Source organism: Parasteatoda tepidariorum, chromosome 6, assembly GCF_982258835.1.
Source record: "Parasteatoda tepidariorum strain Cologne lab strain chromosome 6, Ptep-v5.0, whole genome shotgun sequence".
In the NCBI taxonomy this organism is placed as follows: Eukaryota; Metazoa; Arthropoda; class Arachnida; order Araneae; family Theridiidae; genus Parasteatoda; species Parasteatoda tepidariorum.
Window position 1 is genome coordinate 73,796,539 of NC_141760.1, and position 144,179 is coordinate 73,940,717.

The window sequence follows — 144,179 nt, forward strand, 5'->3', positions numbered from 1 at the left end:
TTTGTTGTTTTATTCTCGGAAATTTAAATTTGGAGTGTTGTTAAAGAAATAACTTTCGAATGTGAGTTTCTTCAAGATAAAAATAATAGTTACATAGTAAAAATAATGCATTAACAGAGTTCAAACAGAGGGAATGGAGTGTAAAGTTATGCAGAATTTAAATTCACATCTTCTTTTTAAGTTTTATTTTTCGAAGCTCTTTCGGTAAACGAAGTAAATAAAGCCAGATTTTAAGTGCCGAGCACTTAAGCCAAAGCTGTAATTTTCATTAGTAAATATTATCTCGCCCTAAAGAATTATTTGGACTTTATAATGGAAAAAACAACTTAAATATTTTAAACAAAAATTTTTAAAATTGCCTATTTGGGAAGATTTTCCTCCTTCCTACCCTCTAAAACATGCTGGATCAAATTACGTTGAAATGTACAGGGACTCAGGTTGCCTCTACTTTTAACAGTAAAATTATTTTTACCGCAACAAAATATCTGGAAAAAAATATCTGATTCACAGCAATTTTTACAGTAATAATTACCGGAAAATCGCGGAATCACTCTAATTAAATAAATATTACTGTAAAAATTACGGTTTAATATTTTACAGTAAAAATGGATACGGTAAAAATGATTTGAAGATGATGTACATGAAATGACTTTAGTTAATTGCGTAATTTGATCCGAAATTATTTTCAGTGTAGAGGAAATTTATTAAAATCAATGAATAATTCTTAAATTTTTACTATTTTTATGTGCTCAGATAATATAACATTGGAGTAGCGTTTTAAATATTGATAAATTAGATCACAAATGCTTTTTCAATTTCCCAAGCTGTTTCTTAACTTTATACTGACGTTTTGTGCCATTTTCAAAATTAGCATTGATGGAGCTGTTAAAGATTGACAAAAAATTGCTAGTGATCAGGAATTACCGTTACAAACGGTTTCATAAATGGTACATTTTTCGCTAAAAAGAGTTACTTTATATTATGACGCACTTTGAAAAACAGTCTTAAATATCCTTGTAAAATTGAAAAATTATTGTAATATGAAAAGTGACTTTTGCCTTTTGTGAGCTCCTATTACCTTGCATCATATGAACTTGAGCTATTTTTCAAATATATTGTATTTTTATTTATCAAGTTTAACTTTTTTTAATTTTTTTTTTTAGTTTTGCCAGTTTGTAACAATTATTTATGATTACCATGTTAAGTCTTGTGCCTCTTTAACATACTAAGCCTAAAATGGTACAAAATATCGATGGGAAAAGTAGCCACAGGTTTGTCAAAATGAAAAGCGTTTGTGATCTAATTTCTTAATACTAAAAAGGTTACTTCAAAACTTCATTGTTTAGTGTCAGAAAGAAATTAAAAATTATTCATTCATTTCAATGACTTTCATCTAAGTGGAAAAATATCACAGGGCTCCGTCGATTTTTTAAAGTATCATAATAAATACAGTTTTAAGTAAAAGATGCAGCTTTTTTATTTTGCTTGTCGAAAGAGCTTCGAAGAACAACTTAATAGCATTTGGTCAAAACTAAACATTTTCAAGGATTTTTCTTCGTCCTGTTGGTACACCAGAGGGATTCGAAATTCTTTCGCATGGTTATAGTATCGTTTGATGAAAAGGTAGGAGCAAGATTATTTTCAATGGGGCCTATCACAGAAAATTGAGTACCCACATCGAAAATAACAACTTTTTTTGTGAAAACGACACACAACAACAACATAAGAATATGCTAACTTAAAAATTTTAAAAATTAATATGTTATGTATAATTATGGCTCGTGGTCATAAAGTTTGTTCCGTAAGAAAAGAGGTGTTGTAAGAAAAGAGGTGTTCGGTCTTACAGTTATGATGTTTAACTTCAGAGTACGAGTAATGATGTTTGCAAAAGTGTTATAAAGAATACCTCTGTTTAATTATCAAAACGCTAGTAATGTGTAACAAAAATAATTTTATATTTCCCTCCCTTAGATGCTGAGTGTAATTTTTTCTGGTTCAGACGAATCAGAATCTTACTACGTGATTCTAAGAAAAGTATAATTAGCTTTATAAGAACTTCACTAGCATTATTGTATATAGCTTAATTGTCTTCACACCATCTACATAAATAAAGCATAATGTTTATATGTATGTACTATACACAAATTCGCAATTCTGAAATGATCTGCACTAAATTTGGTGTAAACACGTTCAAAGACATGGCGGAGGTACTTATAAAGAAGACATGTAACTATCTACATTAAAACTATCTCCGACCACTGGTTTGCCGCTCCATACCAAAGAGTGAGTTTTCGTCATCATTTGGTGAATATTTTATAATAGGCCGGGGGTGGCTCAGGAGGTAGAGCACTCGCCTCCCAATTAAGCGACCCTGGTTCGAATCTCAGCGGAAGCTGGTTGCTACGAATTCTGCTCTTGGTGCGCATCAACCAAAGTGCTGATGTAAAATATCTTCAGTGGTCGAGAGATTATGGATTAGAATCTCCTTGCCGTTAGCTAACAGAGGGAGGTTGTCGTGGTTTTCCATTCCATGAAACGCAAATGAGAATTAGTTTAATCGAAAAGGGGTCCTCTACAATGGCGAGTTTGTCCCAATGGTTGACAAAAGAGTTCCCTTGGCTTCTGGAATGGATTCAGAATTTCAAGGCTATGAAGTTGTACATTGATAGTCGAAAATTCAGAATTGGGTCTGCTGTTCAACTCCAGTTATAAATCAAAATATTTTATATTAAAGCAGTTTTCTAGCTTGCAGCTCAAAACAATCAAAAATTGGTTTTATCACACGTTCTAATCAATTATTTATCTTTGGTTACTGTATTTAGGCTAGTGCAAGTAAAACAATGCATGATAATGAATTCACCGAACTCGGTTTCCGTCATCGAGTACATGTTTCTTTTGTTGATCCTTCTGATTTTAAAACATTTCACTATAAATTTAAATAATGAAATTCAACAAGATAAATAGAATCTAAATTATCTATTCAGTTATGGAAAAATTATGGTAAATTCCAAAAATTACATTTTAAATAACACTATATGTATAGTTAATCTTTCTTTTAGTAAGTTAAACTTCTAACTTAAATTGCGATAAATCTAATAATATGATGCCGCACCGGAATGTACATCTAATAATAAAAAATTGCAAATTACAGTAATGTCAACACAAATTACTGTTACTGTCAAAATTACAGTAAATAGCCTGTAAAGTTGCGGGCATCATATCGTAATTTTTACAGTGATAATGATCGTAAAATCACTGAATCACTATATTTAAACCACTATATATTAAACCACTATATATCACTATATTTAAACCACTATTATTTCTATATTTAAACCACTATATATAACCACTATATTTTGCGGATGATGCACCTTTGCTGGAACTTTATACGGTAATTTGATCCAGAATTTTTTACTGATAACTTATTTGTATATTTAAACGGACTATACTGTATAATACTGTAAACTTCAATAAATTCTTTTTATTTCTGCTGCATGGATTGAAAAGCTTTTTATTTTTTTTTTTTATTTATTTTTTTACTTAAATTTATTTTACAACTCCTCATCCTCCACAAAGTATAACATGGGGCTTACAAATGTAAGGGGGCGAAATACAATAGTAAATTAAAAATAAACAGAACAAAATTAAACTTTAGGTTGTAAACAAAATTGTGAAAAATGCTTAGGTTTTCAGTAAATTTAACAAACAAGGATGAAAAAGGTGGCCAAGAAACAGCTGTGTGTCTCAGTTGCTTTTTTAAGCTTTCTCTTTGACTTGAATATAAATTAAAATAAAATAAAATGTGTTCTACAGTTTTAACATTCTGACCGCAGGGACAAAAATCACGATTTACTAAATTAAACCTAAACAAGTAGCTGTTAAAATTTCCATGTCCTGTAAGAATCTGAGTTAATTTAAAATCAGTAAAAAATTTCCAACACTTCAACAGCAGAAAAATGGCTGTAAAAAATCTTTTAGTCCACACAGTTTTAGGTGTGGTTAAGAATTCAGTGTTCCAGTCCAAAACAGTTTTTTTCCCAAGCTACATGTTTCCAGTGTGACAACGGGACAGACATCGGAAAATCAATATCAAGGCAAGTCGCGGTTTCGGTAAACTGATCCGTTCTATCATTGTCGACCGAGATCACCACTGCGGCCCCGAACATAAGAAAAATGAACTTCAGCAATACCATCGAACGCGTACACCATGGACTGAATTACCATTACAAGCTCTACAGAAACTGTATTACGCTGAAAATGAAGTAAAGAAGTAAATCTGTACTGATACTCAAGGTTCTTATTTTACTGAAGGAGTCTTTAATCCATTTCACGGCAAGATTTATGCACAGCAGCTCAGCTTGAAAAACAGCGCATTCGTCTCTTAATCAATGTTGCAAAGTAACTTTTTCAACTCCGTCTTCGTAAATGGCACAAGCAAGTCCAACTCTTCCACCCAACTTACTTCAATCTGTGAAAAAAAAAACGGTTTTTTACTAAAGAAATACTTCGCTTGTATAAGTAATAAGCGTGATATGTTTCGTACATGAAGAGTGAGGCAAGCATGTTACCGGAAGCTTGCCATCAAAAGTGCCAAGGCAGTTACTTGAATAATTATTCCTAACTTAAAGGTTGTTCGAAACAGCTAAGTCTGTAGGTGATAGACCAGAAGTAGCAAACACGCTGCTTTTACTGTTAATAGTCCTGTACCCTTTAAGGACTAGAAACAGAAATCTCCGTTGTGTTCTTCTAAGAGGTCTACAATTTATTTTCTTTCTTAGATGATGATTCCAAGAACTCTATGCATGAGATATGAGAGGAACGATTCTCTGTTTATAAATCAACCTAGGAACATCAGATTTCACCCCAAATGTATTATTTAAAATTCTTAGAAACCCAATAACTCTTCCATTTTTGCCGGATACATAAGAAATATGCCCTTTCTTCTGCAGTTTGTTATCAATAATTACACCCAAATTCTTAATGTACTGCACTTCTTCAATAAGTACACCTCCAATATTAGCTTATATAATTTTGACCCATCAAAAATATAGTCAAAAATATTCAGTGACGGAATAAAGGCACCCTGAAAATTTTTACTCTTGTCTATAAACAGTGAATAATCTGCAAAAGCTATTTAATAACAATTCTGAAACTTGAAAATATTCCAAAGAAGGTCATTCAAAATATAATTCCATACAAAAGATCCCATTACTGACCTTTAAAAGTAACCTCTTTCCAAAATTATATTTTTTTGTTTAAAAAAAAGTATTTGCAACAGATTTTATTAGCCTCATATCAAATCATATATTTATACATTTGTGTTGTTATTGAAATGAAACAAACGCATTTTCTTAGACATGATTTATTTTATTTGTACAATATATATAATACATGACTGTACTATAATACAGATCACCAATGCTTGATGTATTGGTATAAATTACGCGAACATTGATGTGAATATGTACAAGAGTGGTTATGTTTTTATTTTAAAAAAATGTGCATCCACATACACAGGGCTGCATATTGCATATTTTAATTTTTATAACATCCAACACTTGTAAATACATAAAACACAACCATTAGTGGAATAATTGAAATTTAACTGTATTATGTATTAACTGTAAATTATACATTTCAATACTTTTGTTAGGCTTGTAATTACTCAAATTATTAGTCTTAAAATAGATATGATAAAATCGTAACTAAAATTTTTATAAAGAAAATTAAATTTGGAATCTTACGTCGTTTCTATTATTGGTTTATAAGCGATTATTAATAATTTGCCCGTATTAAAACTTGGTTGTATTATTTAAAATTTGCGAGTACAGGTAAATTTTAACTAATAGTAATATAGTAGGAGTTACTCTATTCTATTACACTCTTGTACTCTAGGAAAACTGGAAAAAAAACTCGGGCTAACTACTCCCAAATTCAGAAATTTCTGCGTTTGTAAGAAAATTAATCAACGACTCAATCAAATGTTTTAAATTCCCAGTTTGTATGTATAGATTTTTAGAAGTTGATAATTTTTAATTTTATCAAATTTAGTAAAACAACAATCATTTCAAAAACAGCACAATTTCATTTTTTAAAAAGTTAACAAGTGAAAAAAAATTATGTATGAGATTTTTGAATAAGAACGCTATTTTGTTTAGCAAAATTACAAAAAACATTGTATTTCTTTAAAAATAAAATCGAAAAATTTTGCGTTCCATGCGAAGTGACTCATTTCATTTTTTTTCATCTAAAATGATAAAAAAATAGTGCAATTTCTATAAACATTGGACAAAATCTTTTCATTTTAGATTTATTTTTTGTTCATATTCTACCCTATTATAGCCTTTTCTTTATCATCGAATTAATACAAAAGCTTAAATTTTAATATTAAAATTTCATTTACTTAATGGAAAGAAATTACATAGTGGATGTTGAAAATAATGTTAATAAGCTATCGAAAATCATTGAAATTAATACCTTTCTTTTATCACGTTTTCCTTTGAAAACTTTAACGACAGAGAGGACATAAAAAATGCAATTGTGCAGGAAAAATAAGATTTAAGGCTACACGGTACCCTTTTTTAAAAAAAATTTTTAAGGCCAGTAATATTAAAAGTAATAATAGATTTTCATTTGTATTATATTATTAAACTGATTTTCAAAAAGAAAAGGGAAATCGACAAACCACAATTTAAAAAATTTAAAATTTTTTAAAAAATTCAAGATTTTTTTTAAATTTTTATAACTTTTTTAATTTTCAAAATTTTTCAGTTATTTTAAATAATATAAATATCTTAGATTATTAGGAACAAAAGTTAGTATGGATTTGATGCTCTGATACTTAGTTGAATCTTAATTATTTTTATCGTTACTAAACACGTGGAAAACCCGAAAATTCTAAAAACTCCAACTTCAAATTTTTATTAAAAAAAATGTATACATCTCACACTGAAATCCATACTAACTTTTGGTCTGTATATACATAAAAGTTTCTACAAAAAATTTCAAGGCTTTATCTTTAAAGGGAAAAAAGCCTTAGGGAATCGAAAACAGTGGTATCAACAAGAAAGAAAGTCTGAGAAAATGACATTTAAAGTAAAGAGAACCATAAAACCAAAACTAAAAATGCTTGTACAGTCCTACTTTCTTAATATATTATAAACAAACTTATTGTTGGTCCAAAAACACTAATTTACTTGAATATTAATAGTATTATATTTTTTCACATTTAAAATTTATATGTAACCTGTATCGGCTAAAATACACGTAACATTGGTTTAGACAAACAAAGCAATAGGATTAAAGAAATAGTATATTTATTATTATATAAATATTCATAATTATATAAATATTCAGTCAATCAAGTATAACAAATATTCTGTTACGAATGTATTTATAAATTAAAAAATATTAGTCTTAAAAAAGACTTTTTATAAATAAAAATTTAGTAAAAACACAACTTTAGAACGCATCCATCAAACACCGAACATAAATAAACAACAATGCTTCTAGAAGTGAAAGTGAAATTTGATAACTTTTGGAGAAAGTGAAAATTAATAATCATCGAAATAAAGTAAGTCTTTTTTTGAAAAAAAAAGTTTTAAAATTAGATTTAAAAGAAAACGAAACTAACCACGCCCCCTCGCTTGTCAAATTGTGAGTCTGACACAACTCGGAAAAATCCTAATATCTCTAAAACTAATTAGATCTCAGATGCAAAATTTTTCAACTTGCTTCCCAACCACATTAGCCACCCAAAAATGCAAAAATATTTTTTTGCATATTTTTGCGAATTTTAGGGTACTGTGTAGCCTTAATACAAGATAAAATTGAATTTTTTGATTAATTAACTCAGTTAAGTACAACAGGCATCCTGAAAATTAGCCCTTATTGAAGGTTATTTTTAAGGAGAATCTGATACTTCTATCATGGCTTGATTTTAAAAACAACATTGACAAATTTGCTTAAATATTTACACATTTAAGTTGTAATTTTAATAGTTTTTGATACTGAAAACGATGCAGTAATGTCTCTTCAATTTGTTTTGCTCTTTTGTCACCAGATGAGTAAAAATGTTACTGAAAGTAAAATAGTACTCAATAAGTAAAATAGTACTCAAAGGATACTGCTAGTAAGAATTTTTTACAATACTTTTAATTTAATGCAAAACTGCATTTGTATAATCAAATACGTAGCTTTGAAATAAAATGAAAAATTTATTCAAAAAAATATCGATTTTCATCAATTTAATGTTTTAGATTATGTATTTTTAATAAATAACTATCAAATTAAGGAAATTTCTTCATGATACATTATTATTCTTTAATTTTTAAAGACATCGCGGTTCTCAAAACTGTCTTATTTTAAAAGCGAGTGTCTTATTTTAAAACGAGTGTCTTATTTTAAAAGCATAAAATCGAGCGCTGAGTTTTATAATCACAGGCAAAATCGTTGATAATTAATAATTAGGAATTAAGAAATAAATATAGCTATAAAAGTAATAGAAATCTATCAGAACATTTAAATAATAAATCAAAATTAAGAACCATGAAATTAAACAAACATTTTGCATAATTTATTTTCAAGCTGAAAATAAAAATTGAATTGATATTTTGTTATGTATTTATGCATCTGATTGAATTTTAATTTAAACATATATACTCTGTTTTATGAGGTTTTTAAAATAATCATATAAAAGTCCTGTCGTTTAAATTCAAAAACAATTAGGCACAACTTTTTTTTCCATTCAAGTGCCAAATTTAGCATATATTTTACTAGTTATTAATTTATTTTATGTTTTACACTATGTTAGTTCAATTCTCATGATTTGTTTCTATCAATAAAACGTGGAGTTGTATATTTTCAATTATGGGATCCACTGTATTTGTAATTGAAATAATTTATGTAAACTTTCAGTAAAATTTGTGATTTCATTTTTAAACAGTTCAAAATCAATAACTTAAAAGAAACTTTTGCTAAGTTTCCTTTTTGTCGAAATTAAAATTATGAGTTTAAAAAAAGACGCAAATGGTTTGATGTAGTCCATTTGTAATTAAAATTACAATTTTATTTTAATAATTATTTTCTGGGTACATATCCATTTTGCCATTGCAAGTAAATTCATCAGCTATTTTATTTATTTATTTATTTTAATTTGTTTTTATTTATTTGAATAAAAAATAACAAAAATTGAAAAAGGGGAGAAGAGCAGTTGAATTTACCGTTTTTTAATTGACGACTTAATAGTCTCCTTAATAGATGTATATAGTACCATTTTTTTAAATTTTTTTTTGATGAAACTTCTAAAAGAAATGTCTTCCCTTCTTAAATATTTGGAAAACTGACAGAGAATAATTTAACAAAATAATTAACAATCATATTTCCGTAATTCTTTTTTTTTTAATTGTACAAATGAGTTGAACCCAATAAGCAGCTCTTTTTGACTAGTCCAGTGCTAGATTTAACAAATTCAGAAATCCATAACCTTGCCGAATCATTAGACGCATTACCACATGATTACAAAGCCACAAACTTATGGCGCGTGGTCCCAATCTTTCGTTCAATTCTTGGTTTATATACAAGTCAGAATATCCTTGTCACGTGATTGCTTACTCAGTTGCTGATTTGCTCTTTACAAATTCACTTATAAATGGTAAAATTTTAAAATCGTTTATGAATAAGTACTATACAGTTGATCTGTCTACAGCCGCATATTGACACGGGGACAAAGTGGGCGTTTGTCTTGGAGAAACACTACCAGCATATGTCCCAAAGCCAGCAGCTGTATGCTGTTTGGCTTTCAGTCTCAGAGATGCTATGCTGGATGTCATAGTGGGACATTGTTCTCTGTACACATAGGGAGGTGTGGGCGTGGCGTAAGGACAAGGAGCACCAGCACTACTGACGCCTGGATTCATACTAACGGATGGTACAATGCTGGCTGTAGATATTCCGGGTGGAGTTGATGGATTGAAACATTGTCCAAGAGGATTGACGGAATTGAGGGAAGGCCAAGGAAAGCTCTTACCACCCAAAGGACTGGGCACTTTAGCTGCCCAGTTGTAACCGGAAGAGTAACCAGGATATAGGCCGTCATCAAATGGCTGCATGAGTCCATTGAACTGACTGCCGAAACCGTTTTTCAACTCAGCAGCGGCATTTCTTTCTCTTTTCCGCCATTTAGCTCTTCTATTTTTAAACCACACCTGCGGGGGGGAAAATAATAGAATTAGTACACAGTTTCTAAAATACTGATAATAACTATACAGTTCATTTTAACTCATAATATTTACTCTATCTTCACTATCAAAACTGTGGTGTAATATCTGTCCGATATTGTCGTTGAAAAACTCTGAAAATTGTGTGAATTATTACTTTATTTCAAGTTAATACTGAATCAAGCGTTCTTACATACTTCAGAGAATATAGTTAAACTTTATAACCAATAATTGATGAAGTTTACACCAATTTGCAGCTCGTCGGGGAAGAAGGTTGTGTTCTTTGGAGTTCGCAAAATTTAGCGATTAATTAGTACATATTTGAACTATTTAATTAAATTGCGTATGAAAGTAGGGCATATTTTTAACGTATAACAATTGCTTTTGAACCCTTATTAGAAGTTTAAAGGAGAATAATTGTGCAATTTTAAAATGGTGACAATATGGCGCTTCATTTACAAATGTAAAATGTAAGTTTTTGTTGCATTATTTTGAGAAACTACTCATATAAACTGTTATAAAATGTATGTATGTTTTAGCTGTATAATAAAGATATTTATGTTCTCATAAGATTTACATAAATCTGTCAATTGTATAAAACAATTTTATAATATTTAACTTCGATTCACTTTGGTATTGTGATATAGATTATATCATTAAATTGCATCTTTAGATTGTATCATGAAATAATTTTACCGCTTCTTATGTGTACCATATCTTACTGTGCTTATAAATTTTAATGTTATTGAATAACAAGCATGGTACTTTACTAGTGTAAAAGAACATTCTAGATGTTTCACTACACCAGAAAATATCCTCTGTTTTGGTGTAATGGAACATTTAGTGAAACACCACTGTGAAGTAAAGTAGTTGCCTCCATTTTTAGTGTTCAGAAATTTTGGTGTTCAGAAATTTTGGTGTACATGACAATATTTTACAGTGTGAGTCTAAACCATTTTAAATCTTTAAACAGATACTCACTTATTTACTTATTATGTCACCGAGAGTCATACAGAGAGCCGTTTCATACAGTTTTTTCTTCCCTTTTTTCAAAATTTTGACATTTGAAATCAAATATATATATTATAAATAAAATATAGGTAATATTAACAGAATTTTAAGTAGATGATCCACTCTCTTATTTTTAATTTCTCTGAGAGTTAAACTAGCCATCTTTAAACAAAAATTGTTTGCTATTTAACCTGTTGACATCACAGTTTAAACTATTTTGAGCTTTTGAGCAAACTTTTGGTCTTCTTGGAATCACTGTTCCTTTTGTTTTCATGCGTCTGAAACTTGTTTGTCCCTTTTAAATATTATGAATCAAAATTTTCAACAAAATATGAACGTTTTAAAACAGTTTCTAATGTCTTCTCTGAACTTCTTGAAACTTCTATAAGGTATACCTCTCTTTCAGAAGTCATGTAGCAGTGACTAATCGAGATTCTTTTTAAAAGTTAATCACTAAAAAAGTGGTGAAAGAAAAAAAGAAAAAGTTTAATAATGCAAATGTAAAAGAATATTTTCTTGTCACGTATGTAGCAGATACTATTTTAAAATTTGCACAAAAAGTAAAATAACAATAATATTAGATTTATATCGTTGATAAGCGGAGAATGTTAATTGTTTCGTACACTCTAAACATTTTCATAAATATCTTGAAGCTTAAACGAACTGCTCACTGTGAATATAACATCTGTTAATAGTTATTATTTATTTTAAGAACATTAAAATTATCGTATCTTCAACAATTTTTGTACGATAATTACCCTGTATAAAAATGTAGATTCCTTCTTTTAATATAGTTTATATTTTTAGAATAAAACTGACAACTTTGATCTACTGAAATTCCGTTAAATAATTTTTGAAAACGGATGAATTACAATTTTTACAAGTTCAAATGTTTTCTGAAATGAAGATAAAGTGTTTTCGTAAAAAAGCGTGTAATATTCCTTAGAAATATTCTTTACTTACGGAAGGAAACTTTTATTTTAAAAAACAATTTATTACTTTATTAAATTAGGAAATTTTCAAATTGTGGAGTAGATTTTATTTTAAAAAATGTTAGTTTGAATCCGTGAAATTAAAGAATGAAGAGTGCTTTAACATTTTGACGCAGAATTTTTATTAAATATATTTTTCGCACTTTTTACATTATTTTGTATTTCTAAAGTCAAAATGAGTGAAAAATATTATATTTAGAACGCCTTATGGTTGTGAAATACAGACTGAAATGCGGTGCCTTTATCTGCATTAAAAGTAAAATCTTTCAAACCCGATTCTCTTCCAAACAATAATTTTTCAAATTTGCCCTTATTTGTAGTTAGTGATGAATAACAGATACTTATCATAAAAATTTCTTTAATTTATAAAATCTATTATTGATACATTTTTGAATAAGAATACAAAAAAACTCAAACTACATTTTTTTGTATTTTATATTTTAGTATAAATAAAATTTTTATAATCCAATAGATTTTTTTAGTTTTTATTAGACTGCTTTTCATTATTAAAAAATTTCAAAGTATATATTTTCTCGCAATTAGAGTATCAGAAAAAAATAGATAAAAGGGATACCGGTGCCCCATCTGCGTCGAAGGGTTAAAGTGTATTCAATATTCTACAGTGGATAAATATAATACTTATTTAACACTAATCAATGTGTATAATACTCAATATATAGAGTATAATAAATGCACTGAATATATGTTAAAAAATTAACTTGACTCTAAATAAATACGAATCAAATACATTCAGAATAATAATTAGAATTAAATAAAGTTTTAATGATTTAAAAAAAAAAATTTTAGATTAAACTTGTGAAAGCAAATAAATAAAAGCTAGCACTAACTACAAATAAGGCAATTTTTCTTCTGTGCATTACAGAAGATCCAATTTAAACTGCTTCATAGATACTTACAGAAGGCATAATAAAATTTATTTCAATTTTTAAATTAGCATCGTATGCATTGGAGATTAGCATACAGATAATCTCCAACAACAAAATCTGCATCCAATAACAAATGTTATTTATCGTACCTATATCTCCTTAGATGTTCTTTTTTACGATCCCTTTGTCACCATTTAATCCTATCCTAATGTAGCCCTTGTCTGGTTAGTAGCGCCGCCCCGGCACTGATGGGAAATCTCTAGCCGCCCATTAACGTGCAATATTCAGTGTGCTATAAAGGGACATCCTTCGATTTAAAGGGCGACATAACGGGGGCCACTTAATCCCTTTTGGTGTGGTTGATTTTATGTAATGCGACAGGAATACGGGGTGGGCCAGGGCCCCCTTTCCCCTATTGCTACTCTGCGGGAAAGAATGAGAACAATTGTATCGGTGCTATATGTCATGCTTATTTAAAATGGCTGTGTCTTCGCTAAACCGACCCCTATGGTGCAGTATTGTATTTCTGCGTTACAATGTAATAACACTTGTCAACGATTGATTAATAGTATCTTAATAATTGTGCCCGGGTAAGTTTGGCGCAGATTGTAATGTATGGCCAGAAGTCAATAGAAAATGGCTTACTTATTGAATATTCATTGGTGTGGGGGTACATTGAGACAGACAGGAAACTGTTTTATTGAACCATGGGATGATTTTAATTTTAAGTAAGGGGTTAGAGTTATAAAGATTTCATTCCGCAAAAGTTTAATTTAATCTTAAATTAATGAATGAGATGTACGAGTTTAAAAATCGTAGTCGTTGAAGGGGAAGCGAAAATAATATTAAGAATGGATGCAGCAGTAATAAAGTAAAATAATGCTAAGGATGAATGATAGATTAAAGTGGCATTTAAACATCGTAAGGTAAGGAATGAAGAAATATTGTGCGAGTAAAAAATGCCTTTATGACATTTATTGATTTTATGCCAATGACAACCAAAAAAAATCTGGATCTTCTTTGTCAATTAGGAAAACATACCATGTGATTTTCAGGCCAATAAAAATGTACCGACAACAACGAGAAACTGTTTTAGACCATTGTGTTTTCATTTTATATAGAAATACTGACATTTTTACTTAATTATAAAATGGAGAATATATCAGGGTTGATCATGTAATCACAAATTTAGGTGATAGGAATCGTCATTCTAGATCGTGTTTTCGGAATTTATTTTTAGGAGTTTTTAAAATGAAATGTTTAATGTTAACAAACGTACAACCACGCAAGTATAAAGAAGGAAATTAAATGCTGAAATTCTGTCACAAGTATGTCATATTCTAATTAAAAATTTCATCAAATGAGCACAAATGGATCTGAAGAATTGAGAAGGATACGAACCAAATGCAACTCCAACTTGTCTACTTAGAAATAAGAAGTTAATTATTAAGCGAAAAAATATGTTTTTGTAGTAATTTAAGTATATCTCTTTCAATGAAAATAGAGTGCTTTTAAAATTAATTTTCAACTAAAGTTATTTTCAACTTTCAGAAGACATTATGCAAAGTATTCCGATCACTGCAAGTTAGTTTAGAATATTTTAAAATATTTATCAAAAATTAAGTTTAAAAAACAAAAACATAAAAAAAGACCAAAACAAAAACACACAAAAAAGAAAGAAAAAAATGCAGCCTAACTTAAATTATTAGGAAACTATATTATATTATAACTTAAATAATTAGGAAGGAAAAAAAAATTTTTTTTTAACAACACAAATTCATTGCTTCGAGGTTCCATGCTCTTCTTCAACTGCCCGAACTCATAATTGTTCCTCTTGTTAAATTAGTTAACTTACTTACTGTTCAATCACTAATTGATAAAAGGTAATTATATATGTTTATCATTAAATGTTGTGTAATAAAGTAATATCATACAATTACTTTATAATATAAAGCAACAGTACTTTTAGTTTGGTGCCTTTAATTTTAAATAATAATCAAATTCAAAACACAAAATAATAATAAATAATACTATAAAATGAGGGATAGATACATATCAAGAGAAAACCTTTATAGGGTAAACCAACCAGTGAGGGAACACTACCCAGTGAAGGAATATTTCATATATATTTATTAAAAATAAGAATTTGAAAGTTTTTCTTTAGATTGATCGATAACAATAGCTTACTGCCAAGCAATAGGAAGTCATCTAGCAATGTTTTGGATTACCTGGTCAAATAGACTTCTCTAGAAAAATTTTTGAATTTGTTATTATCTCTGCAACACCTTGTTTCTTTGAAAAAATTATAAGGTGAGTGTCTGTATTTATATGTTTGAAGTGGAATTAATTGCATGTAATAGTTTTATTTTTCTCACTGTGAAAAGGAGAATTCAAAATATAGTTATTGAAGTTACGTTTTATTTTTTTTAAGCATCATAGCATAATAAAGTACTGAGATAAGGGGGTGTTAATTCACTGGATCACCAAACGATGAAAAACCAGTGATGGAACAAGCGTTCCTTTACTGTTTTCTTTTCTAAGTTAATGAAAATAAAAGATAAACTTTAATTTTCTTGTACTTTTAGTATGTTCCGCATCAAAAGTATGTTAAAAATACAAAAAACAACTTCTAGCCAGTGAGGGAACAGGCATGTTCCTTTACTCGGCATAGATTTCCCAGTGAATGAACAGTATGTGTTAATATGTTGATATTTTAATTTTCCATTCATGATTACAAAAAACGTTAACATTTTCCAAGTATTTATTTGTTATAATTTCAAGAATAGGTTTGCTTTTAAATATTTGTATTGCTCATAAATTCATAAAGAGCATTAAAAAATAACCAAAATTAAGTGTTCCTTTACTGTGTGTTCATGCACTGGTAAGAGCTGTTCCTTCACTTGGTCTTCTTACTACTTGGATTTTAACCTCCAAAACTTTAAAACAATATTATGTAAGATCTCTACAATTTTTTTTACATAATTTGCAATTAGTAACAAATATGTTGACAGTGTCATTTAACTAAAATTACGAATTTTGAAATTATTATATTTTTTTAAAAGGCAAGCGAAGCTTAAGTGCTCCTTCACTGGTTAGTTTACCCTAACTGTTATTATTTTTATGCTTATGATAGCCAGAGATAACTGAATACTTTTTAATTATAATTGGTGCTATCATGTGATTTTTTATGTCCAGTGGAATGCTCTTTGAACAGTGAGAAACAGCAAGACAACTGTTTGGCATCTTTCTTTCTTTTTTTACGTAAAGAGTGTGTCGAAAAAAATTGTAATATTGCATAGTTGTTTTTTTTTCTTTTGTACCACCTAGAATTTATTTCTGTGTCTTATCTTTTATCGCAAATATTTAGAACATGAAAATGTTAGAAATATAAGATATTTTTTCCGTAGCAGAAAGAATATTCCATAATGGCCGCCCTTAACTTTTATTTATAGAATTCTTGTCAAAAGTCACCGTATGCACCTCAGAAGTCACATATATTATTTGAGTAATGAAGGCAGAAGTTTAAATGTCAGAATATATTTGATTGACAGAGAAATTTAAAGGTGATTACTGAAACGATTCCAAGCTTCATCGGATAATCAAACCGGTTTTGATGTTTTCACCTTTCTTTTCTCCCTTAATGTTGTCGACTTTTTTTGAAGAATTATTTAATTAAAGGAAGGAGTGGATCATTATTAAATTGAATGAATGTCTTTATTTACAGTTTCTTCACAGTTAATAGGAACTTTCTGAATCCATGTGCTATTAGTTTCTCACCTAATTATAATTTTTACTCTAATAAATAAATAAAATAAAATAAAATAAAATAAAATAAATGAAATAAAATGAAATAAATAAAATAAATGAAATAAATAAAATAAATAAAATAAATAAAATAAAATAAAATAAAATAAAAAAACAAAATAAATAAAATAAAATAATATAAAATAAATAAAATAAAATAATATAAAATAATATAAAATAATATAAGATAAAATAAAATAAAATAAAATAAATAAATGAAAATAAAGAGCATCTATTAAATCATTTTTTTCCCTATATTCATAACAACGGTCACTTAGTGATGCATCCCAGTCCTTTAATATATGATTATGTCAATCATTCCTTTGAAAATTTTGTACACTGTAAAATATTAAAATAACGGTATAAAGTCTTCAGATGAATTATCCGTAAAATCCACTTTTACCGAAAAATATACCATAAATTTTGCTGTTATATTTAAGTTAAGAGATTCAGTGATTTTAAGGCAGTTATTGTTGTAAAAATTACGGTATGTCAGATGTTTTGTTCCGTAACATTTTCTGGTAAAAATAGATTTTACGAATAGTGCATCCTGAGTGCCAGTACTTTTTATAGCAATTTGTTTCGGAATTTTTTACTGTATTACCAATAATATGATTGATTTTGATAGCACTTTTGTTTTCATTCCTCTCTTAAATATTAATTTGTGAATTCACATGAACACATTTCTTGACTGGTTCACAAGGATTCCAAAAATATATAAGACTATTGGTCATAATAAAACAAGCTGCATACAGCATCAGTTTTGATAGAACTATGCACTGCAGATTCATAACACATTACAATTAAACCTAAATATCTTTCTAGTTACTACAATCATTCGAAGCATAAAATTTTTTTCTGTTAAATCGAAAATTTTTTGAACAGATTCTTAAAGTTTATCCACACTGTGAAAAAAGGGGTATTCTCAAAATTGATCAGAAATGTGACAAAATATTTCTGAAACAGATATAGTTGAATTTGAAAATCCCATGTCCTTATTATTGAGTAGAATGATTTGTTCGAAAAAGCGTGTACTCAATTTTGAGACTATGTGCAATCTCGTTTAAACAACAAATTATTCAAAATGAGTACATGTAGTGACATTTGTGAGACTATGCACATTGCTTTTTATGTCATGGCTTTTATGTTATGGCTTTACATGTATTTATTTATTAATGTCACTAAACTCAATAATGAGTACATGGCTTTTCAAATTCGACTGTATTTCTTTCGGAGATTTTTTGACACTTTTTTGTTCAATTTTGAGTTATCCTTTGATGCAGTACATAAATATTAATAGTTAATCATTAATTATGGAAAGAAAAAGGAATTAAGAGTAAAATAAAAGATAATAAAATACATTGCAAAAAATTCAGGGTAAAATTACGGTAAAAAGTACCCGAACTCAGAGTGCCGGTATTTTTTATCATAAAATCCATTTTTACCAGAATGTGTTACGAATCTAAAAATCTTATAAATCGTAATTTTTACGATAAAATATTTGATTCACTTTAATTATATAAATACAACTGTAAACGTTACGATATAATATTCAAAGGTGAAAATGAATTTTTTGGTAAAATGGATTTTACCGATAATGCACCCAAAGTGCCGGTAATTTATATCATAATTTGTTACGGAATTTTTTGCAGCGTAATGAAATAATATTAAAAAATTCTTATTACGAATAAAATTCGCGGCAAACAACTGAAAACTGTTTTAAATAAGTTAAAAAAGTTAAAAATAACTTTTTATAATAGCTTAATGCATGTATTAATTAGAGAATTAATTATTTCGTTATCCTGATAAAAATTCTAAAATAATTGGACTCGGGCGATTTAACTCCAAAACTATTTCAGACGAGTGAAGTTTTCAAGGGCAACCAGCAATGTAAATAAATGGCGCTAAATTCTTTACGAGAACTAAGGGTTAGGGTTGGCGGAGTAATTATTCCGGGCGGGGGCGCAAAATATTAAGTCTTGATTCGATGTGACAGTAGATCGTGATAAATGCCATTGCTTGATATGCACGTGCGGGGAGATAATCCCTACACCCTCCCTTATAGCTGGTTTATTATCGTCTGAAAGGGCAAAAATCGAAGATGTTTCGCCCACTTCTAATATGAGGGTAATGTGTTAAATTTAGCGATTAGAACATTTTATTATAGGAACTAGTATTATTTCCATGATGTTTTTAGAATTTTTTAAAGAAGAATCGGAACAAAAAAAATTATTATTACTCAAATTATTTATTACTCAAAAAAGCAATGTTATTAGTTATATTTATTTAATGATTAAAATATCGCCTGTATCTGAATAAGACCGAGATATTTAACTTTAAAATTACGAAATTTTACCAGCAAAACAAGCTAATTTTTTTTAATTATATTTAGTTATTTTCATTAAAAAAACAATACAAATAAATTTTTTTTGTCTATTTTGCATTAGTTGTCGAGTAAAAAAAATTCGGTAAGAATGGAATATCATAAATTTAATATCAAATGTGCAAATCTGTATGCATAAAAATGAATGTTTGCCTGTCTTTTGCAAACTCCTAAGTCATTCAATCTAAAGCTATGAAATTTGGCTTACTGATAGATCGAAGCACGGGAAGTGTCTTTGTATACGTTTGATGTTTGTATGCTTCCCAAGTTGTACCAAATCCCTATACTTTAAAAGTCAGGTGTCCAAATGCTTCGAAAAAAATGTTTGTTTATTCAGAAAATTTCGCTGTTGTGTGTTATTTTGTAACATAAAATATCATCAGCACTAATTAATTAGTATATTTAAGGTTAGCCTCTAGTCCTAGTCAGTAAAATCATTGGATCAAAATTTTTTCAGGGTGTACCTCTTTGTGTTCCGCCCCCTGAGAACTTTTTTCTTTCTTCCTTTTCTGTTTTCTTTAAGTAAAAGCATCTCCCATTGAAAATAACTAAACATATCGAGAAGAAGCGAAATAAGCTTTTATAAAACATATTTAACTGATGGTAGCACAAAACTTCAATATCAAGAGGACCCAAGAAAATTACAAAAATATGATAGCTGAAAATTGATGTGGATTAAGAAGAAATATAGAAAGCGAACGATTAACAACTCAGCAAATTACAAAAAAGTTCAATTTATACTTAGGAACAAAGATCTCTCACAGAACAATTCGAAGATAACTTAAAATTTTGGACTTATAAAAAATGTGGAACCATTAAATATTTGATGAAGTGACAAGTCCTTTGACTAGTGTGTATAGTTTACTTTCAATTTTAAAACCTTATTACTACAGTTTCGTTTGCTATTATAAACATTTCTATATAGGATTCTTTACACAATGAATAAAGAATGGAATGAAAAATACGAAAGAATGATGAAAGGAATCCACAAATCATTGATCTGCGAATCACTTTACAGATACAAATTAGTTAAGGTCTGGTTTCTTAGGACAAGCGCCTTATCTGGGCGTCAGCGGAAAGTTGACGTAGAGCTGACGCCAAAAAAATACCTTTTTGTTAGCAGTTTTTTGTTCGTGAGCAGTCGGTCCAACGCAGACATTATCTCTCATTGCGCATGCGTTAATAACGTAAACAAATATTTATTTTGAATTTGTATTGATTTTGTTTTTGTCGACCAGTGTTTTAGAGAACAAATAATGACTTTGTCCAAGAAAAAACACATTATAGCTGAGCTAAATGAAGAGTGCTATGTTTAATGAGGAAGCTATGTTTAATGTCAAAATCAAAATCTTGACTGATTTCAATGTGCTGTTGGATGTTGTCCGCCATTGCTTCTGTCGTTAACGTCACGTTGCAATCCAACTGCAGTTGAGTTGGACGGCAATTGCAGTTCAAGATGAGCGTTCGATGACGTATACTATCAAACTCACAAATGGACCAATCAGAGGCTAGCGCTGATTTCCAGCTGACGGCGTTCTGTCCTAAGAAACCAGGCCTTTTAGGGAGTCAATAGATGAGGAAATTAGTTAGCGGAGGAATCTGTTAATTAAAAAAATGGACAAACTCTGTGAAAAAATTCCTGATAAAATTACGGTAGAAAGTACCGGCACACCAGGTGCCAGTATTTTTTATCATGAAGTTTTATAGCGGGATTTTTACAGTAATATTTATTTAATTACAGTGGTTCAGTAAATATTATTGTGAGAATTACGTTATCAATTTTATAAAGTAATTTATAGAGAGATATTTATTTAGTTAGAATGATTCAGTAAATATTTTCACAAAAATTACGGCATATAAATTTTTTGTTCCGTAAAATTTGACAGTAAAAATGGATACTACGGTAAAAAAAGTACTGCCGTTCTGAATACCGGTATTTTCGACCGCAATATTATCAGGAATTCTTTACAGTGTATAAACAAACTATTGAATAGGTTGTTAACAACTTAAAATCTGTTGACAAGTAATATATTTAATAAACTCAGTTTCTGAACATAATAGCTTTTATAAAATAACAAAAGCAGAAAGCTTTAGCTGGTAAGTTAGTTGTGACATTTCAGCAGGCAGCATTATTAAAAATTGGCTGCTTTGTTTTTACCTTTTTGTCTCGTAACAGATAGTCCAAAATACTTGTCTTTTCCTGTATTTACATCTCTTTACAAGACTCTAACTAATCTGTTAGAATGCTGAAATGTAGTATAGTGTGCCTCTGGTATTGGACACTGGAGTTTTTTCATAAAATTTTACATTTTCCTATTATTTTCAGCCGATTCTCACTTTTAAGTCATTTTCCCTGTTTTCTAAAGGAATCTTAGTATAAGAGGGGCACCCGATTGCAAGCTTTTACGAACTAATTTTGACCTTAAACAGCTTCAGAACATTTCATACAAAAACTCAGCCTGAATATGTCAACTCAGGAACATTTCTAAAAATGTCGCCTGCTTTCGCGATCTGTCTTCCTGTACTGGGCTTTTTTATAGCTTAAGTTAACTTTCATTTTTGATGATTCTTACAATAGAATTTAACTTTGATATTTGTGATTCACAATAATGTATAACTCCCTAACCAAAAATATAACAACTAAGACGGTGACACTGTATTCAAGGAATTGGATAATCAGTATTATAATTATGAGTAAACAAAAAAGAAAATATTAATCTATATCATTTACAGAGCTTGACGATCTCAATTTTTCCATCATTGTTTTCACACCTAAATGTTTGTATCTTATTGTAAAAACTTATTGTGATACTTATTGTACACCATAGTAAAAAAATTACACTATTGCATTTTATAATATTACATTTTATAATAAACTAGAATTAGGACCAAATGCCTTTGGAATCTTGCTTCATAAAATTTGTTCGACAATGTCTTGGATTGGTACAAGTAAAATTTAAGGAACAAAATACCTTGAATATATATAACAAAATGTATAACAGAACTGTATGAGTTTAGTTTTATGCATTCGAAATATCATTGAAGAGGATTTTCGATAATGCGAGGTTTAGCTTATGCCACGTTTTGGTTAGATACTTGTCACTGCCAGTTTTTACCAAAGTCTAGAGATCGTCCTACTCTGTAAAAAATTCCGGATCAAATTAAGCTATCGGCACTCAGGGTACCGGTTGTATTCACTGTGAAGTTTTACGGAACAAAAAAAATTCATTTACCGTAATTTCTACAGTAATAATGTAAAATCCCTAAATCACTTTAATTAAACAAATATTATTGTAAAAATTACGGTATAATATCTTATGGTCAAAATGGATTTTATGGGTAAAAAGAATTTTACGGGTAAAAAGAATTTTACCGGTAAAAAGGATTTTACGGGTAAAAGAGAGTTTACGGGTAAAATAAATTTTACGGATACTGAAAAAAAGTTGGGTTGAAAAAAATTGGCCTGCACTTTTCACCGGGATTTTTTACAGTGTAGAACCGCATAAATTCATTAGAAAAAAAGAAAATGTGCACGAAAAACTAAGTTAAAAATAGTTCTGAAAAAATCTTTTTAGTCAGTTATGAAGGATAACTCTGGTTTGATATATTTCCAAAAAACACACTAAACACATTCACTGTGGATAGAAAGGGATATCTTTAGTATGAGAGAATCCTCAAGAAAAGACGAAAACCAAATAAAATCCATTTGATGAATAAATGAAATAAAAATAAAAACAAAAACAAGAAAACATTTTATCTTCCTCCAACAGAAAGTTCCACACTGGCACAACAAAAAGAGAGAAATTGAATAAACGAAAGAAGGAACCTCTTGCTACAAAAAAAATATATCTATACATACGAACAGAAAAATAGAGAAAACTAGTTCCCGTAGCAAGAATGCATTCTATTGCTGAACATTTTTTTTTCCAAGACGATTTTAGAATTCGATATCGCTGAAAATAAATTCAAAAGAAATCCAGACTTCCGCTGAATGAAGCTTCTCGTCTCTTTATGACTAGAATTTTTCGAAGACAGAGTTGTTTTTTTTTTAAATATAATTCCTTAACAAAAATGTAGAAAATTCATTGTTTTTATTCCTTTTAATATTATTTTTTTCTTTCATACATGAAAGTTATATATTTGAAAGTGTTCTAATTAACTTAATCAGATTAGTTAGAAACCTACGTATATGAAATGTGGGTATAACAAAGGAATTGTTTTAAAAATTATTTTCCACTATAATTAATAGAAAGTACTAGGAAAATATATCAGAGTGTTCATAAGCGATTGTATTGATTTATATTCTGTTTTTATTTAATACTAGCCGCAAAGGCGGCCAGCTGTCCGCCACGCTAAAGGTTTCCACAAATAAAGTTTTTTAAAACATAGCAGGAAATCTGAAGATTAGTGGACAATTAAAGTGTTTCTGTCCTGCAATTTTGTCTTCATGTCCAGTTCTGCTGCAGATGTGTTATAGCTCTTGAGGATGTTTGAAGATGTAACTTTGCTATGGTAACCTAACCTATAATATAACTATCAGGTGGAGACTTGTTTTTTTTTCTTAAAAAAAAGCCTCAGAAATTGTAAAAGCATACAAAAGTTGCTTTAAATACATGAAAAGAACACGAAAACGAATTAATTTTTTATGGTATCTATTTCTCTATAATTTTTTTATGGTATCAATTTCTATTTCTATATCGCTACAAAAATTAACGTCAGGTAGACTATATTTGAGGGTGCCCCTTGATTCTCGCCAAGTTGTGATCGCCAAGCTGGGCGATGTTGAAACCCAATCGTGATTCTCAACGGTTTAGATTTTAGCGTTATAATGTTCAACGGTATACGTAATTTCAGAGATCCATTAGTTCTTCGTTAGATACCGGCTGGTAAGGTTACTTTTACTTCTGGTCAATAAGATCGAAGGTATGTGGGCAGTCATAAAAAGGGACTTTATAAAAAAATGTCATCACCAGTTCGGTACCACAAACGCCATTTTCGATTCATATTTCGCCGAATTTATGTGACGATGGAGGTACACAGATTCTATTCACGATAAATTTAGACAGTATCTAACTGTTATTAGATAATTCTGTGCACCTAAATCTGAGAATATTCAAGCTTAATGAAGAAGTGAGTTGTTGTTTTTTTCCTTTTCTTTCTGCACCTACTCCATTAATTTTTGCTTCGATTCAAAATCCTTTTTATTGGATTTATTAATTTTGCTTATATTGGGTTCATTGCCAGCTTTATCCGATGTTTTGTTGAAATTTTCCAATGTTTTTTGAAATATCATTATGTTTCGGCCGTTATTTCTGTTACCACGGTGTTCCGCGCAAACAGGAATAGCGCCAAACATAAGTCACCAATTTCGCCAAGGGGCATCCTCAAGTATAATTTTCCCTTATCGTCTTCGCTTAAGAAAAAAAAAGAGAGTGGAAAGAAGAAGAAAAACTTATTATAACAATTATGAACAGCGATAAATATATCAAAGAGTAGCGTTCTATTTACGTATCTAATATGTTGCCACATTTTTAGTACAAAAGTTAAAGTTTTATCCACTTTGATAAATGTAAACTAATGCGAACCTTACAATTAAATTATTAATTCCTTCGTATATTATTGGTTTAAGTTGTCGAAAATTAATGTTTCATTTGTAAGGTTCGCATTAGCATACATTTATAAGAGATATGCATTTTTTAATAGTTTTTTGAATATGGCTCTTTGAAGACGAAAAAGCATAGATTTTCTTACAAAATGACTGATAACTAAAAAACTAATCCAAATTTTTGAAAAAGAAAAAAAATACTTCTTCATTATGTCAAAACACAATTATGTGTCGAGTTTCGAGCCTGGGCGAGGCTTCTGGGGCGATATATTGTGATTACAGACACACACACACACACAGCCGCTTTTATTATTATGTATAGATGAAATATAGAAAATTTTATGTTTTAATAATTAAACTATTGTTTCTTTTTATTTTATTTCAAACTATTATTTCTTACGTTGGGAGTAGCTACAACACAGCAATTTTATTTTATTTATTCTTTTAAAATTAGTTTCACCAGATTTTCATGGAAAATGTATTTGAAAGTGTTTTATTTAAATTGTTTGGATTAGCTTAAAAATTAAGGAAACGATATTTTTTTATAACTGAGGTACTTATTTTATATAAATTACAGACGAAAAACTTTAATAACAATGCTCATTTTTTAATTTTCATTAGATTGACTCTAAGATGTTATTGTGAGGGACTGGGGTTTGATCTGCAGTGGTGGCTTGAAGCCCGAACAGCTTCAGATTGACCGATACTTCAGATTGATTAAAGAATTAAGGCGGCTTGTGCATAATACTGACCACATTACCACAATCATGCCCTTGGTGCCAAAATTGGAGAGCCATAACCTCCATGAACCCCGTTCACAGTGGGAAAAAAATGTGTTCCCACTGTTATGGGCCCATTCACAGTGGGAACACATGTTTTTTAATCATTAAATGATTTTTGCAGTTGAAATACAAATGTTTTATCTAATATCAATAAGGATTTCATTTAATACCAAACTAAAGAATATGAATTAGACATTATTATTCACTGCAAAGAATTTCGATGAGCTTTTGACGAAGGAATGATGTATGAATTTTGACAAAAAATACAAAAACCACTTTTTTTAATATTCAAAAGTACAATTTTCTTAATTCCAGTTACAAAAACTGATTTTAATCTAAAAATATAACGAACAACCCCTTGAACAGAATTTATATTTAAACTTGTCAGTTCAAAAATGTATATATACGCATCCATCTAGTCCTGCAATACATAGAGCAATAATGTCTAAAAATAGCTCTGAGTCGAATTTGAACTCACCTTGTTCTCATTATTGAGTATAATGACATACTCAAAACAGAATATATTCATTTTTGAGACTGAACACAATCTCTTTTAAGCATCAAATTATGAATACATGTTGTGTTTAATAACAAATTGTTCAAATTGAGTACATTGGGAACTATTTCGACTCATTTTTGCTCAATTTTGAGAAACCCTTTTTTACAGTACATTAATATTAATCGTGAATTATTAATTATAATGAGAAAAAGAAATTTAGAGTAAAATGAGACAAAAATAGTGAAATATTATTATCAAATTCGTATAATTGTTAAAAGTGACGGTTAAAAAATTAAAACTATCTAAAATAAGTAAAGCCAAACAAAAACAACTTTTTCTAATATCTTAGAGTTCTGCTCTTTACCTAATTTTTTAAAAAAATAACAAATAACTCCTATAACATAATTTAGATTGGGGCTTATTAGTTTAAAAATGCATAATGTTGATATATATTTCAACTTTAATATATCTCATACATAACTTTCTGCATTTGGCAGTAATTCATTTAATTTGATGACATGACGAACGCTTCAATCTCTTATTATTATTGGAAGCAAAACCGAGCAATAAAGAAAGCTACAAGAAAACAAAAATCCCTATGAAAGAAAACAAGGCATCTGTAAAGAAAGTCAAGCAGGTGATATTGAACCTTATAATAGCAATGACCGAGATTGCTCTTGACGCAATCACTACCCCTCCTACACTCGGTTGCAGCTAAACTACAAAAATAACCGCCATTTTTCACGGAAGACGGAAAATGGCTTTTTTTCTGAGACACAATCCAAGTTATGATGGATGGTAGATGGTCATGCGAGTATGGAGGGTGCTTAATACATCCCCAATTTCGTTTTCCTCTTGAGAAGGAAAGAGAGAACAAGCTTTCCCATTCTCTCAATTACTCTTCGCTTTCTTGCCAATCAAAAGGACTCTTCTATCAAAGAAAATAGGGAGACTTCATCGATTGGTTGATCTCCTTCAACTTGTGATTTCTGATTTAAGCTTTCCTTCTGTACCTTCTATCAATGTCTGCCCTTCAGGAAGAAATGGGATTTTTTCTTCTTCCTCTTTTCATTTGGCCGTTAAGAATTCTTTTTTTTCTTCTGTTAAAAATTCTAGACAAAAATTGCTGTAAAGGATTAATTGCTAGAAGAACTAAATTAGTATTATTTTAGATTGGGGCAAATTTCAGTAAAATAATAACTTTAAAATAAGCCAACTTAGGTCGATTTTTAGGTTTGATTGTATTAAAAGATGACTAGATTCAGTTTATTCATTGCATATCAAGTTTACATATCTATATAAATAAAGCAGAATGCTTATATGTATATGTTTATGTACTTTATACAAATGCTAGATTCTAAATCGATCCTCCCCAAATTTGGTGTATATACATTTGAAGACATGGTGGACCTAACAGTCTACATTAAAACTCTTTCCGATTACCGGTTCGAGCATGCCAAAAGAAGAATTTTTTAATAGGATTTGAAAAATGTTTTATAATCAGAGTGATTTTCCAGCTTACAATCAAACAAAATCAAACTAATTTGATAATCAAACAAAAATAAGTTTTATGACGCGTTTTTATTATTATTAATCTTTGATTACTAAATTAGGTTAGTGCAAGTAAAATCAGCATTAATAATTTCGCAACGTATGATGATGAACCCATTCAGTTTGTATTTTAAAAGGTATAAGAGATCACGTGTTTCTTGTATTGACAAGCTTTTAAAGCGTGGCTCTATAAACTTAATGAAAATTCCAAAAGATGTTAAGTCTGTTAAACCATGGGAAAATTGCGGTAAATTCTAAATAACACATTTTAGCTGATGCTATTTGTTTAGATAATCTCTATTTTGGTGAGTTGAACTCATTTTATGGTAAATCTAATAGTATGAAGCCACGCTGTGATATACCGCAAATATATAAAAAATAAAGGTTCTATATTAGGCGTCATGAATGTGTAGTATGCATATATGGCAGTACTTTTACTTTCGTTACTTGTACCGCCGGTACAAGTAAAAAGTACGTACTTTTACTTGTACTTCGTTACTTTTTAAATTTAGTACTTTTACTTGTACCTCGTTACTTTTTAAATTTAGAACTTTTACTTGTACTTTCGTTACTTTTTTAGGGAAAAAGTACAAGTATTTGTAACGGAAATGTCGAATGAAATCGTTACTTTTTTCTAAAACTCGGTAAGCTCTCTTAAAAAAAAAAATACATTAAAAAAAGTTTGCTGCTGGTCTGGTACCTTGTCTCAAATTTAATTGGTTGGAAGAAAAAGCTAGGGAGGAGGCTACAAGAAAATTGGAAAGAATTGTCCAAGCTGAACACCCTGCTATAACTAATAACGTAACAGAAAAAAAGACCAGGGATTTTAAATTTTCTAAAGCTGAAAACATCATACCAATCACCAGCGACAGAAGAATTTATGGCATGCATGAGCTCAAATGTCGAAACGGAAAGCATATAAATTTTGAATCGATAATCGTAAAAAAATTATATGTGGAATATAATACTGCAGTACCTTCTAGTGCTCCCGAGGAGCGCTTATTCAGCGTGGGTTAGCACGTTCTGAGAAATTCTCACAGCAGACTCAGTGACACCACTTTCGAAATGCAATTATTTTGCAAAATGAATTAAATATTAATTAGCAAGTTATTTTCATTCATTTTCGAGTTTTATGCATTTATTTAATACATTTTAAATAAAAAATGTTGGATTTTGTTATTACGTTTTTCAATTTTCTTTTGGAACTCACTAATAATAAATTTTTGTCTTAATACATTTTTTACTAAATACATTTTTACCTAGTACATTTTTTACTAAAATTATGTTTATGCCTGACCTTGTCAAGCAACGCCAAGTCAAATCTCTAAGAACTATTTGTGATAATGAAAATTATTATAATTACTATTTTAACTCTTGAAAACTCGAAGGTATTAATTTAGCCGCTGATACTAAAATTCGTTTACAAATTTTAATTATTCCGTTAGGCAGAAATGTTCGGAAAATGATTTTCTCGCATGACTTCAGCATTAGCCATTGTTACAAATAAAACTGTAGACTGTTCTGTTTCAACTTATACTGCACATTCAATTATTTTTACTAGCTCAAAGATCACAAAGCTATCTGAAACCCCGTGTTTGCTTTGTTTATGTTCGTGCTTTTAAAACGCGTTTCTATAGAGTAAAACAATTTTAAATCAACGGTAATTTAAATAAATGAAAATAATAAACTAAAAATTAAAACCAATAGATCAAATTTCTTTTTCGTGCAAGTCCATAAAAAGTTTGATATTAAAATTATATTTGATTTTAAAATTATATTATACGATTATATTATAAAATTATATTATAATATTCTTCCGAATTTAAAAATAAATTAATGTCCATAACTTTCAAAACTAAAAATAATTAAATAAATAACAACAATTTTGCAAAAACATTAAAGAACATAAGAATATTATTCAATAAAATTTTAGGTTACTTTGAATTTTCGATTTCCTAGAAATGTACTTTTGAATCGTTACTTTTTTTGTTTAGTACTTGTACTTTTACTTGTACTTTTTACTCGTTACTTTTTAAAATCAGAACTTTTTACTTTCTACTCGTTACTTCTTTAAAAATACTTGAACTTTTACTCGTTACTTTTTAGAAGTAACGTTGCCATATATGGTAGTATGATGATCTTAGGGTGGTGCTTATTCGTTTCGTAAGGCGCTATAAAGACCTATAATCGCAGTGCTTATTTTAGGCAACTATGTTGGTGTAATAGGCTCTTCTTACCACAGAACCTATAACGTCAATACCAGTAGTATTTAATACCACATTTAATTAGGCATCACTTTCGTCAATAATAGCTTGACGGTTTTTTATGGCCTCTGAAATATTTAATTTTTAATATATTTAATTTCTATAATTTTTGTAATAGGTACTACTGGTATTATATGAATTGGTGTTTTTTATAGGTACTAAATACTATAGTAATATTGGTACTAAGACACTTACAATAGGTACTGTGGAAATCAGTTTCTAAAGCACTCCGAAATTGCTGATTATTGTAATTTTTGACTATCAGGAGTTGACCTCAAGCAATAGCATTATGTCAAATGATACTAAATATAATTAATCTTTAATTTGATTGACGAATTTTAAAAGCAGTTTAATCTGATAACATAAAACCATCAGAAATGGCATCAAATAATTAAAAAAATTGGAATTGCTTTATTAATTGTGTGCGTACATATCTTTCAGTTTGGTGCATGATTTTACCGCTTAACACCAATTTATAATTTACTATTTTTAACTGCGTACAAACAGCTGGTATTCAGATAGTATTTAATAAAATCTAAGTATTAAAATTTAACTGGCGGAAAAAAGACATTTTAGTCTACTAATGACAAGAGATATGCAAATGAGGGAGACTCATAGTTTGTAGCCCCGATACACTAATTTAATATACACTTAGTAAATATAATCATGATGATGTAAATATAATATGTGCAATAGAGAAAATCGAAGTTTTTCATTTTGATATATTAAGTTAATATTCATTAAGTTAATATACTGACAATTCATTATACACAAATATTTTCGTCTACTAATGACAAGATAAATGCAAAAGAGGGAGACTCATAGATTATAGCCATGATACACTAATTCAATATGCACTTAGCATATATAATCATGTTCTGTGCAACATAGAAAATCGAAGTTTTTCATTTTGATATATTAAGTTAATATTCATTAAGTTAATATACTGACAATTCATTATACACAAATAGTTTCGTCTACTAATGACAAAATAAATGCAAAAGAGGGAGACTCATAGTTTATAGCCACGATTCACTAATTTTATATACATTTTGCATATATAATCATGACCTGTGCAATAGAGAAAATCGCAGTTTTTCATTTTGTTACATTAAGTTAATATAATGACAATTCATTATACACAAAGATTATATACACTGATTGAATTATTATACTTATAATTTATTATACAACAATAAATAAAAGTAAAATGGGGGAAAACATTTCGTTGATTAGTGATCTACTAATTTAATACACTTCGTCTAATGTGCAATACTAATGTATAATATTGCAAATATACTAATATAATTCATTTACCAAAAGAAAAACTCACAATTTTTCGAATCTATACGCAAAGTTAATATACTGATAATTTAATATACACTAAGTTAATATGCTGATAACTTAATATACACTAAGTAAATATACTTATACTTTTATATACCCTAAGATGAAAAAATAAAATGGCAGGAAAGAAAATCTTCTACTAATGATGAGAGCTATGCAATAAAGAGACTCATAGTTAATCTCTTCGATACACTGAATTAATATACATCGATACACTGTTAATTTAATCTACAAAGTTAATATACACTAAATTAAAATACTGATAATTTAATATACGCTAAGAAGTAAGAAGAAGTCACTATATTCACTCAGCGAATGTGATTAAAATAATGAATAGTAAATAACTGTTTAAAACCCTAAAGCAATATTAATGATCATAATTTTGTATTATTGCCAAATAACCTCCGTTAAATTATTTTAACTATTGTGTCAGTGTGACCGGCATTGCGTACATACCGCCTTTACATTTTACAGATAAATTGGTAATTACGCTTTGTATATTAACCTTTCATCTACTTTTTTTCTTAAATAGTAAATGATTATGCAATAAAAATAACTATATTCACTCAGTGCATTCAATTAAAATAATAAATAGTAAGTAACTGTTTAAAATTCTGTTCGATGTTAAGAATAAGCACTCAACCCTTTATTTGGTATGCGCGAACATGTGCTTTCACGACGTTATTTCAACTCAAACCGAGTGTTTTCATACTTTTTTTTCCATAACGTCTGAGCTAATTTTTGTGAAAAAATGTAATTTGTACCACATGGGTATATGGGCATATGTAATAAATACAAAATTGTCAATCTCATTGTCTCAAAACTATTACAGATATTCTGAGAGTAGAAACACTAGTATTTTAAAAATAAAACACGACACATAATTTTAGTATAAGGATAAATAAAGACAGAAAAGATTTTTTTCCTTTAATATATAATATTCTTAAAAATATTGATTGTTGTTGACTATGATGATAATCTTATGAAGGACAATAATATTTTCTTGCCATAATAAATGTGAAAATTGTAATCGTTTCAAAATATTTATAGAAATATATGCTTAAAATGTCAATAGCTATCAAAAGAAATATTTTTTCTTTCATTTACCTTTCATTTTTAAGATAGATTTAATGTGAAGAATAAATAAAGAAAGAAAGAAAGAAAGAAAGAAATATATATATATATATATATATATATATATATATATATATATATATATATATATATATATATATATATATATATATATATATATATATATATAGCATGTATTTTCTTTTGTAATTTAACTCTATTTTTTATACAAAACTAATGGAGATAGTATACTTCGTCTACTAATAGAGAGAATTAGAGTTTCTCGAATCGATACACTAAGTTAATATATTGATAATTCAGTATACACTAAAACAATATACTATATATGCACTAAAAAGAAAAAGTAAACTGGTGGGAAAAAAACCTACTAAAAATTAGAGTTGTGCAATAGAGCGACTCATGATGATTTAATGAAACACTAAGGAGTATAAGTTAGAGTGAAAAAAATCTTTTTGTAATCATGACAACTGAGTAATAGAGACGCTCACAATGTTTCGCTTCGATAGACTAAGTTAATATGCACTAAATAAATGTACTGATAATTTAATATGCATGAAGTTTATATATTCACTAAGTAAGTATACTGGCAATTAATTATAAACTAAGAAGTAAAAATAAAATGATGGGAAAAAATCTTTTTCTACTAGTAATCTATAATAGAGATAATATACTTTGTCTAATACTAATATGCAATGTTACAAATATACTAGTATACTGTGTAATATACTCGTCTATAGAGCACTCACCTCCCATCTAAGTGACCCAGGCTTATATCCCAACAATGGCTGGTCGTATGAATTCCGCACCCGGCTCGCACCGACCACAATGTTAGCGTTAAATATCCTCAGTGGTAGATGGATTATGGGTTAGAGGCCCCTTCCGCCAAGCTAACCTTTTGTGGTTTTCCTTTCCATGTAACGCAAATGCTGGTTAACTAAATCAAAAAGACCTCCACGAAGACTAGTTTCACGCAATGTTTGATCTAGAAGTTCCCTTGTCTTCTAGGTTAGGTTCAAAATTACAAAAATAAAAAGTTAGCATTGATAGTTGTAAACTCAGAATGATGTCGACTGCTCAACGCCGATTATAATGTAAAATAAAATATTCTACTAGTAGAGTCACTCTAAGTTTTTTCATCGATACACTAAGATACTCATTAAATATACACTGAGGAATAAAAAAAAGAATGGCAGGGAAAAATCTTCGGTGAACTAATAATGAAAGCTGAACAGACTCATAATTTTTTTGCCTCAAGTGGTTTTTTATTGAAATCCTTTTAAGCCAATCAAACAAACGTTAAAAATATGCAGGATGGGCAAGAAATATTGTAGAAAAAGTTTGAAATTTATTACCTTATTTTGTTCATCTATATTTTATTTATTCTTCCTAACCATTAGCAGCTTCATTTATTAAGATAAGGAAGAAATAATTAATTAGGTTTTGAAATTTCTATGAAACACTGTAAATTGAGAAGGTTGCGTAGGTTTAAGAAAAAGTTAGATAAAGAGGTAAAAAAGTTTTATTGTCTATGAAAATACTTAAATTAAAATTATTCATCTTTTCTTCGTGTTTGAAACAAGAATAATTAAGAAAAAGAAATGTTTATTTAATGAACTACTATTTAAATGTAAACACCTATTACTTTTTTTTAAAAAACTATTTTTATTTTCAGTTGTTTATATGTATTTCTTTCCAAGGGGTTTGAAATGCTTGTTTTTTTCTTTAAATTAAATTCTTTTTAGTTTCAAAGCATTAACACGAATTCTCAATGGAATTTTTGAAAATAAATCTATTGTATATTTGCTTGTTTTTTCTTGCTTTTTATAAAAATAGTGAGAGATGAATATTTACGTTACAAATTTTTTACAAGAATAATGTATTATAAATATTTAAATAACTTTTTTTAAATGATATCTCAAAATCCAAAAAACTGTTTTGAAATTAAATTAAACATAAAAAATGAGTTATTTAAATTTATTACTAGTTATATACAATAAATAAAGTATTATTTAGATCTCGTTTGCGTTATTCCTTATAATGGATATTGGGAAATATATTTAAAGATGCTTTATTTTTTAGTTAAATCACCACTCTAGTGTTTAGACGAATTTTTTACTAATTATGTATTTATCTTTAGTGTTAACTTAATTATATCGTTTGAGTTTTTAATAACTCTTAACAAAATTTAGTCTATATTTCTTTTTATATTAAATTGTATTGAGTAATTCATTCAAATTATGACAAATCACTTTCTACATTATTCACATTATTGATATCATTCTATTCTATAGCAAATAAATAATCATCATATTCAGAAGGTTTATTACAGTTTTTACAGTGTATATATAGTATATACACCGAAGAACCATTACATTATGACCACCATGCTAATAACATGTAGGACCACCTTTAGCCCTCAAAACTGCTTGCACCCTCCGTGGCATTGATTCCACAAGGTGCTGATAGGTAGTCTGAGGTATCTGGTACCAAGTGCTCACCAACTGGTCCTGCCATTCCCCCACATTGCGAGGGGGTAGAGTGGCAGCACGAATTTGGTTTTCCATGTAGGACCACAAATGCTCTATTGGATTAAGGTCAGGTGAATTTGGGGGCCAAGACATGATTGAAAGTCACTGGAATGGTTCTCGAACCAATCCATGACGATTCGACCCTTATGACATGGTGCATTATCCTGTTGGTAAACACCGTCCCCCGCAGGAAAAACTGTTGTCATGAATGGGTGAACCTGGTCTGCAACTATGTTCAAGTAGCTTACAGACGTCAGGGATCGTTCTATGAGGATTATGGGTCCTAATGTGCCATAAACAATGTTCATGGGCGAGAAACCATGAAAACCTGGACGAGCCCATTGTTCTAGGTGGAGGGTGGTCATAATCTAATAGCTCTTCGGTATATATATATATATATATATATATATGGTCCCGCAGTGGATTGTTTGGATGGATTACGGTTCTCAGCGGATAACAGAAATCAAGCATCACTGGCTGCTATCAGAGTGTCACTGATCGCAGGGTGATCACTGACCACGTTGATCAGTCTGCGAAGGGACCGAGAGGGCGAGATTAGCTGTTTCACAGTAAAAGGGCTCAACTTCGCTTTCGTGCTTAGAATCGGTCCACCAAAGCGGGGGAGCAATACCCTATACAAAGATTCAAAATTGAGGTGTGTTTTCAGTTTCTCCTTGGATGTTGACCCCACTATCGATAAAAAAAAACTATTATGCAGCTCCAGTGCGACGTATATGAACTGCAACAAAAGTCTTATAAATATAAATTATTAAAATAATCATCAGTAATAGTTGCTTATTTTGCCCATAGCAAGGACAAATTTCACAGAATTTGACTGTAAATTCTCGACCAAAAACATTTGGTGGGCAAAGTTACCTTGTCGTCTTTATAACTTTGCCTACATTTTTGAATTTTTATTGAAAGGGAAGGTACAATTTAACTATATTTAAACACCATAAATGATTTGATCCAGTCCTCCAAGTCTAGAAAGTTTTATATGCTCTCCATTTGATACGGAACTCATATAAAAGTATACAATTTATTTCATTTAATTATTTATTTATTGCAGGAAGTTAACTGCGCAAACTTCTGATCGAAATGTTGTCGATACGCTATATTCAATTTTTAGTTTCAAATTTGTCTTCTCTTCAAAGTAACGTAGTAATGTCGTTTTTCCGATACTAAATTTTTTATTGTTGTTCACGCACTCATTTGCTAATAATTTTTTGAGATTGTGAGCAGAAAGTAACGGCTGTCCAAAAAATGATCATCGTTTTCAAAAGTGAGTAAATGAAAAGGGTAGGGGATAAGAAATGTGCAGTTTTCTGAGTTTTAATTAAGAAACGGAGAATAACTCTGAAAAATGTAAAAGAATGTAATCAAAATAACCACTATTTGCAGAAATAACATGGCGTAGTCTCTGAATAAAATTAACAAACACTCGTGCAAATATTTCAGTAAGAATAGCCTTACGTAGCATAAAACATTGTTTCATAGGACTTTTTCTCAATCAGTTAACGCCATCTGTTGACGAATTCTGTAGCTAATTTTTAAATTTGCTGAAAGTATACTAGTTTCCTTAACGGAATAAAATACACTGTAATTTTTTTATCTCTTTTCTTTAGTTGAATTTTCATAACGTTGGTCAATTTTATTGTACTTATTAAGATCTTATGTTTCTTTTTTCTATCTATTGTTTTTCGATCTTTATCGTTTTTCCATTTTCTTTTTCTTTTTTGTAATGCAATGAAAATGGGAATCATTTAGCGGAAAGAGAACGAAAAAGCAGTGAAATAAGAAGTTCTAAATCTCTTTTTTTTCTTCTTTTTTTTAATTATATAGATATATGCATGTTACAATTTGTATGGAAAAATAATAAAAGCAAGAACAAATACTTTTTTTTTTGTCTCAGAAATCCATTCTTTTTTAAAGGGTTGAAGCTGAACATAAAGTAGTTTATAGTGAAACTAAGTAGTTTAAAGTTGAAACTAAGTATTAATACATATTTTGAAAAGATGAAGCATTTAATTAAAAATCTCGAAGTTTACTTGAATCAAATCACCGAGCTTAATACCAAATATTTCGTTAAAGCATTCTGATAAAAATTATGTTTTTATTCATAATACATCTGCAAACAAAAAAAAATATTTATGTTAAAAAAAATTTCCTTTTTAATACTATATTGAATTTAAATTCAAATTTACATTTTAAATTTCTTAAAATGATTTATTAAATACAACACTTATGTGAAGAAAACTAGTCACGTAACAGAGGAAATATTTCTTAACGATACACTTAAATATCAATAGAATTGAAGTTTCTTCATAAGTTTATTCATTTCTGAAGCATCATAAATAAAAGTTAAGTGAGGGGGGAAAAACAGACATTTATTCAAAATGTAATATTTTAAAGAATTTGGTGGAAAATATTATCTTTTTTATTAATTTAAATACTTCTCATCATAATAGCAACTGATTTTACTGTTATTATAAAGAACGTCGGTTATTACCGACGCTATTCAGTTCTTATGTATTTTGAAAAGGAGTTTTATTTAATTAAAAAGGCGAAAACATTCCAGAAAATGTAATTAATTTTCTCAGTTCGAGATAGATCATAGAATGAAAACAAATAATGTTTAGATTTTTCTTTTCAGTTTAAGAATATTAAATCATTTCCATATCAAATAATAGTTGAAATTTGAATTTCATATTAGTATTTTCCGATATGTTTCTCAAATGCCGTCATTTATTTTTGCGACACTTTTTGCATCCATTTCAGTAATTTAATTATCTATTTCAAAACATGCGGGTATCGTCACCTACAATTAGATACATTTGATTTGTCTTTAGGGAGAAATATCTCTAAAGATTTTCAATAAAAACTGAATTAACTATGTTAATTCAGTTTTCTTAGTTCACGCTATAAATAAGTATGTATTTGTAATAAATCTATCATCTCTTCTCTTGATGTCATTATTTAATTTTAAAACAATTATATATATCCATTATTTTATGGGTATTATTTCTATGTGTTATAATTCTCGAAATCATGAAAATGCGTTAATTGTTCTTTTTGACTTCATTTTTATTAGTGATTATACTATTGTATTTATTCTGAAACAAGAGGTGGTTTTTAAATTTTGGCATTTATATTTTATTGTTTTGTTTTTACTTATGTTCGAATTAAGAATTATGATACAAAATTAGGCTATAATCGTTAAAATAAATATGTGTAGTTATAACAATAAATGTATTTCAATGGAAAATGCTTTATTCTTCTAAAATATATAACTCCAGCATAAACTCATCTTTGAGATATGAATAGCATTTATATAAATATCACTTTTAAGCATTGTGCAAAATTCTTTTGTTATTTAGAGAACAATTTATAACTATTTACTAAAAATTTTTAAAATTTGTTAAAAAATTGTTTATTTTAAATTAAATTTAAAAATTTACATTAAATGTAAACTTTTAATAAATTTAAATCTTATTGCTATGAATACAAAAATTGTATTAAACCATACAGAAACATGAATTCACAATGCATTGTTGCGTTTATAAAATTGTAATTAAAATCATTATAAGAAATAAAAAATTTAAATCCACGTAATCAGTTTACTCTTGCATTTTATTTAATTTCTTTAAATTCCTAAAATTGAAACTGCTGTTCTCTTACAATTTTTGTTCAGTGCAGTTAACAAATTATTTTTAAAAAAAGTTGCAAAAAAATTGCTTTTGTTCTTTAAAAATTTTTAAATTTTTCACTAAGGCATATATGTCTTGAAATTTAAAATTTATTTTGGTCTTCAAATTTAGAAAAACATCGTTTTTATGTAACTTTAAGAAATACTGACAAATTGTATTTTCAAAACCTTTTTTGGTTTAGATTAATTAATTTTTTTTAGTTTGCTTTTTTATTAAATTTTTCAGACAAATTAATTACCATAAATTTTTTTTATAGATCTCGATAATTACTTAAAGCAGCAACTTTCAGAATCATTTTCTCAAAATGTGTGGAATTTTTCATACCTTAATTTGCTATTTTTAAATAAAGTATAGTGGAAACCATGGAAAATGGAAAATAATACATATACACTATGAAAATAATACGCTATGCAAATAATACGCTATTACGCTCATCACGACGCTTTCCTATAAGTTTCTTCTCTCCCAACGTGCCCTCTAAGAACACTAAAAGTAAACGATTAGTTGATACTGCAGATTTGAATAGTTGATATTCTACGATTTATAATCCAGTGTCGCTGTCATATTTTTGTTTACTCCTGTATGATTGGGTTTGTAGTACAAATGAAAAATACTTCTCTGCTGCTTATAGCTCTAAAGTTCGTTTTTTTCTTTAGTTTCATAGTGTCGCTGTTAGTAAAAAATAACTGTCAATAATAAAGTGTCACTGTCATATTTTTGTTTACTTCTATACGATTATGTTCATAGTATGAATGAATAGTACTTTTCTGTGACTTAAGTTCAATTTTTTCTGCTTCATTTCATTTAAAATTGCTGAATAAAGATAAATTGTGTGGGTTTAGTGTTTTAAAATTTTTCATTTTAAGCATTTGTGTAGAAACATAAAGCTTTAGTTCCATTTTTAGTTCTATTTTTCGTAAAAAGTCTTTCTGATAAATATTTATTTACTCCTTTTTATTCCATTGTGTCATATTGTAATATAATAAATTTTACTATAAATATAGGAAAGAAAAATGCCTACATTATTAATTATTTTCTTTATTTATTCTTCTATTAGTTTAGAAAGAATTAATGCATGTCAACCGAATAAATATCCTTTTTTATTCAACCTTTATATCCTTTATTATTGAAGTAAAAAAAGTTAAGGATAAGAAAAATTTTGATAAATTAAAATATTATAAAATATGTATCACGATGAATGTACTTTTGTCTTCATAACACATGACATCTTTTAAATATTTAACACCTAAACATTTCATAGAATTAAATTAAAACAAATAATCGAACAATTACTGCGAAACATATTCATAAATTCCATTGAAAATGTTAAAAGAAACGATAAACTCGTCATTCAAACTTGTAGTTTAACTTTTTATCGTAGTTTGACTCTTAACTATTAGGATGAAAGTGCTGCCATTTTGGTGAATTTTGAAGAAGAAAAAAATGCGTCGCTTTTTTAAACGCTCTAGCATTAAAGAAAAAGCTTTTGTGATTGAAACTATAAAGCACATTAATAAGTTTATTGTTGTTGGGTTTTTGCTCTTTTTTTTTCTTCTTTTTTTTCCAACTCAACTATTGTTTTGTGAATTTAAAGTAGTTTTTCGTGATTAATCAAAGTATTTGGAAAATTTCTGCTAATTATTTAGTAATAACAAACTTTTTAGTCCATAAAACTAAGAATATAGCCCTTTTTTAATTAATATTTTAACTAATTTAATTTTCTTCCGCTTTTAATTTGCTTTGTTTGACGAATCGCTTTTATTTCTTTTTTTTTATCGTCTGCGTTTTAAGTTTTAGAATTATCCATGTGAATAGTAATAATAGGAAATTAATATTAAAAAGTTCATAGAATTTCACGAAAAACTGAAAAATAATACAGTTAGACTCAAAGAAATTTTGAAAAGGTATAAAAAAAAGTATTTGCAGTAAATTCAATCTTAAAGATTTTTACGAGGAAGAATGAATTTGCAGCAAAAAGGAAATGTCTTCTATATATCTACAAACTGAACGTGAGTACTGATATAATCTCTCCATTTCTAAATAAACTATTTTGAAAGTTTTTAAAAAGTATGATGTAAACAAAAATTATATGTATGAAAATTTATATAATAAAATATTATAGGAATAGGTCAAAACATAATCAGCGATAATCAAATTTTAAATTGCTTTTTTATAATGTTTATTAACTATTTCAGAGACATAAAGTTTATCTTAAATCTCAGAAAAGTGTGTTTTAAAAGCAAATAGCAAGCACAAAATATTTTTTAACAGAAAAAAACGAGCATTACAATAAATGACATTTAAATTTTACTGTTACGTTATCGCGCACTTCCATAAAAGTCGATTGACTTTCTTGTGACAAGGTTTTTATTCGATTTAAAAAATACTGCGATGATAAGTTTAAAAAAATATGCCTTTAGCTTGAAATTAAATACCAATTTAATTACCAAAAAAAAAACACTTTTAAATCTCTAATTTAATTCTATTCAGCCGTGATTTTATTTCTGATTCAACTTTAAAACATTAAAGAATTTTGTAACCATCATGTTCGTAAAACAAGCGTGGAATGCATAATACATAAGAAAACAAGGAAAGAAAAAGAAAAGGGAAGAAAGATTAGATGTATTCTCTTCATCAGCTTATACTATTAAATCAGCAAAAATAGTGCTTTCAAATATTGTATCAATATAGCCAAAGCAAAATTTATTAATTAAAAATGTTTGGAGCACCAAAGGAAAAGAAAGAAAGAGACCGATTAGCAAACAAAATGTTAATAAGTAAAAATATCACAAAAATTCTAGAAAATTTCAAAATAAAACACGATTAGGAACACATAAAACGAGTGGGAAGAAATGTTATTATGTGCTTCTAAATAATTCGCAAAAATGATTTAAAAATATTTTCGCAACTAAGTTGCAAGATTGAAAAATATGAAATCAAAGCGTACATGGATGGTAGTGGGATATATTTTTCAGACGCGTTCATACTGAAGTTAAGAAACGCTTTTGATGCGTTTGTTACCTTGGATTGGCTCGAATACTCGATTTGTGCAAAATAATGTATTTTACTGGACAATTCAAAATTCATTATTAATAATATAATTAATAATATAATTAATAATGTAATTAATGATATGATTAATGTCAAATTCATAATTTATAATAAATACAAAATTTTAACTCGAAGATTTTAATAGTTAACATTATTGAAAAATGCTAATTATTTAATTGAGTAACGGAAGAGATTGTTGTTCAGTTACGCAGAGGTTTATGTTGCTAGGCACGAATTTGCCTGAATTGGATTTGCATATGATTAAAATATTAATCTAGATAGCTTAAAGACTCTTAAGCAAGAATACTCCTTTATTAATTTTAATACACAATAAGCACAATTATTTCGTATAGAACTAATTTGATTACATTTGTAAGATATCAGCTGTCCTTCATCAAATTTAAGCTTAGTTATTTGCTTTTTTTTCTTCAAATTTTTTTAATTCAATTTTATTGATCAAAAAGAGTACTTAAATAAATGTTTTTAGAAACATTACAATTCCATGCAATTAGTTTCTTTATAACAAGCTTAAAATCAATCCTTTAATCTTATATGTCAACAAAGCAGATTTTTTTTTCTTTTTTTACACAGAAAATGAAAATTAATATTATCATTATGATTATGGATCAGAATTTTTTCAACAGGACAAATATTGATAATCTTTACAAAATTATATAATTTTGAAAATTAAAGAAAAATTATCAATAAATCTAAAAAGAAATTTGATATTTTCATTACTGTGTAACAATAAGTTAGCCGGACACGCATTCATTAGAATTTCAAAGTAATTAAGTTCGCAATTACGGACATTTTTATAATCATAGCAAAATCTCAAAAGATCGTCTTTTAGTTTTGAAAGTGGAAGGCTATTAAAGAGATACTGGTTAAATCAAATGTCAAAACTATTGAAGGGACAATTGTTTTCTTCTCAATAAAAAAAAAAACTATCAAAGTAAATAAAACCAAACGCAGACGAAATATCATCTGATATAAAACCAATATATACGCAAGCAAAAAAGGTCCAATCTGTTTCTTAAATAAGAAAACTGGACACTTGTACAGCATAGCACCTGACCAACACTCTGTCAGTCAGAGAAAAACACGACTAATCGGGTGTATGATCACCTCTTACAGCTAGACAAACCACGCATCGGCGTTTCATATGGTTTACTAGGGTTCTTATCAATCGATACTCATAAAACACGACCTCAACTGGTCCTCAAGCTGAAACTGCGCGTCTAAGGACTTCCCATACATGTTCGATGACATTAAGGTCAAGGAATATCGCAAGCCACTCCAATCGTTGAATAACTTCCGACTGGAGGTATTAGTTCACCAAATGAGCTCTGTGTGAACGCACGTTATCGTCCATATGCTTCACATTGGTACATATGCTCCAAGGAAAAGTCTTACATTGGATGCAAGGATCTCGTCCCTATAACCCTGACCTATCAGAGTACCTCTATCAAACACACGAAGGTCAATATGCCCCGTTTCCCATAATGCTTGCTCAAACCACCAGAACATTTCGACCCTAGTGGTCCTTTTCAACAAAATCAGACGACCGATTTCGACACCCGAATTCTCTCCTGATGAGAGCACGTCTCGAGTCATTGCCCAGAATGACTCATCTTCAAAAAGAATTCAACATGAAACATTCCCCGTCAAAGTGTTCTCAACACCATTCTAGAGGGTCTTTTTTGTAATTCAAAATCAAAGGGATGCAGACTACAGGGCTCCTGACATACAGGCTACCTCCATTAAGTTTCTGGCGACTGCTATCCGTGAAATGGATGTTCCTGTTGCAATATACAGATTGCGAGACAGTTGCGTCATTATTACGGACCTGCCCCATTGGTTAGAAGTCTCAAATAATGGTTCTGAGCTAGCTTTATTGTCCTTTTGTGGAGCTGACCAGATCTATGGACCACTGTTCTTGTCTCTGTGAACTGGTTTCTATATTTATCCCTACAACAGGTAACCTGCGGTTGGGCCTCCTCGAGTCTTTCAACTATGAGTCTTTCATCGGTTGTATGGCATCGTCTAATAGCCCATAAGGCAAAATTGTTTTGCATAAAAGCGTGTAATAATTTTCTATCTATAGTCTTGAATCAAAATTATCGACGATGTCTAAAATATTAATTTTAATTCAATTAAAATCATGTATTTTAAATTTATTGAACTCTAGATAATTTATAAATTTATTACTGTTAATATCTGCAAGTTTTATGTACATGCAGGTTATGCGCATTTAGTAACACTTAATAAATTTTAAATTCTTAACTTTTCTTTGCGATATATATATATATAAAATTTTTCATCTCATTGCCAACACACCCTTCCCTAACCACAGTAGTGGTAAAGAGAAGAAGAGTGTAAATTCCCGTTTCTAAAACCTCTGCTACTCTGCCCTTTAATGTTGCTTTTTCCTTCATACACAGGGACCACACCAAGCCATGGGACACCGGTTTGCATTATGCCTATCGAAGTCAGCGTTCTTCCCCTGTGTATAGTGTGGCTTTCAGGAGAACTCCTCTATGCATCAGTCTCACGTCGTGGCAGGTACCATGGTAACGAGGAAAAGTCACTCCGAATAGGCGTGTGGGGTGAGTAGTTTTGTCATAGTATCTTGGCATAGATGTGCATGAGTAAACCAATCGACACCTTCATTCTTCCGTGGCACCCCCATTAGAAATGTGCACTCGCTTGTTACCATATCAGCAGACAGCCCCAAACTTTTAGTCTGGAGGAGTTCTCCTCAAAGCTATACTATATATTCTTTGCCTTGACCATGTTTATCAAATTTGCTAATGGAGATTATGAATAAACACTTACCCTAACTCTAGCTTCTGTTAAGTTAGTCCACATCGCTATTTCTTCTCGCGTGGACATATCTGGATACCTATTTCTCGCAAACGTTGCCTCCAGTTCCTGAAGTTGTTGACTCGTGAAATGGGTTCTTTGTCTTCTTTGTCTCTTCTTTTTCTTTGGGTCACCATCATCACCACCTGAATTCTCTCCACTTTCGCCGCCAGCGTCCGCATTGCCGCCTCCTCTGATTTTATCGCCGGACGGGTGATGATGATGATTGGTATCCGCTGTTGACAAAAATTAAAAAATAAATAAATAACGCATAGATAAAGAGAATTTTATGATATGAAGCAATTTTTGAAGCTCAGTTTATGATTACGAACGTAATTACAGTTTTTCAATTCAATTCTCAGGAACTATTCGATAGATTACGTCCAAATTTTCCATTTTGTCTTTTAAAATTACATTATTTAAAATAATATAAAAATTTTTATACTTTGCAATTAAAAATTGTTTTGACTATATCGTTTTAAATATCGTCTACGCTGATTAATTATCATGCTTGAAGTCACTCCGTAGAACACTCCGTGGTTGAGTACTTGCATTCGATTTCAATCATTAGCGGGGGGGGGGGGGAGGATTAATATTTATTCACTTTTTTTTGCACACTCTGCATTTAATCTTGTTATATTTTGAAAATAATTAGTCTTCTTTATTAAATCTTTCATTTTCACTGTAACATATTGATGAGAAAAATATTACATCACTATTTAACAAAAAAATATTTTATAAATACTGAGAAAATTCTTTAAGTAATCAAAATTAGATATAAAAAACTAAAAATAAAAAATAATATTTTTAAAAACTACGTTTTTGTAGTGGAGAATAATAATTAAAAAAAAATTTGAAAAACGAAAAACGTGGGGCGCATGAAATACATAACAGTACACATACACACACATATACACATTTTCTTACTCATACACATGCACAGCCACATATACATCCACATACATTTGCATATACACAAACATATTCCACATCCACATTCAGATACAATTACAATTACAGATATACATACACATATTCTCATGAGCACACATACACACACTAATATAACATTGCTGTTATGTATTTCATGCGCCCCACGTTTTTCGTTTTTCAAATTTTTTTTTTAATTATTATTCTCCACTACAAAAACGTGGTTTTTAAAAATATTATTTTTTATTTTGAATTTTTTTATTTTAAATTATAATTTCTTTAATTTTTAATTTTTATTTTGCATTTTTTAAAAATTATTACTATTTAATTATTATTCTTCACTTTAAGGCGACAAGGGACCTTCAAATTCGATAAAAATGACGAAAAAAATCAATTTTTTATTTTTACTCTCATTAAATAATCGATGTCGTTTGCTTTCATATAAAAGAAAAAAATTTCGTTTTGGACAATTTTTTCGGAAGTTATCACCATTTAAAATTTTGTAAACAACCTGCCACGCCCCTTTTTACAGCTGTAGCAGAAGCACGCAAACCGAAACTAATTGTAAGTTCTCAAAAATTAATAGTATTTTAATTTTTTTTAATGAATTTTTGCTCACCATAAGTTTACTAACTGTTAACTGCACTGTTTGTTGCGTCACTGATTTGTTTTTGTTTACATTGCGATTTGCTACGTCTATTTTCCTACACTTCTACTAGTATTATTTTGAAATATTACTCCTGAATTGTTTGAGATATGAATGCAAAAGCTTCTAAATTTATAAAAGATATAAATAACAGATATTTCATTCTTACATATACTTGTATCGGAGTAGTATTTCTGCTAAAAGCATATTTACTCACCAAAAAAGTACCCATCGCTTAAATTTTTCGGAAAATTAATATTATACGAACAAAATAAAATAATCTGCAGGAATATAAAAATTCTATTTTTTTTAATGTTTTTTTTAACACAGTTAAATATTTATCAAAGTTTTACAAGACGTGTAATTATTTGTAAATAGTAGTAAAAATATATAATTTTTTTTATAAAAAAAACCTAAAAATGTTGTTTTCTCTTATTCCAATTTTTAAGCATTTTAGAAATTTCGAAAAGTTCCAGGCGGCTTAATTTTTATTCAAATCGTTAAAAAATTTTTGTGCATGCTAAATATGTATGTATGATTATTTTGTACTATCAAAATAAATAATGCTGCCATAATTAGAGCAAGTATATTCAAGAATGTTGTTTATGACTACATGAATTTTCAATTTTTTTGGTATTTTTGCATTATTTTTTTTTCTTTAATAAAAGCATTTGATTAGTGAAATTGGTGCATAGTACACTTTGTTACAACGTCTTTAAGCAACTTCAAAAAAAAATTTGAACACAATATCTCAAAATTTAAGCCGCCTGGAGCATTTTTAAAAATTATTATTTTAAAATTTAAAATTTTTAATAAAATTTAAAATTTTGACAATTGCTCAACAAAAATTTATATGATATCTTGTATTGCCTATATCCATTAGCTGAACAATTTTCAGATTGATTGAGTGAAAAATAAAAAATAAAAATTTGAACGTCCCTTGTCGCCTTAAAAAACGTGGTTTTTAAAAATATATATTTTTATTTAGATTATTTTTCTTAGTCAAGAGTAGTCAAGACTACTACAAGACCACTACTAAAATAATAGAACTTTCCTTTTAAATTAGGGATACAAAAATCTGTATAGAAAAACAATATCTTTACGACTTTCATTAGTTTTATGCTGATGACAACCAAAAAAATCTGGAAATGAATGAGGAGAAACTGGATCCTACCACGTGATTTTTCAGCCAATAAAAATACTCCGATAATAAAAATCTTTTCACCTGACATGTAATACTAATTTGAAATAATGGAATCGACAACAAAAGACAATCTCGAAAATAATATTTTTTTTTAAATTTTAATTTTATTTTACTTTGTATGTCTTTTTTCTCTTCATTTTCATGCATTGTCCTCCAATTCAGAACTATGTGCCAAATTTGAAGTTTGTAGCTAGTCGGGAAGTTAGTTTAAAACTGATTACAAAATTCCACCCGGACAGACATACACGAAGGCAAGTTTATATAAACGTGGTAAAAAAATAGTTATTAGTCATATACTTTTTAAAACACAATAGAATTATTTTGTTTATTCATTCTAGGAAATGTATTATTCGTGAGAGCATAAATACTTTTTAGTTGATGTGGCAATTTATTAATTTTAAAACACGTATTTCCATTAATAAATTATATTGATAAAATTAAAATTCCAGTTAATATATTAAGAATGTTAAAGCGAAAACCAAAGCAGTCTATACATCTCTATTATCAATCCAAATAAACGTTTTAAAGAATACCATTTTAAATAATGTGAGAGATAAAATGCTTTCTCGAATAAATTGACTGTAATTAGTGCTCTTATTTCTTTAATTATTGCTTTCTCCTAAAGCAATAATGACAATAGTTGGAATTTCTAAGCTTTTCACGGTGCTTCATTCATAATACCAAATGAATTTGCTGGCGTTTAATAAAATATGCCAAAGAATTTAACGGGCTATTAATAGTCAATTAAGAAACATAAAACTACACAGTAACAACTGTAAAGGGAAATAAATTAACAATCCTTCAGAAAATTTTGAAAAGGGATATCTCTATACAGAATTAATGTAATATGAATGAAAATCATGATCTGTATTGTTACGTAATAGCTAATTAAATTATCATAAAAATTACGGTTTGACTTTTGTTAAATATTTATAATTTCTAGATATAAATATAACAATTTCTGAAATTTGAAAAGTTCTGTATATTTTATCCAATCTATTCTTAAAAAATTATATATTAATTTAAATATGATTAAAAGAATAAGAAAAATTGCAAAATGATAAAATAAATATGACTAGATAAATGATCTGTGCACAGTAAGAGAAATACAATAATGATCATAGTAGACCATAAAAAAATTGAATCGAACAGAATATTTCCTGATAATTTTTATTATAAACTTTTTTATCTTCTAAGCAAAAAAGAATGATAAGTTAAAAAGAAAAATAATAAATAGAATTAACTTCAGAGAAGGAAGTTAGACATCTTTTAAGACAAAAATATTTTTTGTTCACCATATTAATATTTTAAATAATTTATTCAAAAGCTCATTATATTATACAAAATTAATCTAAAATGGAGGGCATATATTGTTTATTTTTTTAAAGAATATAATTAAATAATAAACTTGTATTAAAGAGAAAATAAATGACGAGCTTATAAATAAAAATAATACTGATCTGATGCTTGTTAGAAGTATATATATAGGTGAGTAACTTATAACAAGTAATTCTATGTATGATAATTTTATTAGAGATTAGCTGTAGTATAACTTGCACCCTACATTACGTATTAATAATAAACATTTTGGTTGTGAAGTTATTCATAGAAATCTAGATTTATTCATTTCTATGAAATATAAAAAATAGAGTCAAGTAGAGGATATAGGTGAAATATTTAGCTTTTTTTTTTCGTGGTCACGATAATGAACTTTTTTAAGAAAAATTTATAATCACTCTAAAAATAAAAAATTGCTTTGAGATTAAAAAGTCAGCCATAAAAAGATCTTTAATTTATTATACGTTAAATAGAAGGTATGAAACTCTAACTAATTTCTATAAATGCAAGGACATTTAATAACATGTAAAATTAGCGTCAAAAAATTATAGAAACATATTTTGAATCAAACAACATTGTGTCAATACCATTATTTTGATAACTACGATAACATTATCACGACAACAATAAAATATTGTAAAATTAAAATGACTAGCATTAGTCTTTTCCACTTGGTTTGAGTTTCCTTGGATTTGAAAGAACAAATTTAAATTGCTTGGTTGTACACTACTACTAGCATAAACTAATATAAATTAGATCAAAATTTAATTTTTTTTTAGAGTGAAGCATATTTTCTAAATAAATTATTAAAAAACAAATATTTCTCCTGAAATATTAAAAATATTTTTTTCAGCAAAAACCTTTTCTTTTTCTTTTAAAATTAGGATAACTTTTAAAAGGTTGCTTATAGTTTTTATTTTAAAACCAGCGTTGAACAACCGACTCAATTCTGAGTTTACAACCATCATTGTTCAACTCCGTAGCCTTGTATTTCAAACTCAACTCAGAAGACACGAGAACTTCTGGATAGAGCATTGAACAACATTTGCGTTTCATGGAGAGGAAAGCCACAAAAACTTCTCACTGTTAGTCAGACAGTAAGGAGATTATAACCCATGATCCGTCTGTCATTGAGGATTTTTTTCTTCAGCACTGTGGTCTGTGCAAGCCGAGAGCAGAATTCATATCAATCAGCGAATGCTGCTAAAATATGTGATATTATAATTTTTCCGTTCACATGATTACGATTTACTGAGACTCTGGTTTTCAATTATGTATAATTATCAAATTATAGTTTTATAATATCAAATTATAGCTTTTATCACCCCACATTTAGTAATAAATGTAAAATTGGTAAGTAAACTTAACCAAATGAATGGTTTTTTATGCCATGCTCTAAGGTATCATGATAAAACTACCAAATTTCACCACATTGATCAAAATATATAACAGATTGTAAAACCGATTTGTTTTGTATTTCTAAATTCATTACCAAATAGCTTCTATAAAAATTATTGAGCTTTTTGGTGTTCTCGTCGAGCCAGCAACACGGTAAATTTTATCATATTATGGTAGTTTTACCATACTTTTTTACGGGTTTAAAAAAGTCATTCTTCTGAATAGTTTCAAGTTCTGAGAAAACCATATAAATAACATTTAAAAATTCTAAATGCATCACAAAACTATTAAGGACCCTTGTTTTTGTCAGAAAATGGTATTGATTTTTCATTAATTCTTTTATTTATTTTTAAGTATTAAATTTTTTAATTGCTTTATCTGGATTTCTAAATGCTTTATTTCCCCAAAAGTCTAATTCAAAACAATTTCCCAAATTAAGTACTCGAAAAAATATCGTACGTAACTCAAAAGAATAATGAAAAAATATTATACAGCTTAAAAGAATATTTTCTATCATATTAAAACTGAATCACATTTTATTTTAATCTAACTTTAAAATGTGAAAATAAACTATATATCTAAGCATAACTGTTAACTTTGGACAGAAAAGAGTGTCTTAATAAATAAAATAACAGTTTCAGAAAATAAAATTTTCTTGTAGATTATTAAATAAATAAATAAGTTTGGCCACAATATTCTATCAAAATAAAAAATTATAATATCGAAAAATATTAACATAAAATGTTTTTTTTTATAAACTAGCAGGGTCTGCCTCCTGCTCGCTCCAGTTGCCAACCCCCGTGAATGCTTCTCATTCATTTATTTTTAAAAATGTCTTCATTTTTTACTAAGCACATTTTTTTCCTTAAGAAAATGATATTTTCTGCAAAAACAAAGAACATTTTGTTAATTGAATATATAATTATTGTTCTATGTGAGAATGTTTTGTTAATATGTTAATAGTAGCGAAATAAACGATTACTTGCATTTAAAAAAGAATCAACTACACTTAAGAAACGATTAACATAAGAGGAATACAGATTATGTAACTCAACAAAAAGAAGTAAACGAGGAGTGATTTTGCTTAATAATGAGATTCATATTATTATAGTAGTTCATATTGTAAACGGATTTGTCTCTCTTGTTTTTACATTTTAAATTTTATATATTCTTAAAAATTTCAATATGAATGTTGAGTCTTATAATAGACAACATCCAATCTCTTTATCTTTAGTTATTTTCAACATCAATTCAAAAGCTAGTTTATGAAATAAAGATCTCAAGAGAGACAAATAAATTTTCATAGAACAACAGATAAGTAGTCAGTGTTCAAAGCAAAATTTGAGAAAAAAAAGCACCTAAAATTGCAATAAATTGGAACAAATTGAAACATTTTAAATATATTTTATTAATTACGTCATGACTCAAAATATGCTTTCAAATTACCCATTGACAAAACCATATTTTCTTTTGGTTTGCAATTTTTAAACAGGAATTCAGATTCTGAGTTTTGTAAAGGAAAAAATAAACTGAGTTCAAATATTGTAGGAATATTTTAAAAGTACTTTTTGAGGTTATTTGTGTGAACTTTGTTTCTAATATTTCCCCACAAAAGTGAGTAACGAAACTGTACTGCTTAGTTAAAACAGAATAGGCAGGTTGTGGTATTGATATGCACTCAGTTACGTTATAATTCGGCACTTTAACCAAAAAATGAACAAAAAACTAAGTATTCAAAAAAAAATTCCAATCAACTATCTAAATGTGAAACTCTCTAACCACCCAAAAGTTATTTAAATTTTTTTTTCTATGTAGCTCAATAATTGTGACCGTCTGCATTCAGATTAACTATTTATATTTATTATTTATATTTCTTAATCGTATTTTTCATTTATGTTTATTATTTATATTTTTTATTTACATTTGTTATACAAGTATTTGTTATCATATGTTCTAGTCATATTCATTAGTCATACATAATGTTTAAATTTATATTTTTACTTATATTTATTGTTTATATTTATTTTTAATCTATATATATATAGTATTGTTTTAATTCAATGAATTTTTTTTATTATTTAAATTTCGAATTGAAAATCTTCTCGAATTTTCCTAAAAAAATAAAATTTTTTGTGTTTATAATTTCTTTTACAAAGTAGTTAATTCAATAATATTAACTTTATTTATATTTATTATTCTTATTGGTGGTTTGCTTCTTTGTTGTTTTTGTCGTATTTATTTTTAATGTTGTCTTGCAATACTTTTAAAATTATCCCTTAGAACATACTGCCTTTTTCTTCACGTTTCTTTTAGCAAAAATGAAACGGTTGTTAAAATTATTAATTATCAATTTGTTTAAAATTCTAAAATAATACATAAATTATCTGCTTAAGATATCTGACTAGTGCAAAAATATGATTTTGGGCAAAATTTTTGAAATTGAGTTTAATGAGTAATTGAGTCCCTGTACTCTCAGCTTTCTGAAAATACTTTATTTTCGTTGGTACTCTAATTATTCAAAAAGTTACAGCAGTTTTTGTGCAAGGTAATAGCAATGGATGCACTAATGATTTTAAGTCTTTAAATATGCTTATTTCAAAATCAGAGTTTTTTCATATTTTGCACCACTTAAAGCATGATATCTCATGATTCTTGTAAAATAATTGCATAGAATTTTTTATGATTGTTTATGATTATTGCACACATGTTTTGAACAACAGTCTAAGAGAAAAAAGTAGAATTCTATTTTTTTTCGTAGAAAACAAGTGTGGAAATTTTTTAAAAATTACTTTTTTAACTACATTGATCCCTAACTCAGTAGCATAAGATAATAGTTCAAAACGTAGTTGATAGCCTTCTAAATAAAATCCTCAAGGGGATTTTTTTGTTTTGTGTGATCAAAATTTTTTTTGCAGTGTTTAGCGTATATACAAAAATATATCTTATTTTCACTTAAAAATGGCCGTTTAAAAAAAAAATAATAATAATAATAATAATCAAATTTTTTTTGCACCGATCAGGTGGCCGAGTGGTTAGCGCGCCTGACTGCGGAGCCGATGGTAGCGGGTTCGAATCCTGCTCAGGGCATGGATGTTTCTTTCTCTCTGAGTTCTATGTCCTTTCTCCTTTGTGTGTGAATGTAACCCACCCTATAAACGGGTTTGTGATTGTGGAACGTGGGCGATGCTGCTCCACTACCGTGGCTTTGCCACAGGTGCTCTCTGGTTAACGAGAAGAGATTAGCAGTTCTGGCATTTTCTGAGGCCAATGGGTCTTCACCCCAAGTGCCCGCCATTTTAAAAAAAAAAAAAAAAAAAAAAACATTTTTTTTTTGTTGCTAGTTTTATAAGTTTTTACACATATTAAAACTAATTAACTAGTTTTTTAAACATTTTTATAAATATTTAATAAAGGTTGTCGATACTAGTCGGATAATGTTGAAAACACAAAGCATTTTAGTATCTTTGGGAGTAATTCTTTATTAGTTTACAAATATATTTAAATTTGAATATTTAAGATCACCCAATCATTGATCAAAACGATAAAATTGATACGTTTAGGAAATGTATTTTCAGTATAGCTCTCGATCTTTATCAAATAATAAAAAGCAATTCAAACTTTCGATGACATTGCGCCTGCGTCACTAACAAAATATTTGTAAATAGCATAAGAACGAAAGATGTTAATAAATTTTGCACTATCCTTAATGTGAAATTTAGAAAAATTATTTATATTTATACTTTTATTTATATTATTATTTACATTCATATTATTATTAATATTTATTATTATCTAACTTCTATTTTTTAATATTATGTTTATTATATTGTTTGCACTATAATTTAATATTATTTATAATTATTATTTTATTATTTTTAGTTTCCAAATTCTTCATTTTTAATCTTGTATTGAAATACTTTTCAAATTATCCTTTACAAACATGTTACATTTGTGTTTGCTTTTTCATAAACAAGAATGAAACGGTTATTACACTGTTTATAAAAGCAGTTTGTATAAAATTCTAAATTAAATTTATCTTCCGTCGAATAAATCCTCTGCATAAATGTGGAAAAACACTTAAAAACATCTTATTAAATTTTGGGGAAATGAATGAAAATAGAATTCTTTATTTGTTTTCAGAATAGAAACAGACATATTTAAGTTCAAATATGGAATGTCACCCAATCATGTAGCAAACTATAATATTGATGCAATTGGCAAATTCATTTTCGGTCTTGATCAAATACCACGAAGCTTTTCAAACTAGTCTTTATGACTTTTAAGCCAATGGCAGTAACAATTGTTTGCAAGCATAATAAAGAAAGATGTTAATAAATTTTACATTGTCCTTAATGTGAAATATTGAAAAAAAATACGTTTATTTTTTTATTTTTACTGCATTTTTATTCGATATATTTAAAAGAGAGAATTAACTTTAATCTCATTGAAACCTTTTTTCAATTTGTAATTTTGTTTCATTTAGTTAAATATAGTATGAATTTTATTCTAAGTTTAACGTCAACTATTTTTTTACCTATGAAATGGAATACTTGTTGGATTAATCAATTGAAAAAGTGCATGTATATAGTAATCAAAAAAAGAGAATCAATTTCAATGTTATTAAAAACTTTTTCATTTGCAATTTTGTTCCATCCAGTTAAATAATATTTGAATCTTATGTGATGTTTACAGAGAACTGTTTTTTATACGTATAAAAAGGAATATTTATTAGATTAATCAACTGAAAAAATGTATATATGTATGGAATAATTTGATTTTTCTTCAATCTTTGGTTGAAAATGCTCAGTTAATAAAAAATACTGAAAAGTTTGATACTTAAATATAATACATGACTTTTAGAAGAAACATATGCGTTTGTTTTATTATTATTAAACGTCTAGAAGTTGTTGTTTTTTTTCCTAGAAAGTACCCAATGAACAGAAATTGAAATTTGGAACAATGCATAAAAGAAGAAATACCAAATAGGAAGGCGAGATAGTTTCCCCTTTCAAAAAGTTGCGTCACTTTTACTTGCTTTTTTACTTCATTAGCATATAAAAGAGAGGAAAGAATCTCATTTTCAGTTTATTTAGGATTAAAATATTTTTTTAACGTTGTCGTTTATTGTGCGAAATTATTTCAAAACCGCTATACATTTGGATTACAAAGAAAATATTATCCAAAATAGGAAATATCGATCAACAGCCCAAACTATTGATTATTGTTTCTTATATTATTATTTTTTACTAATAATACTATAACCGATTGCATTTTATGAATTAATTTCGTAGAAGGTTTTTTTTAAACCCATTGCATCGCATTAATAGATAAATGTTTTGAAGCAAAAAACTAAAAAATATGACTCTTTCGAAGTTTTATATCTCAAAATTTGTATATATACTGACTGAACTAAGTTATTGCTATATATCTTCCAAAATGTGACAACCTAAAATAGCCTAGCTTTTAAAAATTCGGATAAGTTGAGGGAAAAATATGCTAATTGGTGAAAAAAGAAATCTAATTCAAAATATGTTTATTAGTTAAAAAGTATGTTAATTAAAAAAATATGTTAGTTAATTGGTAAAAATAGTAAGCTTAATGCTTATAGCTCGTGACTGAGCCGTAGTTGCTCATTTGATAGAGTGCTCGTCTTCCAACGAGATAACCCGGGTTCGAATACGAGGACAGCTGGTCGATACGAATTCCGCACACGCCTCGCACTGACCACAGCGCTAACGTAAAATATCCTTAATGGTAGACGAATCATGGCCTAGATTCCCCATGTCGCCATCCTATCTGTGGGAGGTTTTCCTGATTTTCCACTTCATGTAACGCAAATGTGGGCTAGTTTCATCAAAAAGACCTCCGTGAAGCTTGGTTTCTCCCTATACTTATCCAGGAGTTCCCTTGTCTTCTGGATTAGGTTCAAAATTACAAGGCTACGGAGTTGAACATTGGTAGTCGTAAACTCAAAAATGGGTCTGCTGTTCAACGGCGGTTATAATATAGTTCGTAACCAAAATTCTCTAATGCATAAATAAATTATTATACTTTAGGTGGGTCTCTAAGCATGCTAATTGTATCTTGAGAAAAAATCTGGTAAAAAGTTAAAAGTTATTCATATTTTAACATTTTTTGGTGAACTGTTCACATTTTATCAGTCCCTGGTACACAATTCCAGAAATTAAGTACAATTAATTTGTCGAATTAATAATACTTTTATTCACAATATAAATTGATGGTGAAATGTCTTAAAAAATATCCGTTTTAAAAATATTCGTAAAAAATATCTGTCGAATCAAAAGCATAAAATACGTTTTTTTTTAAAATTGCTCGATTGGTTTCTAAATTATTAATTATTAAATTATTAATTACTAAATTTTAAATTATTATAAAACAAATTTCTTTAGAAAAATGTGATTATTGGAGATTATATTGGAGGAAATTTATGTAGGCAGTAATTTTTTACCCAAAAAAGTATAAAAAAAGTATATTCTTTGTATTGAGATTTTGTACAGTTTAAAAATACATATTAATAAAAATGTATATTAATAAAAATTTATACGAATAAAAATTACTAAAAAAGAAGAAGATTTTATCGAGTTAATCTGGACTTAAAAATAAAAAAAAATTTTAATGCTGAATTATTATCAAACTATACTACAAAAATATCCAATCTATATTTCTCAGCTTTGTAAGAATGGAGAAAAAAAAGAGGAAGCAGTGATGAGTTTAAGAAGTTTCTAAAAAAATATGTTTCAACATTTTTTAATATCTCTATTATTATTTCACTTTTAATACCGAATAATATTTTAAATTCTATTTAAATTCTGAAACTGGATGACAGCATGGAAACTTTTCATGAAATTAATTTTGTTAAAGTAGCACATTTTAGTAAGTTTTATCGATTATTTACATTATCGCTTTAAATATTCACTGTCGACTAACATAAAAATAAATTCAGTAACAAAAAAAGCTAAGAAAAATTTACATACTTTTTCATTTCGTTAGAATAAGTACAGGTTTTAGGTTTTATTGCTAATGTTGTACTAGGTACAGTAATGAGCAATTGGTGGATGTTTGAAGTTAGAAAAGCTGTGATAAATTTTAACTGATAGTAAAACATTGAAGCCAATTCAAATATTATTTAATCATGAATCTGCCTGTGATATTAATTACGATTTGAGCTTATACTACTACAATAAATCAATCAGAATCAGAAAATCAATCAGAGTAACAAATCAATCAGCATAAATAATTTTTAAAAAAAAATTCCACTAGCATATTTAACAAATAGTATATTTTTTCATTCAAGCAAATAAATGCTGCAAAAGAACTAATACAGTTAGATTCAAGTATTAATAAAAATTCTTATTCCCTGAGGAGGACACTATACCCGTTCCCCCTTAAAAACGCAAATTTAAGATAACTCCCAAATAACGCTTGTCCGCACATTCTTTTTTTAAATTTTTAAACAATTAAATGCTGGAATATAGCTTGCCTAGAGCTTAGAAATTAAAAGAAATAGTTCATATTCTTTAAGTATGACGTTACCTCTGTGGTAACAATGGGAAATTTTGTATACCGACTGAATCAGTTAAAGAATTTCATGAAACTTTTTTGAAGTTATACTTCTTATGGACGCTAACCATCTAAGACATTGCCCTGCACTTCCTCCTGGGCCCTTGTGGGAACGATATTGGCGGGCGAGATGCATTATTACAGACCTATAGACTCTTTATTTTTGTAGCTCTTGTTTCCGTTTTTTGCTCTTTCTTTATATTGTTCTTGGCTACAAATTTGTCTTTCATGTCTGCCATTGGAAAAAAAAAAAACTTCTTATGCGACTTCCAACAAAGTTGCGTTAAACGTTTAACGCTACATTTTTATTGGCCGGGAAATCACGTGGTAGGATCCAGTTTTCCCTCATTCATTTCCATATTGTTTTGGTTCTCACTAGCATAAAAGTATTGTTTTTCTATAAATATTTTTTTTAGTTTGATTTGATACACATATAATTTAATAGGATAGTATTTTTTATTTTCAAATTTAGTGGATAACAATTGTAAAAAATGAGTGAAAACAATCCCACGGATAATGCGACGGATTTAAGGTTATGTCAAGGTACGTCTCTTGTGAATATCAATTCATTGTTAGGTTTTCTCTTTTGAAATTACATTATGACGCATTCACATACATTATTAATAGCAATACATTTTCCATGGCGAGACGATGAGGCAACCACAAGCACTTCTACTGGTTCAAGAGGGAAAAATGCACAATATTACCGTGATTACAGAGCACGGAAGCAAGCGGAGCAGGAAAAAGAGTCGTTGAATAGAACTAGTGATCCTTCTACGACTGCTGATTCTTCTACAATTAACGTCGCAGGTTACGAAGTTTAACTTCTTCCGCGTGGAGGGACTCCACGTACTATTTTTTTTCAGTTGATTTGCAACGTATTATTGTGTAAAATTCCCTTGAACATTTAGCAAAATTTCTCCTAAACACAACTCTACAAGTTATAGTTTAAAGCACGATATCGCTATCAACCGTAATTGTGAAGAATAAGCTATTCTGTTTGAATCTTGTTAAGTAAGTTTCTAAGTGCTTTCATTAAGAGGGGCTTTGATCAATTTGATAAATGTGACATATTTTTAATCGAAAAATATTTGAAGTATTCTAATGTTGTTTTTTTTTTACACTGCCAAACTTCGGCTTCATTTCAAATTAAAATCAAATTATTTTAATTGTAATTGATGATTTGGTCACCTGGGGAGCTTCAATTTTACAATTGCGATCAAAATAAATCACGTTTGCAATTTTATATGCTTTTTGTGAGTAGTTGCATTTACCTTCTTCATAAAATATCACATTTTACGTGGTCATATTTTAAATCCTCTTCCTGTTATGGCATATATTTTAACGAAATACATGTTTTTGTTTTAACTTTTTATTCATTAATATTGTAAGGGAAAATAAATTAATCTTCAAGGAATAAAAAGTCATATTTTGAAATATTTTGAATTTTCTAGAAAAGTAGGGCATTTAAGCAATATTGTCAATTCTGTATGTATATATATATGTATATATTCTTTAAAGTAATGACTTTAAAAATTAACAAAATTTTAAATTTTATTAAAAAAATCTCTAACATTTTATTCAATTTGCTTAAAAAACAAAATGTTTAGTCATGCATTAAGGTAACTAAAGCGAAATAATTCTAGAACATCAGAAAGGGGACGAAATTGATTATAATATTCGACTCTTATGAATATTAAATAATAGGTAGGTAAAAAAACGTATTATGACATAAAACAAATTATTGAACTTTGCACTGAAACTAATTTAATTGTTGAGTATTTCATAAAAACGAAATTCTTAACCAAATCAGAAATACGGATTAACTTACTATTATTATATTATTCTTAACAGCAGAAAAAACAAGTTTTAATTTTCCTTGATAAAACGCAATTGTTTAGAATATATTTGAATTTTAGCTTATGAATAAGACAATTATAACGATTAATCAACGACAAACAGTTAGAAATCATAGACAAGCAGAAAAATAAATTAATTGCAACAAAACAAACAAACTATTGTTTCCAAAATGTTTTTACTACTGATAATACTAATAAAATTATTGTTCCTAATTAAAATTCAGTCATTAATAAACATTTTATCAATTTTAACATTTCTAAAATGCAAATTCAAACATTTTTAACAATAGCAAATTAGTTTTTAACAGTCATTTTCTTATTTGATTTAAAACATAACTTATTTCATTAATTTACGTTTTATAATTGTTATTAACATAAATATTGAAACTTTAAGCGTTTTTATTTGCGACCAAGAATTTTGAAAAATATGTATCGCATGAATAACAGATCTATTAAATATATTGGAGCATTTGCGAAAGACAATATGTATTTACATTAATTCCGACAGGAATTAAATATGTCATAATTTTTTAAACGCATTAAATATTTACTGATAGACAATAATAATTAAAATCTACTTCTTTAATTTGAATATTGAAGGATAAATGTTTCATTAACTTCATTAATATTAGAACAAAAGTAAGCATTTTTTTCGTTCATCATCACAATTTATTCGAAATATGATATATTAATTTGATTATGTTTAAACTTTAGAACTAGTTAACAGTTTTTAAATTTGAAAGAATGCATGAATTAAAAATTTCCTCTAAAATATTATTGACTTTGTGTATTTATTTTATCAGTATTCATTTTAAGTTAATTTTGCTCTTAAAATCAATAGCTGTTAAAGTGAAACTGCAACAAGCATACATGTCTGTGAAATAACATAATTGGGATTTATATAAAGAGAATTTTATTGATTACTGGATGAATACACTTTGTTTGTCTTAGATAAAAGAAAAAGTAACCAATAAATCGGTATTGATCAACACTATACGCAATTATAGAAAAAACTTTAAAAAAAAACTTTAGCGACGCAATTGTAAATGTTGAAATAATTTAAATTTTTATTTAATTCTATGTTGTCCTTCCTAGTGACTTTACTTAATAGATTAAGTAAAACATGTTTTTAGAAGTTCAAATCAGTACAAATAAAGATTATCTTTATCCAGTATTATATGATAGCAAAACTTTTGCTTTCACGATTGTCAAAATATAATATAATCAATCAGTTTTCCCCTGTAATTTTTCCCTTTCATTGAGTAAAAAAGTATGGACAAAACTGCCAAAATATGTTAAAATTTACCGCTTATGGCTCCATGGAAACACCAAAAAGTTTAAAATTTTGACTGACGCACTTTAGTAAAAATTTTGGTTAAATTAACTATAAAATATTTCTTGCCACATTCGATCCAATTGTCGAACGAGGTCATCAACATTCCGTGCCAGATGCAATCGCCTTCCCATCATATCCCAGACATGCTCGATGGGAGAGAGATCTGGTGATCTGGCAGGCCAAGGAAGAGTTTGACAAGCTTGCAGACAGTTCATAGCAACACGTACCATATGTGGTCTGGCATTGTCCTGCTGAAAAACCAGCCCAGGGCGCTGCAAAAGGTAACGGTAGCAAAACAGGTCTTAGGATGTCGTCGACGTACCGCTGTGCAGTAAGTGTACCTCTAATGGCTACCAAAGAGGTCCGGCTGTCAAAGGAAATGGCACCCCAGACCATAATGCCTTGTTGAGGGCCTGTGTGGTGTGCAATAGTGAAGGCAGGATCCCCCCCCCCCTCTGCTCTGTGCGTCTCTAAACACGTCTTCGATTATCGTCAGGACACAGTTGGAAGCGGGATTCGTCGCTAAAGACTATACGTCCCCAGCCGGCATCATTCCAGCCATATCTGTTCAAAACATTCATGCATACGAAATTTCATAGCAATCGGATGACTGCTTCTTGGTGCGTCGATTTTTTTGTTATAGAGTGTATAATTAACTGTTCTAAATGAATCCACTAATAGAACCCCATTTTCACCATTAAATCATCATGGGAAATTAAATGTCATTCTAAACCAACTTCGAACTGAAACCAGCTGCCGAGTGTTTAGAACCGCTGCTTAGAACCATGGTGAATCCATGAGATACAGCCCAAAAGTGAACATCGGGCGACGTGGTACTGGGCCACGGATGATCCCAGTTAGACTCTGGACTATGTGAACGAGGATTTTAAATATTTTTAAAAATAAATATTGGAATAAATTGAGTGTTGAAAGTGACTTGAGGCTAAAATTATGAAATATCCAGTTTGGATTCAGACTGATATGCTGACTATCTTATGGAGAGCGACTAGTGTCAAAATTTCCATTAAAATGCACTGATGCACTGTATGTAAACGGTTCATTTAGAAGTTTATATGGCAACGGTTTATCGGAAATTGTTTTCAAATTTATAGTTGCGACACATTTTGTTAAAAATACAAAACTAAGAAGTAAATTTTACCGAACAACTGGTTTTATACCAGATATCATGATAAAAATTACTAAATTTTACCACATTAAACAAATTTTATCATATGTAATAAAACGATATTTTATTGCTAATTTTACCAAAATCCTTACTAAAGAGCTTCGGCAAAAATTATTGATCTTTGTGGTGTTCTCACAGAGCAAGAAACATGGTAAATTTTAACATATTCCTATTGTTTTGAGCATACTTTTTTTTCTCAATGCAGAAACAATATTTTTCACAGAAGTGTAATAAAAACTTTTGCAAAATTTTATTTAACGATTTAATTTAACAGCACACTATTATTTCATTTATTATAGCATTTTCTATTGCTCTTATAACTTTGGATAAATTTAATTAAATAATAAATTCTATTTTTTAAAGGATTTTTCTTTCCATATTTGACCATTTTACAATTATGCATTATTAACTACGTTAAGTAAAAGCTGCATGATGTTAGATCTTTAAGTATATCCAAAATAGTAAAAAAGTTTTGAACGTGAAAATGAGCTTTTCGTTTCCTGAGATTCCATGCGGTGTTACCTTAGTTACCAAAAGCGCATTTAATGTTAGGGAAGTTCTTTAAAATAAACTATTTTAAATAATGCTCAAATAATAGACTATATGATCAATAATCTTAATTAAAATAACAAGCTTTTTGAACGATTTTATTAGAGTTCTCTTTCTCTCTAATATTTAAGAATTTCTAATTTTCATAAAAATAACTGTTAGTTAACAAAACAATGATAAGTAAAGATATTGCTTTATTAATAGGAAAATAATTCGTGTTTAAGGTGTATGATGAATAATTATAGATACGGATGATATATGCGGTAATAAACCATAGATAAAAAAAATTGCAAACAACAGAAAGGCATCATGGAGTTTCGAAAATTAACTTTTATGCCCCAAATATAGTTTTTGAAGTGAGTATATAAAAAAAAAACTACAACATATAATACTAATAACAATTCATTTAAAATTAAGGTCACGTTGCCTAAATTTTAAAACATGGACTGATTCACATAAATTTCCCCAAAAGATAGTAAAATATTTAAAACAAATCTATTGAAGCAATTAAAATGAAAACTATCAATAAAATCTGCAATTTAAAACTAACATTTTGGTGTAATATCCTCTCATAAACTATGATATTAACGAGAGAGAAAATAATAGTTATGAATTAACTATTCTGATACTCGTAGCGTTTGTGTTACTCTGGTAGCAAAGTGTCATGATTTATAAAATAAATTTAATATTTAAGAATAAATATTCTGCAGTGTGCAGAAAAGGAGAAAAAATGAATCACCCTGAATACCCTTGACCCAATAATCAGATCTTCATTAACTAGGATTCACGTATGCTAAGGATCATATTTGAGTCCTAGTTCATGGATTATTTAAGGATCTCAAATATGCTAATTAATAAGAGCAGACGAAATTTTAGGTTAAGAAATCAGACACGAAAACGTATTTTCTCTGCCTTTTCTTCGACGGCTTTGGATTTCTGGTCCTCAAAATGGGGGGGAGATAGTCGTAATCTTGGAAATATGGTCCCGTTAGTCAGGAAAGGGGTAAAAACTTTTGACCCGTCAACGCTAATTTTAATTTTTCGTGTAATTCACCCCGTATAGAAATTTTTTTTAAGTAAATCGAAAAATGCTTGCATGCAATTATGAAATTCGTCTATCCTCCAAAAACAACTCCGTGAAAAAATTATTTTTAATTAACCATTCCATTACAAACCATTAGGATTTTATAGTTTATAATTTTTTATATAATTTTATTTAGTGACAGTCGAAAATATTTTGAGCTGCAAGGTATACAAATTTTAATATCATATAAAAAAAATTTAATTTTATAAAGCAAACTACGAAATTTGAAAGAAATCGGTCAAATAATTTCTGCGAAAACGAATTTTGAAGAAGTCATATATTTAGAATTCGATTTCTCTGGAACTATTCGACCGATTACGTTCAAATTTCGTATTTTGACATATAAAAGTATGAAATTGCTATTTTTTAAATAAAGTAAAAGCATTTTTACCTTACGATTCAAAATTTTTCAACTATTATTAAATAAAATAATAAATGATTATTAAAAAAATTTTTTGCACGGAATTATCCCTAGATAAACGAATTTTTCAATCGCGTTCAAAAATTTTCCGATTCACTTTAAAAATTCTCGAGGTATAGCGAAATATGAAAAAAGTGAAATTAGCATTAAGTTGTCCTAATTAAAGACAATCTATTGACCAAATTACAAGGACTAGATTGAAGCTAACCCCCCCCCCCTCTATTTTTAGGATCAGAAATCCGAATCCGTCAAAAAAAAAAAAGCATGTTCATTCTGAGAAATTACGTTTTTGTGTCTGATTTCGTCACTTAAATTATCGTCTTCACTAATTAATAAGCTTATTTGAAGTCACCCTCTTGAACCACCACGATTGAGTTCTTGTACGCGAAGATCCAATCATAAGATCAAAAGTTATTCAAGGTGATTCTTTTTTCCCCTTACTTTTGCCCACTGTACATTGTACTGCATGTATCAGATCATTGTGAATATTTGGGCAAACTAGAGGAGAAATCCTCCATTAAGTAAATGCAGTTGATTCTTTTAACAACAGCTAATGAGTCATAAAAGAAAGCAACTTAAAAGTTAAAACAAAGAGAATTAAGTTAAAAAAAAAGCAACCTAAAAAAAATTAATAACAATTGTCATGATAAAAAACATTCTGTCTAACACAAAAAATAATGGCCTTATACGAAACGTTGACCTGTGCTAAATTAAAAAATAACAAGCAGCAACACGAAATGTAAGCCATTCATGTGTTTCACACAGAAAAAAAAGTCTATAAAAACTGCGAAAATGTGGTAAAATTTACCAAGTTTCCGGTCAAAAAACATGTTAATTTTTATGGAAGAGTCTTAAGGATTTTGGTGAAATTAACAATAAAATATAGTTTTATAATGTTTGATAAAATTTAGTAAATGAGGTAAAATTTCGTAATTTTATCACGATACCTTAGAGTTAGAGTATGACATAAAAACCATTTATCCAGTTAAACTACTTTTCAGTTTGTTATTTTTCACTAAATATGTAGTAATAAGAAACAAAATTCCTAAAACCAGAATTTCCGGTAAACTGTTACCATATGAATGGAAAAATCACCAAATGAAGGATTAAAATACCATATATTTTTTTATTTTATTCAGAAGAATACTAGGTTTTCCTACCAAGAATGTCATTATCATATAGCACGTAATTTTTCCAAAATTGTTTTCTTCACACAAATTACTGCACGTTTTTATGGCGATGAAAAAAAATATTACTTACGCCTCTCCAAATTAATCGTTTTATTTCTTTGATATTTTGATTACTTAATTTATCAAAATAAGTAATATATAAAGTTAAAAAAAATTATACGTATTAAATGTAATTTTAAAAAATTATAAACTCTTATTGCATAGCCTTAATTCAATTGCTGCCTGTCTTGATATAATTCTAAAAAAGATATCAAGAAAGGTAGCAATATATATAAGAAATAAAAGGATTACTTAAGTTATCAATAGATATTACATACATTAAACTTTCCTACAGGAAAGCTAAAAAAATTATACGTAATATATATAATTAAAACTGATAAACTTTTATTGTATTATCTTTAATAACAGCTGTGCATATCTTGATACAATTTCAAAAAAGATAATGAAGTTTTAATAAAGATATTTTTCATTTAATATCACCCCTTTTCTTAAAACAAACCATTGAGAAAACAAACTATCAATATACAAACCAAAACGGTATTTTATAAAATCTTAGCATTCAAGATGCTTTACCAAGTAATACTGCATGCCGTAGAATAGTAATTGGAACGTTCTCCCCTTTGGCCCTTTCTGCACATGCATTATGCAAGAGCTCTGTCTCATAGTCCCCAAGAGTACTGCACTATTCTAGTTATAGGATAATACCTCTGTCGTCTTCCTATAGGAAACCCCCCAGTCCCCATTTGCTAAAATCAGGTGGAATAGGGTTTTGGTAAGGATTAGAACGTAATGAACAGTCTGCGGCCGAAGAATCTCCTACGCACCTGCGTCGGGATTCACGTGAGCTAAATTAAATTGAGTCTTATTCTGGACTCAATATCGGTAAATCGAATGCGTATCCGTTTCTGAGTAATATGTTGACAGGGTTAGTTTCTGGAATAGAAATGTCCTCCTTTACCTCGGAAAATGAAGTGTTATAATGCAATAGGTAGGCTTTTATTTATTAACTAGAACAGCAAAGCAAAAGTAATGCAACTATATCCTTGAACAATTTTTTATACACTTAATAAATATGCCAAGATAAATAAAATATGAGAATCTTTATGAATAATATTTTAACATACTTTAAAATTTGCTTTCATAAATAAGATTTTTAAAAAAAGATTTTTCACGCTTACTTCAGTAAATTATAGCAAAATTTATTGATTTTGCTGCATCATATATGCAAATGTTTCGCTCTGTCTTAAATTATACAGGTTACATATAATCACCATTTATGATTTTTTTTTTTTTTTAATGAATAAAAAAAACTCATTTCTAGTCATTCGTTTTGTTTACTGACTTATTGCAGCTGTAGTTTCTCAGAAAAATTTATCTTCCGTCTTCTTTTTGAATATTTAGCATTATTTATTATTCCTAGCCGAAGTAAAAATGTAAATATGATTGCAAACTGAATTTTCTTACTTAGAAATTCTCTTTCAGCCCTGGTTCACATAGAGCCATTAGCAAAGTCTCGATCTCCCATTTGATGACGAATTTTGTTTCCTCCCATGCAAAAATTATATCCTCTTACTACTCAACCTAAATCATATGAATTGAAAAATAAGCCTGGGTCTCCCTCTTGTCCTTTTTCCCATTGAAGCCGAGATAAGTTCAGCTGATATTAAATTTTTCGGCGTAAGAACATTAAAATGCTATACCACTCTTAGTACTTAGATGATATTGAAAATTTGATTTAAATAATTACGGGAAAGCATGAAAGGCCTATAAAATTTTCAATGTAAGGCAAAAATAAAATAGCATATAAGTAGGAAAAACACGCAATCGAAATAAATTATTTCAAAAAAAGTGTCAAAGGGAAAATCAGTATAACCAAATTTCAATCTGTAAATGTCTACTAATCTAACTCCATATATATTTTCAAACATTTCCTCTGGGTTTTGTTTTAACATAGGTTTTCGCAAAAGATTTACTTTTAAAATCTTACAAAATCAGAAAACTCAAAAAATATACCTTAAATACTATATGTCTATAGTTTATATAGTTTTAAATTTTGAATTGAAAAACAATAAATCCCCAAATATCGTTACAAAATCGTTTAGAATATTTAGCATAAGTGATTATCAATATTTTTTTACGTTTTACCAAGCCTCTTTTCTGAATTTCCAATGGCAATATTAATTGTTTAATTTTAAGAAATATTCAAAATTAGGAAATCCGCTTAGTATAGTTGCTGCTTACATAAATAATGAATTGTAATGAATGTAATTATGAAATAATATACCACTTTTTAAAAAAAATTGGAACTATCTTAGATTCAACTATTGTATATTTTTCAATCTAAACATGTAACTTCGTCCTTACAATTTCCTATAATTTTAGTCTAATTTTCACTAAATTGATGTTTGGATTAGATTCATTGTATATTAAAAATAACATACTACATATATTAACTAAGCGGAAGTTTTGAACATCTGTTATATGTATATGAATAGATTGTGTGGGATTTATGAAGATAAAATAAAACACATTAAATGTAATAGATAGATTATGTAGGTGAAATAATGCATATTAAAAGTAATATAATGCAGATAAAATAATATACGTAAAAGCAATATACATTAAATTTAACAAAACATCACAGTGTTTTACAAGAAAAAACTTAAAATTTCGTCAAGTTTTTTTTTTTTTTAATTATTAAACAGGAAAGTTCATTTAATTGAAATGTTGGCAGATATATTTTGCAGCCCTTTGTACCTAAAAAGGAGTATTTATGCGAAATCAATTTTCATTGCTTAAAAAAGCAAATGAAAGTTTTTTTTTAACTTTTTATTTTATTTTTATGAACAAAACTTTTTGAGGCATTTCTTCTTTATTTAAAATTTGCCAGTGTTATTTTAAAATTTTGAAATCATAATCATAATAATTTTGAGGGTTGAGAATGTTCTGGGTAACACCAAAAAATGTCGAGGCTTTATAAGAAAAAGCTTTGATCTATAAAAAATTCAAATAAATAAATAAATAAATGAATGAATAAATAAATAAGAAGTAAGCAGCAGCATGAAATGCAACTCCTTCATATTCCTTACACTGAAAAAAGAGTATCGTCAAAAGTATCGGAATATAGTAAAATTTAGCATGTTTCTGGCTCAATAGGAAAATAAAAGAGCTCGGTAATTTTTACCAAAACGCTTCTGTAATGATTTTGGTAAAATTAAAAAAAAAAATATGGCTTCATAATAAGTAATAAAATTTGGTAAATATGGCAAAATTTGGCAATTTTATCATGTTACCCTGGAGCATTTCATAAAAATCATTTATTCGGTTAAATTTATCTTGCAGTTTTTTTCTTCTTTTTAACAGAATGGGAGATAATAAGAACTCTAATTTCGAAAACCAGAATTTCCGGTTAACCATTACCATTTGAGCAGAAAAGTTACCGCATAAATCGTTTAAATACAATACATTTTGGCTTTATTAAAATTACGTTTTTTATTTTTATTTTTACCAGAAATACCATAACTGTACAATATGGAATTTTACAAGAATTTTTTTCCCTTCCAGTAAATGAATTAATTAAATCAAAAAACAATAAATTATAGGTAACTGCTTTGCTTTGATTTAAAAAAGTAAAGTTTAGTTAAAACATATGGTAACATTAAAAGAGTAATGAAACATGCTAGGTAGTTTTTGACTGTATATTTAAGAAGCTTTTAAAAGTTCTGCATTAAGCTTCTAACTTTAATTGGGATTTCAAAAACTGACACTTTTATGTTGAGAAGCAACGAATAAATTAAATTCACTTTTTATTGGTTCTTAAATTCTTCGTTTTCTTATCAAAGTCTCTTTTCTGTATTTTAGAGCAATTTTACTTTACCTTAGAAGTCCCTAGGCATAAAAATTGCCTTAATTTAATTTTTACTTTTACATTTTATAAAAACGCTTAAATAAAGCCAGTTTCATATCTATAGTGCAAAACTCACATGTCCTAGTCATGCATATAAGCTAAATTATTATATTCAAACACTTTTTAATAAATGAAAACAATGTGGTAATAATAGTTGTTTACTGGGAGATTTGACTTTGACTTTTAAAAGACAAATTATAAAAAAAAAAATTAATGCAAATATTCTAATTTATCATTAAATTATACAACTAATATGTTTGTATAATTAGACGTCGCCATTTCTCATTTTAAGTTTATATTTCAAATTTTAAATTGTTTTACAAAAATCATAATCAAAAAATGAATTTGACGTCTGCAAAGATGCTAAATAAATAAAATTGTTAAAACCTTTTTTAAAAAGTATAAATTATATCTCATTCAAAAATTCAGTTCTAAGTTATTTATAATTTAATATTTTTCGTAAAAATTAGGAATAGTAAAGATGTATCTCCATTACATACACAATCTTGTTTGCAACTCAACATTTCTATATTTCTGGCATTTTTCGAATAAAATATTTTTCGTGTGTTGAAATTTATTTATGCATAATTTTTAACTAAGCAATTAATAATTTTAATATATTTTTTTCTGGGTATACTCAAGCATAAAATTTCGGAAACTTTCAAAAAAATTCATTTAAAAGTATCCAAATTTAAGGACATGTTGTTTGAATGAAGAAGAGTATTTTCAACATTCACTCTGTTTCGATCGGAAAATCGATATTTGAAATGCAACATACTGCTTCACTAGAGCTTCTTTAAATGTGTCACTCTCTAGGGTTTGTCAAGAAGAAATTTCTCACAAAAAAATTTGATTCGGGTTAAGCACTGAAACATTGTTAATTTCAAAGTTAGTTTGTTTAAAAATTTTACATTGCTTTAATTTTAAAACCCTTTCAAGAAGCAATGGGGAAAAAACTGTCAATTATTTTGACAACAATTGAAACCACTAAAATTGTACTGGATTTTGTCTCCTAAATAGAGTGTTTATTAACCAAAAAATTTTAAGTTCTGAAAATCATAAATATAAAGCAGATAGCTTCAATTCGGTCATATATACGATAATCACATTTCTAGTAGCTTTTCTTGACTGAAATTTTGATTCAAATATTGCTCCTGGGAAACTCCATCTCTTAAAATTATTTTATTGCACGTAAGATAGCATTCTTAATGGTTTATCAAAACATTCTTTTGAAAATTAAACAACTACTCAGAGAAAAAAGTATAGTCCAAACTACTCGAATATTGTAACATTTGTCGTATTTCTGACTCTATGGGAACACCGAAAAGCTCGGTAATTTTTACCAAAGCGCTTTTGTAATGATTTTAAAAGACTAACTATAAGATATAGTCTTATATTATGTGATAAAATTTGGTAAATGTGGTAAAATTTGATAATTTTCTCATGATACTGCAGAGCATGAAATAAAAACCATTTATTCGGCTGAAATTATTTTTGAGTTTTGTATTTTTTACTAAATGTGCGGTAATAAGAACTATAATTTTGAAAACCAGGATTTAACGTAGACCGCTACCATTTGAATGGAAAAATTACAAAATAAATTATTTAAATACCGTATATCTTGGTTTTTGTGGCCAAAATTATGCTCTTTTTTTTTAACCAGAAATTCCCTTACCAATTCTGTAATTTTACCAGATTTTTTTCCAGTATAGTATTCAATTTTTTTCATATCCTTCTTAAAGTTTACAAAATTTTCATATTAAAAAATAAATAAAATGGTGCGTGAAAAATACTATAAAAGGTATTTTCATATGGATAGCCATACAAACAATACTTGAGTGTGGTTAATTTTTGCTCATCATAGTTAAATATTTCATGTCTGTAATATTTCCCTCAATATATAATATATTTTGATGTTATATAGACTATATAAATATATGTATTAATGTAGCATAAAATACGTTTATAAAAATTTATTTTAAATAAACAGCTTGTATAAATTCATTTCATCATGAATTGTATAGTTCTATTCTTAGTTTTCCGAGCAACTATCTTTTAAAAATTTACATCCTCGCATTTAAATGTTAAAGATTTCCTTTTTTAATCAATAGTTTTCTCAAACATTTATTTAGTTTCTCAACTTTTATTAACAAATGTAATCTTTCACTCTAAATTTGTAGTAATTAAATGAATATCATAACCTATCTACTTAGTTAATTGTCACAAAAACAAGTTGATTTATGTAAGAAGAATTAATCTTGATGGAAAAAGCAAAATTTATTTTTATTTAAGGAATCGGACTTATTTGTGAGAATAAAATAGGCTTCATTTAAAGTATAATATCATAATATTTTAAAGTGCAGTTTCATAATGTAAGTAGAAAATTTTAGTTTAATTTTGCAATTTCGACTGTGTTGTTTTGAATAGTGTAGAGGAGAATTCTTAACTTAAAAAACCAAAGAAATAAATAAGAGTAAGGATATTATTGAAAAGTGCTAACTAATTCCAGCACGATTTTAATAAGGGGGTAATATTAAGGGATTACAGTTTATAAAAGAAATAATGAAAAACCGTTTCAAACTTACTTGAAAAATAAAATTGACTTCTTTTGAAAGTTACCCATTTTTTTTAAAAGGGTAACTTGAAATTATATCCGAGAACTTCCTTTAAACTGTACTGTTTGCAAAATTAAGGATGTGAATTAATATTATATACTTATTTTTATTTGCAAAATTTTAATTGCGTTATTAAAATAGAGTAATATATAATTAAAAACTATCTTTTTTTTTCTTATTGAAAACTATCTTTTGATTGGAATTACAGAATTATGTAATTGCAATATAATTAAACTTTTATATAAATATAGCAAAGATTTGAAACTAATGTTAGCCCAAAACAAATAGATTGCTAACTTGTTGTAACAGAATATTATCACCGTTATTTTACTAACATAACGCAAGACGAAAAGAAACACCGTAAAAGTGGTTTCTCTGCATACAAACTTCTGTAACTGGAAAAACACATAACCTGCATTTTCAGAGATGCGAATAGGTATAGGATATTTTGATAAACAGGACTTCTATCATGTTTGTACTTGTAATAATTTGATAAGTGTCAAATAATAAATGATATATTGAATTGAATTTATTGTTTAACAAAGCTAAACATATTATTATTCAAAATATGTAATTTTGTTAATATCATTTTTTTAGCTTGTTCAAAATCATTTTTTGCAAAAATTTAACAATTGTTATCTAAATTATTTTAGTTTATTCATTTTTAAATTGTATTCGGAAACAGCAAGACTATTCATCACATATAACCCAAAAGTTTGAGATCCGAATAAACCATAAAACTCATGTTTAGTGGGGAAATAATACAGATGCTTATATTCTGTATTTAACACTGAGTATGGTCAAAAATACTAGAATATGGTAAAATTTACCTTTTTTTTCTGGCTCTACGGGAACACTTAAAAAGCTTGGTTATTTTTTACTGAAGTAATTTAGTAATGATTTTGATAAAATTAAAAATAAAATATGGTTTTATAATAAGTGTGGGAAATTTTGGTAATGGTGACAAAATTTGGTAATTTTATCATGAAATCTTAGAGCATGGCAAAAAAGCTATTTACTCGGTTAAATTATTTTTAATTTGTATTTTTTACGAAATGTGGGATAGTAAACACTATTGTTTTGAAAACCAGAATTTCTGGTAAACCACTATCATATTAATTACAAAATTATCTAATATTACTTTATTAAAAATTACTAAATAATGGTTACCAAATAATCTTATTTACCAAGTGAAATTTGAGTGAAGAAAAATTACCAAATGAATGGTTTTAATAACGTATATTTAGTTTTTATTAACCAGAATTATGGAGTTTTTTTTTTAACCAGAAATGTCAAAACCATACAGTACGGTAATTTTACTAGAATTTTATTTAATCCATTAAACAAGAAATTTTCTGTTTCATTTAGATTTCTAAATCTAATCAGGAATTTAATTATTCAGTCTTTCAAAATTGAAGCAAATACTTTTTCTTAAAATTTTATTCCTTTATTTTCAATTAAAATTTAAGAAAGCTCAACATCCCAGTAAAAAAAAAAAAAAGAAGAGAAAATGAAAGAGAAAAATCATAAAATAATAACTAAACCTTGAGAAGAAATTGAAAAATGCATTTGATTATTAGTCAATTATAATGCCATAGACATATAAACTATTTCCAGAAAATATTTACGTTATAAAATTCACTGCATGTTACGTGCATTTATGAAATCAGCAATTTTTATAAAGATTATATTTATTATGAATGATATGAATGATCAGTTATAAAAAACTGTCACTAGCCCAAAATGTGGAGAAATTATTGATGCTCAAGTTTTATAATGTGAAAAATTTAAAGCAAATCATAACAACCTGTTGACATAATAATAATATTCATAATCTAAGTCAAATGTTTTTATATAAAATAAAAGTAACTAATAAAAACACTCTTTTCCTAATGATAGCCCTTTTTTGTATCTATTGGATAAGTTAAAATTTTTTCCCATAAAATAAAAATAAATTATTTCAACCAACTATATAATTTCAATTATTTTCTATTTATGAGTGCCACTTAAGCACAGAATTTATAACCAGTAAAAAGAATCAAAGAAACAAATAATATTTATCAAGGAATGAAGAGTATTCAATCAAATTCTTAATAGTAAGCAAATTTTTCCAATAAAAATTGAACTTTGTTTAAATTCTAGGGTATTTTTTACGTATTATAAGAAAAACCCTTTTTTAATAAATGTTTTTAATTTGCCCACGGAAGCTTTCTGAACGACATGCTTTATCGCTGTGATAAAATTAGCATGTCATTGAAATCATTGTGTCTAATCCATCCATTTATAAGAACAAAATCTGTTTCAGTTTTGCATCAGATAAATAAGTAATTGGTAACAAAAGGTTCAGCGATAATTTCGCCAAAAATTCATAAAATAATTTTTTACCTCGTTTTTTATGGTGGTCACAAGCAGAGTTAATAGAGGGCGGCCCATGCATATTGACGACTGTATTGTTGTCCAGTCTGTGATGGGTCATTGCATGTAAAGAGGAACAGACTGTTAGCGGCTGGGCTGGGACCGGAACGGGTCCCACTAAGGGTCCCATATGAGATGCCATAGTAGTCTCGTGATGTGATTGTGGTGGTAGACTCCCCACCAAGTCCTGAAGACACAAAGAGTCATTTAAAGAGTCCATTAAAAGGCTGAATGTCCACTTCGAAACCCACTTACCGCGACCATTGGATGTTGTTTACAGAGGTATGCGGCCAGATCCCTCCGACAGATACTCTGTACTAAGAAGATTGCTCCGCCCGCACTCTGCACCCCCACTACTCACCAATCAACGTTACAGATCGAGTAGCAAGTCCCGCCCATCAAGACAGCGTCACCAACCCCTATCCTCCAAATTTTCCCCTCTCCTTCGTTCAATTGCTGTTTTTCCCCCACTTTTTCCCTCTACTGTTCCTACTTTCATGCCATTACGTTCCACAGCAGTACAGAAAGCGAATTAGTGAAAAGCCGCATAAAAGGAAAAGTCGAGAAAAATTATTGCAAATAAGTTTAATTTATACGTTCATTTCGTTGGAGCAGCTTTGTAAAATTTATTTGTTTTTTTTTCCCTTCCTACTTTTTATTTTTCTGGCGATCTCTCACTCTTTCGAATAATTTTTAAGTCTTCTTCTTTTTCTTCTTTTCTTTCCGTTTCATGTTGTAACATTTACAAGCAGTTCAGAGTGAGCAGCTTAACAGAGCTTTAAATTGGGCGAATGCGGTTATGGCGAAAGAAAGAGTCGGTCAGCTTGTTATGTAACCTTTTTAGTTTCCTTCGGACACACAACGGTTTTTCTAAAAATGTTTCCCTGTTTATAGCGGAATTTCAAATCATTTCTCATCAAGGAGAAAAAACTAACATTTTATTAAACTTCATAATGTGGAAGTCAAACTATCTTTTTCATGTTCTGAAATTTTTAACTGAACACTATATAAATGCTGTTAACTCTCGTTGCAACGACTATCCCCCTTACACAAAAGTATATATTATTCCTCTAAAGTTGTATTTAATCACGATATAAAAAATTTTTCAACAGCAAATGATTTTTTAAGTGATAAACCTCTATAGAACGATTTTTCATTTTTTTCCCGTTTTTTTTTTTTAAACAATGAAGGAAAAATCTAATCTTTAAATAACATTTATGTGTTTAAATTCCCGGAAAAAACAGTCCTTTTTTTATAACTTTTAAGCCATTTCGTTTTGCCTCGTAAAACTAATACAAATTTAACTCTGCATTCATTAAATATTATTAAAACAATTATTAATTTAGCTATGAACTGCGAAAAGGATTACTAAGCAGTTATAGTGAAGGCAAGTCTTTGCTAACTTTTCTACGCAGAAAAATTAACACCATAAAGTTCGACTTTTTTTTTCTTTTTAATCTTCGAATTTAAAAATATTTTTTTTTTCAAATGTTTTGATATTACGTATTTATTAAAAAAAATAATGTTATTTGTTTATTCAACATGAACATAATGTTATGGTATTATTATATAATGTAATGATCATAATGTTATAGTTTTGGATTTTTGAAACGGCCTGCTTAAAATTTATTTTACATTTTGCATAGAAATTACTTTAAATTTTACTTCAACAGCAAATTATCATTTGCCTTTATAAAGTGTATTTTATTTTATAATCATCGCTGAACACCTTGGAGTTACGACTACTAATGTTTAACTCGGTAGCCTTGTAATTTTGAACCCAATCCAGAAGACAAGAGAATTCCTGGATCAAGTATTGGGATAAATTTGCCTTCGTGGAAGACTTTTTTGGGTGAAACTAATCCTTATTTACGTCACATGAAGAGGAAAACCACGAAAAACTCCTACGTAGCCTGACAACAAAGGGACTCTTACCCATAATTTATATACCCCTGAGGATATTTTAAGTCAGCACTGTGGGCAGTGCAAGCCTGATGTCGAATTCGAATCAACCAGGCATTGCTGGGATTCGAGCCCGGTTCACCTCATTAGAAAGCGAACGCTCTATCCCCTGAGCCACCACGGCTTTTCGGTGTCTTTTACAGAAATTGCGATAAATTAAAAGTTTTAAATGCCAAAGCCTTCTGCTTATATATTCATGTGTTATGTACGTCATATTTCGAATGCTACTTTAATAAATAAAATAAAAAAATGAATGAATAAATAAATAAGAAAACATTAGCTAAATTAAAGTTAAAATATAAATTCAATGGTCAGTAAGAATTTTCAATAAAATAGCGATATGATTAAAAGTCTATCATATCAAAAATATTAAAGAAATTTTAAAAAATATATTTATTATTTTTAAATTGTTTTAACACTTTTGTTAAAGAACTTTTATATTAGGGGTGACTTGCAAAGTGAGCAGAGACCTAAAATAAGGGTTGGTAATCTTGAACTATACAAAAATGAAGAATTTAAAACCTTTTGCACTTATGAATAACATAGAGTGACATAGTGTTGTCTTATTTCTCTTTTTGAATCAATATTCATAAATATTTAAACATAAAATATTTTAAATCAAACTTTTTAACATTGTTCTATCCTAAAAATTATATTTTACTCACAAGTCTAATTCTATTGGAGAAATGTAACAAATTCTGTTTCATATTGATATAAATTTCGATAATTACTCTAAAGTAAATAAAATCATTGTCATGTCATAATTACATATTAATTAAACTAATCTACTTCAATCAAAATCCAAGAAAAATTCTCCATTCATTTGAATGTTTTACAAAAATAAAGAATTTAAATGTATCATTAGAGTTATCATTGCATCTATTCTGTTCTAAAATAAAAGAATCAACTTTAGTATGCAATGACATTTTTCTAATTGTCTAACGCTTTATGATTCTTTTTGTCATTGTTAATCAAATTAAAGAATTATAAACCTCTTTTCGTCGAATATTTAAAATTAATTTTTGATACATCAAACTTTTCAGTAGCATAATAAGATAAAATATGATAATTAGGCTCCTTTCTTTTCTTTCTTCTCCTTCATTCATATAAACAACATTTCAATTCCAAATAACGATGGTGTATTGAAATTACGAATTGGAAAACAAATTTCCCATGGAAATAATTTTCCTGTATCGTATGAAAGTTATTTATTCCAACGCATGAGAAATTTAGGGGAGGAACATTCAAAGAGATATTTTAGTGGAATGAAGAAACATCTGTAAACGTTTTACAAAATCTCTTCATCCGAAGAACTCAAAAAATAATAATAATTATAAATAATTAATATTTTGCTATATAATATACAAAGCTATTGTTAGAGCAGTACTATTATATGGCGCAGAAACCTGGAAACAGACTAAGATCGAAATACAAAAATTAGAAACCTTTCGAAACAAATGTTTAAGATTTATTTTTAAAATTTTCTGGCCTTACGAAGTATTAAATCAAAATCTATTAAGGAAAGCTAAAATAAAAACAATCGAAGATGAAGTTAAAAAACGAAGATGGAGCTGGCTCGGACATATCCTTAGAATGCCCAAAGAAAAAATTTCCTCTGTTGCGCTTACATGGGCCCCTGATGGTAAAAGAACAAGAGGAAGACCCAGACTTACCATCCAGCGCATGTTTTTGGGCGAATTAAAAGAATGTAGAATATCTGGCTGGGAGGAAGCAAGATCTATTGCTAAAGACAGGAGGCGTTGGAGGGATATGCTGGAGGCCTTAAGTGCCCAAGGCACGTAGAGGATAAGTGTGAAGTAAGTAAATATTTTGTGCTTAGAGGAGACTATGAAATTTTTGCAAACCTGAAAAACTGATTGCTTTCAAACTTTGACTTACTGTTGGAAATTTCCTTCTGAAATTACCAAAAAACAACCCCGCCACAGTTAGATACATTTCTCTACCTTTACGGTTTTGAAACCAGCACGGCTAAAAAAACGTGAATATAAAACTATAGGGTTTTATATCCATTTACAATTAACATAGTTTCTAAACCTTAAAAATGTAACTTAATCGGGCATTGGAGCTCTTGGACATTGGATATTGAACATTGCATTCATATAAACAATTTTTTTAATCTGAATAACTACGGTGTACTGAAATTATGGAAAATTTGGAGACAAATTTCTCCGGGAGATAATTTTCCAGTGTCATATAAACGTTGTTTATTCCAATACATGAGAAATTTAGTGGAGGAACAATCTATGAGATATTTTAGTGGAATGAAAATACGTCAGGAAACGCTTTACAAAGTCTCTTCATTAAAAAAAACTTTAAAAAAAAAAAACAAATTTCAACCAAACAATTAATTAACATTATGTACTTGCAGTAGACCATAAAATTTTTATAATCCTAAAAAACTGAGTGCTTTCAAACTTTAACTTACTGTTCGAATTTTCCTTCGGATATTACGGTAAAAAAATAAAAAAAAACCGACAGCAGTCTGTCATAACCATTATCTGTCACAACCAGCAATATGCCATTAATCATAAAGTTTATGGTTGGGAGCATTTCTCTACCTTTAAGGTCTTATAACCGTTTACTACTGGCACTGTTAAAAAACAGTGAATGTTTCAAATAACGATGGTATATTGAAATTACGAATTGGAAAACAAATTTCTCATGGAAATAATTTTCTTGTGTCATATAAACGTTATTTATTCCAACACATGAGAAATTTGGGGAAGGAACATTCTAAGAGATATTTTAGGGAAATGAAGAAACTTTTTACAAAATCTCTTAATTTAGAGAACTTGAGAAAAAATTAATTATTATTCTGTACTTGCAGCAGACCGTAAAATTTTTAAGCCTAAAAAACTAATGCTTTCAAATTTTGATTCACTGAAAAATTTTCATTCTTGAAATTACGGTAAAAAAAATCCGGCAACATTCTGCCTGATTAACCATAAAGTTTATGGTTGGAAACATTTCTCTACCTTGTGCGTTTTTGAAGCCATTTACAGCCGGCATGGTAAAAAAAAACTGTAATTACAAAACTGCACGGCTTTGTAACCATTTACAACTAACATAGTTTTTAAACCATAATTAAACTTAATCAGATATTAGAGTTCTGTGGGTGCTGCACCATTTAAGTATGAATGATAGTTTGATTTTCTAATAGTCTAGGGTCACAGATTGAAGAGTGCAGGTTACTAGAAACTCTTCATGTTTTGCATGAAATAGAAGAAATATTGTGATATCAACGCTGGGTTTCAAACCTCTGTTCAGCCGTTTATAAAATTGACTGATTAATCTTTCCTGCTATATAGTATGCACTCAGCTGCACGGAACAAAATGGCATTATGATATGGGCCTAGTTGACGCGGATATAGACTAGTTGTTAGACCGTGTTAGGTAAAAACAATCAATAAAAGTTTTTTTTCCTCACACTAAAAGTTTGAATAGCATCTTTTTTTTCATAATTATATGAATGTTTTTCTTTAAATATGGTAAAATAACAATTGAATAAATTTTATATTCAATGTATATTTATAGGTATATCTATATGTATATTATGTATATTTCACCATTTTTCCAAGAAATATGTAACAATGTAGTACATACCTTCATTAAACTCCTCGCCACAATTTTTTAGAGAAACGATCATTTAAAAAAAAAAATCCTTATTAAAAAATTTATCTTTTTTTCCATATGATCAACAATTTACATTCGAAACTATTTGAAATCGAACTTAATTTGAATCCAGTTCAAGTATACTTTTGCGTTTCATATTGCATTTTCCGTTATTCTTTACAAGAAGTTAAGCAAATTAGCTAGAGCTATTTTTTTTTTCATACTGAAGGGACGTTTTAATGTTTTTAAATTTAATCATGGATTCTTACCATTTTTTTAATGACTTTAAAAGAATGGAAAGACGCTGTTTCCTATGTTGAAAAGTCTTATTGAAGTAATAGTAAATTTCAACATTGGTAAAATAGTATATTCTTCAAAACTCAATTTTTTTTAAAAAAATGTTTTTAATTATTAGTAATACTAGTTTTTAATTATTATTAGAAGTAATAATATTAGTAATTTTTAATTATTAGTAGTAATTGTTAGTAATTATACGTTAAAATAATAATGTTATGATGACAAGCAAGTATCTTTAACGTGATCTAGCTAGATGATGCGTAGCGAGTTTCCTATTCTCTAATTTAAGTTCTAATAAATAAACAGTGGATAAGTGCTGATAACTGAATAATTAAACCTGATTTTTAGTGCTATTTTACTCGACTTTTAAGGCATTTACCAGCGAATTTTTTGAATATCTATGGTGTTTCTATTCGATCTTCCAACATCTGGAAATACTTCATTAAATTCTATAAGTTTAGCTTGGATGCATTTCCTTGTCAGCACCTGCAGATTTTTTTTTTTTTTTTTTTTTTTTTTTTTTTTTTTAAGGAAAAGAAAAAAAATCTTAAACATTATTATAAAGAAAAACTGAAAAGTCAGTTTTGATTCGCAAACTAATCTTCTCAGTTTCTAAAAAAAATAGTTTGCCATTCTGCTGATGTATAAGAAAAGTGATAATTTTCAAAAATTCCAAACATTGATCTTAAATAATAGTAATAAATAAAGAACTTAAAAGAACTTAACGAATATTTAAAAAACCATAGGGAATTATTCCATTTTTATGTCTCAATAATTCTATCTCACCACTCTATTACGTTAACCATTTGACGCAGATTTAACACCGGTGTCATTTTTAGAAATTTTTTTCTTACGCTATAATTACAAGTAAAAATACATTTGGTATTTCTTAATCATAAAAACAGTCTAATAATTACTAAAATAAATCCATTAAGTTATCGGAATTATATTTCTACTATAATATAAAATCCAAAAAAAGTTAGCTTAAGTAAAGGCTTTTCATTTTTTTTTCATTCATCAAAAATTTATTATTGATTTTGTAAATTAAAGAAATTTCACTGATGAATAACAGTTTCCCTTAGATCTAAATAACGGCAAATAAGTGCGAAATTGAAAAGTTACTGCTTGGAAGATTTTACTTTTAACGGAGAAAAAGCCATCAGTATTTCATGCTGTATTTCATAACCATTATTAAAATGCTGAAAATAATATTTTTGACTTATTTTATCTTAATTAATCCAAAATGGGGAAAACAATGTGAAATTATTTTTACTAAAAATTCTGCATCAAAGGGCTAAAAATGTATAATGATGTGAAATAAAATAATAAATTTTTAACGGCATTTTTTTTTTGTTTAAAATTTTTACCTACGTCACATGTACTAATTTTACTGCACGCATGTAATATTAAGCCATTAAACCTATTTTTTTTTAAAAAATAATAATCTCTGTCTAGCTGTGTTAGATTTGTAGACAAACTTGAATTTGTGAAGTACTGTAGATTGACTCTGCAAATTCTGTTACCAAGACCACTGTTAAAACTTTAAGTAAATAAGTTGTTCCGACGAATTTATTTCGTTGCAGTCTAATTCTCAATATAAATATTTGCACTCGTCTGCTTTTTGAATAAAATATTCTAATTACTATGACAAACAAACATAACTAAATTACCTCCCAATTACTTCAAATAAGCAAACAGACTAAGCCTTTAATTTTACAAAATATCGATTTCTACTAGCCATAAGAAAGATTTTTAACAACTCCCCCCTCCCCCCAAATTCTCTATTTGACCAACATATTCCAGTGCAGATGATTCTTTTCGCTATGAGAAACACGGCCGTAGCATAAAGAACATCTCCACTTAAAAGTTGAACCCATGATTAAGAATATATAACGGCGCATCAAGGCTAGCATGATTGGTGTCGATGGAGGGTCGGATTTTGCAACCCAACATTCCAAAGCAGCGAGGGGGGGGGGGGCTTGAAGGGGAATTTCTCTAATGAAAGCAAAGCTTCCATTCCCTCCCCCCTAAGCAAAGGGTAGATACGAATACAAATGAGAAGCCGTATCGGCGCTTTGGATCGATGGGATTGTAGTCGCGACCGTAGCTGTAATAACATCATGGCGGTTGTGCTTTTGAGCGAATCGTCCTCCAGAGTAAGATACGTTTTAGTAAGCAAATTCTAGACAGTTTGGGAGAGGGGGTGTTATAATATGTCGTTTAGAATTATCTTCCATGCGTAGTTCTTTTGTTATTTTATTTGTTATTTTGTGCAGGGTATGGAGGTGGTTTAAATGTAGCGGTTTTTTTCGTTTGTTTGAACATCTGGTGGGGGAAAAAAATCGGTTTAATTTATTCAGTTTGCTAATTTAAGTTTTGGGATGTTTTGTGCTTATTTTATGTAGACCATAGGGACGAGGTTTTCTAACTTAGCTGTATCGACGCGTTCGTTAAGTTCTGAGAACCACAGATATATCCGAAATAAAGAAGTTTAAAAACGGTATGGTTCAAATTTATTATTTTTATTCGGGATAATTGAGGCTTTTATTCAATATATATATATAAGGTTTTAGTTTAAGAAAATAAATGAAGATGTTGCAGTTTCAGTTCATGTTCAATTTTAAGACATTATAAATTAAATCAATTTAGTACTCAAATGTTATGTTCAATTACGGTGTCCTTTAAATATTACGTAAGCCTATTTTTGGCAATTTCGGATTCTCTTTCATCCTTGTCAACAAAAATAAGCGAATCATAGCTTTCCTCCATGTTTACGCAAAAACAAATGCTGATTTTTGTCCTGAATTTTTCTGTAGTATTCTAATTTTAGAATGAAACTGAAATACAAGTTGTAACTTGGCATACTTTTGATTTCCACAATTTTTTTTTCAGAATTTGAAATTTAATTAGTTTATTAATTAATTTAAGTGGAACTAATTTGACATTGAATTTCTATGTGCCTTAGAAAGTAAACGACCACGATTGCATTTTGCGTGATACAAAAGAGACTTCTATTAATTTGCAGATATAAAAAATAGAAGTTAAATTTGTAAAACTAGCTGATGTATCGTAAAACACGTACCAACATTAAAAAAAAAATCGTAAGAAAAAATTAAAAATATCTCAAGGTAACACAAAATTTTGGAAAAAAATTGGTTCCCTTCATTTTATTATCTTTCAAAGCCATCAGGTAAGGTATGGACAGCAGTGTAACTAGATGTTCAAATTATTAAGCAGCCATAAATGAGGTGAAGATGAAAATATAAAATTTTTCATGCTTGTCAGCAACCACATATTTGTAGATTACTGTTTAGGATAAAATGCATTTATAAGTACCATTTCGGAGAAGATTAGCATGGTGTAGTTGCAGTAAGATGAGCATTGCCAGTTTCACCCAAAAACATTTTCCATAAAACTGTGCTATACATTGCAGTGTCTTATTTGCCAGGGAAATGAAAAATTTGAAGTCCTTGAACCATCAATGCTTATTAGTGATTCCGAGAAAGATCTTGATCATAAGATCTTTCTTGAAAATTAAAACATTAAAGTTATGTGTAAGAAAAGTAATTCTTAAAAATTTACCTCTTTTTTGGTCGAAATCAAAAATATCCTGCACATATTTAAGAAACAAATTGATTAATTAGGACTCTATTAACTCATTTTTCTGTCATTCTCCACTTATTGCCAAAAAAAGGAGGGGGACAAAGGTATTGCAAAGGGTATGAGCTCTTTGCATAAATAGGCAGCTGTTGTAAGTCTACATTCATCTCCATAAGATCTTAAAGTTGAGAATTTAATGAGCAATGCCCTTTATCAGTGCAATATGAACGTATGTGAATACTAATATTGATACTTGATATTTAACTTGGAAAGTAAATAGGAAAAAAGGTTTGCTTCTATACAAAGAAAGCAAGCAGAAAAGTGAATCTATGCATAAATGTAGAATGCTGAACCAGTATTTTTTGATTCCAAGAATTGTACTCTGAGGACCAATGTCGTTATTACCTAAGTTGAAATCGATGTGAATGTCTATCTCAGCCCTCCACACACACCACGCTCATCTTCTCCCCGTAAAATGCCCATTTTTCCCGAATTAAAAAACCGTCAAAAAAACCTTCATATCTCAGTCTGTTTAGTACCTCCAAGCTAAATTTCTTTTTACACAATTCGAAATAAATGTATCATAAGTTCAATATTATTTGTTACTATTTTTATTTTCTTATATTTTAAGAAGGTTGCCCAATTACCTTCATTCAATAAATTAAATATTTTGTTTAGAAAGCAATGTATTTTTAAAAACATTGACAATTTTATTGATTAAGATACATATGTTTAAATTATTAGAACATTGCATGGTAGATGATATTTTTTTTTCATGCTAAAGTTAGGTTTAGAAATCATGGAAATAGATTCGATTGAAAACTTCGGTACATATTAAACAGATTAATCTGTTAAATCCCTAGCAGATTTAGGATTACTTGCATAACAAGAAGGCTCATCACTAGGATCCGATTGATTCGTCTCCGTGATTGTAATTTCAGCTGGCAAAAAATCAGTTTCATTTAAAATTGTTGGATCAATGGCCCATACACTAGAATACTTCAATCTTTGAACAGAATTTTCAATTGTTCCTCTCTTATTGTAAGCCTTTCGAATTTCGATATTGTGTGATAATCAGGCCGGAACAGTTTTGCAACTACTTTTCAACTGCTTGAATGAAATACAGTTAAAAGGGTTTGAAAAAATCTATCAAGTCGTTATAGTCAATGCATGGTGTGTCCTAGGAACTGCAACCAAATCAATTCAGTATTCCTGGAAAACAGCTAAGCGTCTAGATATTAAACTTATATGGACCCTTGAAATAGGCTCCAAAATCACATCAGTATGATTCAGAAATCCACCAGGGGTAAAATTGAGGCAATTACGCCACTTTTTCAGCAAAAAGATATCCCTATAGCCTCACACAATATTTAGCTACTAATGAAGCAAATAGAACATAGCCAAATAAGTTGTTTAACAACTATCCGATGCATTTATTAATGCACACAAGATTAGATCTGCTACATCCTTACACTGGATGTCCTTGAATTACACTAAAAACCTTTGAAACTAATAAACTTAGATTAAAACTTAACTCGTGTGCACAGTGGCTTGGTTCTCTTCCCTGGATCTCCAAGTTAAAAAAGTTTACTAATTTATACGCTAGGGCATTCTGCTCTAAATGCTCCTTTAGAAATCAAAGGTAGTACGATTCAGTAGATATACGATTTACGCAACTTTCCTCTAAATGTTTTTATATTTTAAAATGCAAGTGAGCGCCTCTTGTCTGTGAGAAACTTTTTATGCTTGGAGAAGTTTCTCTCAACTTATTTTGACGTGGCTGGAACATACTTGAAAAAAATAAAAAAGACAAGGAAATACAGTACAAATGGAAAAAATAATAGTTAAAAGAATTCAGTTAAGAGAATCTAAGAAAATTTATCATATTAAAAGCTTTCTCGGCTTCAAATCAATTTTTTTTTAATTTAAAAATGCCTCAAAGTTGTTGTAGTTAATTTACGTCGCACTAGAGCTGCTGGATGGGCTATTGGCGACAGTCTGGGAAACACCCCTGAGGATGATCCGAAGACATGCCATCACAATTTTGATCCTCTGCAGAGGGGTTGGCACCCCCGCTTCGGTAGCCCGGCGACCTGCACGCGAAGTCGAGCACTTTACGGTAGAACAGTTTAGCGAGAACCAATACCGCACACCCTCGGTCCTTACGCAGACTGATCCAAGTGGTCACCCACCCGCACTGACCGTAGCCAGTGATGCTTGACTTCGGTGATCTGCTGGGAGCCGTGTCTTAACGATCAGTCCACTACGGGACAAAATGCCTCAAAGAGAAATTAAAATAGAGAGTCCAGCAAAGTAAGGTAGAGTCCTACTTTAGACGCCTAGAGAAATTAAAAAAAGTTATAATCAAGTATAATTAATATGTTACTCTTACAGACCTGGAATTTCTACGTCGATTCGTAATTCAAATGTTTGATAACTCATTTAAATCTTCTATGAAAATATTTTTATTTTAAAATCAAATCAAACTTCTATGTACTTTATAGTGGCTATTTTGGAGAAAAAAAATTACTTTAATAGCAAAATTGAAATTTCTTTTCATTTTTAAATTATAAAGTGTTTATTGAAAATTTTAGAATGCAACGGTGAAGTTGTTGTTTTTTTAACAGTTCTAATTTTTGTTCTTTAGGGTAAGAAAAAAATAGAAAAAAATATAGATATTATATATTATGATAACCGGTTATAAGCACGTAAAATTAGATTCTAGGGCATTGATTCAGGCACTATAAATTTAAATTTTTATCGATGGTCGAAGTAAAATCGATCCCAATTTTATTTAACCGTAATAATAACATCTAAATACGTAACCTTTGTAAACTGTTTTTTAGACTTCATAAGTTACTTTACTATATTTAAAATATTATTTTTTAATTATAATTTTTTATAGTTTCATCAGATATATGGTTTTTAAAAGTTAAATTACAAACATGGTCTTTTTAGTGGAAAAAAACTAATATTTTTTATAATTTTTCTTTCCTAAGTATATATTACTCTCTTTGCATGTCCCTCTTTGTGTAAATCTTCCAATGATGAGGAAAGTATTGCTGAAAGTCTTCAGATACATAAGTGTATCTTCATGGAATTCGTCATTTAAAAGCATCAGACGATATAAAATTTTGGACGAATACATAGAAACCAGATGCCTTCAACATGGATTCCTATATAAATTATTAAAAAAGTTTCATAAGTAAATAGAAATCTCTCTCTCTCTCTCTTTTTTTTTTTTTTTTTTTTTTTTTTTTTTTTTTTTTTGCTAGTTCCAGCTACTTTTGCGACCGATATAAACTAGTTAAAATAATGATTTAATTTAATGTTTAGTTTTAGTTCAGAATTTAATAAAATTTAATTGTGTACTTTGATCGATATAATTAAAAAAAAACATATAGAAACTTGAAACTATGAAAGTATGGACACAAATGCACAGCGAGCTCAGATGGAATAAAAAATATTAATATTCGATGCACAATTTATTTACAACTTGATGAACAGATTTATTAACACTCAAACTTATAAAAAAAAAATTTAAAAAATACCAAATACCACGTGGGCTACTCTTGATGCGACGTACCATAAGTTTTATTTTATTTTATTTTATTTTATTTTATTTTATTTTATTTTATTTTATTTTATTTTATTTTATTTTATTTTATTTTATTTTATTTTATTTTATTTATTTTATTTTATTTTATTTATTTTTAATTTTAGAATTCTAATTTGTTCGAAGTTTATTGCAATTTTAAGTGTTTATTTCACAAATTTTTTCTCCCTTTTTGCTACAAATAATAACAATAGATCACTTATTGCAATGAAGAAAAAAAAAGGTTAAGTTTTCACTCCAGATTTTAATTTTATTAGATAGAGCTTCCTTGTTGATACTGATAATAAAAATAAATAAATAATTAAATAAATTTTTTAAAGAAAGGAACGGGTTGCAATAAAATCATCGAGGTTTACCACAATTGCCATTTTTTAACTCAATTAACCCCCCCCCCCCAAAAAAAAAAAGGTTTTATAGTATTTACTGTAACATGCAAACTACAATAGTGGTACTTATTTTCATAGTATCGATTAGATTCTATCGAGAATAAAAATTACCGAAAAAAATTTATATTTAAAAAAAAAAAAAAAAATGTAGCGAAAGTCACTTTTCAAATAATAAATTCGATTTCTTTTTAAATTAATTTTGATGATTATACCGTGAGCTACTGAATACACGAAAAAAAAAATCCTGTTAAATTTTCCGTACTGCATGGTAATGGCATTTTTGTCAAAAAATAAATAAAACTAAAATATACAATATATAAATCATTTATTTGGTAATTTTCCAGTTCATATGGTAGCGAATTACCGGAAATTCTGGTTTTAAAATTATGGCTCTTTATTACCACATATTTAGCCTTAAATAGAAACTTTACAATTAATTCCAATCGAATAAATGGTTTTTATGCCGTGCTCTAGGTACCATAATAAAATTACCAAATTTAATCACATTTACCAAATTTTATCACATATTATAAAACCGTATTATGCTGTTACTTTTTCCAACATTATTTCCAAAGCGCTTCGGTAAAAATTACCGACTCTTTCAGTGCTCCCGTATTTTGGTAGTTTTAACCATACTTTTTTTCTCAGTGTATATTGACACTTTTGAAAAATGTATTGTGATTGCAAAAGAAGATGTGAAAAATATGCCATTTAACAATTTCTATCATAAATTGCATGTCGACTGATTCAAATGTATTGAAAGTGTTACCAAAACGGGGATTTTTTCCCCCCAGCAAAACGAAGAAATTATATATAAAAAATAAATAAGCTAAGTAATGCAAGTTATTATCACTGCCTGATTTCTAACATTAAAACACTATGTGAATTAAACAAAAATAACGAATAAAATGTGTGGTCAGTTTTTTTATTTACTTCAAATACATGATATGAACATTAAAATAGCGTCACTTACATTTATTTGTACTAACTGAAAAACACTATGGCCTCCATAAATAAAAATTTTTATCTATTACTTTTCAATAGAAAGAAAAACCATTAAAAAAATATAAATATTAAAATGTGAAATCATCCGATACTGAAAATGTAATGATCTTTAGTAAGTAAACATTTTCTGGAACAAAATTCATCTCCAATAATGATCAAATTATAATACGAAGAGCTCCGTAATGATTAACCTTTTTCAGCCATCAGCTTTCAGAGCTCCTTTATTCGAAAGATTCAATTTTATTAAAATTCTTTCCATTATCTAATAAACATTCTTTCCTGAAATCCGGTTCCCTCCGTTGCTGGGATGATTATAAAATGAGCATTAAACTCATGAAGTTACAAAACTCAAAAATATCTAGGGTTCGTTTGTTCTTCTCCAAACCCATTGTTCCAAAAGGGAAGCATTTTCTCTAGAGCGCAGACGATAATCGAATTCAAAAATCCGCTCCACCTATATAGCTCCCTGATGTTAGTGTTTCCCTTTGCAGACGATAAGAACAAGAAAAGGCGTTTCGCATTCCGTTTAGAAAATGTGGGTCGATATCCGGCAAATGTTAGGGTGAGGCTGGGTGGTATGGTGCGGCGTGGGGCGGGGCCCTCCACTCTCATTGGCGGGTGGCACTGAATTATGATGGCGCACGGGGGAGGAGGCGCGTAGGCCTAACGTGATTATACCTAGCTTAGGTGAGACTTTGGGGGCTTAGGGGCTCTCGCAGCATGAAGCGCCGGGTAAAAAGGCGGCCGCGGCTTACGAGGAGGATTAAGCGTGATTTGCCGCCAAAGTCAAAGATATGCCGTTAAATCCTAAAAGGCTTACGTTTTCACTCCTTGGAGGGCATTACGAGAAGAGTCCTTTTACAATGACTCTCTCGCGGTTAAACACTCCTTAATAGTTGACATATCCGCGACACACACGCGCGGTTAGAGAGCACGATTAAAGGCGCGCACTATTCTACAAGCTTTTTCATTTATTTATTTCCAAAAGCAATCGTCTGCTCTTTTGCTCTCGTTTCTTTTTTATACCTATTACGTACGCATCTAATGGCAACACCTGTTAGAGGGATTTTCTCACGGCAAACGATATCTCTTAGCCTCTTAAAACGAAAATAGAAATAGTTTGGGAGCGAGCGAGTGAGAGTGACGAGAATATAGGACCCTCGATGGTTCTTACACTTGTATAGTGGATTGGAACTTCTTTTTAAAAAAAGGTTCTGGAAAGGTATGTATAATAGGCATTTGACTATTTTTTTTTATAGCAATGGAATTGTTGTAGGCGGAGACTATTTGAAACCAAGATTAAAACTTGGTTTTTCGAAATTACCGGCGTCATGATTCGTTTGATTCGTTGAGCTTTCGTTTAAGGTTCCAATTTTCAAGAATTTGAAATAGACATTAGCTTGAAAATCGACCATTTTGATTTTACAAATAGCATGTTTGTTTTTTTAAAAAACAGGAAGTCAGGTGAAATGCCATTTTCTACGGTCTCATGCCCTCCGTGCATGAATATTTTTGTCAAAATTACCTTTAATCCTGTTAAAAGAAAAAAAATCAACTTATTTATTCTGTTTACTGTAACATTTAATGTTCGTTAATGTTAATAAAAGAATATTTTAAGAACTGCTCTCAGACATGCGGTTAAAGAAATTTAGAGTGAAATTCCATTTAGTTCCTAATATTAGCCTTTACAATTTCAGACTTCATTAACTCAAATGAAAAAAAAAATTGTTTCATAGTAACAACTGCTAGGGAAAAAACTAAATGTATGTATCATGCTTTTCGTTCAAATCTTTCTTTTGATACCTCCAAAAGTTATAATAACATTTTTATTTTGTTTATCTGTAATTAAAGAACTATAAAGGTAGCAGAAAGAATTTCAATAGCGTGCGAACGTCTAATATAGTTTAGAACTTTGGTTTCCAGTCAATTTTGCGAGGAAAAAAAAAGAAAAAGGAGTACGAGATAATGCTCATACAGCATTAAAAAATAAATAAATAAAACTCAGCACAAGTATTTTAACCGTTATCTTTAAAAACATACATAACAGTAAAATTCTAAAAATATATTTATGTTATGTTAACTGGTAGATGATATATGTCTGTCAAAAAAAAAGTAAATAAATAAACCTTCTTTGCGTGGAATCAAATATATACTGTATTTTGAAAAATGTACTTTAATTATAAGCATAATACATTATACAAAGTACTTCTAACACTGAGAACAAAAAGTAGGGTCACAACTATTAGAATATGGTAAAATGTACCGTATTTCTGGTTCTATTGGAACACAAAAAGGCTCGGTAATTAAAACTTCAGAATTTTCGGTAAAGCGTTACATTATGAACTGAGAAATTACATAATGAATGGTTTAAATATCGTCGTAAATTTTGATTTTATTAAGAAAATTATGTTTTTTTTATTTATTTTTTTTTTTTTATTAATGTCTTAATCTTGCAGTACGTTAATTTTACCAGAATTTTTTCTCCCTGACGTCACTTACGCATATTTATATTATTAGAATACTTATAAAAAAACTAAGTTATTAGAGTCTACACAACAAGTGCTGGACATAATAGCCTATTGACATTCCTATTGATATTATTCAGTGTAATGCCTATTGACTAATTTTCTGTTTAGCCTCCTGAGATCGCGCGTCCAATATATTAGACAACATTCAGTGACATTTTTCACTTAAATACTCTTTTATGACATTTTTTTTTTCTGTATGCCTTTATAAAGCAATCGTCTGAGTAAAAATATTGGATTTAACCTCATTGGCCGTAATTTTTTATTACAATGAAAATTTATTAGAAAAATACGAAATCTGATTGAAGTGACTTTTAATGTGCAGTATGGCATATAAATATTTATTATTTGAGTCTAGGGGGATTTTTTTTTCATACATTTTCATTTTTTTCTATAAAAATATCCAACAATATGTAAAAATTAATAATAACTTATAAATATAATTTTTTAATCAATAATTAAAAAACGTTAATTAAGTTTAATTCATTGAAATGTGCAAAAAAATAATTAATCACATAAATGATTTATTTTATCACTTTCTTCTAAGCTGCCAATTTCATAGTAAAAATGACATTTTTTACAATTATTTAAAGTTTGACTCTCAAGACGATAAATATTTTAATGGTTTTAAGTTCTACTATTGCCATAATTAATCACCAATTCGTTAGAAATTCGTTATTCCAATTCGTTATTTAAAAAAAAAAGTTTTTAGTAAAATGTTCTGTGACTCTTAATAAGTAGCTTTTAATGATTTTTTTTTTATTTTTTAAATAAAATTATTAAAATACCTCTTAATGGAGAGACCAGAAATAATAGTTTGTGTTAAAATCATTCTAGTTACTGTGCTATGCAATTAGCTGCGATTCAAATAAATCTTTATTCGGATGACAATTTTTTTTAAAACTTACATCGAAATAGACAAAGGGAAACAAAATTTAATGATAATTTATGCCCGATAATGAAACAAAAACTTCATAGTAGGTAAATGCAGTTAACAGTTAACCGCAATATTCAATGTGATAGTCGTAATCGACGATAGTTATTTTTTATTAATGCTCTTTTTCATTGCTGTTTTTTTTCTTCTATCAATCACAAATGATTATTATCAACTTTTTAAACTATTACTTTCCTTTACGTTGTCAAATAAATCAGATAAAAATGCATTAACAGAAGGAAAGAAAGTCTACTGAGTATTTCAAAGCTCTGAAATGTTATTTTATTTTGATTTTATAAACGTCGTTGAACAGCCCACCCAATTTTGAATTCAACGCAACTCTGCACTCTTGTAATTTTCAAACCCTTCAGATGACAAACTCCTTGATTAAGTATTGGAGGGGATTTGCCTTTATGAAGGACTTCTTGATTGAATTAACCTTGATTTGTGTTACGCGGGGTGAAAAACCACTAAAACCTCCCACGGTTAGCCTGATGGCAAGAGGGTTCTTACCCATGATCCGTCTTCCACTAAGGATATTTTCGTCAGCACTGTGGTCGGTGAGAGCCAAAAAGTGAATTTGTATCGACCAGTGCTATTGCTGGGATTTGAACCCGGTTCACCTCATTGAGAGGTGAGCGCTTTATCTCCTGAACCATTAAGGGTCTCTAAATGCTATTTTTTAATATTTTATTTTATATCCGTCGTTGAACAGCCGACCCAATTTTTGGCTTTGTTACTACTTATGCTCAACTCCGTAGCCATGTAACTTTGAACCAATCCAGAAGACAAAGAAACTCCTGGATCAGTACCCCCAGAGGTATTGATTTGCTATGTGAACATGGAGGACTTTGCGACTCGACAGATTTAACGTGCATCAGTCACCATTTGCTACACGGGGAGTCTTCGGTTGGCGGGGATTGAACCCACGAACCCTGGACATGAGCTCAGTGCCCTACCAACCAGGCTATCTCTAAATGTTATTTTATTTTATAATCGTCGTTGAACAGCCGACCCAATTTCATGGGTTTACGACTACTAACGTTCATCTCCGTAGCCTTGTAATTTTGAACCAATCCAGAAGACAAGGAAACTCCTGGATCAGTACCCCCAGAGGTATTGATTTGTTGTGGGAACATGGAGGACTTTGAGACTCGACAGATTTAACGTGCATCAGTCACCATCTAAATGTTATTAAAATAATTGTGAAAAACTAATACTACATTGCATTAATTTTTTAATTAGGGTAACAATATTTTTTATTAACGCATGCAAGATGGAGCACGACTATTATTTGAGTCTGAAAGTATAAAACAGTGATTACTAAATCAAATTAAAAAATGCGTTAATAAGAGGTATGGTCCTCAAGCTCTATTTTTATTGTAATTATGTACAGACACAACGTGATTTTATGCTTGAAAAAATATGAAAATTTAGGTTTCCCTGTGGCGATTTTTCACTTATTTAATAACAATATCTCCAATCCAGCAAATATCTTTACTTTCCAAGACAATGTCTAGAATCCGGTAAATATCTTTACTTTCCGAGATAATGCCTACAATCCGGCAAATATCTATACTTTCTAAGACAATGTCTTCAATCCAGCAGGTATCTTTACTTTCCAAAACACGATGAGTTCTAAGTGCCCGTGCTTTGGTATCCTTCAGTATGAAATCAGTACTAACTGCATTCCTAAAAAAGCAAATATCCATTAAAAATTCTTTCATCTTATGCTCTCTAAGTACAATGCCGATGTCAAAGATAAAGAGGATGACTGGACTAGTCTGTATACTCTTCGCCTATACAATGATCATTTCTCGAACATTGAAGGATGGGTAGATTCATGATTTCCCAAGTCATCTTTCAAGTGGAGAATATTTAAATGGACGTATATTAAAGAAAAAAGCATAATAACTGGTGTATGAGGTTTTGGAGCATCAGATTTTCTTTTTCTGGGATGCGGTTGGCCCTGATTTCATTTTTTTTTAACGACAACAATAACGCGTATCTTCATAGAACTCATCTAGTCTACTCCATCTTGTCTATTGATTTTCTGGAAAGTAAAACATTCGCCTGTCAGTTCTCCAGACTTCCATCCTATAGAGCATGTCTAGGGAGCTCTGGGGAAAGGCAACTAGCAGCATTTTTTTCCTTCAGCAACTATCCAAGACATAATGATTACGTAAATCTGAAAAAAGTGTTGATTTACGTTGCAGGAAACCCAAAGTTGTATTTTTTGCATTGTATCATAGTGTGAAGCCTATATATCATCTATATTATATAAAACGCTAATACGTACGTATGTATCAATAAAACCGATGATATTTCTTTTCTCGCGTTGGCAACAGTTTTCATTTTTAATTGATAGGCTTCGGCGCGCAAGAGCACGTAGTGAGCATCATATGGCTAATTTATATTATATAAAACGCTAATACGTTTTAATTGATAGGCTTCGGTGCGCAAGAGCACGTAGTGAGCATGATATGTCTAATCGGGTGAATTCTCACCGAATTATCAAAAAAATTCTCACAAAATTATCTTCATCGAAGCCCATGCTTTACATCCGGCGTTCAGTACTATTTCATATTGTTTTACAACACGTGGTTTTAGTCCTCTGGTGGGAAAGACTTTTAAACAAAACTTACAACAGTTACTTTTCTCAACAACTGAAATTTAGAATAGTGTGATTAAGAAAAATATGTGAACTGTTTGCTATTTCAAATTAATATTGAAATGCACAGGTTTGGAATTTTCTACAGTGAAAAGTTTTCGGAACTTCAGTGTTCAAAAAAGTATACAAAAGCTAGACTTTAAGAACGTATCCAATGAGCGAGCAAAGCGAGCATCGGATTGCGAAGCAATCCGAAATGAACTGCGAAAGCAGTTCCGGGGGTTGGCGAGCGCCAGCGAGCAGGGGGCAAAGCCTCCTAGTTGAAAATAAACTGGAAGGGGAAAAATTAATCAATCTAATCCCTTATTAGTCCGTTCTTAATTCGATTCTGTAAACACTTCTTCATAACTTTCCATGAGTGCTGCAATTGTAGTACAGCCGTTGAATGTCTATTTTTATTATTATTATCAGCTATCTTCAAAATTAATTTCCATTCAACTAAATTACTCTGGATTTTGATGGTTCTTGAGATAGTTGACGAAATCTGAAAGCTTTATTTACTTTTGTACATTAACGTAAAATGTTAAAATGCTAACTTGGTTATACTAACTAAAAAATATATAATTTTTTCAAACCTTTTACGTGATAAGAGTTTGTATTAAAGGTTTTGTGTAAATTGTTTGAGAAAAATTCATTATGTAACAAAAATTCCCAAAAAATCATTGAATGAATTATATAAAAAGCATTTGAAATGCCTCTCATTAATGTAATAAATTATAGAACTTTTTACTTGAATGAAAGTACTAATATATGATATTCCCACTCTCAAATTTATAACAATTTATTCAAAATTATTTATTATTGTATTTTATTTAACATCATATCATTTGTTTATGTACGCAGTTTTCGGAAAATACCTCAAAATTCAGAACCAGCAGGATTCTTCAAAACGGGAGATAACGAACAAGAATTATAAGAATATTTAAGATTGAAAAATTTGAGTAACTGATAGGGTACAGAAGATTTTCCCATAATGCAATTAGGCTTTTTTTTCCTTGTGTGCTGCAGTAAAACATCGCCATTGCTGTTAATACAGAAATGCTTGTATAATGAAGTCGAGTCTATGGTTATAATAGGAAAAAACGCAAAATTCAAAAATGGCACTAAGTTGATCAAACTCTTAGAAAATTTATTGGGGACAATTTTTTTAAAATTTGAAGGTCAAGAATCAAAATTTGTCAAAACTAACAATCAAAAATAAAATCACTAGATAAAAAAATAAATAAATAAATAAAAAAATTTAAAAAAAGCAGTAAGAATTTTTTCATTGTGCAGAACTCAATATCTCTAGAAAACAATGGATATTTTTATTTCTTCAAACGGATTTTACATACTTTGTGAAACTCAAAAAGAAAAAAAGAAAAAAGCGCTGAAAACTTTTATAATTTTGAGCCCAAGTCAAAAGGTAAGAATACTACATCAAACATCAAAACAACCTTGTTTTAATGGGGGACTTAGGTATTAAATTAGCTTGAATGATGTTATTCAGTAGCATTTATTATTTAAATGTGGTAATTGTTTCCCAACTTGAAAAAATTAGATGTTCGTGTATATGAAGAAAAAGGAAATTACTCATTATTGAACAGATTTTATTTTATTTCATAACCGTCGTTGAACAGCCGACCCAATTTTATAGTTTTACGACTACTAATGATCAACTCTGTATCCTTGTAATTTTGAACCCTATCCAGAAGACAAGGGAACTCTTGGATCGAGTATTGGGAGAAATTTGCCTTCGTGGAGGACTTTTTGATGGAGTTTACCCGCATTTGCGTTACATGGAGAGGAAGACCACGAGAACCTCCAACTGTTATCCTGACGGCAAGGGAACTCTAACCCATGATCCGTCTACCACTGAGGATATATCACGTAAAGGTAGAAGTAAAGAAAGAAGTAAAGGTAACACAGTAACTGGCACCTAATATTGTTTTAACTTGTTTCATATCTCAAACCTTGAATATTTTTGTTTGGAAAAAAACTTGTTAGCGTGAAGGATGACATTGTTTGCACTGCGCTTCATCACTGAATCATTTTGTTTTGATTTATAGCGACTAGAAAAAAAAAATGTTTCAACACAGAAACTCAATGTTGCTCGAGAAAATATGCCGGATTTATATCAAATCGAGGTTGAACTACGAAAAAAGAATATTGAAGCGTAAAGTACTAGTGTGTAGTTATTCTTCAATGCTTCGTCTAAAGTTGTAGGAGTTTTTTTCATCTCTTTCAGATGAGAACTGCTTAAAAAACGTGAAAAATTGATCGTACACACAAAATATTTCTTCTTTTACACGTAAAATAAACCTTAACTATTCATTTAAGAAAGACTTCAAAAATGTTGAAAGTACACTATTAGTAAATCGAGTGTCAAAAATGGATGTGTTATTGTGCATGAAACATATTGCATCATTGAGTGAATAGTTGAAAAGTAGTTTAAAGAATTTTAAGACTTGGATGAACTCTTGACAAAATACTCTACTTTTGGCCACTTTATTTATATGTCTTTAAGTAACATACACTTAAAAATATTAAATACTCATGTGTAATTTCGTTAAGTAAAAAGCAGTCACGCATTAGATTTTTACCATAAAAACATGCTAAGAGGCATTCAGCTTTAAAGTTTTAATTTCTGAAAAATTCTCAACTTTTTTAGATTTTACACAGTTTGAAATTTCGGAGCTTGTTAAGTAATAATTTAGTTCAAATATTTCCTACCTTAGTACGGTACTAATTTGAACCATATGGATGAAAATTAATCCTGCTTAAACTTCCTTACATTATACTGTATTTTAAACTCAACAAAAGCACTATGCAGTTTAACTTCTTATTAATACTGCCTTATTAAATTTATAATATATTAGGGCTCGAGAAACCGATATTATGGTTCAATGTTGAACTGAGATCTTTTATGAGAGTGAGCACATACGCTTAACAAAATGTAATTAAATTAATAATGAGAAGCTATCAAAGATTATTGGCATTTAACTGGTGTTTAAAATTTGGAAAGAGACAATTTTATAGTCCTATCTGCCTTTAAAAGTTAAGGCCACAATTTCATACACAAAACTATACAGAAATTCAGTCAGTCATTTTCGATCTCAGGAAACAGTAGGGAAAAAAAATTCATTAGACAATTAGGAGAACAAGGAAATTAATTTTCTTGTAATGAAATTAAATTTCTCTAAAAACAACGTTTAAAATCACAAGAAGGTAAAAATTTATTGAACATCTATCCGCATTTCGGTGTCAAAATAGTACACTTTCATCAATGAATGGTAAAAATAGAGATGATTAATAGACTAAGGTTACTTCTTACCTAAGAGATAGACATGTAGTTAAAAAATTAAAAACTTAATGATTTTCAAATATTAGACAAATATTTTGCAGGAGTAAGGTCAAATTTTTGTTTTTGACGATGTAGTAACTCTCCCAAAAAACTAGGAGAACAGCTGAAATACATTTATGGATTATATGAAGTCAACAATACAGTCAACAACAATGACCTCATATCATCCGTAAATGTATTTCAGTTCTTGACCTAGATTTTTGGAGAGTTATTACTTCATCAAAAACAAAACCTCTATTGTTAAATAGTTTTACTGTTGTACCATATTTGTCTAATATTTCCAAAAGTTTATTTATTTATTTTTTTGCTCTTTTAACTGTATATTTATCTCTTTGGTATGATGTAACTACTGACGGATTTTAACCATCTGTGTTTCATCCATTCCTGTCTTTCATCCTACTGATGAAGATGTACCATTACGAACCACTGAAACACGTTTAGGTTTTTAATAAAATATTTACAACGTTGAATTTAAATGTTGTTTTTATTGAAATTTAACACTAGAAAGACGGAAAATTAGTATATACCTATATTGCCAAAAAGCAGTCAAAATGACTGGATTGTGAATGCCTAAATAAATTTGTTTAAAATTAATTTTTAACATTTTTTTACAATATTTACAGTTATATAACAAGTTTTTAGAAAATATTAACAATAAAAAAATTATATGTTGTACAAAAAGTCACAAAATTCTAAGAAATTGTGTCATTATATACATCATTGTTTTTCTAATTGAAATTAAAAAGCAGTCAAAATGACTTCCTTAGGCAAGTTTAATAACACTAAGGGAAAAAAAATTCTTTTCTTCTGTTGAATGAGACTTTTCAACAGATTTTAGATACTTTCCTATCTCTGATTTCAAATCTATAATCAGTTATTTTTTTCAAGTTGTTTTTATGACATTTTTAGTCTATTTTTTGTCGAAGTGTACAAGTCTAAAAAGCATTATATATAGCAGGGCGTTGCGTAAATGTTGCGACAAGCTCTAGGGGAGTTGGAGCATATCATTAGAATTAAAATTGCAAAGGAACTTATGCCAGGAACTCTCGTCCCACGCCTCTAGGAGCGTTCCCTCGTCATGAACTGTTCCCTCGTGTGCTTTTGAACAATTGATATTAGTGAAGCGCCCCTAGCAGTGTACGATGACATTTTCAGGCATGAGTTCCAAGACAATTTTAATCCTAATGATGTGCTCTAACTTCCAGAAGTTCGTTGCAGCATTTGCACAACTCCCTGTTATATATAATGGTTTAATTTTTTGTATTTCGACTAAAAATATATTTAAAATATCCTTTTAAGAAATATTTTTATTTTGAGAAACAAAAAATAATTTCAGATTTGTTGTTGTTGTAGTTCATTTACGTCGCACTGGAGCTGCACAATGGCTACAAGCTATTGGCGACGGTTTGGGAAACATCCCTGAGGATGATCCGAAGACATGCCATCACAATTTCGATCCTCTGCAGAGGGGATGGCTCCCCCGCTTAGGTAGCCCGACGGCCTGCATGCGAAGTCGAGCACTTTACGGTGTAACAGTTTAACGAGGACCAATACCGCACACCCTACGCAGACTGATCCAAGTGGTCACCCACCGGCACACTGACCGCAGCCAGTGATGCTTGACTTCGGTGATCTGCTGGGAATCGTGTCTTAACGATCAGTCCACTGAGGGACAATTTCAGATTTGAGATCTCCACTCACGAATTAGGCAAGATCAATATTTGTATAAATAAATACAACAGCATATTTATTCCCCGATATAAGTCAGGAAATATACCTATTGATACATTGTTTGAGATACATATCAATTTGCAATATCTTAAAATATTCAAGATTCTGTTTCCCTAATCTGCAATAATTTGGATTGGGGAGAAGAAGAAGCAAAGTATCAGTGTAATGATTTTCAAAGGATGCATTTAAAGCTAAATAATACGGCACAAAAATACAATCTTTCTGAATTGACTCTTACTTCGATGTTATTTCTCAACCCAACAAACGTAGACATGTCCAATATTAGTTGACACAATGTAAGACAACCTTGTTACTGAAACCACCTGGCAAAAAAAGTCATGTTCCAATGCGTCATCATGATTCATTCTCACCAAACATCTTTCATTTCAAGAATCCCATGATCCACCCTAGAATCACGTGAGATGAATGGTATCACTTAAGGGAGGGAGGGGGGAAGAGGTATCTTCAATCCTAACCAACACCCCTCTACTTGCTCTATGTGGAATTCATACTAACAGAAACTTAGAAATCTACCAACATACCCTACCAGATTTCTCCCTTTTCAAAATATAGATATATCCGTTATTTTTATTATAAGGGATTTTCTTGTTTTCTCTCTCCCCTCTCCTCCCAAATCCCGGTTAAGCCCCTGCCATTACAACCATCCCCTTCCACAGAGGGAGAGGGGGATATCCAGGAAAAAAAAAGTTCTCTGCCTCTCTTTGCTCATAGAAACTGTACTGGCACGCGTTTCTATTTAATCGACAAGAAGGGTGGGAGGGGGGAAGGTATGGGTGCGAACCTTTGCGTTAGAGAGCATCGCGCCTGTTGTCAGGTGTGTCGTTTCTGATTCCATTCGACATCAGAAACAGCGGGGATCGAACTTGGAGCTAAAAAAATAAAAAATAGAAAGAGAGGATAGAGAGTGAGAAAATAAGATGTTTTTCATTGAAAAATGGGACGGAAAAAAAAAGAAAAAAAAAAGACTTTCATTTTTTTTTCTATTTCTTTTATTTTGTTTTTATTTGTTTACTTTTTTTTTTTTGCAGACAATTTTTGCCCTAAGATCAAAGAAGCAACTTGAATTTTTTTTTTCTTCTTTCGTTAAAACTTCGATTCGATAAAAAAAAAAAAAAAAAAAAAATAAATAAATAAATAAATAAAATAAAAAAGAAGGAAGGAAAAAGGAAAGGAAGGGAAAAAAACTCAAATCGGGAATGTTGATAGTTTTTTTATTTTATTTTATTTTTTTATAAAGTAAAAATGGAAACTTCACAGCAGTTACTTGTCTGAATTGTTCTACAAAATGAACAAATGCTTGATATTTTCCTTACTTTACTTATCACCTCTGTTTAGTATAATATTTACCGCCCTCTTACTTTTTGTTAGATCTCCCTCTCTTACTTTTGTATATATGGGAATACATTTAAATAAATGCTTCACAAGTTAAGGGCTGAAAGGCCCAAGAGTCAAAAAGCTCCGTAGTATAATAATAAGCATACACTGTAAAAAATTCAGGATCCACTTACGGCAAAAAGTACCGGCACTCAGGATACCGGTTACTTTTTTACCATAATATATATTTTTACCGGAATATGATAGGAAATAAAAATCTGATATACCGTAAATTTCACAGTAATAATTATGGTAAAATCACTGAATCGCTCTATTTAAATAAATATTACTGTAAAAATTATGATATAGTGTTTTATGACAAAAATGAATTTTACGGTAAAACGAATTTTACAGTAAAATATATTTGACGGTAAAATGAATTTTACAGTTAAATGAATTTTACAGTATATTCTCCTAAAGTGCCGGTACTTTATACCATGATTTGATTTGGATTTTTTTTACAGTGTTGAGGTTAAAAGCTCAATATGATAATAATAAGCGTGGTAATAAGATGTTAATAGAAGCAAAATAAGAGCCACACTATTAAAAATTCCGGATCAAATTACGGTATAAAGTACTGGCATTTTGGGAGCATCAACCGCAAAGTCCATTTTTACTGTGAAATATTATCTCTTAATTTTTACAATAATATTTATTTAAATAGAGTGATTCAGTGATTTTACGGTAATAATTACTGTCAAATTTACGGTATATCTGATTTTTTGTTCCCTAGCATGTTCCGATAAAAATGGATTTTACTGTAAAAAGTAGTGGATTTTACGGTAATTTGATCCAGAATTTCAATATTCGGGTTTATAGTGCTGCAAAACTTCTAAGCAAATTATTGTTAGTCCCTATACTGTGAAAAATATTTCTGAATATTTACGGAGGAAAGTACTGGCTTTTAAAGGACCAAAACATTGACCTCTCAATATTTACTATAAATATTTGTCGCATAAAATCCAGAAAATGTTTGAATCAATATATCCTCAGTCATTACCGGTTCAGTCATCAATCCTGTTTCTGAAGCAATCTAAACCCCTCGGCCATCTCGTCCTATTGTTGAAATTGTTTTAAAAATATATGAATGGTCGTAGAAAAATGCATCCAGTTAGAATGTCACACAGAATTAAAAAATATCTACAATGGCTTTCAATGGTTACTATATATACTTTTTTTTGTGAAAAAATACTACAAACTTTAAGTATTAATGCAAAAAAAAAAAACAATTTAAGGTAATATTAATTTTTTAAGTGCCTTGAAGTCTTTTACCACAATCTTTTAAGCTTATAATTAAAAAGTGTAAGAAAAAGAATTAAATTAGTAAAGTCTTCTCTTTTAAATAAATAGAAACCATCTGGGAGAAAAAAAATTCAACTGCCCTACTGTGTAATAAGTACATTTCTAGCAACAAAAAAAGAAAAAAAACGTAATTTTGGTTAATAAAACCAAAATATGAAGTATTCAAAAAATTCATTCAGTAATTTTTTCGTTCACATAAAAAAATATTTGAGTATGCAAGTTTTCAATGTGTTTTGAAGCTGGTAATTTTATCCTCAATGGTTTAAAAACCGAAACCGATAACTTTTATAAACCAGCAATTAAGTTATACTTATTCAAAATAAAGATTTTTAATAAAAGTTACGTAAATGGAAGGAGGAAATCTTCCTTCAAGTGTTTTAATGTTTTATTTTTTATTTCAAAATCAATTCAATTTCGTTTTCTTTTTCTTTTTTAAGTAACTTAGTAAAGTTACAAATATTCATCATATAGCAGAAGTGGTTGAAGGATTTGCTACAGTTTCTTGTTACGTAATTCCAGTTCAATTTTTGTTTTCAACCTTCAATTGTTGATAACTTTAACTTCGGAAGTTACTCACTGTCAAATTCAAGTTACTCACTGTCTCTTTACTTTTTCGAAAATATTTGGAAACTATGAATGTGTTTTAACTTTTCAAAACACATTTCCCATCTCCCTTATACGACGTAGGACGGGACATATTTTCTTGACATCAAAATTGATTTATAAAATAATAGTTTTAAATTCTTAATCAAATTTTTAGTTATTAAATATTTGTATGATAAAATGTCCCAAGATCTTAAAATTTTTAGATTCTGAGTCTTAAAACTATTTACTACACTGTAAAAAATTCAGGATCAAATTACTATTAAAAATACCAGGTGACAGTGGTTCTTTTTACAGTAAAATCCATTTTCATGGTAACTAGAAATCGAAATCTGATACACCATAATTTTTATAGTAATAATTATTGTAAAGTTACAGAATCACTCCAATCAAATGAGTATTACTGAACACGCCTTTCTTGATAGTAACGCCCACTTCGATCTGAACACGCCTACTTCAATGGATGGTCCACATTGAACAGCTGACTTGCTACTTGTGACTGAGACATTATCCAACTCCTCGTACAGTTGCTACTTAGTCTCGGTCATACACAACGTCGGCCTGTATACACTCGACTGCTAAGGGCAACACAGGAATGACCACGACCGTGTACTTAATACAGCTTTCACGATCCGCACTCAAAAGTACGGTGATCTTAATGCAGTTTTCCCGGCTTCGCACAGAAAATAGCAATGAATCAACTAGTGGTATGCATTCATCGAATTCTATCACAGATATAATTTTGGTGAGGGAGTACTGCAGTGTATCTACCACTACAAAAATACAATTCCAATTCACTAGTATATAAGACATGTTAACTCGACTCTATGTTGGGGTACCTTTTTATAGATGAGGGTTGACATGGTCGAATTATCCTTTCCCCACACTTTATACAGTAATTTAATTCGGAATTTATTACCAGGGATGCCGACTGCTCCGGACGCGCCAAAATAATTAAAAAAAACGGTAAACAACTACAAAGTAAATTTCGCAAATATTTGACTACATTTGCTTGTTTTTCAGAAAGTATAGCATGACATATTAAGTACAGAGATGCCTACTTGCCCCGGACAGCAAATATATATTTTAAAGTGGTAGTTAATCAATTGTGGTGCTTGGTTTAATAAATTCAATTAAGTAGATTTTTATCCACCACTATTTATAAATAATTCGTAGGCTTATATAATTCACCACTTTATAGTAGTTATGGCATGCTATACCTTTTAAAAAACAAGCAAAAGTAGTCAAATATTTAGAAAATTTACTTAGTCGTTATTTACCGTTTCTTTTAATTATTGTGGCGTGTCCGGAGTAGTTGGCATCTCTGTAAGTATTATAAAGTGGTGAATTATATAAGCCTACGAATTATTTAGAAATAGTGGTAGATAAAAATCTACTAATATAAATTTATTAAACCAAGAATCACAATTGATAAACTACCACTTTAAAATATATATTTGCTGTCCGGAGCAAGTTGGCATCTCTGTTTATTACAATTAAAAGACACTTAAAACTGTAAGAAATGCTTTTGCAAAAAGTGTTTCATCCCTTTGTACCCTCCTCTATATAATGCACACTGAACTTAGACTTAATTGCATGAGTTCAAAAGTTTTAAACATTGATGCAACTTTTCATTATTAAACGACTACATTTCTAAACACGAAGTTCAAAAAGCTTTAAACGTTTCTCTTCCCACACCACAACAACAAAATAAATAAACAAAAAAATACCCAGCTTAAATAATGCTATGTTTTGCTACGGAATGAAAAATTTCAAAATCGAATGAAAATTATCTGAATAAATTAATAAATGTATAATAACTTTACCACGTTTAGAATAACATAATCCGCCCACTCTTCCTTGAAATGTTTCAGCGCGTGACACTTCAGTTAATTTCGGGATTTGAGCATACTCCCGCGTTGAACTACTTTCTTTATTAAGCTAAAAATATAATTAAATACTCAAAGAAAAGAAACAGAGAGAAGAAGTGGGAACAATGTAGGAACATATTATCATTCCTTTTTTATTCTTATTTTCTAAGCCGTTTTCTTTAATATGCACATTACATTCTTTGTCTTTTTTTTTTCTCCACCCCTCTTCCAAAGTTCCATCGGCGCTCCTGTTCCGTAAATTAACCAATGTAATCTTTTTTCCCACACGGCACACTTTCTATTTTTTTCGGGAATGTAATTTTTTTTTCTTCTCTTTATCTATTTGCATGTAATTTATAGACCACCAAAAAAAAGTTCTATTTAAAAAGACACATAATAATATCGAGTAGATTAATGCAAGGAAAAATTTCTTTTGTTTAAAATGTCGCGATCGAAAAAAACGAGTTTTTAAAAAAATGGACCCTTATGAAGAAAAAAATAGTGTCTCTGCAATGAAAAATTGCTACAAGAAAATTAAGGTAATTAAAATCTATTGTTTTTTTTTTTAGTTTAGAACAATATGAATTTTCTTTGTTTTCATCTGAGTAAAATTGTTCAAATGAAAATATGGTAGAAAACTATTTTAATTAAAATTTTGTTTTAAATTAATTTTCGTAGAAACTAAAGCAAAACTTCATTTTTGTATTGAATATTCTTTAAATCTTTTTATCTAACGAAAAGTAAAATTATTCTCTTTGACATATTGTACTGTCTTTCTTCTTTTCCAATAACAATCATTCAACTAGACTTTTTACCATTTTCTTAAACTACAACTACTGTTAAAAAATGAGGTACAATGTGCAAAATAAATATATAAATAAAGGACCACCCACACTAACTTTTGATCTTCACGATCAAGGGCTCAATCTTTAAAGGGGTTCAAACCGAATTTTGAAAAAGTTTTAATTTTTAAATTTAATTTCTCAGGAACTATTCGAACGGTTCACTCAAATTTTGTGTTTTGACATTTAAAACTGCATTTTTTAAAATTATGTAAGAAATTGTATACTTTATAGTTTTTTTTTACTGTTATTAAATAAAGCAATAAAAAATAATAAATATTTACTAAAAGTTATATTTTCAAGGAATTATCTTTGGAAAAATGAATTTTATAAATGCGTGCAAAAATTTTTCTTTTCGCTTAAAAAGTTTGCGAGATAAGGCGAAGAGTAAAACTAATTTTAAGGGATTCGAACTTTGGATTGCTCTCCTGACCAAACTATTGAGACCATATTAACCAGATAGTGGTTACCCTTATATTTTAAGCCCCGGTGGCTCAGAGAATAGAGCGTTCCCCTTCCAATGAGGCGAGCCAGGTTCGAATCCCAGTCGATACTAATTCCGCATCCGGCTTGCACCAACCACTGTGCTGACGTGAAATATCCTCAGTGGCAGACGGATCATGGGTTAAAGTTCCCTTGCCGTCAGGCTCACCGTGGGAGGTTCTCGTGGTCTTCCTCTCCACGTTACGCAAATGCAGGTTTGTTCCATCAAAAAGTCCTCCACGAAGGCAAATTTCTCCCAATACCCGTTCCAGGAGTTCTATTGTCTTCTTGATTGGGTTCAAAATTACAAGGCTACGGAGTTGAACATTAGTAGTCGTATACCCCAAAAGAATTGGGTCGACTGTTCAACGATGTTTATAATTATAATATTATAACAACCTTATATTTTGAGGGTTAGAAATCCAAGTACGTTGAAAAAAGAGGCATGTTTATTAAGAGAAAGTACGTTTTTGTGTCTGATTTCATAACTTAAAATATCGTCTGTACAACTTAATTAGCATATTTGAGATCCCTTTTCGAAACATTCGTAGTCAGAAGATTGGATCAAAAGTTACTACTCCGTTTATTTTTTGCACACAGAACATAGTTTTCAAGTAAAACAAAAACAAGCAGAGTTATACAAATTTTGATTGGTGGACATTTTGGTGCAAAGTATTGTAATGGTCATATCAGTCATATTTCTCTGAATTTTATGAGAAAAGAAGTTTCTTTATGTGAAGATCCGATCATTAATCCACAGTTATTCAGTCATTTTATTTTGCGCACAGTACGTAAAAAAAATAGAAAAATGTTTTCGATTCGGTGAAAAATATGTTGTATTCCGTCAACCGAGACAGTTATTGTAAAATCAAATAGTAATCGCTCTTTTAACGTTCTGGTATGTACTTGAAACAAACAATAGAGTTGCAAATTATCTCTTATTTAGACTTTTTTAAAAATATATTCTTTTATTTTTCCTTTTTTATATTTTGAAGATAGGTGTTTCCTAAATCAAAAACAAATCTAAAGGCGTTATTGTAACGAAGCTTAAAAATATCAGAAGACTTACATTATTCTAATAAATAATAAACTAGATATGATAAAAAGAAATAAAGGTACCAGATGAAAGAAAAAAAGTCTTTAACAATTCTTCGTAACGACCCGGAATAATCAAAATAAGCAGAAAAGTCCCCCCCTCCCACACACACACTTAAAAAGGAAATAAAAAAAGGTTTTACCTTAAAATTGAAACACATTTTAAAGTTCGGAAATTAGTGAAACCTATTCTAAAACATTTCTGCAAGTTCAATTATTATATCATTCAAATTTCCAAAATTTTAATTGGATAACTAATTTCTCAATCATATTAAAACGCAAGCAAGTGTACGAAAGGCGATCATCTATTATTTATTATGCAATTTTTATAACATTATAATTTTCAAATACTTTACCAGATAGCTAATTTTTTTAATCAAATCAAGATGTAAGAAATGCATGAAAGGTGATGATTTGTAAGTTCATAAAATAAAACCAAACAACTTACAAAATTTTATACGAATAATAATATCGTGCATCAATGCTTTTATCAAAGTCGTTGTGACTCAGGGGATGGAGCACTCATCTCCCAATGAGGTGACCCAGGTTCGAAACCCAGCCAAAGAATATACATAGAGGAAGAAGTCTAGCTTCAATAGACATAATGCAAACCAGTCTCCCATGGTTTGGTACGATCCTTGTGCGTAAAGGAAAAATCAATACTAAGGAGCAAAGCAGCAGATGTTTTTAAAACGGGTTTGCACCCCTCTCTCTTTCCAGTCACTACAGGGGTAGGAGAGAAAAACTGAGAAGAAACGTTTTATTTATTATCAGTTTGTTCTACATTTTTTCACTATTGATGAACAGTACTGTACTATTAAGATATTTCTTTGCGTATGCATTTATATTACCCATTTTGATTTAGTCTGATTACACATTTTGACATCGGAAGAAAGAATAAAATGGCGGTTTGCAAAAGGCAGCATACCCGACCATACACGTAGAGTTGTGCAACAAACGGTTCACAACTGACGTACCTTTTGACTGTCACTTTGTTTCGTATGAGCATGTGCTGGATCTCAGTACATATGATGCTCTGCTAAATATGAGTATGTTCCTCACTTTGTAAGATATTTTTATGGAAAAGCGAACCACACCGAGGAAGTTCCCCGCGTTAGTTACGTATTCGAAAAGCTGAACTTTTTCAGTTTTCCATGTTTTTTGTCCCAGAGATGACTGGTCGATACGAAATCTGCACCCGGCTCGCACCGACTAGTGTTGACACAAAATATCTTCAGTAAGAGACGAATCATGCATTAGAGTCTCTTTGTCATCAGGCCAACTGTGGGAGGTTTTCACAGTTTTCCTCTCCAAGTTACGCAAATCAGTTTTGTTCCATCAAAACGTTATCCATGAAGGTAAATTTTTCCCAATACTTGATCCAGGAGTTCTCTTGTCTTCTGGATTGGGTTGAAAATTAAAAGGCTACGGTAGTATGTATGATATGTACGGTATATTGGTAGTCGTAAACTCAAAATTGGATTGACAGTTCAACGACGGTTATAAAATAAAATAAAAAAATGCTTTTATCAAAATAAATTGACTGGATTACCCATTTTACCATGAATTTTTAAAGGCAAATGTTAAACGTGGTTTTTTTTCCTAAGATTTAGAAAAATATTAAGAATGATAAATTAATTTATCTTTTCTAAAACACACCGAAAACTTATAACAGAAGCTTCCACCAATTAAGTTTTGATCATGATCTTATAGGCTAAAAACCATTACGACCACTAAGTAATGACCATTTTGAAGTTAAAAAGCAAAGTCTGAATACGTTTGAAATACATTTCAACGGTGACAGAATTAGTCACCATCCGTTATCTATATATAATAAATGACTGTTTAAAATAAGTTCACTAAAACATCTAGCATACAGTTTGCAACAAAATAACAAGATTTCAAAGCGATATTAATTAATAAATAGCTGAACTTATTAAGATTTTGAGATGACGATTAATTTATTTTTTATTAATATTTTAGATTATTATTTCTTTACATTCTATGAAATTTTCTTTGTGAAATAATATGTAAAAAGGACTTTTCCAAAAATCGAGCTTTTTTGAAATAACTTATGAAACCTTACTGGTTTGAGGATATTTGCGTATTACGCACGCAAAAACCCCACAAACTTCTTATAGAACTTCAATAATTTTCAAACTTGTTCCACCAATGCCCGAGAGTTTATTCATTATATTTCTACTTTTACGAGGTTGAGAGAAAATGTTACGTAAGAAATTTTTAATACCTCTGTTTAGAAGTACTTATTCAAGTTTCAGTTTTTAGTATAGTTTCAAGCATTTATTCCTTTCAACTCATAATCCGTTCAGGAATTCATGTCCTTTTCACCAGATCTTGAAAAATATTAAGATAAGGGATATAAATCTAAATAATAGTTCTAATTTGCTTCTATTAATTATTATTTCTTATTTTAAACTTTCATAATAAAATAAATCCATTTTTATGTGATAATAGATGTAACGTAACATAAGAATCTTCTGTAGCGTATCTACCACTACAAAATTACAACTACAATTCACTAGTATATAAGACATGTTAACTCGACTCAATGTTGGGGTACCTTTTCATAGATGACGGTTGACATTGTCGATAACTACTCGCCCCACATTGGTGACCCGGACGTGATGTGAACACGCCTACCGTGGCAATAACGCCCACTTCGATATGAATACGCCTACATCGACAGTAACGCCTACTTTGTTGGATGCTCCACATTGAATAATTGACTTGCTACTTGTGACTGCAACATCATCGACCTCCTAGCACTGTTGCTTCTCAGTTTCAATCACACACAACGTATACACTCGACTGCTAAAGGCAACACAGGAGTGACTACGACCGTGAAGTTAATACACCTCTCACATTCAGCACTCAAATACTACGGTGATCTTAATACAGCTCTCCCGGTCTCTCACAAAAACAGCAATGAATCAACTAGTGGTATTCATGTATCGAATTCTATCACAGCTATAATTCTGGTGGAGGAGTACTGTAGCGTATCTACCACTACAAAATTACAACTACAATTCACTAGTATATAAGACATGTTAACTCGACTCTATGTTGGGGTACCTTTTCATAGATGACGGTTGACATTGTCGATAACTACTCGCCCCACATTTCTTTTATTTCTCTGTTTTTGAACGTTTGATAAATTTCAAACATTTATTCTTGGAACTCATAATTCTTTTAGAAACACGTATCTTTTTCAGCTAGATCTTGAAAAATATTAAGATAAGGGATATAATCTAAATAATAGCTATAATCTAAATAATAGCTATAATTTTCTTATTCATTATTATTTTGTATTTTAAACTTTTATAACAAAATAAATTTAAAAAGAAGCATTCTCCGTCTTAGGACAATGTACTTAAATTATCATGAATAGTTCAACTGCTTACGCTTATTCCTTATTTTTTATATATTTCTTTAAATAGATATATTTGTTGCAATAAAAATTTCCTCTTTGCTTCCTTGTTTTATACACTGAGAAAAAAACAACCAGAATTGGTTAAATTTATCATGTTTTCTGGTTCTATAGGAACACTAAGAAGTTTTGCAATTTTTACTGAAACGTTTTAGTAATTGTTTTGATTAATTTAACCCCGAAATAAAGTTTTATAATTAGTGATAAAATTTAATAAACATGGCAAAATTTAGAAAATGAATAATAATTTCTTAAATTACGGCATGATTAACATTTATTCGGTAAAATTTACTTTTCAGTTTTGTATTTTTTACAAAATGTGAAAATATGCTTGGTAATTAAAAATATGATTTTGAAGTCCCGAATTTCCGGTGAACCGTTACCATAGAAACGGAGAAATTACCAAATGAATGATTAATAAATGCCATATATTTCGGTTTTATTACTTGACTTATGGTTTTTTTAACATAAAAATCTTTACTATACAGTACAGTAATTTTGCCAGAATTTTTTTCTACATGTATCAGTGGTTGAATATTTCATTATAACCATGAAGGGCTTGGGACAATGCAATAATTGTAATGAATAGTAATGGCAACGTAATGAAAAGCCACATTTATAAGTTTATTTTAGGAGAGCGCTTTTTAGCAACAATTAATCAACACGAACAACAATTAATCAACACGAACAACAATTAATCAATGAAGAAACTCCATGTGAACGATGAGATGTTTCTATGCATTGCGATTTTATCGGCTAAACCTTTCTAAAACTTGTTAAGTAATTATTTGTTTATAAGTTATTTGTAAACAAGGTTCTTCCACAGGGGAAAGAAATATCGGAAAAACCACGAAGAAAACTTTACGGCAGAAATAGGGTTCTTCCAACTTAATTTTTCATGGTTCTTTCTTTAAAGTAAATGTAATGGTAGGTATTTTATTTACGTCACACTAGAGCTGCACAATAGGCTATTGGGGACGGTTTGGGAAACATCCTAGAGCATGATCCGAAGACGTGCCATCACAATTTTGATCCTCGACAGAGGGGATCGCTCCTCTGCGTTGGTAGCCCGACGATCTGCGCGCGAAGTCGATCACTTTAGGCTAGAACAGTTTAACGAAGACCAATACCGCACACCCTTGGTCCCCACATAGTCTGATCAAAGTAGTCACCCACCTGCTTACTGTCAGCAACCAGTAATGCTTGACTTTGGTGTTCTACTGGGAGCCGTGTCTTTACGATCAGTCCACTGCGGGACTGATCGTATGGTAGAAACTCTTTTTAATTAAATGACCAATATTGAAATTTTAAACATTTTATTATTACAATCTTGCTAAATTAATAATATCATTACATTAAGCTGAAAATAATATTTAATTCTACTAGATATATAGTATTAATTTATCTAGATATAAGTGAACTCATTTGTATAAATACATTGGAGTGCATATTTATTTACAAAAATGAAGTTAAAATATATCAAAATTTAAAGTAAATTATTATAATAGGTTAGATCGATTTTAAAATTTTATATAAAATTAAAGTAAATCACATGATAATAATTAATTTTGAAAAAAAACTTAAATGTAAAATGTCCATATTTTTTGTACCGTATTAAATTCTATCCGTTGAATTTGAATCAATGTAGCAATAAAGGAAACGAAGGAAATAAAAATAAAAAATAAATTATTTCTTTTATTTATTTTTATTTCCTTCGTTTCCTTTATTGCTACATTTATTCTTTCTTTTTTTGAAATTTCTGCTGCTTTTAAGCGCGTTTTTTTTTTCAAAGAAGTTTTGTCAATTTAGAATTAAAAAGTTTCTGTATTCTTTTAGTATTGAATTTGAATCATTCATTTATTAGTTATCATTAAACAAATGTATTTGCCAATTTTAGTTCATTCCTATTTTGTCCTGTTTTCTCTACTTTGTCCAGTTCTCCCCTTTCTTCCTGTTTTCCCAATTTCTTCCAGAGTCCAAGAAAGAATAGGGTTCTTTCGAAAGCAATCCCAACCTTGTTTGGAAACAATACTACGGAACGTTTTGAATGTGGCTTATCATTACGTTATCCTTCTTAACTGTTTGTAAAGATCATTTCCTGAGTAGGCATGAACAATTGCTGAATATCTTGGATATCAACTATTCAACTACAAACTCTCAAAGAATCCACTTTAATGTAACAATATGTTTGAATAATCTGCTGGTGAAAAATAGTTCTCAAGATAAATGACAGAAGAATTTTATTTGAGCAGGATATTATACAAGTATTTTCAGTTTAAGCTTACGTATTTTTCTCAGACGGGAAAAAAATTTGCAGAACTTTTTTCCTATTCTTCTATATAGAAGGATAAAGAAATCGCTCGATATCATCTACAAACATGGTGAAAAGGGGAAACTAGGGATCTGTGAAAAGAATCCTTCTCTTCCCATGAATAAGCAATGACTAAACTTATCTCCAAAGATGATACCATTGATCTGAGTACGAAAGAATATTTTCACACGCATTTCAGTTCAGACTTTAGATCTTTCTTCAGTCAAAGACGTCTTTGAAATGTTAATAAAGATATGATTCTGTTTTCCTTTGCGCTGAAACGGAAATTTCTGTTTTTTTCTCCCTCTTCGTTTCAGAATTGAATTTTGTAAACAATATATCCGGAGGTATTGCTTTTTTTTATGTACAGAACACGTAAATTTATAGTTAGTTTTCAATTAATTAGTACACTTGTGCTGAAACGGAAATTAGTGCTTTATCTCCCTCTTTGTTTCAGAATTTTGTAAACAATATATCCGGAGCTATTACTTTTTTTATACAGAGCACGTAAATTTAAAGTTAGTTTTTAATTAATTTGTACACTTGTACTGAAGCGGAAATTTCCATTTTTTCTCCCTCTTTGTTTCAGAATGGAATTTTGTAAACAATGTATCCGGAGCTATTACTTTTTTTATACAGAGCACGTAAATTTAAAGTTAGTTTTTAATTAATTTGTACACTTGTACTGAAGCGGAAATTTCCATTTTTTCTCCCTCTTTGTTTTAGAATTGAATTTAGTAAACAATATATCCGGAGCTATTGCTTTTTTTATATACAGAACACGTAAATTTAAAGTTAGTTTTTAATTAATAAATACACTTGTGCTGAAGTGGAAATTTGTGTTTCTTTCTCCCTCTTTGTTTCAGAATTGAATTTTGTAAACAATATATCCGGAGCTATTGCTTTTTTTATATACAGAACACGTAAATATAAAGTTAGTTTTTAATTAATTAGTACACTTGTGCTGAAACGGAAATTTGTGTTTCTTTCTCCCTCTTTGTTTCAGAATTGAATTTTGTAAACAATATATCCGGAGCTATTGCTTTTTTTATATACAGAACACGTAAATTTATAGTTAGTTTTTAATTAATTAGTACACTTGTGCTGAAACGGAAATTTGTGTTTCTTTCTCCCTCTTTGTTTCAGAATTGAATTTTTCAAACAATATATCCGGAGCTATTGCTTTTTTTTATACAGAACACGTAAATTTATAGTTAGTTTTTAATTAATTAGTACACTTGTGCTGAAACGGAAATTTCTGTTTTTTTCTCCCTCTTTGTTTCAAAATTGAATTTTGTAAACAATATATCCGGAGCTACAGCTTTTTTTATATAGAACATTTAAATTTATAGTTAGTTTTTAATTAATTTGCACACTAGTACTGAAACGGAAATTTATGTTTTTTCTCCCTCTTTGTTTCAGAATTGAATTTTGTAAACAATATATCCTCAGCTATTGCTTTTTTTTTTATACATAACACGTAAATACCTCGAGGGGTATCCAGGAGTTTCCTTGTCTTCTGGATTGGTTCAAAATTACAAAGCTACGGAGTTGAACGTTAGTAGTCGTAAACCCAAAATTGTTTCGGCTGTTAAATGAGGGTTGTAAAATAAAATAAAATGGTTTGGTAATATGGCTTGAAAAACATTAACGATAAATTTTGGTTATGGTTTAATATGCGAAAAAATCAGATAAATGTTGTAAAATTTGATACATTTGTCATGATACGTCAGAGCATGGCATTAAAACTATTTATTAAAATTAACTATGAAGCTTTGTACTTTTTTACTAAATGTGAGACAATAGGAACTGAATTTTACCATATGAGCGGGAAAATTAGCAAATGTATGGTCTATATACTATATATTTTGACTTAGTTAACCGGAATTATGGGGGTTTTTATAACCAGAAATGTTATTACTATACAGTAGGATAACTTTATCAGAATATTTTTCTCTGTAACGATTGCATTGAAGTCACAGACAAATTTGAATATGTAATGATTTTTCTGCAGATTGACTTTGTAAACTCTGCCACCAAACTTTGCATATAAGCATAAATAACCTTGTAATAAATGACATAATTGCAATGATAAAGATAAAACTTAAGTGACAACTAATGTGAAAAAAAATGTGATTTATTTCCTTCAAATAATATTTTAAATTATTAGAATACTTTTATAAAAAATTTCTATATCTCAATGGAATTAGATTGATAAATAAAGAGAAACATCCTTATTTGTGTGTTATGTTAAAAATTTACCGAAATAAAAAAAACAACCTTATTTTATATTAACGGTACAGAAATATTCAAAATTTTTCTCAGTCTTTAACAAATAATAAAAAGAAGAAAATGAAAAATTAAGTAAAATTGTTTTCTCTGCATATAAAGATCTATAGCAGAAAAAAAAACTAATATAAATGACAGTGAATAAAAATAAATAGTGATTTATTCCTTTCAAATAAAGTTTTTAATAGTAAGGATGCACTAATAGATATTTTACATTCCACTAGAGTTAAATAAATAAAAGAACATTCTTATTTGAATATTATAATAAGAAGAGTGAATAACTAAAAAGTAAAGCATTATTATCTCCTAAGCAGTTTTTTTAATAGTCTCCCGAAATTTGGAAAGTAGGTGCAAGGGGGAATTTTAACCCAACTATCCCGAAAATCCTTTAAACATTTCTATTAGACCGTTTGAGACAGGCATTAGAAAAATGGATTTTTCTCAATAGCATAGCATTAATCATTGTTATAAATTCAACTGAAGACTAATTTATTGTTGTTGTTGTTGTTGTTGTCATGTCTATGAATGATGATTGTTCTCTAGATGCCCTTATAGGAGCGATTGACTGCAGTCGCCAGCTCTGGCACATTGGAGCTATAGAGTATTTCTTGAAGTGGCAGCATACCGAGTCTTTGCAGTAAAAATTGGGCATTTAAAGATATGTTTTGGTGATAGCTTTAGATTTCGGATTAGTTTAATTTCTTGCAGGCATGCAATTTGCACACTGCTTTTCCAAAGAATTTTTGCTAATTCAGAAGTTGTCTTCTGGGTGCCATTAATGTTTAATTGTAAGATATTTAGCATCTCCGTTGCATACTTCTTACCATATATCCGGAGATTAGCCATTGGTGTGTTGGCTATCCCGAGCGCGATAACTTCATCTGTAACATTATGATTTAAACTATCCAAGAAAAGAAGATTGCCTAAGCCTCGATAGGTTGGACTTCTGCCTGTTGGTCAGCGGGAGGTATTTTATTTCCCCTTAATCACCCATTGAAGATACAATGCAAAAATGAAACAATTTTATCAAAATATTTAAAAAGATAACAGTGATGTTTGCTAGCTCATTATTAAATTAGAAATTTATTTATGCCGCGATCTTTGATATGCATAATTTACAAATAAGTATAAATGCTAATGTATTTAACATATAATCAGTGCTCAACGTGAACGTGATAGCATAATGGTGATTGCAACACCGAATTAGTATTCCTAAAGTTATGTGAAATCACCCTTGCTTATTATTTTATAATTACTCTTTCGAAAGGCACACCATAAATAAAGTAGTTTAAAATTAGCTATAATTATATTAAAATGAAAATTGGTTATGTATTCAACAACTAAATAAATGGAAAAATTACTTTTCGTTCCAGGTGACTGTAAAAACCAAATATACTATTATTAACGGCAATGATGAATAACTAATATTGGTAATTAGTACTACTACAACTGTGGTAATAAATGTATTTAAAAGATACCAAATAAATATAGATAATTAGAGTAAGGACAGCAGTATTGGTTTTTATGCCCTCCCTTCCACCCCCCCCCCAAAAAAAACTGTAATACCGTAAAAATAACTTGATTTTGGTAAATTTTAATTATCATAAGTTGGCCGGGAGCAATAGCATCATGCCGAACGGTACGAATGTAGTTAATCTTTATTTTGAAGGGGAAAGCTTTAAAATACGTGTTTTGTTTAATCTAGTAGCGTAAAGCCATCGAGTAATGCAACAAGCAATAATAAATAAGAAATGGAATCATATTAAATATGTTTTAATTGTGTCAGTATATGCCAGTACTCCCTGGATGCCCCCGGTAGGGGGCATCCAGGGAGTACTGGTTGATTACAAACGTAAAAATTAACATTAATTTATAGATTTTTTTAGCTCGTACGAATACTGGGTATTTAAAAACTGAAGGAAACTGAAAGTACCTTTAAAGTGATTTCGCAGTATATAAATATATGAGTAAAAAAAAAGAAAACAACGAATGTCTGGAAATTGTATTTCCTTAACTTTAGGTTGTATTTTTAATTGTAAGAGTACTGTTACAAAAGCTTATAAATTGCACTAGAATTAAATGGATTTTTAGTAACACAGAAATATTAAATAATTGTTTCAGTGTTCAGCAAATTATAAATAATGTAAGGAAAAGGAAATTATCTTAAAAGTGTTTTCGCTTGTTATAAATATCTAAAAAAAGGAAAGAAAGAAAGAAAACACAAATGTTAACGACTCTAGGAACAATGTGAGTCCTTTTCCTCAATTAATATTCCTAATGAAAGGATACTTCCATAAAAAACTTTCATTTCCCAATGGAATTAAGTGGATAAATAAAGATAAACTTTTTTATTCAAATATTATAACAAGAAGTAAACAAAATTTAAAACACGATGCTTAAGGTCATAAAATATTGAAAAATTGCCTCAGTCTTCAACAAATAATAAATAATGGAAATGAAATAAGAGTGCCGTAAAAGTGGTTTCTCTGCATATTAACAAAGGAAGCAGGGAAAATGACAATCTATATGAGGATAATGTCATTGCTTCCCTTTAAATTGAGAATAGAATACTCTAAGAGTGCTTTTATATCTCGTATTCCTCAAAAATTAGATAAATCAGTAGGAAAAAAAACATTTTTATTTTAATGATATATTGAAAAAAATAAATGAATAAAAATGCTAATATAAATTTTGGTGGCATGGAAATATGGAGCAATTGCCTCAGTCTTTAACGAATAATAAATAAATGAAAGAAAAGGAAATAGTACCATAAAAGTTGTTTATCTGCCCAAAAACGTTTGTGGCTAAGAAGAGATTAATGAGAAAATTGATTCCAAAAGCAAAGAAAACGTGAAAGAGTACGTAGATTTGAAAAAACAAACATTTGTAGCAGAGAAAGCATGAATATACTTGTGGATTCCAAATACATTTCTAGCCTAGAAAACATGAATGAGTATATTAATTTTAAAAAAAACATTTGTAGCAGAGAAAGCATGAATGAGTGCTTTGATTCCAAAAACTCTTGTAACTGAGAAAAAGTGAATAAATGCGTTGATTCCAAACACATTGGAGCTGAGAAAACATGAACGAGTTTGTTGGTTTCAAAAACATTTGCAGTAATGAAAACTTGAATGAGTATGACCAAAAGCTTTTCTAGCTGAGAAAACATGCATGAGTACGTTGATTTCAAAATCATTTGTAGCAGAGAAAATAGAAATGTGTTTGTTAATGAAGTGGAATACGAGATAAAAGCGGATAATAATGAGTAAATAAATAAAAGAAAGAAAAGGAAGCATTGCCTTTACAGTTTTTTATCTACCCATAAACTTTTATAACAGAGATAGCATGAATGAGTATGTTTATAACGTGATTTTTCTTTCAAATATTATTCTTAATAATTATATCAAAAATACTGTTACTCTTTTTAAGACTTTATTATGCATTTCTTAATTAGCGGTGACGAGTTCATCAATTTTTCCCAAATACTCTTAGATCAGAAAGGGAGGCTTAAAGCGACTTATTGCATATACTTTTATAGCAAAAAATCTGCTATTAAAATTTGAAGAAATTCACCATTAAAATTAGCAACTCATCGCATTAAAACGAAATACTTTAGTATCAATATTAAAAATATTCTTTTAAAAAATATCCGAGGCGTGCTTTATATTTCAATCAAATAAAAAAATAAGAAGTAGATTGTCAAATAATTTATTTCCAATTTAATTTTTCGAAAATTAAACATTTTTTTTTTTCAGTTTCAAGATTCCAACGTAAAACAATGATTGTTAAAAATGAAGCAAATCATCAAACATTTCTTTGTTTGTAACATTTAAAACATTTATTTCTAAAGTTTTTGTGCGTTTAATTTATATATTTTTGCATTCTCACATGTCCCCGAAGTTCAAACTTCATGAAAATAAAAAGACTTAATAAATGTAATGAATAAAAAACTATATAAAATTCAATAAAGTTCTATTCATTTTTAGAACTATTTAGTATTTATATAAAATATTTATTATCATCTCTAACAAATTATTTCCATTCTTTATTTCAGAACAATAAAAAAGGCTATTACTAAAGCTCATTTTTCTCTTTTCCATACAAATTTCTACTCATCCGCGGAAAAACTTAACATTTCTTTAGAAACAAACATGATAAAGAGACGGAAGAAAAGAATGAGAGGAAAGAAAACGAAGAGCTTTTCGTAATTTCATCTTTATCTGTGGCATCATCTTCCGAAACACAAACGTTCTCCTTCGACTACGGCTTTATGTAAAAGTTGACGCTGATGGAAGAAAATCAGTATCGGCGTATTGGGAAAGGGGTGAAGGGGTAGCAAATGGGAAAGGGGGGGATGAAAGCCACTTGCTGCTGCTCGATAATGGGATGGTCGATGTCGATTCCAAGATGGCCGCTGGGGGATTAGAAAGGAAAGGGTCTTTCTCTCATAAACCGAAACATGGCGGACCCGTTCTTCAAAATTGCTCACAATGTTTTGTTCGAAATGTCTGTACTGTAGACAGTTTTAATGTTGCTAAATTGAATGTTTTAAAAAAACTATTTTTTTTTATTGAATCCTAAATGATTAATAAAATTCGAGAAAAAGTTAAGGTGATGTAGTTTTTATTTAAAAATTACTTTATTGCGTGTTATTACATATGATGTAAAATTATGAAGATAGTGACTTATATTATACTTATAATCATGTTCGTACACGAAAAAAAATATTTTGGTAAAATTACTGTACTGTATAACTGTATAATAATGACAAAAAGAAAAGAAGAAAAAAAAACATAGTTTTGGTTTTTAAAACCGAAATATGTGGTATTTAAACCATTTGATAATTTTTTCATGCATGGTAACAGTTTATCGGAAATTCTGGTTTTCATAATTATAATTCTAATTATCAAACATTTAGCAAAAAAAAATACAAAACTGAAAAGTGAATTTAACCGAATAAGTGGTTTTTATGCTACGTGCTAAGGTTTCATGATAAAATTAATAAATTTTACCCATTTACCAAATTTTGCCCCATATTATAAAACCACGCTTTATTGGTCATTTTACAAAAATCATTACCAAAGTAAATCAGTGAAAATTTATGAAGCTATTGGTGTTCCTATAGAGGCAGAAACACTATGAATTTTACCATATTCTGGTAGTTTTGACTATCCTATTTGTCAGTGTAAGTATAATCAGACAGAAGAGTTAAACCATTTGCTTTACATTTTTGAGTTGTCACTAACGAAATAATTACACTGGAAAACTTAAAATACACGTATTTTAATGTTTTGATCCAGTTTGTTCCGAAATAATTTCGAAGTAAAACTGAATCAATGCAAAGACATCATAATATGGTTTGTTTTCAAAATATTTGCATAAAAAATCCATCCAGTGATCAAACATTTAATACGGTCTGTGATCAAACCAGTAATTGAAAATTTTAATACGGTTAGATTCCGAAATAATTACGTGGGAAAACTGTAATACTATTCAAACATTTTATTACAGTTGTTTGAAAATAGAACCAAAGATAAACAGAACCATTGTTTAAGCATTTTTATTTACGAAATAATTTTATGGTAAATTGAGCCAAAGTTAAATAATTTTATTCATTTACTTTCGAAATAATTGCGTAGGAAAACTAAACCAGTAATTACTTGTTTAATTAGGCATTTTGATGCGGTTGTTTTCGAAAAAACAGCATTCCAAAATTGAATCAGTGCTCTTAAATATTTTAATGGAACTATTTACATAAAAACTATATAAAAAAAACTGAGTTAGTTTATTATTTAAGTTGCAGCTAAGCAGTACTTAAATGTTTTTTGTAGATTATTTACAGAATTATTTAAAAAATTAAACATTATCGTAAAAAATGGTTCCGCAAATTAAATTTGAACTATAAATTTTCATATTATCATTTACATTATATTAATAAAGGCATCATTATTTGGAGTTTTTGAGATACTTTCCTTCATGAACAGTTCTTCATAACACTTTTATATTAACTTTTACATTATATCAATGAATTTATTACTTTTTGAGGTACTGTCTTTTATAAATAGTTCTTCTTAAGATTTTCAGATTAACATTTACATTATATCAATGAATTCATCGTTATTTGAGTTTTCGAGATACTGTCGTTTATAAACAGTTCTTCTTAATACTTTCATATTAATATTTACATTAAATCAATTAATTCATCGTCATTTGGAGTTTTTGAGATACTTTCGCTTATGAATAGTGCTTCCCAACTTTTTAAAATTTCATGAATTATAAAAAATTGGTAGATATGTTTAAACATATTTTATTATGTTTTATTATGAATGAGAGAAAATGAAAGAATTCCATAAAGTTATTCAAGTCATTCCACAAAGATCATAAATTTAGAATAATTAAATACTAATAAATTGATTCAAAGAACTAATTAATATTATATCATAGTATAAAATACATTTTTCGTTACTCCTTTCTATATAATTTGAAATAAATAATAAAACTTTAATGCGAAATTTTAAAAAAAAAATTGAGATTTAAAAGCATGAAGTAACAATAATTAAATGAGAATGGATTTTAAACGAAATTTATGTTAAAAATGATTTTTAGAAAATATCCTCTTCATTAATTTACTCTGTGAATTACACTAAACACATCAGCAAAAGTAAACACGAAGTCCGATTCTTACTAAGTGCAAATCCCAGAGGAGTCTCTTTAAGTAAAGAAGATCTCAACATTTCCCATAAGGGAGGTTGTATTTACTACTTACGACACAGGTAAGAGTTAAGACAAACGGGCAAAATCTTCAGAGCAGCAACTGTGTTTTCTTTTCTCCACTTACGTCCACATTGCATTATGTTGTTATTTGTCACGTCCGAGCATTTAGTTATCTTGTTAGAAGGTTTCCTTGAATTTGAGTTCTTTTTTTTGTGTGTGTGTCAAATTAGTTATAATATACAAAATTAATATACGATTTTATAAAGCGTCAATTTTTTGAGCAAATAGAAATTAATTTTTGAATGTTTATTTTTATTATGTTTTATCGTGATTAACATTACATGCCAAAACTGAAGAACTACAACTGTGTTTTCTTTCGTCTACTTAAGTCCACATTTCATTACGTTGTTATTTGTCACATCCGGGCATTTTATTTTCACTTCCGGGCAACTTTTTAGAAGGTTTCCTTGAATTTGATTTTTTTTTGTGTCAAATTAGTTACAATATACAAAATAAATATACGATTTTACAAAGCTTCAATTTTTTGAGGGAATAGAAATTATTTTTCGAATGTTTATTTTTCATTACGTTTTATGGTGATTAATAATACAGTCTAAAACTTAAGAACTACAACTGCGTTTTCTTTCGTCTCCTTACGTCCACATTTCATTATGTTGCAGTTTGTCACGTCCGAGCATTTTATTTTCACTTCCGGGCAACTTGCTAGAAGGTATCATTGAAACTGAGTTTTGTTTAGTTGAGTTAGTAATAATATACAAAATAAGTATATTATTTTATAAAACGTCAATTTTTTGAGGAAATAGAAATTAATTTTCGAATGTTTATTTTTATTATGTTTTTTGGTGATTAACAATACACGCCAAAACTTAAGAACTGCAACTGTGTTTTCTTTACTTTACTTACGTCCACACTGCATTATGTTGTTATTTGTCACGTCCGGGTATTTTATTCTCACTTCCGGGCAACTTGTTTGAAGGTTTGCATGAAACTGAGTTTTGTTTAGTTGAGTTAGTAAGAATTTATAAAATAAGTATACGATAATTTTTTTTTTGAATGTTTATTTTTAATATGATTTATGGTGATGAACAATGCGGGCAAACACTTCATAGCTGCAATCATGTTTTTTTTTCTCTCTACTTACGTTCACGTTGCATTGTGTTGTTATTTGTCACTTCGGAGCATTTAGTTAACTTCTTAGATATCTTCCTTAAAATTGAGTTTTATTTTGTTAAGTAAATAGAGTTTTGTTGAGTAAATATTAAAAATATGCCTACGAGTCTATAAAGCGGCAATTTATTCATTGAAATAAACATTAATTTTCAAATATTTATTCTCAATATGTGATATGTTTTATTAAATGGTCACAGGTGCATGTTAAATCTGTCGGGTCACAAAGCCCTCTATGCTCCTAACACAAATCAATACCTCTGTGGTAACTGAATTGGAGATTGATCGTTCCCTGGTTTTGGTCAAAATTGCGATGAGTGGATGCATGAATGGGGGAGCCCTATAAACGGGTGTGACGTATGGCGGCTGACAACTATGATTATGATTTATTCATTGATTAGTTTTAATAGCTAAATAATAATTTTAACTCTTTCAGTTAGAATTATTAACTACTTTATCTATGATATTGTTTTTAAATAATATTAAGTACCATAATATCAGATGTTGTGGTTGGCAAATGTAAAATAATCAGGCAAATCTGATTTAAATAAATAAAAAAATTCTATTTTTTCTTTTTAAAAAAGTCATGGTTTGTGCATTGAAACAGTTATTGCTAAATATTTTACATATACGTAACTCCGTTGATTGAATTTCTGCGACGAAGCTGTATTTTCAATTTATAAATTCAATTTCATCAAAGCAAATACGTTAGCTAGTCGTGGTCTTCTTTCCAACATATATTTGATTAAGTTAACATATATATTTGATTAAGTAACATATATTTGATTAAGTAACATATATTTGATTAAGTTAACGTATATTTGATTAAGTTAGCATATATTTGATTAAGTAGCATATATTTGATTAAGTAGCATATATTTGATTAAGTAAACATATATTTGATTAAGTAACATATATTTGACTAAGTTTGATTAACATATGAATCTAGGATTGTGTGTAGTTGTTTCTTAGCTGAGTTTAAAATAACAAGATACATTATAAACATTCAAAATAAACACAATTGCGCTATGATTCGCTTTATCAAACATTATCATAAAAACGATACACAACATCTTGAAATTCAAAATAAAGCTTAGGTTAAATGAAATATAAGTATTATTTCAAGACACTATAGAATATAAAATTTATTCATAATTTCATTAAAGTTTTTTAAATTCATTATTTTTATATTTATGATACTATTCTAGTTCTTAGATACAAATAACTTTTTTCGTGAAGAAAAGTTTTTTATGAAGTACGTACGTAATAAATTCAATTTGTAAGTCTATGTGATTTATTTATTTCAGTTATCCTGAATTTCTCTTCGTTGCATATTTTATCCTGCAATAAAAGTTTTTCTTTTCTTATTTAAATAGTTATCCTGAAATATCGTGCTAAAATTATCGCAAGCGTTTGGATATTTTTGTTTTTGGGAAATGCCAACCATTCATTTTTATTTTTTCATCGCTTATGGTATAATAGTTATCTTGGAAATTAAAATATCCTAGGTAATTTGGAAGCAGATTTTATGAAATAATTGTAGCTAACAAAACTTGTGTATTGTATTATTTTTTTCATGAAAATAAGTTTTTTCCTTCTTTCTTTCTTTCTCTTTAAAAAAAACTCTATAATAGTGAAACGGCGAACCATACACATTTAATTTTTCAGGAATTATACGAATGTCTTAAATGAGATAGAATTAGGGTACACTTTAAGAAAAATTTGTTCAACGTTGAACCATAATATCACTGCAATTTGAATCTTAATCCCGTGTATATTTGATGCTTCCTTAATAAGGTGATAACTTGAATCATGTTTCCAATGATGTTAAATTGTCGTTTATTGCACTCATATCAAATGAGATTAATTTTCTAGATAATGGGTAAAACTTCGAGCCATACAAAATTTGTTAATAATTTGAACGCAACTTCGGTTCAACAAGCTTTAAAATTTCAATTAATGCTCTGAGCATTAAAAAAAGTATGGTCAAAACAACCATACATCTTTTGCCTTTTAGTTTTGGTTGAAATCCCATAATAAAATATTTTCAAAGTATAGTATAGAAAATATGTTTTGCTACACGCACCTATTGTATTAAAAAAATGGTAAGTAATGTGCTTTAAGGAAATTGCGATCGATAAAAAAGGAAAATTAAAATTCTTTCTAGCACAGATAAAAAAAATTTTTGTCAAAACTACCACAATATGGTAAAATGTGATGTGCTTTTAGATTTATGGGAACAAAATAAAGGACGGTAATTTTTCGCTTCGAAGCGCTTCGGAATAATTTTCGTAAAATATTGTTTCAACTAAATAAATGTGGCAAAATTTGAGAACTTTGTCATGATACAGTCTCTGGCCAAATTATTAATGTGAATCGTTTGATACTATGCAGCATTATTTTTTTAGGCGACTGAAACCGGTTTACACTTGATTATGTCAGAGTGGTTAATATTGTACACTTGATTGGCTTAATATTACATTTGATATAGTACACTTAAGTATACTATATATAGTACACTTGATTGGTTAATATTGTAATGTAATACGTTGAAAATAAATACAAATAGGAAGTATATAAAAAGTCTTCTGAATAGAAACCCATTACATGTATGTCTAAATATAAAAGTATTGCATATAAACTCATGAAAACATGTAATTATTAAAACACTACAGTTCATCTAATAATTTGGTCTACTTATTGTAATATACTAATATAATACGTGATATAATAAATACTCTACATCTATACAATACTTCATCTAATTTATCCAATCGTCGAATTTATATTATATATCCTCTAACTTTATCCATTGATACACGAACGTAAACAAGTATAAACCGGTTTCAGTCTCGTAAAAACAATAAAGCTGTGTAGTATTGACTGATAATTAAAATTTTACATAGAATCGTATAGTGCGTCTAATAATTTGGCCATCGACTGTACCTTAAAACAAGACATTAAAACCAGTTATTCGGTTTGATTTACTTTTCAGTTTTGCATTTTTATTAAATGTATAATAATAAGAACTATAATTTTGAAAATCAGAATTTCAAGGGAACCGTTACCATATGAAAGGAAAAGTTACCAAATGAATGGTTTTAATATCGTATATTCTGGTTTTATTATCAGATTTATGGGGTTTTTTTTTACCGTAAATATCTCTACCATAGAGTTGGGTCATTTTATCAGAAATGTTTTTCTCCGTGCGCAATGTTTCTTTATTAAAAATGACAGAAGTCATCATTAGAAAAAGCTTTTCATGAACATCATTAATTTTATAATTTTTTTATCTTTTACTTGAATATATCTTTTATTCTTTAAAATATACGGCTTCATATTTTCTAAATTTATTATGATGCTATCTTGAGTGAGAAAATATGTCTTCGCTATATTATTTCTCTTAATTCTTTCAAACATGAGTGGTAATCGGTTAGAAATTAAATTCTGAATGGAATGAAAAATCTTTCAATTAAACTACCTGCATTTTTCTCAAAGAAATTGCAGCAAGTGAAATAATTTAATCATCGAGATTTTTTTAAGATCTCTTTGGAATATTAAAAGAACTTGTAATAAACCCTAGTGATTAATTTCATTTTAAAAAAGCTGTCTTTATATAATTTTGGCAAGCTTTTTGCTTGCCAACTATATTAAACTTTGATAACTTCCAGATTGAACTTTATGTTGAGAGTGTTGTTCAAATTCAAACAAATAATTGAAAAACCAATTAAAAATTTTGGAAATAAATTTTTCACTTTCATGCATAATTAGCAAAAGTAACTTTAAGATAGGCAACTTAAAGATTAGCAAACATAATTTTAAGATAAGTAATTTTAGGATTGGCAAAAGTAATATCAAAATTGGTAATTTTAAGATTAACAAATTAATTTAAAGAAAGACTAGGTAGGTAAACATAATAATATTAAGATAGGTAATTTTAAGATTAGCAAAAATAATTATAAGATATATAATTTTAAGATTAGTAAAAATAATTTTAAGATAGTTAATTTTAAGACTAACAATAGTAATTTTTAAAAGTCTACGTAGGTAAACCTACTAATTTTAAGAAAGGTAATTTTAAAATTAACAATAATAATTTTACGAAATGTTAGCAAATAGAACTAAGAGTTTTAAATAACAAAAAATTTTACTTTAGATATTACTTTACAGATAAGAGTTTAATTCTGAAAAATGTCATAGCTTCGAAATTATTATTTATATGTACTACGGATATAATCATAAAAGATGTTTCTAATCTAACAAATTTCATGCATTTGAATAGATTTTATAATAGTTATAATTTATGTAGTCAAAGGCAACAATGAGCAAATGAAACAGAAATGCAATTATACTCCTCATACTTAGAGTTCAACTATCTGCATTAATATTACATTTATTAGTAAATCTAGTTCATAAAATAAGGGCAAAACAAATTTAAAAACGGAAAATTTATATCCATTTTTTTAAATAAAAACATTTTTAACTGCTACATTTTAAAAACAAAATAACTTATCTAAAATTAAAATTCAATTGAGTTACATTTTTAGTTTTCCCTTTATTTTGTAATTTTAAAAATTTAGCTGCAAATAAGTGGTTGTAAAATGTGCAAAATAAGTAAATAAGTAAAAATATTTTTAAAAAAAGCTATATGTTTTGATATTAACATTATCTGTTTTATATGCTTATGAAAATATTATTATTATCAAAAATATACACTGGTGTATCATGTAATGTTCGGTAATATCTGTTAAAACAATAAAAAAAGATATGATACGAATACGTAATATCAACATTTAAGACAATTTAATTAACTGTTGACACTTTAAATTATGAAATGCAAAAAGTTGAATCATTTAATTAATTTAATCTTCACTAATAAAATAAAAAAAACAAAGTTAACATAAATAAATCCAGTTGCAGATTCATAGTTATGGAATATAAAATTATTTAAACATAATGCATATAATAGACTATATTTACGGAATTATGAATACCATACTAATCGAAACCAATAACCACGTAATTATGAAGATATTTAGACTCTTATTTTTCTCTCGGAATTTTTACTTCTATTTTTTTAAAAAGAATTTCCTGAAGGGGCTCTTTTAAAACATTTAAAATGATTAAAAATCGTCATTACATTTAAATTGATTAATTTCACCTCTGAGTATCAAATTTACAATACAATCATAAAAATCTACGCTTAATCATATAATTTGTTTAAAAAAAAACTTTAAAATACAAGAAAAATTTATGAAATGTTTACTTTGTTTGTACTGTACTTTTGTCTAAGCCACTTTTAAACAATATTCAAAACTTAATACGTACCATTCACTAAGACAGAGTATGAACTTACTTTAACACAAAATTTTCACTTTAATTAATTATACATGATAAAATCAGTGAAATTTTTTAAAGAAATTAGTTATATGAGCATATCCTTATAATAATTGTAAATAAACAGTTACTTTGGAGTATGATAGTCAAAATTTTGAGTTTCTCTGAAGCATATACCATACACTTAATCAATAAATTATACTACTCTTTAAGAAAAAATCAGTTAGTACTCCCTATGTCTTCTTGCTTTTTTGCTAACACACACAACAGGGGGCGTAGTGTTTTTAAAAAGTGCTTAAAGGTGCTTATTTTTGATTTTAATTTCTTAAAAGCCCTTAAAGGTGCTTTTGTCTTTGGGTGTTTTTAAAAAGTACTTAATTTTCCCTTTTTCAAAATTACATTTTTCCTTTACCATGCTGATTTTCGCTACGAATTATACAAAACGGCACAGTTCACATTGTTCTATTCAACGTTTTCACAATTAATTCAACCCCAATCTATTTCAGCTTATTGCTATTCCGTAGCGTATGAAAACGCCATTCGTTTTACATGATTTGAAATTTCATGATTTTTGACAATTGTCAAAAACAATGCCGAAAGGAGTTTTTTTTGACATGACAGTTAAAACAAAATAAAACCGTCAATTATCAAAAACTTTTCAATCCTGCCTAATTATGATATTTTTTTTAAGTGCTTAAAATATTTTTTGAGTACTTGAAAAATGCTTTTTTTGTTGAATAGTTTGGCTACGCACCCTCTACAAAATATGTTTTATTAAAAACTGGATTTGGAAATAACATTTAAGAAGATTCAATTTTCTTAATATATATAAAATAAAAAGAACATTTCGGGGAAGAGAAAAAAAAATAGTACTTACCCTGCGGCGGATAGAGCAGACCGTGTCGCGGCAGGAACATGGTCCGTACTCGGCAGGCAGAATGAGCAGGGCACTCTCGATATCGGTCGCCTCGCCCTTAAGCCTAAGGGATTTGGCACCGGCCTTCCCATTTGCTGGCCGCCGCCCCCGACATTAGAGCGGCTTAGGGCGTCCGATCCATAACTCAGCAAAGAAGATCCTCGCCTAAATCCTTCGTCTCACAAAAATACCAAATTCTTCAGGATTTCGAGAAATATATTTTTAGAGATTCATTTTATTCTCTCTTTTCTCTATCTCTAAATGATGGATTCTCATGTGCGTAATTTGATTTAAGAAGAATTTAACGCTGAGAGATTGTTAGGATCGGAAAGTGTATTAAGTGGGATTTACCAAATAAGAGTTTAAAAGCACAGTGCTCTTCGGGTACAGTTAATACTGATGCGAGATAATTTTGTGAGAATAGTTTTTGTCTTTATACCTCTCTGTCTGGTTATGTTGGTAATAAAATAGTCAAATTAATGAATTGAAAAGGATCTGAAATAATAATTGAAGGATTAACTTAAAATGCAATTTATTGGACTTGAATCTTATAAATAGAAAATTAAGGATTTGAATATTAATTCTATTAGATGGCTCGTGTTATGTTACTTATTTTTAAAAAGTATTTAATTAAAGACTTCTTAGGTTTACAGTAATGAAAGAAAGTATGACTTTGCAATAATTTAAACTATAATATGATTGACATTAACCACAAACTATATATTTTACATTGTTAAAGTTTTTGAAGCATGTTGAAAAATGTTCCAGTCATTAACCGTAAAAATAGATTTTTGCTTGTAAAGATTTCATAACCATTAAAATACAAATCTGCTCATAAATGTTTTCTCGTAAAATATATGGTCACTGACCATAAATTAACATTATGCTCGTAGAAGTCATTTTCAGTTCGGGCCTTTAATATTGTTTGAGACTCTTGTGATTTGTTTGTCTAATCAAGGCGAACTGTGAAATGAGGCCAAGTAGTGTAGTTCTGGCATAGCTTAAAGAGTAAGAGAATTGCGTCTTCGTTGTCCGTGGTTACCAAAGAGAAGAAAATGCGACACAGAGACTTTCTTTGGTGCAATCTTGCTATTGAACCCGGGACCTTTGTGTCATGCTGTAACCCCTATGAAAAAAGGGTGTATACTCGTGCCTTGGAAGTTTTATGTAATTGATGTCACAATAGAAAGTTATTTGAAACCTAATTAATAGTAAAAGTAGTTGATTTCGTTTAAACAAAATGCTAAATATAGTTCTGGCAATGAAATAGTTTAGTTTGCTTGTAAATATAAAAAAATATTAATTTTATCAAAAGCGGAACTGTTCACTGTGACGATCTTTTTTCAAGGAAGGTTCAGAATCTTAACAGCCCTTTTATGGTTGGTTTACTTTATTTTTTATCTTTTCATTTTTTTTCCTCCGTACAACTAAATTAATTTTAATTTCGGAAAAGTAGTAACAAAGACCACTAAACTTTTCCCACAAAATATTGTCACTATTGCAAAGCATGCCAGAACCAATAGAGGACATTATTCTTTTCTATTCGAACTTGTTACTGATGAACTTCATTAAATTGAACATGTTGAATTTTTAAATTTTGGTTACTAAATGTTCTCTTAATATATGCTATTTGTAGACCTATTTTCAACTAACATAATTCTTACAACTCGTCTAAGTAACTCCATGTAGCGGGATAACTAAAACCACCATATTTTCCCCCCCTTTTAACATGTACGTTTTCGAAAACTATCCTACCAGTAAACATAGAATATAACTGTAGACCCAAGTTTTACGATAAACTATTTATTAGTCTCTAAAGTGAATCTCTTAAATTAGCAGATATTTTAAATTGAAAAGTGATCTAAAGAAACCCAATTGACGTTACTAATTACTTAATTATCAGTTAGACATTTTGCAGTTTTATGTAGAGCTACACATATTGTGAATTTGTCACTCTTTGGACCTTTTTGAGCAATTTTGATTTTATTCTCTTTTAATTTAATGTCCTATTTGGATGACAAAATCAAGAATATGCCTTTCTAAATTATACAATTTTACGTTTTTATTTTATTTTATTTATTTATTTATTTATTGAATTTTCTTTTTACATTCTCTGGATTTAAAGGTTTTGAACAAAATCCAACAACCACCCGCACATTGAAAAAGAATATACTCTGACCTCTAAGATCCAGCATTTTGGCTCGAATGAGTTAGAATATTTTGTGAAAAGAATTCAAAAGTGCTAGCTTGGAGGTCATCTTAGAGGATACGTACAAGATTATTATTCCTTACATAATTGTTAAAATTTAGCATTTCATTAGAAGTCAAGTGCTGTTTCCTTCGAACTTATGAATTGTCTGAAAAAAGTGCGGTATTTTTTTTATATTTTCCACACGTTATCATATGATCAGATATTTCAACCTAACGAAGCTGCATTTATAAGTCGGCAATGTTTCACACATAATTAAGAAGCACCTGGAAATTGTAACGTGGACCTCATATACAGAGTAACTTTCTAAACATATAACCCAGTTCTAAGCATACTGTTAAAGGTATACGCTAGCAAGAAAAGTGTTACTAAAGATTTTCCAAATTTCACAGTTACAGTGACAGAATATCGAAATTTAAAAAAGGCCATACCTACTTTTTCCCCATCAAAACGTGATCCTCATATATAAACTTGGAAACGGAGAGGAACTATATTTTTAACATGACTGGTAACGGCGCTGGGCAAAGATGAAGAGTGCAAGATGCTATTTCATAATCCCCGATAATTTGCAAAGAGCCATGCATAAGAATTTATATAATAGATTATCCATTTTGATTGCTTAAGAATATCTATTTAATATTCTATTTCAAAAGTTTCCATAAATACAACTGCTTAATCAATGCTTTGATTACTAAATTAAGGCTATGCAATGAGATTATTACATAACTTATAAGCCTTAAGTTTAATGAAATTTCTCAGTTACTCTGTTGCTTCCAGTAAAATCTTTAAGAATTGAGGTTATAAATTAAAACTTCCGCCATCAGTACCTTTAATTTTAAATATCAGTAATAATTTGCTCTATTTGTTGGAAAGAAATTGTGCTTATAGCGCTCAGTTGTTGAAAATAATATTTAAATCAATAGAAATTATTTTGAGAACGCTTCAAAAACATTTAATAAAAACTTGCACGGCAAAATTTTGTTTTAATGTGATTGGTCGCATGCAGAAACGGGAGACAATCTTTTGAAAAATGCTCTAAACTTTAGGGCCATGTTAATTATTTGAAGCTTTTTCTTTCTTTCCCTTTTTTTTTCGCATTTTGCATTTCGCATTTTTTCCAGTGCTTTCAATGTTTGGAAATTGACAAAATCATTCAGTAGCACTTATTTTCTTTCCCCTTATTCATAAATTTGTAAGAAAAAAATTTATCGAACCTTGAGAGGATTTGGGTTAAAAATTTCAGATTTTAGGATTTGCAGATTGTTTTGGCAGTACCTTATTTCATTTTATAACCGGCGTTATTACGGCAATCACTCTATAGTCATGTAATTTTGAACCCAACCAGGGTTCAAGCGTTGGGACAAACTAGCCTTTGTGGAGAACTTTTTGGTAGAACTAACCCGCATGGAGATGTTACATGGTGATGAAAACCACGAAAGCCTGCCGTTGCTTGACCGACAGCAAGGAGACTCTAACCCATGATCCGTCTACCACTTAATATATTTATACGTTAGCGCTGCGGTTGGTGCGAGCCCGGAGCAGAATTCGTACCAACCAGCCATCGCTGGGATTTAAACCTAGTTCACCTCATTGGGAGGCAAACGCTCTATCCCCTTAGCCACCGCGGGTCTAACATTACTTTATAAAAATTAGCAAAGCAGTACTTCTTCCCCTGTTGTACCGTCAAACTACTTGTTTCTGAGACAGACATAAAATAATACATATTGCTCGTTTGGTTTCTTTACAAAATCAAATTTTTATTAAATAAACGATTTAAAAAAAATATATAGAAATATTCATAATATAAGAGCACTTGAAACTTTTTTTCATCTCTAAAAAGGTCTCTATTTGCCTTGAAATAAAAAATATAAAAACAAAAATGTTCATCAAAAAATCTAAATCATTGTGTTTCATTATTTTTCTGATGAAAATCGATTTAGATGCTGATGAAAAATTACCATAACATAAATTACATAAAAACAAAGTATTCATAAAAAAAATCTAAAAACAGGCAAATAATCTAATGAGATTCTAAACCCTCTTTCAAAAATGGATAATTTCTGAATTGCATTAGTATAATTATATCCAAAAATATCTAGAGTGAATCTAAAAATATCGAGAGCTGTGTTTCTCCATTTATTATTGGATGAGGGCCTTATATTTTTACTTTACATGCTTCGAAAGATATTGTTGAGTAAATGTCCAAAATTAGTTTATTTGTGAAAATTATATAAGATGATTAAAAGCGTGTTTAAATTTCCTCCCTACCTCGCTGATATGTTCGGTGAGGAAAAAAGCATCTCTTAAACATTTTAAAACAAGTGCAGTTTTGTTTTGCCCCCGTGAAGTAACTAGTTTTAAGACATCATAATTTATTTTAATACAATTTCACATTTTTAAAAAAATCAATAATCATTTGTATCTTGAGATTTCTTTTCATTCAGCTAGAGTATGATAATTTGTCAGCTTAAAAGTGTTTTGTTATGTTCAATTTTATTTCAAAACAAAAATTTATTTCGAAAATTGAAAAATAATTTGAAAATTACCTTTTTCAAAAATATATGCAGCTTTTTCCATTCAAAGTGGTATTTTAAATTAAAACAATAATGAATTATTTATAATTAAAAATAAAACAAGAAATTTTCAAGGCATGTAATTTCTTTTAGTGAGAAATACGGGGGCGTTTGAACCGTTTTGAAAGCGCAGGTTTATTTTTATCTTTTTAGTTATTTCTTTTTAATTTATCTAGTTTTCTAATCTATCTCATTTATCTAGTTTCACTTCTTAGTTTTTTTTATTATTTTAATAAAAATTCGTTCTCAAAATGTAAAGATTTTGATATGTTGGTATTCTAAATAAGAAATACTGAGATTAAAGTAGAAAAGAAATGCATTAATTAATAGTAAGGAAGGAATACATAAATCAGAAACTATTTAAAAATGTTAGTTTAAATTGTCCAATTTAAAGAAACTGGTGCCGGAGATAATGATTTTATTCTGTTTAATCTCTGTTTGTATTGTTTTCATAATCATGCCTTCCGATGTCTGTAGAAAAACTTTTGCCATTGTTTTATAAGTTTTATTAATATTTAAATTATTTATTTTTCTTTATTTTACTGTCATTTATTTTATAGGTTTTATTTTATTTGTATTATTTTATTTTTATTTTTTATTTTCCTGAAAGAATGAAACTTTCAAGCATTTAAAATTTTTGAATGGTTTCGGATGAATGATTTTTTTTTAATGAAAAATAATTTGTTTCAATATTTTTGCGTTAAATAAAATTAATAAGTTGCACAAAAAAATTATTCTCGCTTTGTTTTCTGGTGGCGCCATCTTTCGTATTATCTGACAATATTATTTTGCTCTGCCTACTCAAACCTTTAACGTTCATTTTTATGAATCAAACTACAATGAATTCAGTCCTTTTTATTTTAAATAAAATTTTACTTTCAGATATGATAATTCAAACCAAGTTACTTTATTCTAATACTATTTCTATTATTTCATGTTGAATATTATTATTATTAATATTATAAGAGAATAATATTCATGTTGAGTAATATTCCAATAGTGCAATATTTCATTTTGTTTAAGCAGTAGTTTAAACAAATTAAAACCAGATCATTAAGTAATTATATTATTCTCTACTAAAAAGGATAACATGAAAATAAATTATCTTCATTTTTATGTTCTAAAAATTATTGCCTTTTTATACAAAGTTGAATTTAAGCTGGTAAAAATTGCTGTGCATGTATAAACATAAGAAGTCTTCTTCATTACTTTATTTTAAGAATTGAAAAATTAAAGTTTAAGTCAGAAACCGAAGGACGTTCCTGGCGTGAGAAACGGTGTATAGATGCCCCCCTAAATAATTAGAAAGCTCTAATTATCTTCATTAATATTTGAAACAACCAAGAAAAGTTTCATGAATCATTATCAATTTAATTTAAGCTAATCAATGTTTCTTAAATTGATAAAATAAATTATCTTAAATTCCACGTTTTAAAAAATATTTCCTGTATATACATAGTTGAATTTAAGCTCGGGGTAATTACTGTTACTTTGTATATGCATAAACATAGGAAGTCTACTTTATTATTTCTTTAAGAATTAAAAAATTAAAGTTAAAGTAAAAAAAACGAAGCTCATCGTTAGCGTGGGGAACGATGAGTATATTCCCTTCTAAGTAATTAGAAAGCTCAAATTGTCTTCACTAATATTACAAACAAATAAAATTAAGTTTCATGAATCATTATCGATTTAATTTTAGCCAAACAATATTTCTTAAATTAAAAACAATTTAAGAAGTTTAAAAGTTAATCATTTTTTCAATATTTAGCAGTCGGATGATTTTTTTATTGGATTAAATTTTGAGAACTATTGTACTTGTAGTTTAATATCGTCCGTCTTTAAAATAAAAATTTTATACCTCAAACTTTTGCGGGAATTGCCTATAACTGGGACAAATTTTGATTCCGCCTTTGATTTATCTTTTATATTTTCTTTTATTTAAGATCGTGGATTTTAACTTAATTTAATACAAGATTTGTTTAAATTAAATTGTAAATTAATGCAAGCATAAGTAATAGAGTTATATATATATTTAAAACTGTCATTTTCTAAAGTAATTTAAACCTTAGCTAATTTTAAAAGCTGCATTTTAGTTAGTCTAATCATCAAATGGCTTTGATAAGGATGTTCATTCCTCCCAGTAACCACTGACTTATTGAAGACTACAGAAAACCCAGTAAAAAAGTCATGAAAAATTAAAGAATTCGTGAATTTGATACGAAAAAAATATTCATACATTTGATACGTTATGTGTGGCTTGTGATACAGAAAACAAACAAATAAACAAAAATGTCATACATCACGCTGTATAACTTTTGATACAATATTCCAATTCAAGCTGGACAGTAGTAAGGATTCGGAGACATAGGATATTATAATTGTTATTAATAGCGGCTTATCTAAGAGCGAGAAGGGACATCTGTCCCTTAACGCTACATAGGAAGGGAGCCAAATTCAGGAAAAATGAATGTCAGACTAAAACTGTTTTGTTCTTTTAAATACCCCCAGTTTCGTTTTCTAATTACAGGCCTCATAACTTCTTCAAATTTTATTCCGATTTACTTAAAAACTCAATACGATGTTTATTTATTATTGTAATTTGCTTTGCCTGCAAGTTTTCTTTCTTTCTTTTCTTTTTTAGAAGAAAAAAGAAAATTGGCGACATATTGGATGGAAAATATCTTTCGAAATGATATTCAGTCAATTAATCAAAAACAATAAACGTGATTAAAAGCGTCTAAATGTAATCGAAACTACGTTAATATCATACTCTGCTAAATTTTAAAAAGAAGTCGAGTGAAAATTTATGAAGTTACCGAGTTATAGCTTTTTAATAAACATTACTTAAAATTTCACAATCTCATTCAATGTAATAGTTACCAATCCGATGCCAACTGCTGTGGACACAGTGGTATTCCAGTGCAAGTCTAAGATTGTAATTGAGTTTGTCCCCAGCTACGATAAATCCTAGCTACATATCTGATTATTAAGTATCTTAAGCCCGAGGGTCAAACACAACAAAAACATTCTTTGACAAAATGAACTTTTTTTACACACGAAATATTAAAGAATAAACAAAAAAAAATTTATTTATTTTATTTTTTATTTTTTTTATTTGCCATTTCTAATCAAAAAAGTTTAGATTCATTTAAAGAGCGCATTTTTCCAAAACAGTTCATTATATCAAAGATAGTTTTTAATATTTTTTTTTACCTTATGTTTAAATAATTATTTATAATTTAATGACAGCATACATGCAAATGCATTTCTAAAGATTCAATTCATTAAAAATGTAAATATTTCATGAAGTTCGTTGTTCATTACCTTTTGCGAGTAATATATAAATTTAACATTTTATTAAGTTCCGGAGGTGTGACGTAAGAAATGAATCAAAGAGTCAATTGACCCTTTAAACTCTCCAGAAAAATTTTGCAGTGAAATATTCATGTAATTAATGTTATTTCGAATACTAGTTCAGACCTGAACTACAGATTTCATCTCAAGAAATTACATAACATATATTTTGAGGATGTAACGATTATAAGAATCAATCATCCTTTACACTGTAGAAAATTCCGGATCAAATTGCTACATAAATTACTAGCGCTTAGGGTACATTACCCGTAAAATCCATTTTTACGGCAAAATATTATTTCGTAATTTTTACGGTAAACGGGAAGAAAAAAAGCATGATTCTGATTATTGGAAGATGATTGTTTTTTCAGTATTTAAAAAAAATAATAATGACAAATAAATCAATAAAAGAATTTTTAAAAAAATTTAAAAAAATTTTTTTTTAATAAACATTTAATGATTTAATAGCTTTATAGTTTTTAATGTTTAGAATAAGAAATTTTCTAAAGTATTTTGTCCCTGAATTTAACCTCAAGTTTCAGTCAAACAAAAATATTTTCAGTTATCAGAAATGTGTTTTTTTCTCACTAAAATTGCATAATAAAACGAGTCTTAAATCAAATATGCTGCCTTAAGTAATACTATATTCCATGATAGTGAGATTGTTGAACGTTGAAAATGACCGTGGGAATTTACTCTTCCTAAAAATGATCGTCCACATGTGACGCGTTATACATTGTTCATTACATTTTTATGGCCAACTGGACACCGTCCGATGTTCAGTGGTTATGAAATAAAGTGTACCATATTGGGGAGGAAAAAAAGAAACGCAAGTGTCACAGTCATGCGGTGTTTTCTCAGGTATTGTCTTGACACCCAGTGTTATAATGTAAGATCTGCCATCTTTGGTCACTAATTTCGGTGTAGCAAATTTTTATATCTTAAAAAGACTTTTTTACTGTAACATTAAATTATTAAATAAAAACTACTAGCGATTACTTTTATAAATTAAATTAATTTTGCGAAAAATAAACTTTAAATATTTTTTAAAAATTATTTTATTTTTCAAGCAGTAAAATTTTAAATCATATAATTGTTTTACTTCAATTAAGTAACAAATAATAATCATCACTAATTTTAATCTTTAAATAATAATAAGTCTATAATATTTCAAAATTTTTGTTTAAGACTTTTAATTTTTGAAAAGAATTTTTTTTAATCAAAAATGTTTGTTACATCGCAAACTTCTGCAATTTGTTAAGATTTGTTAAAAAGAACTTGAAACCAACTATCTCAATTTTCTCGGATAATGCTTGTTACATAGCTCTTTCAGATAAATGTGAAGACTTTACCTCGGAAAAGTTGAGAACAGTTTTGAAGAAATTTATTTACATCACGCAGTTGATTAAACTAGTGCAATGAAAGTTTTGTTAATGTTATGAAAAAGAATTTTATATCAATAAAATTTCTATGCTAATTTCAATAATTATAGCATAATTATAACATTTTTACACTTATTTATATTCAAATATAATTTTAAACGCAATTTTAAGGTTCGAAATTTTAGTCAGTAATATCAAATGAAAAAAAAAATGCAAAGTGATTCAATTTATATTTATTTATTTATTTTTATTGTTGTTTTTTTTCTTTTTAAAAAAATCACTTTCACACATGTCTTTTGTAAAGTGTCATTAACGAGACTCAGTGCAAACTTTATGAATTTTATAAACATATATGCATTTTACAAAATGGAATCATATAATAAAATACGTGGAATAAAATACAGGTGAATAAGACCAATAATTTTATAATAATTTTAAAAGTAATAATAATAGTGTAGTAATAATTTCAAAAGATATAATAATAATGTAGTAATAATTTCAAAACTTAATAAATTAAAAAAAAAAAAAGATTATTAGCAGTGTAAAGTACCAGTATTTTGGGTACATCATCCGTTAAATCCATTTTGATGTGAATCCATTTTTAGCTTAAGATACCGTAATTTTTACAGTAATATTTTTTTAATTAGACTAATTCAGTGGTGTTACATTAATTATTACTGTAAAAATTACAATATATCCGATTTTTTTAGCCCGTAACGTGTTTCAGTAAATTATACCGTAATTTTTATATTAATATTTTTTTAATTAGACTAATTCAATAATTCTACTGTAATTATTATTGTAAAAATTATGATATATCAGTTTTTTGTATCGTAAAGTGTTTCAGTAAATGTGGATTTTACTGTTAAAAGTACCGGCACCGTAAGTATCGGCACCGCAATTTTTTTCGTAATTTTTTGCAGTGTAAACATGAAATGACCAAATATGGCGCAACTGTTTAGATGTAATTTTTCAAAGGGTAGAGGAAAGACCTCCTGAATGAGATGAAGTGCGAAATATGCTTCCCCTTCCCCTTAAAAAGAGAAAACCAGGTGGCAGAAAAGAAAGCTTTATAATCCCCCTTTTTGGAACATCGAATGACTAAAGAGATGTCTAAGAGAGAGGCAAAAATATTGATTATTCATTATGATTACTGAGTGTTTTAATAAGTGAAGTGTGATACCCAACACCCCACGCATCCCATATTTCAAATTGGTTATTTTTTTCTCTTTTTTTTATCATGGGAAATTCTCATCCTAAAAAACACGCCAACCATTGAGTTAAAAAGAAAGATCAGCTGTTTAGTTGGGGTGAGTTATTGCAACAATTGTAATGATTCTGTTCTAAATATCTAATCAAATGTGTTCTGAAAAGGGTAACTTTCCGGTGATCAATAAAATTCCTAACACAATGAAATAAAGATCAATTTTTATTTTACGCCCTAAAAATTTACATTTTAAAATCTTTCTCAAAAATAAAGACAACGAAGTCTGCACATTGAGAGTTCATAAATTAGTATTTAAAGAGATTTACCGAAGAAATATTACTGAATAGAATTGTCGAAAATCAAATGAATCACTGTTGAAGAAGGCGGTTGTACACAACACCAAAACCTGCTGGATTGCGGGTTGTAACTTGGGGGCGTTTCTAATAATCTTCTTCAACACCTCTTTATTTCTTTAATAAGGGTGGTAGTTACGGAACACTGTATATGCAGTGAGTTAAATAAATTAAAAAAAAACGTAACATTCAAGTAACTTGTGAGAAAATGATCGGATTCTCACTTGTTTAGCTTATATCTTTAAAGTTCGAGAGGTTGACCTTAAATAGGCTAATTTGTGCCAACGACATTTTGCATTACGAAATAATGCGTAAAAAAACATTTAGTCAGCATATTTTGCCATATATTTGAAACTAATTAAGTAAATCAAAAATTAAGCAAATCAGAAATAAATAAAATTAATTTTTTCAAAGAATAATTGTATGCAAAAAATAAATATTTATTACATTTTCGATTATTTTTTTAACATTTAGTTTAATCACGAGGAAAAACTTTTAAATCATAAAGAATCCAAAAATATTTACATTTTTTTTAATGAAATCAAATTTTTGATTAAAATTGATTTCCACAGAATTCGATTTTTAAACTTTTACTCCGCAGTAACTTTGCCACTCATCTCATTCAACAATTTTCTTATTAACAATTTTTTTTCTTTTAAAACTGCGTAATTTAAAATTTTGTGAAAATTTTTATACCATAACCTTCACTACTAAAGTATAAAGAAATATAGTGAAGAAGTATTTTACAGTTCCGAATTTCTATTTCACTGCCATGAGTCATAGAAAGATAAACAAAATATGAATTATACTTCTAGAAAAGCTAATACAGTCGGACCTCTATTTAACGAAGTCGCTAAATCCTGTCAATAAGTTCATTATATGGAAAATTCGTTAAATTGAAAACAGGTTTTAAATTCATAAACACTAGGTCAAACTAAAATAGCAATTGATGCATCTTTATCTAGTATACTAGTGTATGTACTATTTATTTTATAAATCTTAACCATAAAAGAAATCTCATGGAAAGCAAAAATTGGGCAAAACATTATCCAGTGCAGTATCGTGCTACATACATTTTCAACTAAAGAAAGCTAAATTTGTGTATAAAATTATAGCTGCATTTATTACAAAAGTAATTTTAAACATATATTACCACACGCGTTCATTAGTTCAATTGCTACTAACAAAATTCGTTAATTTTGTCTGAGTTCTTCGTTTGAAATGCAAACGAAACGGGAAAGGGGTTTATACTGCTTTCTCTAAAAGTTAAGTAGCTGAAGAAATCAATTCAAGGTCATTTCCCCCATAAAATGAGTTAACAAGTTTGAAATATTTTTAAATATTTTGGGACATAAGGAAAATGGATCTCAAAGAAAAGTTCGTTAAACAGAAAATTCATTTCGCTACTTGGAAGTTATTTTACGAAGAAATTTTCAAAATGTTCTCAGTTCCTCGAAAAAAATTCCCAAGATAGAGAAATTCGCAAAATGGAAATTCGTTAAATAGAAGTCTGACTGTAATTTTAGGTCTTCATATGTGGACCTTATGTTTTAAGTAAGTAAAATAATATAAATATTTCGTAATTCTCGTAATTTAAACTATATAATATTTAAAATTAGTTAGATTTTCAGGCATGAGCGCCATTTTTCGAAAATCACTTCTGTTTATGTGAATTTCTACCCAAATAACTTACTTCTTCTCTCGTCTTTTGCAATCCCCAGAAAACTAAAGCGTCCAATAATGTTTAAATGAAAGTAAAACTATAAACGTGTTTTTGGAAACTAAGGAGTGAAGGTCCACCAGGGCTCGAAAAACCGCCCGTCCTCGGCGGTCAAAAACTCCTCGCGGACAACAAATTTCTCGAATCCAACGTCGGCGCGGACGGCCATTTTTCCCGTTAATGTTCGTGATACATTTTCAATTTTTGTTATCTTACAAGAGTCTAGCGCCTCACTTCTAAAATGACCCTCTAATCTAGAAATACAGTAACATACTGCGCATGGTGGAATTGATGTTTTTTCTGTCTGGGAGTACTGCAGCGGTTGAAAGAGGCTTTTCAGCAATGAACTTACAAAAAAAAAAAAAAAAAAAAAAAAAAATTACGTACTGGTCTTAAACAATAAGCGTTAAACGCAATTATGAAAATCCACCTAAATGGAAGCCCCCATTCAGATTTCTGTGCAGAAACCTCTGTAAATCATTGGCTTGATTGTGGAACTGGCAAACGTCATACTTGATTCATTTAAAAAACGCAGTACCCTCGGATAAATTGACATTCCAGATAACTTGACCTTTGCTATTTAAATTATTTCATGAAAGAAAGAAATTATTTCATAAAAGAAATTCTAGGTTTTACTATTAGTAACCTAGTATTTCCTTTATTACTGTATAATGTAATCCTAATATTTGTAATCCTAATATTTGTAATCCTAGTAACTACTAATTCATTGTGCAATTTATATAAATGTTAGTAATAAATAAGACAAGATTACATTTATTTAGAAGCGACGGGTTAGTTTCAAAGGAGGACGGGTACATTGTAGGACAAGCCGTCCTCGGTGACGGGTAAAATTTCTGAGTTTTTTCGAGCCCTGAGGTCCACATATGTGCACCGAGGTAATAGTAAAAAATGCTTTAAACGTTATTGAAATTAAAGAATTAACAATTCCTTTCCTCAACAGGCAATTAATTTTTTTTATCAAAGTCAAACAGAGAACGAAAAGTTAATTAAAAGATTTAATGAATTCATATTTACGCTATCAGAAAATAATTTAAGTAAAGAAAAAAACTGTAGTAGAAACTTTATAGCAATTATTTTTTATACATTCAATTTTTTATACTCTATTCACTTGACATTTTTTTTATGGTTAAAAGAATGATTTTCGTAAAAAAAAAGTTTAGTGCACTTAAGTATTCGATTTTAAAGAATAAATATTTAAAATATTCATCATTAAAAAAAAAAATTACAAATTGATTTTATTACAAATAATTATAAGTGTTACTAATTAGTTATTCATAGAGTTAATTAAAGTTCATGGTTTTCTCTTCATCAAAAAGTGATTAAAATTATTTTAATTTCAAATGAGATAGGGTCTAAAATAGTATTTCCTTATCAGCTAATTACATTTAATAACAAAATAACAACATAGACGAATAATTACATTTACTAACACTGTAAATGAAATGTATGAAAAACTTGCTCCAATATAATCATAATAATATACGTTTTTTCAAAAGGGATAATTTATACATCAAATAGTTTCTTAGTATTCCTTTCAGGTAGATAGTTTATAAGTTTCAAGAATTTCCACTAAATAACATTATAATACTGAGAAACTTTTTATCAAATGCAAGTAA

The 144,179-nt window shown here is 28.9% G+C and overlaps 1 protein-coding gene across 1 annotated transcript; it reads right to left on the reverse strand.

Moving 5' to 3' along the window:
- Window positions 1-9,276: 9,276 nt before the first annotated feature.
- Window positions 9,277-74,587, reverse strand: LOC107438306 (pituitary homeobox x). Its single transcript, XM_016050565.4, has 3 exons — window positions 74,218-74,587; window positions 44,562-44,824; window positions 9,277-10,208 (listed from the first exon to the last, which is right to left on the reverse strand). The coding sequence occupies exons 1-3, from the start codon at window positions 74,465-74,467 to the stop codon at window positions 9,687-9,689; spliced, it is 1,035 nt and encodes a 344-aa protein (XP_015906051.3). The 5' UTR covers window positions 74,468-74,587; the 3' UTR covers window positions 9,277-9,686.
- Window positions 74,588-144,179: the final 69,592 nt, after the last annotated feature.

Coding starts and splice junctions, on each gene's coding strand:
- LOC107438306 (XM_016050565.4), bottom strand. CDS start 74,467: ATGGACTCTTTAAATGACTCTTTGTGTCTTCAGGACTTGGTGGGGAGT. Junction 44,825..74,217: donor TGACCACCATAAAAAACGAG/GTAAAAAATTAT, acceptor TTTTGTCAACAG/CGGATACCAATCATCATCAT. Junction 10,209..44,561: donor TAACAGAAGCTAGAGTTAGG/GTAAGTGTTTAT, acceptor TCCCCCCCGCAG/GTGTGGTTTAAAAATAGAAG.